This window comes from Oncorhynchus clarkii, chromosome 4 (genome assembly GCF_045791955.1).
Source record: "Oncorhynchus clarkii lewisi isolate Uvic-CL-2024 chromosome 4, UVic_Ocla_1.0, whole genome shotgun sequence".
NCBI classification, from domain to species: Eukaryota; Metazoa; Chordata; class Actinopteri; order Salmoniformes; family Salmonidae; genus Oncorhynchus; species Oncorhynchus clarkii.
In genome coordinates, this window is record NC_092150.1 from 43,973,800 (window position 1) to 44,093,200 (window position 119,401).

Here is a 119,401-nt window from a genome sequence, read left to right on the forward strand (position 1 = left end):
CAACTTTGGAAGTATGCTTGGGGTCATTGTCCATTTGGAAGACCCATTTGCGACCAATACCTCAATATATCCAGATAATTTTCCTGTCTCATGATGCCATCTATTTTGTGAAGCGCACCAGTCCCTCCTGCAGCAAACCACCTCCATAACATGATGCTGCCACCCCCAGCTTCACAGTTGGGATGGTGTTCTTCGGCTTGCAAGCCTCACCCTTTTCCCTCCAAACATAACGAAGGTCATTATGGCCAAACAGTTCTATTTGTGTTTCATTAGACCAGAGGACATTTCTTCAAAAAATATGATTTTTGTCCCCATGTGCAGTTGCAAACCGTAGTCTGGAATTGTTTATGGCGGTTTTGGAGCAGTGGCTTCCTTGCTGAGCGGCCTTTCAGGTTATGTCGATATAGGACTCGTTTTACTGTGGATATAGATACTTTTGTACCCGTTTCCTCCAGCATCTTCACAAGGTCCTTTGCTGTTGTTCAGGGATCGATTTGCATTTTTTGCACCAACGTACGTTCATCTCTAGGAGACGGAACACGTCTCCTTCCTGAGCGGTATGACGACTGCGCGGTCCCATGGTGTTTATACTTGCGTACTATTGTTTGTACAGATAAACGTGGTAACTTCAGGCGTTTTGAAATTGCTCCCAAGGATGAACCAGACTTGTGGAGGTATATACTTTTTTTCCTGAGGTCTTGGCTGATTTCCTTTGATTTCCCCATGATGTCAAGCAAAGAGGCACTGACTTTGAAGGTAGGCCTTTAAATACGTCCACAGGTACAACTCCAATTCTGTTAATTAGCCTATCAGAAACTTCTAAAGCCCTTACATAATGTTCTGGAATTTTTCAAGCTGTTTAAAGGCACAGTCAACTTAGTGTATGTAAACTTCTGACCCACTGGAATTGTGATACAGTGAATTATAAGTGAAATAATCTGTCTGTAAACAATTGTTGGAAAAATTACTTGTGTCATGCACAAAGTAGATGTCCTAACCGACTTGCCAAAACTATAGTTCGTTAACAAGAAATTTGTGGAGCGGTTGAAAAATGAGTTAATGACTTCAACCTAAGTGTACGTACACTTCAGACTTCAACTGTGTGTCTGTTTATGTATACACTCACTTACAAATTATTTTTAATATTTTCTACATTGTAGAATAATAGTGAACACATCAAAACTATTAAATAAACCATATGGGATCATGTAACCAAAAATGTGTTAAATCAAAATATATTTTATATTTGAGATTCTTCAAAGTAGCCCCCATTTGCATAGTCTTGGCAGTCTCTCAACCATCTTCACCTGGAATGCTTTTCCAACAGTCTTGAAGGGGTTCCCACATATGCTGAGCACTTGTTGGCTGCTTTTCCTTCACTCTGCGGTCCAACTCATCCCAAACCATCTCAGTTGGGTTGAGGTTGGGTGATTGTGGAGGCCAGGTCATCTGATGTAGCACTCCATCACTCTCCTTCTCGGTCAAATAGCCTGTACCCAACCTGGGGGTGTGTTGGGTCATTGTCCTGTTGAAAAACAAATGATAGTCCCACTAAGCGTAAACCAGATGGGGTGATGTATCGCTGCAGAATGCTGTGGTAGCCATGCTGGTTAAGTGTGCCTTGAATTCTAAATAAATCACTGAAAGTGTCACCAAAGCACCATCACACCTCCTCCTTCATGCTTCACGGTGGGAACCACACATGTGGAGATCAACCGTTCACCTACTCTGCGTCTCACACAGACACAGCGATTGGAACCAAAAATCTCACATTTTAACTCAGACCAAAGGACAGATTTCCACTGGTCTAATATCCATTGCTCGTGTTTCTTGGCCCAAGTAAGTCTCTTTTTCTTATTGCTGTCCTTTAGTAGTGGTTTCTTTGCAGAAATTTTACCATGAAGGCCTGCTGTTTTGGGGGAACTATTCAATGAAGCTGCCAGTTGAGGACTTGTGAGGTGTCGGTTTCTCAAACTAGACAATAATGTACTCGTCCTCTTGCTCAGTTGTGCAACGGGGCGTCCCACTCTTTCTATTCTGTTTAGAGCCAGTTTGCACTGTTCTGTGAAGGGAGTAGTATACAGCTTTGTACAGTTTCTTGGCAATTTCTCTCAAGGAATAGCCTTCATTTATCAGAACAACTATAGACTGACGAGTTTCAGAAGAAAGTGCTTTGTTTCTGGCCATTTTGAGCCTGTAATCAAACCCACAAATGCTGTTGCTCCAGATAGTAAACTAGTCTAAAGGCGGCCAGTTTTCTTGCTTCTTTACCAGAACACCAGTTTTCAGCTGTGCTAACATAATTACAAAAGGGTTTTCTAATGATCAATTAGCCTTTTAAAATTATAAACTTGGGTTAGCTAACACAACGTGCCATTGGAACACAGGAGTGACGGTTGCTGATGATGGGCCTCTGTAAGCCAACAGTACAGCAGCCCATTATCAGCAACCATCCCTCCTATGTAGATATTACATTAAAAACAAAAGTCATTTACAATATTAACAACGTCTACACTGTATTTCTGATCAATTTTAATGGACAAAAGAAAGTGCTTTTCTTTCAAAAACAAGGACAAGTGACCCCAAACTTTTGAACGGTAGTGTGTATAAATAAATATATTTATAAAAATATATACATATATAAATAAATATATAAATATATAAATAAATACATATATATATATATATATATGAGACGTTAGTCAATGTTACCTACAGTGGTTCCTCCTTTAAAAGTTGTGATCTTACACCGCAGAACTTAGAGGTCATGGCTTCATTGCTCCAGACCACCACAAGGGGGAGTTAGAGCACTCATTATGCATTTGGGTCACAAGGTTTTTATATGACCAATCATATCGAGTGGTTCCAATGACGAATATGACGAGAGCCACCCGTCGCTGGTGACTTTCTTCAGCAAAGATGGCTGACAAAACATTATGATGGAAGCAAATATAAGTAATTATAACGTCATTACGAGTCAAGCAAAAACTGTACATTTGGAGAGAAATATGTTATTTAATATGGAGACAAACTTTTGAGCATATTTGTTTGTCAGCAAGTTCATTTACGAAAATCGCAACGTGGGTTGTGTTATTAGTGATCAAAAGTGAACTTCTGTATTAAATGACATCAACAAAAAAGATCCACGGTTCTGACACCATTTTATTCATTTTATACATGTTACACAACTTTAAAATGATCAAAGACTCCTTGCCCAGGTTACATTATGTAAAATTGCCTCCACACTGCCAGGATACAGTATATGGCCATTTTGTTGGTGTGTGAGTTCCACAACCAATGAGCATTCCAAGAACACTGTACCTACTGACAACATACCCCGTCTCATCCAACCATGCAGCTGTAGCCTAGCCACTGCGCTATATATTGCTACAGAGTTATCCTTTCCAATCCATGTCATGCCACTCACTATGCACAGCTGTAGTCAAACGTGCTCCACACCAAACCATTTCCTCAAACTCTTTATTCTATAACACCACCGCTGTGTTCATCCCCCATCTATGGTCTCAAAAGGATCCATCTCTTTATCAGGTCTTGTTAACCCCCAAAGTATAGACTTACAAAAAGACAATCTGATATAAATGCGAGTATCCATTTTCTTGAACTTTTAACTTGTGCCCTTCTTACTGGTGCAACCTTGAACTTTGTTCCCCCAAACTGGTGAACCCTTGAATTGTGTCCAGTAACAACGCACAAACATCCCTGCCCAGTGTCCCCCCTCAGTGCCCCTCTGGCTTGTGTTATTAGAGCTTGAACAGGAGGCCATTCAACAGAAAACAGACAGGAAACCTCCCTGATGCACACCAGGAGAGGAAGCTGTGCGATTGGACAGTGTTAAGCCTCATCCAATCCCCTTGTCTGATTCTCAAAGGACCTCATCACCTTTCACTGGAGCGGTTTTCATCAGCTAGGCCTGGGCATAAGTTAGCATGTTGCAAGCCCTGTCAGAGCTAGCCTCCTTAGGCCATGCTTGGGTCATAGAGAGGCCTCCAATCTTTGGCACTAATCCACGCCACTTCCCCCAATCCACACCTCTCCAATGAGACGTGGTAACTGTGTGCCCCTCCCACCCCCCTCTAGCCCTCTCTTCACCTTGACGTTAGGACGTCATGAGCGCGGTGTTGGCCGCTGTGTTGAAAAGCAGCGGGTTTTGGCATGCATTGAACGCCCGCCCCCTCCCTCCCTCCCTAAACTCAACCCTCCTCCCTCTCTCTCTCCCCAACGATTCATTGCCCCTTCCCAGGATCCATCACTTTCTTGCCTTGTCAGTCCTAACGTTCTACACAGTAACCAGACTCGGTATAGTCACAATATAAGGTCGGGCTAGAGAAAACCTAACGCTAAGAATAACAAATATGTCATTCAACATGCAAATACAAAAACTGAGGCAAATGTAGAAAAAAAAAAGACTAGAGCAGATTGTGCTGGGGGGCTGGCATGTTAAAACAAAATCATAATGCCAACCCCATGTCAATCCAATCTGACAATCCAGTAAAAATCCTTTAAAAAAACGCATTAAAGGCCATATAAAATACTATTGTTGCATATTTCCCCGCTGAACAGATATTTGAAAACCCAAAGGACAACTTTTCTAACAGAGGCCCAACTGAGGACCAAAAAGACAGAGTTTGCTTATGAAGGATTATCAAGCCTCAACGCACATTGAACCAAAACGTCTAGTGGGAGCTTCTGGTGATCATCTAACTTCAACATTCACTTCATGATCAGATATCTTTGAATCCCTTGCTGATTTGCAGTGCTTTGAAAGCTCAATTGCATTAACAACAAAAAAAAAAATCTAAATGTAAGAGACATAGCTCATGATAAATACTAAAAATGCTAACTTTATATTATAGGTCCTACAATGGCACCAGATGCAAAGAACCCATCTGGGCTATTTTACAGTAAAATAAAAAATAATACTTGTAGCATGATATAAAAAGTACATGGTATAAAACACAATTCTACGTATGCACGTCATCGCATAACCGAGGCATGAGCTTTTAGCGTTATAATAACTATATTGGAATCAGCTTGAGTACAATTAATAAAATGACAAAAACAAAAAACATGTTTAAAAAAAATAAAAATCAAACAATACAATTTTAAAGTTTTAAAGCTTTTGTAGTGACATTGTAGCGAATGACAGGAAACATTTGGTATACAACACACTTTGCTCTCATGGCCGCTAACGCTGATATATAAGTTAATCCAAGATGGTTGTCTTTGTGAACAGAAGCAACAGTAACAAAGCCAAATTGGGGTTTTCATTCTAACCCAAACTGACAGTTAGGATACTGTTGGTGATATAGAAGAAGGTTTACAGTGCTGTTGCCAGTAAAGATCCATTTCATAACTGCAGTACGTTACGCAATAGCTCCACCTAGTGGTGAAAAAGACTCCCTGCATACATTTTGACAGTCACGTCAAAGCAATACCATTGGAAGCCAAATGTATTGATTTTCACCAAGTACTTGTTCCACATAGAAAGTCACCCCAAGAAAGAAAGGAAAGCTGTGGCATTGCTTTAATCAATTGTGATTCCAAAACCAGAGTGGGTTATCGGAGGAAGTCTTATAGAACATACAAAGCCAAAAGTACTAAAGTTGTTAGTTTACCATACAGTAACTTCAATAGTGAAGTATACTTTAATACGTGTCATGTTTTGATTTGCTTTTGTTCTCTCAAGGCTTTGATTAATACTCGATCTTTGATCCAAAACTCAACTCAGATTGACGATATGTGGTCTGGCAGACAGAGGTTAGACAGACAGAGCATAATATTACTGTACACATGGAGAAGTGGGAAGAAGAGATAATGCTGATTTGAAAAAGTAGCAAAAGGTAGTCTTTAGATATGTGGAGTGAGTCTTTCATTCTGTTTGTATGGCTGTGAATATATGTGTATAGAAGTTGTGTGTGTGTGTGTGTGTGTGTGTGTGTGTGTTTACAGCCAAGTGAGGAAGGGCTCGCTCTTGTTGAGGACTGACTCCACGTCGTTGAGGATGGGGATGAGGTCTGCTCCCTCCAAGGTTCCCAGGTCCACGTTAGTGCCTGGCAGCGAGTCCAAGAAGTCTGGGAAGCGGCTGTGCTGGGGCACGTTCATATTGCCCGCCTGGGCCATGCTCTCACCTGGAGGGGGAGATGAAGGTCAGTCGAGGGGGGGGCAGGGGGGAGAGAGAGTGAGAGAGATGGTCACATATAATCAGGTAGAGAGAGAGAGAGAGAAAGGGGCGAGAGAAAATGTTTGCTTTGGCAATGTATGTGGTAACACTTTCCATGTCAATAAAGCCACGTGGGAGAGAAGGCGAGAGAATAAAGGTGAGAGAGAGGGCGAGAGAAAGTCCTACCTGTGTCCATCTCCTCCATGTTATTAAGGAAGTCCTCTGGGGTGGTGGGGATGCTGTAACAGCCCAGCCCCAGGCCACTGTCTGTGCTCTGCTCCCGTGAGTGCTGGAAGTGACCACTGTGGATCACATACATGACACACACATTAATACACTGATCCCTTCTGTCCACAAACTGGATCACACTCTACAGTTTGAAAGCTGAAAGCAGAAGACAGGCGGAGAGGAGAAGGAGAAGAGAATAGCCAGGGGATAAGAGGGAGAGGGGGTGTTGAGAAAGAAGGGAGAAGAGAGAGAGCAAGGAAGGGGGGGGGGGGGGACTGAGACAAAACAGAAGCAAAAGAGGAGAGATAGGTAATATATGGGAGTCAGGAGTGCACTTGCCTGTTGAGGAAGGGGTCGGATCCATTGGTGGGCATGTTGCCCTGTGTCATGGGCTGGGCAGGGTTGCCACCGGGGGTGGGCACTGGTGCCATGCTCTCCGAGTCCATGGGCAGCTGTCTACACAGCGCCACCTCCTAGGGGGAAGCAATAGGCAGCAGGGGAAGGGGGAGGAGAAGAGAAGGAGAGGGGGAGGAGAGATTCAAGATTACTGAAACTATGTTCATTATTGTTATTGTTATTATTGAACATGTGCTACAGCACAACGAGGAGAAACATTTGCTGACTCCAGAACAGGGACAGAATCTGCTTCTTACAACTATTACAGAACAATTAACCAAGTAGTGTTTTTCCAGGCCACAGGCATCAGAATAGCATAATATATTAGTGAGTGTGTGAACTTCACAGCAATTATCTGATGTGAAAATATACACACTTAACAGTCTTAAAGAAAGTGGGCCACTGGTTAAGTAATGTGTGTGCTTTCTGATGTACAGATAACCCTACCCAAACACACACACAGTTAGGCACAAGCACGGGATGAGTGTCAAAGACAGACCTACACTGGTGGGATTTGGAGGAAGGGAGAGAGGGGGCTAACCTTTGCCTGTCCCGCTGCCCTGACACGGTTTCTGGGGTTGGATCAGTGCCAGCCTCCATGCCTCAGGCACTACTAACTCCCAGTGCACAGTCACCGGAGAAACACCAGCTCGCCATTCCAATTCACTTTGAATGGCTTCCCCATTCATCTGATGGGCTGTGTGTGTAACAAAATGGCTGAATATCTAAAGGCAAGGGGCTTTCCAGCCTGCTGAATACGGCTTTATAACAGTTGATAGGTGTGAGTGTGACATTGGAGCTGGATGGACTGAATACCACACTGTATGGTAGTGAACAGAACGGTTAGAGGAGGAATACACCAGTCTATATGGATCTATTTGCAGACAATCAGACGAAAGCAAAGTCTAGGGGACGACAGTGGAAAATAGAGACGCTACTGCTACGGATGGGCCTTACTGACACACCACACACACCTCCCCTCTCCCAACCCTTGGCCAACCCCAGGCCATTCAGTGCTGCTCAGTGCTCAGGGTGGGCCAAATGTGTGCCAAAGAGTTCTGGGTAAGATAAACACTTCCTGGATGAGGTCACTGGCTGGATGTTGAAGGCAGCAGCCATTTTGTAAACAGACTGGTGTGCACATCTCTGACACACTAAAGGCTTCAGCATGCTTCAGTTCGGCTAGCGCCGAACAAGCATGCTCCCTTAAAATAACTTTGCTTCTGAAACAATAGTACTGTTTGTGCATTTTGAGATGCCGTAGCCAGTATACATTTCCTCAAAATAGTCAAGAAAGGAGATCTTAGTCGTAATTTTAGGTGCAGTATTTCTCAATGTAAAAATGTGCATGAAAAGGAGTCGTCTCTCGTTGAATGACAAGGATTTTATTGAAGAATCCCTACTGTTGACCAATCACTGACAATTGGCTACCGACTTCCGCTTACCTCAATACAATTTTTTGGTGTGCCCGAAAAGCCGAAAGTCCAAAACGTCACAATGTTGTCGAACTCCTCTGAATTGTTTCTGCTAGGAAGCATACGGACACCTTAAGAGTTCAGTGTGCTCTCTCTTTCACTCTCAATGTAAACACGGCTCTTAAACACTACCCTGCCTTCGTGCAAGTGTAGGAGCAGATGGCTTAAAACAGAGAGTAGCTAGTAGCTAACCCTTTTCAGCCACCAGGTGATGCTAATGTTTAACCCCCAACCCCCCCTGCCACACGCCATAAAAAGGCCCAAAAGCATGCGCTCAAAAGAAACTACTGTCGAGGTAAGCGGTCAATTTCCTGTCTTTCTGAGAGTCTTCGGGGAAACCCCGAAGACGTGATGCGTTGGCTTGTGGCCAGCGTGTATGTGTATGCGTCCATGCTAATGTGTGTTTAGCCTGAATAAATTGGGTCGAAGTGTCTTTATGAGGAAAAGAGGAGATAATGAGTGATTAGCGATATTGTGAGCAATAAACAAAAGAGTGAGACTTGAAGAGGAAGACTGAGAACAGAGCAGTCTTTCTGTCTGTGAGACCAAGGCCATACGGGCAGACCAGACTGGGAGGATGAGGGAAGGGGGAATGTAATACATGTGTGTGTTATATGGCTTACTAGAAATAGGGGGCTGTTGCTTATACTGTGCTAGGCAGGCCACATCTACTTAACCATGGCCTTTCTCTCATGATTACAGCTTTGAGGACTCATACGGGCTCATTCTTTAGCAGCTGGGGGTTATTGTTGAGGTCTAGATTGCCTCACCTGTCTCATGAGCTCCTCCTGCCGTCTCTGGATCCTCTCCCTCTCCAGCTGGATGCGCTGCAGCCTCATCTTCTGCTGGTGCTGGGAACTGACCCCCACGCCCAGGGGACTGGACAGGCTCATCATCCCAGCCTGGGAGCTCTGCTGCTGGGGGAGTGAGCCAGGTGAGCCTAAGGCTTGGGCCTGTTGGGGCTGCTGCTGGGCGTGTTGCAGTTGCTGCTGGTGATGGTGTTGGGACATCACTGTGGAGGGAGCGACAGAGAGGAGGGCGATAGGAGGGAGAGGGGGGGTTGTTATTAAGGCTAGAAACAACAAAACACAGTGGAGGACAGAGAAAAAGGGGCGAGGGGGTTATCTTGAGGCTTACAGTACTGCGATAAGAACGACTGCGCTAGTATGTACACAGTCCCACTACAGACACTTCTATCAGGTCTATTCAATCAGGTGAACAAGCAGCTGATTCGGGACACTTTGAGCTCAGCTCACTTCACTAGTTCCACATCACCTCTTTTCACACCACTGCTCTGGGGAAGGAGACAAGGCCCAGATAGTAAGTTAGGCTGGAAATGGATCACCCGCGCATAGGCTACATGTATTCATTTCATTTAACTAGGCAAGTCAGTTGAGAACAAGTTCTTGTTTTACAATGACGTCCTTTTGTGCGTGTACAAAAGCACCGTGTGCGCGCACCCACACCACACGGGTGTAGACTGTCGGCATAAACACTGCACATGTGATAGAGCTTAGTCAGGTTGTTTCTCACTGTCAACAGAGCCTAGGCCACATACTTTAAAGCACACCTGCAATATGGATAGAATCCTGCTCCTGCGCTTAAGGGAAACCAGATGGCCAGGACAGACTAGACCTCCAGCAATAGCATCTAGACTTGGCTATTCCAGACAACCGCCAAAAGGGGCCGGTAAGGTTGGTTTCAGAAAAACAAAACAAAAAAAATCAGAGAACATTGTTTTTGGGACTTGTCTACTTTCTCTAGTCAGTTAATCATCAGCTCATTCTTTCGAAGACTGTATCATCATTATCAAGCAGTGATGAGCGGTTTTTCTTTGTTACCAGTGGGCGTTAATAATTAGCTAGCCCCTATGTCCGACTCTGTGATCCCAGCCAGCTCAGTCACACAGAGTGAGAGAAGTGTAGCATAATGAAGGCGGGGAGATGTGTGATCCAAGCACAACAAGCATACAGTATTTAGTTACTGTACAGGACAGAGCCTGCCTTGGGTCTGGACAGGACAGGGAGAAATGTGATCATGATTTGGTCAGTTCATTCACTTGGTCAACATTATTCACACCTCAATGGAGGTCTTTAACTGCAGCTTCACCAGTATTTTTTCAGCAGTATCGAATAAAACCTTGCTCAAACTTTTAATGGATTCTCCAGAGCACAAAGTCATTGTGTGTGTGTGTGTGTGTGTGTGTGTGTGTGTGTGTGTGTGTGTGAGACGTAAACTAATCACACATGGCATAAATGTAGCAGTAAAGGCCCGATTTGGAGCTGAAAAGGCACATGGCACAAAAAGCAGACAGTCTGGTGGTTTCGGTGTGGACAGACAGAGTCTGCTCTCTCTCCTTCACCCCATCTCTTTCCTTCTATCTCTCTCGGCACATCTGTTTCTCTTTCCCTCCATCTCTCTCCTTTGCCTCCTCACTCCATCTCCTCCTCCCCTCTCCCCCTTGGCAGTTCAGAGTACCTCTTCCCCCCCCCATCTGTCAGCTGGACCTGTAGTTTACGTGAAGTCTGGATGAAGAGCAAAGAAGGAACATAGTTTACCCAACCTCCTTTCCCAAATCACAACCAAATGGGTTCAACACAGACTCAGTCTGTGGGGAACGTTTGACTCACGTAAGAAAAAAATGTTTTTGGCCTAGCTGTCATGCAATGTATGATTTAATCTTTCTATCTATAAAAGCAACACATTTGTGGAGCATAAGGTGTTCCTCAGAGCCCCCTTAACGTACTTCACAATTCGGCAAAAATAACCATCCGTAATCGTCCTATTACACTCAATGACGTAATTCCCAGAGGCTCGATGCACGGCCATTTTGGTTCCAAAGCTATTCATTGCAACAGTCTTCATGTTTGGTGAAGGGGCCAGACAGGAAAGCGTCCATTAGACATTCAAACATATCAAATAGATTATGCTGACAGCTATTAAGAGGGCTAAAGTACATGACAATAATGGGAACATTTATTTATTATACCCTTGTTTTGTTAGAACCAAATAGCTTGAGCGGAGGCCCTAAGTTTGGATTTGGGCCAAACAGACAGAGACACACATGCATACACATGGCATGCATGCAATTGCACACAGAAACACTCAAAGCAGCATGTTTAGGTTTGGGTCTGGGACAAGCTTACAGGGCAGGACACACCCTGTCAGAGTGTGCATATTGGGGCTGCAGAAAACAGACTGCAGGCTTTGCACAGCTCCACACAGCCTCAGTCACAAGTAAAATAACACTCCTCTACTCCCTCCTGTTTTACCCTCTTCTCCCAGGATCTCCCTCGCACTTCCCCACCTCTCTCCTCTCACCTCCCCCTCTCTAACCTCTCCGATAGACTAGAGCAACAAGACGACGAGACAGCACACTACAACCCCTCACAACTCTGTCACAACATCAGGAGAGAAATGGAGACAGAGAGAGATTGAGAGAGAAAGGAGTAGCAGGAAAGTTGGGGTCAAAGTAAAAAGGGAGGAGGTAAGGGCGTTGAGAGAAAAACAGAAAGGAAGAGAGGGAGGCTGAGAAACAGGGGGAGACGGTAGGTACCGAGTGGCGCTGCTCTGCTAACAAAGACCTTGTTTTGTTTACTTCCCAGAAACAGCATCAGCTAACACGTGGAAAAACAGAAACTCATTAAAACCTCCACCATCTCCTGTGTGTGCGTTCGTGGGTGTGGTACATTTGATAAGAGACAGCAAAGTGATTTAATATCACATAAAAGGATATGTGGAGATGACACTTGTAAGGATCGAGTTTTGTGTGTGTGTGTTTGCGTGTGTTTGTATGTGCATGCTTGCACGCGAGTGTCTGTGGTCGGGGATCAGGCAGGCCGGCACAGCACTCACACACAGCCAGTCTTTGAGGACAGCCTCTTGTGCAACAGGACCCGTTTGGGCAGCTGGCTGGGGAATGAAAGACTAAAACTCTAAAGTAAATGCATTATTTTAAGGTCAGTGCCAACTAAAGATAAAGCGGACTATAAGTTAATGTTTTCCATATTCATCAAAGGAATTTTTAACAGAGCAATTTAGTGTTGATATGTTCCTCTCCTGGATATGTTCCTAAACCAGTCCATACTCCAGGCAGAAAACCATTCCCATTTTAAAATCCGACACCATTTAACTCTCCTCTGTCAAAGAAAGCTTCTGTTTTGCCTCGTTGGTCTTACCTCATCCATCTAGGGACCCGACAACATCCATCTAGGGACCCGAAAACATCCATCTAGGGACCTGAAAACATCCATCTAGGGACCTGAAAACATCCATCTAGGGACCTGAAAACATCCATCTAGGGACCTGAAAACATCCATCTAGGGACCTGAAAACATCCATCTAGGGACCTGATGGTGCGGAGGTTATCCAGCGCACAGAGCTCCTGGGTACTCTCCTGTTGCTCCCCCAGACACACACACACCTCATCGACACGCCAAATCATATACACACCTCGTCCACGCATAAACACACATCAGATGTCATCTCCCACTATTTCACTCGCATCACTAACTAAAACACTGAGAAACTAAACAGACTATAGTTGAAATACAAGCACCCAAATGTGTACGTCAAATACACACACAAAATCAATCAATCATCATGCAAGGATAGGAGAGCACTGACAGGACAGGAAGTGACACAATCACATGTAGAAATCAGGAGAACCATTGGTCACTGGTGGGAGGGAGAGGCAATCATTTGTATTTGCTTGGCACTGTCATTGGCTATTGGAATCAGACTTGGTATCCAGATAAACATGTGATTGGGTTTCTCAGGAAGATTTATCTAACTCTAGTCCAAGCAAAGCATTCCTCTAGCTTCTCACAGGCAAAGCTCAGTCCCAGGAGGCAACAGGGGGCAAGGGGTCAATGGCCAGGTATGAGAGATCAAGGGGCATGGTTTGATTAGTTTAATGCTAGTAATTTTGGGGATGAAGGGGGTTGATTGGTTGGTTGGAGGTTTGAGCAAGTTGAAAAGGTAGCGATTTGGGGGATTTGCGGTCCACTTGCTGTCCAGAGGGTACTTACTGAGGCGAGCATCCACGCGCGGGTCGAGCCAAGACGTTCTGTGTGTTTTGTGGTCAATGAAGTAGGTTTCTCCACTAGGGTTTTCAGCCTGCTCCCAGCCATCAGGTAGCTCTCCTGTTCACAAGCAGCAGCAACACCACATCAGCCAGAGTACTTCACCTTTACCAAGCCTGACTGATGCAAGTTTCTTGTGACCAAATTTCATACCTTACAGTATATGTTCATTTGATTGGACAATAACACTTTTGGGGTATTTGAATTCTTTGGAGCAGAAATATACCGGTGAACAGTAATCTAACTAATTACGGTTTGACACATTTTCAATGTTTCTCCCCCAGTCACTCACCTTTTGTTTCATCAGGTGATTTGACTAAGAATACAGTCAATGGGTTGAAGTGGAATGGAGAGGAGCAGAGCGCTTTCTCACAAGTTTCATGATGAGTCAACATGGCTAACAGGGGAGATGAACTAGTCATGACTAGAGCTAAATCTGAAACTCACTGCGTTGCCATGGGAGATAAAGTGTCAAGGGATGAGTGGGAGGTGAAATTCCACCAAATCTATTCTAGAACTACAGAGACCGTGGTCATGATCACCAACGTACAGTGCCTTGCGAAAGTATTCGGCCCCCTTGAACTTTGCCACATTTCAGGCTTCAAACAAAGATATAAAACTGTATTTTTTTGTGAAGAATCAACAACAAGTGGGACACAATCATGAAGTGGAACGACATTTATTGGATATTTCAAACTTTTTTAACAAATCAAAAACTGAAAAATTGGGCGTGCAAAATGATTCAGCCCCTTTACTTTCAGTGGAGCAAACTCTCTCCAGAAGTTCAGTGAGGATCTCTGAATGATCCAATGTTGACCTAAATGACTAATGATGATAAATACAATCCACCTGTGTGTAATCAATTCTCCGTATAAATGCACCTGCACTGTGATAGTCTCAGAGGTCCGTTAAAAGCGCAGAGAGCATCATGAAGAACAAGGAACACACCAGGCAGGTCCGAGATACTGTTGTGAAGAAGTTTAAAGCCGGATTTGGATACAAAAAGATTTCCCAAGCTTTAAACATCCCAAGGAGCACTGTGCAAGCGATAATATTGAAATGGAAGGAGTATCAGACCACTGCAAATCTACCAAGACCTGGCCGTCCCTCTAAACTTTCAGCTCATACAAGGAGAAGACTGATCAGAGATGCAGCCAAGAGGCCCATGATCACTCTGGATGAACTGCAGAGATCTACAGCTGAGGTGGGAGACTCTGTCCATAGGACAACAATCAGTTGTATATTGCACAAATCTGGCCTTTATGGAAGAGTGGCAAGAAGAAAGCCATTTCTTAAAGATATCCATAAAAAGTGTAATTTAAAGTTTGCCACAAGCCACCTGGGAGACACACCAAACATGTGGAAGAAGGTGCTCTGGTCAGATGAAACCAAAATTGAACTTTTTGGCAACAATGCAAAACGTTATGTTTGGCGTAAAAGCAACACAGCTGAACACACCATCCCCACTGTCAAACATGGTGGTGGCAGCATCATGGTTTGGGCCTGCTTTTCTTCAGCAGGGACAGGGAAGATGGTTAAAATTGATGGGAAGATGGATGGAGCCAAATACAGGACCATTCTGGAAGAAAACCTGCTTGACTCTGCAAAAGACCTGAGACTGGGACGGAGATTGTCTTCCAACAAGACAATGATCCAAAACATAAAGCAAAATCTACAATGGAATGGTTCAAAAATAAACATATCCAGGTGTTAGAATGGCCAAGTCAAAGTCCAGACCTGAATCCAATCGAGAATCTGTGGAAAGAACTGAAAACTGCTGTTCACAAATGCTCTCCATCCAACCTCACTGAGCTCGAGCTGTTTTGCAAGGAGGAATGGGAAAAAATTTCAGTCTCTCGATGTGCAAAACTGATAGAGACATACCCCAAGCAACTTACAGCTGTAATCGCAGAAAAAGGTGGCGCTACAAAGTATTAACTTAAGGGGGCTGAATAATTTTGCACGCCCAATTTTACAGTTTTTGATTTGTTAAAAAAGTTTGAAATATCCAATAAATGTCGTTCCACTTCATGATTGTGTCCCACTTGTTGTTGATTCTTCACAAAAAAATACAGTTTTCTATCTTTATGTTTGAAGCCTGAAATGTGGCAAAAGGTCGCAAAGTTCAAGGGGGCCGAATACTTTCGCAAGGCACTGTAGTAGTGGAGAGATGCCAGGTAGCTAACAGTATATTTCTAGTCGTTTCTTAGAATCAGGTGTTTTAGTGCTGGTCTGAAACAAAACCCTGCACACCATCATCTCTCCAGAACCAGGATTGGCGATGAGCACTCTAGATACCCGTACAAGAATCAAGCACTTCTCAGGGAGTAGACAGAATCTACAGTACGGGATCAAGACCTCTAACTGGCAACCATAGACCTGTGTGTTGTCTGTTAAAACCCCAAAGCAGAGTGCGCTAACATGTCCATCTGAGAGGAGAGAAGAAAACAAAAAGGGGTAGAACACAGCCATCAGGACAACAAAGACAAAGATAATTCCCCTTCAACAAAGACTGGGGCGTCCGCAAGCATTGTTCCAGCAAGAAGGGGGGGGGGGGGGGGGGTGACATCACTCCAATAGAGCAGTGGTAAAATGGAGCAGTGGTAAAAACACCCCAGTGACGTTTGAACAAGTCGAGCAGGGCGGTGTATATACAACTACTCAGGTTGAGCGACTCCATTCATACACTCGCACACTAGGCCACACACACACACACACGATCCCGCTCCATTTCTGTCAGTCCTACATTTCCTAGGTCTCTTTTGAAATTTTCCACTTGTTTGTCTCACTCTTTCTTGAGTTTACCCCTCCACTGCACACTCAGCCCATCCCTCTCAAACTGCAGACACCTTTTTTCCCCCATGTCATCGACTCAAATGGCATAAAGCGCACACACACTACTGAACGAGGCAGTGGTGATGTTCTGCAGGCTGAGCCAGGTGGCTGTAATATGGGTTAGCTAGGTCTATTATTAGGTGCGAGCTAGGCTAATGCCAACGTGAATGAGATTAACCAGTCAATGCCAATCTGTGTTATGAAGGAGCTGTCAGGCTCTGTCAGACTAAGTGGAGCATAAGAGGGTGGGGAGGGCTTCCTTATCTCACCTTCAACACAATAACATGCCTCTCTCAGGCAACACCGATCCTGGCTTTTGGTTGGTTCACACACATTCCTTTGGTGTTATTGTGGAAAGGGACTGCGCATGTTATTGTGGTAGTTCCCCAGGGTGAAAGACGTCATTGGTCAGAGTGATAATGGGCAGTGCCTTGTGGCAGATATGTCAGCATATAGGCGTCAGGAGAAGGTGGGATATCAGTGTGTTTTGGTAAGCTACTAACTCACGGTGGTTGGCCCAGTTGAGTGTGTCAGGGTTTTAAGAGCGTGAATCGGGTTGCCGAGATTCACAGAGATATCCTGCCCAAAGCCACTACCGTTTCCCGGGATAAATAACTGCGAGAAACCAGTATATGATTATAAATGAACTATATGAACAGCATGATGTGAAATGGAACTGATGATATGCGACGTCTAAAAATCGGTCTCACCTGTTCTGCTATGTGCACGATCAAGGCAACGTTCAGGATGGGGACAGACCGCGCAGTTCACAGTGCACGTATCACCTCATCAGCCGGTAACTTTTGTCTTCTTCTTGTGACTGGTACATTTGCTGCAGCATAGCCTACTGTATGCTACAGTAATATTATAACCAATATATCTGAATGCGCGTCTAATTTAATCTCCATCTGGCTTTCAGGAGTCATACGCACTATACACACACCAGTAGAAATGGATTTTGTGTTGTAGATATGTGGTAGTGGAGTATGGGCCTGAGGGGACACACTTATTGTGAATTCTGTAATGAATGTATTGTAATGTTTTTAAATCGTGCAACTGCCTTAATTCTGCCGGACCTTGGAGCAGCTAATGGGATCCATAATATATACAAATTAAATACCATTGTTTTTTTTGGGGGGGGGGGGGGGGGACTTCATTCAAATTGCAGCTGCACTCGAATATTGTTGCGTACGCGAGACCATGCTCGCGTACGCACTTTCTCTCACCGTCAATTCCATTCAAATTGTATCCAAAAAAGATCATCCTGTTGACGATGCAGTATCGATAAAGATATACTGTAGATAGATGTCCTAGCCTAGGTAATAAATTCAATGCAGCATTAGCCCTTATATTTAGCTAATTCATTATGGGGGGGGTAGGTTCTACTAAGTTAACATATGGAATTGTTTTAAGGTGTTCGTACCATGGATTATTTAGCTATTTTATTTAGGAAGGTATAAAAATAAATTATTTGATAAAATTACTACTATAGCCCATAGAAACGCATTGAATAACACATTCATAAATGGCAACACGGACAGTCAAAAAAATTATAATAAGAAAAAAAAAAAAAATATATATATATATATATATATATATATATATATAGATAGATATAGGAGATAAGAAATCTCAGGAAATATATTTTTGGGGACAAATATTTAACACTTTTTGTTGGCACAAAATTACTTCTATACTTCCATTCATTTTTTAACCAGGTACTAGGTTACCTTCAGACCAAGGTAAGAGGGATGCAAGCTTGCTCTTGTTTGCTGAAAGTTAAATACAGCAGCCAAAAGAACCCACAAGGAAAGGAGAAGATGCGCTATAGCACAGGGGTACTCAACTACTATTTGAGAAGGTCCAGTGACACAAATTTCCTAGGTTGCAAAGGTCCGGAGGGATATCGTCGTTTATCGGCGCTATGGTACAGCGTAGTAGCAAACATAGTAGTCTACGACTTAGGAAACATGTTATATAAAATGTACATTAAATACATTGAGACTAAGAACTTTAATTACAACTCCTTTAGCATGTAAACGTGGAACATTGCTGAAGAACAAAAGTGGTTGCATAATTGTCTATGAACAAAGTGCACTCTGAACCATTGTACATGGGCCTTGAATTAACTTTTTACAATTATTATTATGAAATAAAGTGCATGTTTTCTGGAGAACAAAGGAGAGTTGAACAAAAATAATAATCTGAATGCACAGAATGTCACTGTGGGCCATGCAATATTCATGTATATGTCACTCTGGGCCTTGCCGTCGCATCAGAGAGAACTGTAACTTGGTCTCCCGCCAATGTTTTGAACTTTGGCACTGAGAGCAACTCTGAGACACTGGTGCAGGTGTTCATTGGTGAGCCTGGTGCGGTATCTGTTTTTAATTAAGTTGATTGTGGAGAAGGCTGATTCACAGCTGTATGTGGAGCCAAACATGGTCAGGATGTATAATGCCAGTCTCATGAGAACAGGAAAATCAGCTGCAGGCACCATCTTTCCCCAGAAAGTGACAGTGTCACAATCACCAGCCCGCTCCTTCAAAGACACATTTTCTTGCAGCTCAAAATCAACATCATTTCAGTAATGTAACATCTACCCATCTGAAGATCTGGTTAGCTTCTTCTGACAACTTGGTTGCAGTGTTATCTGATGAATCATCCACAGCTAATGAAATGCATGCTGCATTCTGAATGGCCTCATCAAGTTGTGAAGTTATATCTTCAGCTAATGTTTCAGTTCTCTTCATTACAGTGGGATCTGGTTGATCTTTCCCTGAGCTCATCTTTTTGTTGACCTTCAAGGAAGGTGTCAGCAACTTCACACATGCATCCTTTTACCATTTCAGCATCTGGATTTTCTTGTGTGTGTTTTCCCAAAACCAAAGCTATCCTCAGTGAACACTCCATTGCACGCTGTTGGGCTGTCAGGGAATTGACAAGGACTTTGATGGACCACTCATATTGGGATTTGTGTTGGTTCATCTTGTTTGTTATCACCTCCGTGTTCAGGGGATACATCTGATCAAATTTACTATGCCTGGTGTCATAATGGTGCTTAACATTGGCACTTTTCAGGAGAGTTATGGACTCGCTGCATATCAGGCACATTGGTTTTGTGCTAGTTGCGGGGAGAATGAATAAATACATTTCCGTCCACTCGTCTTTGAATATACGGTTTTCAGAGTAAACTTTTTTTTATTTTAACAAGCCATATTAACAAAGATACTGGTAACTGAGCTTCTTCTATGTGTGATATTAACAGTTGAACCGCACTTTATTTCTGCCTGCTTGTCCCAAGGTTCCGCAGAGGATATTTGGATTGATGTGATTGGGTAAGCGGCCTGGCCTCTTGTATTTGCATATAACCACGCGATTGTATTAGACGGGGCACTAATAGGTGGGCATTGCTTCGAGAGAGCGCGAGAAAAAGGATGCTGAGAGGCCGCTGAGCCCGGTTGATTTTTTTTTAAAAGCTGTCTAAATATAAATTGATTGACATTTTATATAACAAAATGCGATGTTGTCCGGTCCGGATGGACCCTTCTCTGGGTTCGGACCCAGACCACGGTCCGCCAGTTAAGTTCGGCTGCTATAGCAGTTATTTATTCAGACCCATAAACATAAAAAAGCCATCTGCATCTTATTTTAGTCCTGTATTATTCAAGCATGTCATTACAATGAAGATAAGGACAACAAAACTAATTCAAATGTACCTGTTGAGCGCGAGGAAGGAATGAAGGTAATACACACGTCGCACAACATGAGGGGAAATATTGTGAAAGGTGGGCTAATGCGTCAGCCTACTAATTATCATGTTTTGAAATAGGCCTATAATATTTCAGAATGAAACTAATTCACTAGCCTAGAACTGTAACTTTGTAGGCCGCATGTCCTGCATCAGCATTGCATGTTCTCTCCCAGCTTCATGGTTTGAATGAGGTGTGTAAATCCAGTCCATATAATACAGAATAATAAAATTAATAAAATGTTATTTATTTACCTAAGAGAGCATACAATCTATGAGCTTTTATGTTATTCTGTTGTGCGTAATGTGCGGTGGCCTATAGCCTGTCAGAAGTACGCCTAATGAATAACGGCACAATCATTGGAGCTTTATGTAGGGCTCATCTGGCTTTAGATGTCATCGGCCTTGAATCAAAGCTCTGAAAGCTCTGATCAAAGCTCTAATCAAATCCAGACATTGGCATATGTTTTAGAATTAAACTTCCAGTTTTGGTGGAAAATACCAGGTTACCCAGGAGAAAAGTGATTTATTCTCAGAGTGGAACATTTGTAAAATACCAGGAAAGTATTCAACCCTAGGGTGTGTGTGTGCGCGACACTAACCGAGGTTGGGCTGGGACAGGGCCATGTTGCGCTGCTGTGGGGAGGCGGAGGGTGGGGGAGCGTGGAGACTCATCTGATTCATGGCGGCCGTCATGGTCTTACGAGGGTCATGCCAAGTAGTGATCTTCTCCACGTGACTACAGAGAGACAAAAGAGAAGAGAACATCAGGTTAGACAGGAGAAAAAAACATGTCAGATATGGTTTCCAGGGTAACAGTCTTCAATTCCTTCCTTTACTCGTCTCCCTTTCAGATTCCCTGTCCCACATCCACATAGTGATTGGGGGGGAAAAACAAAGACACACAGAATATAGCAATATCATATCGATTCTATGACTCCAAGTATGGCTTCTCAAAATAAAACAAAAAACATTAGCTGGTTCTAGTCAGTTGTACCTGCACCAAACCTCGTATTTCTCCATCTCTAGTTTGTTATCAATCTTCTTTTTCAATGGTGAACCTACATGGTTTTCAGCACTTTTAATTCCACGACTGATCAAATTAATTTTCTCGCGGCACTCTCGTCCCTCCCTCTGATATAGAATCGTGAGAATCTCAATGCTTATTGTATTGGCACCGTGATAATATTGTATTGTGAGCTCACTGGCATTTCCCAGCCCTACACCCATGGCTAGCCTGACGATAGATAAGCTACTGTACACGATATTCCAGCCCCGCTGCATTCTTCCATAGGACCACATAAGCAGCAGCAGGCCTAACAGGTGGTTAGTTACCGCAGCTCAGTGGCTCATTATAACTATCACTCTGATCATTATATCATCAGGGATTACGCAAGTTTCTGTTGGAATGACAACAGCCTTTAAAATCAGTTCCTACAGACCTGCCCTAATGCAAGTGTAATACACTACATGATCTAAAGTATGTGGACACCTGCTCATCGAACATATGGAGTTGGTCTCTCTTTTGCTGCTATAACAGCCTCCACTCTTCTGGGAATGCTTTCCACCAGATGTTGGAACATTGGCAGCAAGTTCCCGCAGAATTCTGCCACAAGAGCATTAGTGAAGTCGGGCACTGATGTTTGGCGATTAGGCCTGGCTCGCAGTCTGCGTTCCAATTCATCCCAAAGTGGTTCGAAGGGGTTGAGGTCAGGTCTCTGTGCAGACCAGTCAAGTTCTTCCACACAGGTCTCGACAAACCATTTCTGTATGGACCTCGCTTTGTGCATGGGGACATTGTCATGCTGAAACAGGTAAGGGCCTTCCTCAAACTGTTGCCACAAAGTTGGAAGCACAGAATTGTCTAGAATGTCGTCGTATGCTGTAGCGTTCAGATATTTTTGTATATATAGTGTACTGTACGTTGATAAGAACATGTTTCTGGTGTAATGTTTTTTGTATCATTGCTAGGCTTTTGTCTTAAAAAGGAGAACAACAGTTTTCAGCTGTGCTAACAATTGCAAAAGGGTTTTCTAATGATCAATTAGCCTTTTAAAATGATAAACTTGGATTAGCTAACACAACGTGCCATTGGCAAACAGGAGTGATGGTTGCTGATAATGGGCCTCCATGCGCCTATTTAATTATTCCCATAAAAAACAAAATCTGCCATTTCCAGCTACAATAGTCATTTACAACATTAACAATGTCTACACTGTATTTCTGATCAATTTGATGTTGTTATTTACTTGGACAAAAAACAAGGATATTTCTAAGTGACCACAAACTTTTGAACGGTAGTGTGTGTGTGTGTGTGTGTGTGTGTATGTATGTATGTATGTATGTATGTGTACACACACACACACACACACACACACACACACACACACACAAAGTCATTTCATATCCAAAATGAACTGTAACTCAGTAAAGTCTTTGAAATTGTTGCTTTTATATTTTTGTTCAGTTGCGAATGATAACAGTTCCTCTCTCAATTAAAAAAAATCTTGCCAACACTCCTCTTTCGATAACCACCAAGCCTCGGTGTGAAATAACATTTTCATGCTCTTATCCCATATCGCTATAAGGTTTTGCGAACAGGTGTGCATGATGTAGTTTACGATCCAAGTTACCTGCTGCATAACTTGGAGTTCCGCGTGCAGATCTTTTGCCACCATTTGCCGCCAGTGTATTCATTATAGCTCAGTGGGTGTATTATACAATGTGTCCATATGGCAGAGGGAGACACATTCATAACAAGAGTGCAGTTGCCTGCCTGCCATTCCGTGAGAGATTGTGTGCAAAAGCCAACCATTCGATCCCATGGAATCTGTTTTTTGTCAATATAGCCATGCAGCACACAGAACATACCCTGTGCAGTTTCATGCTTGGGAATTGTGCGATAGAGCAATATGTCCTTGTGTAGAACATCCCCGACATGTAGCGAGCAAGAGTCAATGCATGGACATCTCGGCCCTCGCAGCTAACGTTCATTTGGAGAACATAAGGTGGGGAGTTTGAGTTCTCTTGATTGCTAAAAATAGCATCAATTTTTAGTTTCACGGTGTTATCTGACGAAAGGTATTGATGTGAGTTTCTGTGCCTCAGCCTCCCCACACATTGTTTTCACATTATCAATTGCGGGCTGGAAAAACCAAAGTCTCTGCAATCGGTGTGGTTTCATAGCGTAGCGGGCTTAGCCATTCACCGTGAAATGATTGAAGTGCAAAGGTCAAATGAGGCCTTTCCCATGATCTAAGGGTGCTCTCTGGTTGAATTTTAACTTTTAGATTTGAATAATTTAAATTGAGAGGTTAACCACATTCCAATGATTTGAGAGACAGACGATATTATAATATACATTTTCGTAGGTTTTTTTAACCAGGATTTTGGAAATTCTCCTATCAGGCGACCCCTAGCTTGGAAACCACTGCTCTACACTATACATAGCTTAATTTCAGTTTGTGACAAAACAAGCGAACTATTAGAATTTTAGCAACCAGGAAATGGAAGAGCGATTTCTGCATATTGCACCTTGAAGACATTCATTACCTGTAGCTAGTTACATTGTCACTCACGAGATCAGCCAGGCTGGAACAAGAAAGTACACGCAGGCACGCCAATATGCACACACAGGAAATTGTTGAGTTCCACAAAATGGAAGATAACGTTGCGGATAAAGTTCGGAATGACAATTTCATGTGTACAGCATCTAAAAAACCTGCATCACAATGCTGAGACCTTTGGGTGTTTTTGGACACCCTGGAACTCCAGAATGATGCTCAGGATGTCAATCGCTGCAGAGGTAAGTTTGTCAAAACTCAGTGAAAATGTAAACAAATATATATCTACACCATTCTATAACATGCCATTTACATCAAAAATACAGATTAAGTTCCAAAATGGTAAAATTCTCCTTCAAAATGTTCAAGACTAACCAGATCAATAAAGTTATATATATGGGCAATAAAGTTTATATATATATATATATCCATCTATTATACTGCCATCTCAGTGCGAGGGATGTCAAACTAGTTTGTTTAAAATACAAGGGCCAGGAAGGAGTCTTGACGGCACTGTCGCATCACTGCATGGGACAAGAGACCTGTTCATAGTCTCGCTCATTCCACATTTATATACACCCATAAATGCAGCACAAATGAACTTTTGCATGATGTGAAAACGAACTGGAGTGTACTTACAGTACCAGTCAAACATTTGGACACAAGGGTTTTTATTTCTACCCTGTAGATTAATAGTGAAGACATGAAAATGATGAAATGACACATATGGAACCATGTAGTAACCAAAAAAAAGTGTTAAACAAATCAAAATGTATTTTATATTTGAGATTCTTCAAATAGCCACCCTTTGCCTTGACAGATTTGCACACTCTTGGCATTCTCACAACGAGCATTATGAGGTAGTCACCTGAAATGCATTTAAATTAACAGGTGTGCCTTGTTATAAGTTAATTTGTGGAATGTCTTCCCTTAATGCATTTGAGCAAATCAGTTGTATTGTGACAAGGTAGGAGTGGTATACAGAAGATAAGCCCTATTTAGTAAAAAGAGCAAGTACATATTAGGTCAAGAACAGCTCAAATAAGCAAAGAGAAATGACAGTCCATCATTACTTTAAGACCTGAAGGTCAGTCAATTCGGAAACATTTTAAGAACTTTGAAATGTTAAGTGCAGTCGTAAAACCCATCAAGCGCTATGATGAAACTGGCTCTCATTAGGACCTCCACAGGAAATAAGACCCAGAGTTACCTCTGCTGCAGGTGGAAATCTGTCCTTTAGTCTGATAAGTCCAAATTTTAGATTTTTGGTTCCAACTGCTGTCTTAGTGAGACGCAGAGTAGGTGAACGGATGATCTCCGCATGTGTGGTTCCCACCGTGAAACATGGAGGAGGTGTGATGGTGCTTTGCTGGTGACACTGATTTATTTAGAATTCAAGGCACACTTAACCAGCATGGCTAACACTGCATACTTCAGCGATACGCTATCCCATCTGGTTTGTGCTTAGTGGGACTATCATTTGTTTTCAACAAGACAATGACCCAACACACCTCCAGGCTGTGTAAAGGCTATTTGACCAAGGAGAGTGATGGAGTGCTGCATCAGGTGACCTGGCCTCCACAATCACCCAACCTCAACCCAACTGAGATGATTTGAGATTACTTGGACCGCAGAGTGAAGGAAAAGCAGCCAACAAGTGCTCAGCGTATGTGGGAACTTTTGGAAAAGCATTCCAGGTGAAGCTGGTTGAGAGAATGCCAAGAGTGTGCAAAGCTGTAATCAAGGGTGGCTACTTTGAAGAATCTCAAATATAAAATATATTTTGATTAGTTTAACACTTTTGTTGATTACTACATTATTCCATAAATTATTTCATCATTTTGATGTCTTCCCTATTATTCTACAATGTAGAACATTTTTAAAAATAAAGAAAGAAAACCCTATAATGAGTAGGTGTGTTCAAACTTTTGGCAGGTACTGTAGATACATACAATCAAGAGAATAACACTAAAAAGCTAGGTTTAATAAACTGTTTACAATGGACACTAAATAGTCAGTCAGAGTGGTGCGGTGTGAGGGCATAAAGGGCTTCCCACACCATGTTGTGACTCACAGAGGCACACTGGGAAGGTAAAAGCCACTTCCTGTTACTCTAACCCAGTCAGGAAGAATCCACTGTGGGGTTAGTCACCAGAAGCAACAGGGCCCCAAAAAAACAACACGAGCTGAGATGTAGATTACCGGACATTGCTCTGTGATTTACTGCAACAGTGAGAAACATTTTGTTGAGTCAGTAGAACTATGTTTACTCTGAAAAAAACAGTGCTAAAAAGCCTTTGCTAATGTAGAGAGAATACCAACAGACATGCTTCCAAAAAGTGAAAGTGTATTTCAATATCAAACCTCAGCTGCAGCCACTCCAGATGCTCCATCATAACACAGAGATGGAGGCTAAACACCAAACATGGTAATAGGCCCTAATCTGGGTCAGGCTCTAAATGATTATTGTGGCCTGCAGCTCTAAGTAACCACAAGACTCCAGTAAGACAACCAGCTGCGGTTCCGAGTGCGCGTGTGTGTGTGTGTGAGAGAGAGTGAGAGACATCAGAGGAAAGGCTGATTAACGTTTTTAAGACGCGGGGCGGCAGAGCGTCGCTCTTCAGGGCAGATTTATGAAAGGTCTGTGGGAGAGTTGGGTGAAGTTGCCTCTAGACACTGATCAAAGGTCAGTTTGTGTTTCCCCTAAATAGATAAGGGTAGAACTTGGAGAGGGTCAGCTTATCCTAGATCTGTGCCTGGGGTGGGGGTTGCCTGGTGGACGTCAGATCACCGCAGGGCCTCCGGCTGTGTGGAGGGGATGGGATTGACCCCTGAATTAAGGCCCATTCCCAAGCCTTTTAACTAGGTCTCACTCTGGAGGAGTTATCATCATCTACTCATTGGTTTCCACATGGGTGATTGAAAGCTCTACGAGGAGAAATTCATTAAAGTAAACAAACTAGGTTTTTATCTGTGGATGAATTGTCAGAGTAGAGAACACACAATTTTGTACGACTCAAAATTCTACAAAGATCAAGCAAAAAAAGGACCATATGCATTTCAGGTAAAATAAGAACCCAATGTTTATCTCCCAGGACAAATTAACTAGCAACATCAAGCTAGACTAGATAAATGTCCATGAATGCTCCATGTGTTTTGACCTGTCCCCAAATGAATATAGTTGGTTCACAGTTGGTTTTGGTATTTTAACCTGCGTGTCATGAACGCGTCTGGGTGGGAATAGACAAAATCAACATGCGCACGATGGCGCATTCGCAGTGCCGGTTTCGTTAAGGTGTTAGTGGGAATATCTCACCAGGGGAGGACCATCATCCTCAGTGAATTTTATAAAAATAGTGAAACAGTTAGTTATCCTTTATGGGATAAAACTATACTACAAATTATATATTCAGGCCACCAAATAATTGATTAAAACACACTGTTTTGCAATGAAGGTCTACAGTAACCTCAACAGCACTCTGTAGGGTAGCACTATGGTGTAGTCGGAGGATAGCTAGTTTCCGTCCTCCTCTGGGTACCTTTACATCAATACAAAAACCTGGAGGCTTGTGGTACTCACCCCCTTCCATAGACTTACAGTAATTATTAGAACATCCGGAGGACCTCCCCAACACATGAGAGCTCTTAGGGGATAGACATTGTCCACCCAATCAAAGGATCAGAGAATTAATCTTGTACTGAAAGCACAAGCTACTTCTAGCTAGCACTAGAGTGCATAATATGTGGTGAGTAGTTGATTCAAAGAGAGAGAGAAAAGACAATAGTATAACAAATTCATTCATTAAAAAAAATGGAGAAGCGACCGAGAAAGAGCTATCTATATTTCATAATTTTTAAAACTTTCACATGCAGCTAGCTAGTTTAGCCTACTCAAACACCCGGCTCAAACAGAGAGGGATGCTATGTTAGCTAGCTGGTTATGGCTATCCAACATTGGAACTGTTCTAAGTCTAGGAAAACGTTTGGTTTTATTAAACCGCGGCACAACTGTGTAACTGCTCAACTGCTTGCTGACTGTACACTGTACTGCATGTTTGTAGCGTGTTTACTCCAATCATGTTAGTTCTAGTAGCTATGTTGACTATGATGTTAGCTAATATGTAGGCTGTGTGCAGCAGTTATGATATGAAGGTTTGGCTTGGAAAGGTTTTTTCACCTGGTCACAGACAGTTGATGTGTTGTGCACTGAAGTCCACAAGTGAATGGAAAAGGTGAAAGTAGGAGAGCTCAATGAAAGGAATCATGATGTTTGTATGTGGCTGCTATGAAAGCCAACTGTGTTTGTGTATGATCAGGATTGTATTCATTCTGACGATTCTGTTGAAAAACATTTCTTAAAAAGGAAGCAAACAGAACGAAAGCCTGAATTTGTCTAATAGAAACTCTTGTTTGCAACTGTTGGACCAATGACTACACCCTAGATCAGCTAGATGCAGGCACGACGGTATTGAATGTGTCAATGTGTTTAAACTCTCATTTAAAGGCTAGGATGTAGCAACCTCATGATGGGTACAGGGAACATTTGAATAGGAAATCAAATATGAATGACAGTCATCCAATATGCTCTAATAGAAATAAGGCCATGCTCATTAAAAAAAACATTGTCCTCTCTCATCTTAAACAGCACCAACCACCACTGCTCCTCACCTCTGGACAGCAGTGGATCAGCTCTCTTTTCCCTTTTCTTTCAAAGCAGAAAGCAGAAAGGTGATCCTGTCCTCTTGCCAAGTTGAACCTGAAGATCCACCATTAAAGCCATCACCAGGATGGCACAGTGTCAGAATCAGGAAAACACATACAGGGGCTTGCATAAGCCTGCAGGGGGCTGAGATGTTGGGTAGGCCTGGGGGGCTTCGTGTGGCGGTGTTTGGGAAAGAGAAGCACATTGTTTACAGAGGAAATGGGAACAATGGCTGGAGCAACGGTAAGGGACGGTCTTGCAGGCTGAAACAACAGTCCCCATCTGTTGCACGCCACCACACTGTCTCTAGCACACCTCATAACTCACAGGACTTCAGCATAAACAGTCTCTCCGTCCTCTTCTCCCCCTAGCCTCCCTGTTTACGCCAGCGCTCCACAGACCAACAGGGCCTTGTGTGTACATAACCTACTGAGGGACTGGATCTACACGTAACAGCAACACACTATGGTACTCATCTTACCCATGCATTTGAATCTCTGCCTGCATAACAATGTATGAGAATGTGAGGAAAGCCAGGGTGGTTAAGGGCTAAATCACAGCAGAAAAATGGCGGAGCTCACTATTTACTTTGGGAAAAGTGGGGCGGGGGGGGGGGGGGGGGAATCCTAGCTCCTCTTCTGAGTACTGCTGTTGTTGTTGCTGAGTGTTGTCCTTTTGTGTTTCATATTTACTGTATGGGAGGGAGGAGGGAATGAGGGACTTGAGAGGTGCTGGGTTGTCCCGTCCGGCTGCCCCTGACATGCTGGAGAGCCAGCAGTGTCTCTATAAATACACTGCCTACGCGGCTGGCAAGCAGGCAGCTGCTGCTCACACACAGACACACACACACACTTATTGTGCATTCATGGTACACACACACACACACACACACACACACACACTAGGCCATACAAGGCCAGTGATCCAAGTTATGTAAGTGATTAAGTGGTTAATGTGATGGCTCTATGATTGCCACCATGTAGTGTTATGGGAGGTGGGAGTACATATTGTAGGTGGTCTAACTGCTACATGGCTCAACATCAGACACAGTTCAGACACTGTTAACAACTCAACCTGAGCTCAGGGAATTTGTCCGACTTGGAGCCATGGAGACGTCAATAGACACCAGACATTGTTTGGTTCCCTCCACGACATTGCCAGACAGGCACTGTAACTGCAGTGATACACACTGGGCAATATGGAGAGCCTTTAGATGTACACAGTTAGGTAAACTATCCTCCATACTGGTGCCAAATGTTTAATCTATCAGCACAATACCATTCCGATTCACATTCTCACTAGAATGTAACCAGTCTTAGAACGTTTAATGTCAACATGGAACCTGAAACCCCAAAACATGGTTTACCATTGTTTCCTTGTGTAGGCGTTATCTAGGTCTCGTCTGGTGTTATGTTATGTGTACATGTTAATCCATCCTTTGCCTCTTACATGGACATGAACAAACCCACTGGTTCATCAGGTTAAGCCTAAAAAGCTGGCTTTTCTCTCAGTATACAACCAGAACCTGCTCTGATTGTTAGACAAGAAATTAGCAGAAGGCAGACCAGAGAGCTTTACAGGCCTTCTCCATATCACATTCAACTTTCATTAAGCCAAAACACTAAAGTTTCTCTATGGCTGCATGAACACAATAGCAAACTGAGTGCAGGGGTTATGATAAGAGACCACTATGGGGCCTTGTTGAAGACCATGATAATGCAATGTAAGGTAAAAATGGTAGAGAAATGGTTACAGTAGAAGTATATGTAAATATGGAGATGGGGTGGCAGCCTACATTATAGACCTATAGCTGAATTCTAAGGGTTGTTTTGTGTGAAACCACACTGGATTGTGTCTGATTGTGATGTTGTACACTGATAAACCCAGAGGCACAGATTGTGCTGCTTCTGAGATTCAGTGATAAGAGAAATACTGAGATGGACATACAAAAATGGTACAATAACTGCCCTGCCATAGAGACTGCACTACATCCTACACCCTCTCTATTATACAAGAACAGACACGGGATGACGGTTTAACACAAAATCAGATTTGGAGTTTAGGAAGGCGAATGGTTACAATAACACACACACACACACACTATGGTAAAACAATGTCCTATATGTAATTAAAGGTTGTCTGAATCACTGAACCACACCAGAAAGTGACCGGGCCTTGTTGGACTGAACAGCATTCCCGTTCCCTCCCTGTAACCTTAATCAGAGGCCGGGGGAAAAAAGGAGAGGATTGCTTTCCCATTCTGCCCAGGCTCCAGAGCTCTGGTTACAAGGAGAATCCCCCAGGTCATCCACACAACTGAAACCCAACACTGACTGTAGAGGACTGGGTCTCTATGGGAATAGGAGTCTCTCTGTCTATCTATGGCTAAACACTGTATTTCAGGGGCTGAAGACTTGCCCAAACTATTAGGAAACCATAGAATTCTAACAAGAATAGCATTAGCTATAAATCTATGGCAGTGTTTCCCAAACTCGATCCTGTGGACCCCAAGGTGTGCATGTTTGGGTTTTTGCCCAAGCACTATAGCAGATTAAAATTTAAAAAGTTTGATGAGTTGATTATTTGAGTCAGCTGTGTAGTGCTAGGCCAAAAACCAAAAATGTGCATTCCTTGGTGTCCCCTAGGCCAAAAGAATCAGATCTTACGGTCGCTTTAATTCTCTGTAAGGTCTGAACGGCAGGCTGCCATGATCAGGACACCGCGGAGCCGCTGGGAGATATGGCTTGGAAAACATACCTCAATCCAGAGATGTGAGAGTGCACTGTACTCTTAATTATCCCATTAGCCGAAATGATACATTGAGAAGATTGAAATACTGAGTTTTTAATTAAACTGCAGTTTTTGTCAGCATGCTAAGCTAGCTAATGCTAAATCAACCCATTGGATTCGACAACACTTCCAGCAGCAACTCACCCCAATGCAAGACGTTGCATTTTCATGGAATCCAAAGGGCTGCTATAGCATTAGATGACAAAAACTGCATTTTAATTTGAAACCAGCAGTACTCCAATCTTCGAGTCACCATTCTGGGATAATTAGGAGTACAGAGACACATTCCATCCCTGGATTTTCCCAGCCATATACCGCGCCGGACTCTGGTTGTCCACATTGTGGCATAGCACCGTTTCGACTAGAGAGAAGAAACTAACGAAAGTCACAGTCTGGCTAGCGGTCCCCAGAACCAAGTTTGGGAAAAGCTGATCTCTGGGTTTCTAAGGGAAAACATCCTCAGATAGATAGCCTGAATGGCCTTCCATCAATTGGAGGGTTTCTTGAATTCCAACAACCCAAAAATGACAAACGTCAGAAGGGCTCGGATTCTGGGTTTGTTGTGGAATGTTACACTGGACAGCAGCTGGAAATCGTATTCAATTAAATTAGAACAAAGAGGAGAGGAGTGGCAAGGGAGGAAGTGGAATGTGACTTGCTAATAATAGGCCTTCCCATTCGCCAGGCCTGCCTGCCAGCAGGGAAGAATAGCGCTAGCTGGCTTGACACAGGAAGAGACCAGAGTGCCATTTTCCCTGAGACATGTTAGGGCTAGCAGTGACTGACCACTGTCAGAGATGCACAGTAGGTTATCACAAAAACCTCTATGACGCACTAGAGAACGGCCTATTTTTGGGGGGTCAAGATCGATATTTTAGGCCGATATTCAATATCATTTGGATGACAACATTTCCCAGAGACAGCCATGTCATTAATGCATCAATATGAAAATCAAATAATACATTTGACTTTGTTTGTACCAATCTAACTACATTTCTTGAATGTCTTGACAAACTGGGTAAATTAAGATGGCATAGGCCTACTCTAAACACAGACGAAGGCATTTTCAATAGGAGTGTGTGCATGCATTGAGTTATTGGGTTTTCCTGGCTGATCAGTGGAGTCTATGGTGCTACAGATGACAAAATCTGTTTGCCTTCCATTTGCATAGAAGCATCACATTATGATGTTCTTCCAAACAGGAGTGACATGCTGGAGTGATGCTTCAATGCAAATGTTGTTGACCATAGGCTCTGCTGATAGATTGAAAATATAAAATAACATCTATTCAATGCAAATGGGTCCAACGTAACGTCATGACTTGCGATCACGGATGCTTATGAAACTTGTATATGTTGTAATTTTCCATGATCGGGATATTCTTTTTCTCTCCAGCTGCATCTCTCGACGCATCAGCTGCCAGGACGAAATTCGAAATAACTCAATTGGCTAGTTCAGCTATCTGTCAAGAAATGGGTGGGCTGTAACTAGGGCTGTGGCGGTCATGAACTCTCGTCAGCCGGTCTCATGAAATAGCAGTCGGTCTCACGGTAATTGACAGTAAATTAACAAAACACACTTAGCATCTCCTGGCTTCCACACATGATGCAGACCTCTGGAACATCTACATTTTAAAAAGTCTAAGAAATCCATGTAATATAGCCTACACCTTGACAATAAATCCATTATTTATTTTAGACAGGTCTAAAGAAACATGATATTAAGAAAATGTAGCCTATTTCAGAACAGAATAGCATACTCTGAGTTGTCCTTATGTTCGGTCCTGATGCGGCCATGCCAAATGGCTGTGTGCTACACTAGTTCATTTAGCAGACAAGATTTCCTCAGAATTCCGTGGCATTATTTTATAGTATGAAGAATACAATTGAACAAAGCTGAATAAAATATAAATCCTTTCTCCAAACGATTTGAGGGAGTGCGCGCATCTGGCTATTCTGTGTTGAGCGGTTAACAAAGAAATAGGTACTCCTATATGCTCAATTTAGAGTTAATGTAACTTTAGTTGTTCTATACGTTTAGATTTTGTAATATTTTTTTTTTGTAAGGCTGCATCATGCGACTAGTGATGATTTGAAAAAAGTTGCTTGAAGGCATGAGCTCTGCTTTGTTTTTTTTGTGCAGGCTGTACACAGTTCATTAGTCTCTCATTCACAATTTGACAAGCACTTTTTTTTTTCATTTTTATTTAACCTTTAGACAGTTAAGAACAAATTCTTATTTTACAATGACGGCCTACCCCAGCCAAATCTTCCCCTAACCCGAATGACGCTGGGCCAACTGTGTGCCGCCCTATGGGACACGGCCGTTTGTGAAACAGCACGGGATCGAACCAGGGTCTGTAGTAACGCCTCTACCACTGAGATGTAGTGCCAAGTTCCACTCGGGAGACCCCAATAATTCCTTGTCTTTACATATACTAAATAATATACACTATTGTTCAAAAGTTTAGGGTCACTTAGAAATGTGCTTGTTTTTGTCCATTAAAATAATATCAAATTGATCAGAAATACAGTGTAGACCTTGTTAATGTTGTAAATTACTATTGTAGCTGGAAATGGCAGAGTTTTTATGGAATCTGGCACGTTGTGTTAGCTAATGCATATTTATCATTTTAAAAAGGCTAATTGATCATTAGAAAACCCGAGGCGCGTTCTGTCTGAATGACTCCAATCTGCTCATAGTTTGAGAAGTGAGAACACACACGAGCGCTGATCTACAGATTTTTGGTCCATAAACATGCAGGAAGATTATTTAGGTAGCTAACCCTATTGCCAACCTTTATTTAAGCATTTTTAAACACTTCCATCTTTCCCTATTACGACAATCATCTAATCTGACTATCAACTGTCAATTTACGGATACGATTGCGGCTGGTCAGATCAGCACACTAGTAAATAGCTAGCATTACACCGCAAGTCAGATGGCTTTGTTGCCAAAATCGGTGCATGTTCAAAATGATAACAATCTAAGGGTAGCTAGCTATGTTAGCTATTAGATCCTATCTGATAGCTTAGCACCATGTTTACCAAGACAACTAGCTAGCATAGTAGCTAATATAGCTAGCTAACACCACATAAAATGGTTAGTTATTGTAATCTTTGCTAACCGGTCACATAGCTCTCTGCTTAGCTATCTTGTTAGTGAATTAACTAAACAAATATTTGCAACAGGAGGAGTTTGAATTTGGTCACTGTGTCAATTCATCCATTTCTCAATAATGCACCTTTCTGTTAGAGAATGAGCTAGCTTGCTGCTGCTGCTGATTTTCTCACCTAGACATCCCTCAACAACAATGTGCAGTGCTCGTAGCTCAGGCGGTGAGTGAAAGCTGTCATAGTAGCAGCTTAACTATGTACATGGACTATGGGCAAAGCCGATAGAGAAGGGCCGATAGCCAAGAATACAAAAGGCCAATATAAATCGGACAATTACAGTCGTTCTCTAGTTAGCACCAAATGTGATGAAAGAATGGTAATTTAGGGTTAGTTGGGGCAGTTCTCTTATTGGAGCTTTGGTGCCAACATGGCGCGGCAGGGTAGTCTAGTGGTTAGAGCGTTGGACTAGTAACCGGAAGGTTGCAAGTTCAAATCCCCGAGCTGACTAGGTACAAATCTGTCGTTCTGCCCCTGAACAGGCAGTTAACCCACTGTTCCTAGGCCGTCATTGAAAATAAGAATTTGTTCTTAACTGACTTGCCTAGTTTAATAAAGGTAAAAAATATATAAAAAAGAAGAAGAATAATCTACATCTCAAACAAAGTCTGCCAATGTTTGAAACAACAAATTAATGGGAGGAAAAGCCTTATGTTGGGCAGCAACAGTCATTTGTGTATCAAGGTCAATATTATGGTGATATTAGTTGGAAATTATATCCATAAATATCATTGGTCGAGTGGAAAGTTTAACCAGTTCCCCCTCAGATCTACCTAATCGGTGGCAAAGCACTATGGGTGGCTCCTCTTGTTACTGCTGGGGACAACTGGTGGTTTGGGAGAGGTGAGAGGGGAAAGAGGAGTTGAATGTGGAGGGGTAGGCGGCGAGTGGGCGCAATATAATGGCAGCTGTTGATGGGCCGTCTAACTATAGACCTGTAGCTGGCTAGGCTTGGTAGAGCATGGGCGCAAGACACAATCTCTCTCTCACACAAACACACCCCATGGAGGAAGGGGGACCAGACCTACCTTCACCTGAAAATAACAGTATTTAACTGTCCACCTACACACCCCTACCCTGTATAAACACTCATATATCATCACAACGTAAGAGAGCACAGTTGTGACTTCAAGGCTGTTGAGTCAAGGCTCTAAAACACAGACAGGCAGACAGACGGAGAGCGATCAAGAGCAAGAGAGGACCTTTGCTGGATGACAGATGGATGTCCTCAGAGAAGGCCAATTTGGTCTTTCAAACCTAATAATATGAATTACAGTGGTTTGTTTTCCACTAGGGCAGAGGACATCCAGACATGACAAGTTCTTCTGGTGCTACGATCTCCCTGGTCAAAAGCTGAAAGAAGTACAAGCAAAAAAGTTCAGCTAAAATTATTCTAGTAATTTCAAAGATATGTTGATAACTGCACTGTGATTTAAAATGTATGTTAATGACTCAATTTTGTTTAAAAGATGTCACATGGCAGATTTTTGTTTACGAAAATGTCTGTCGCTTCCAATGTCCAAAATCACCACATCCCAAACCGCTACATCAACCCTTCCGCTCATTCTCGCCTTGACCAATCACAACAAAGATCAGAGCAGCATGGGTCTCTATGTTCCCTGGCTGTGGTTGATGTGATCCTGATTTATCCTGTACTGAACAGCAGGAGACAAACAACATTCAGACTGGTCTGGGACAGGCTTCATTAGGGCTTAATGTGCCAGGCCTGGCCCACATCCCAGTATGTTAAACCAGTAACCAGAACCCACACTGGAGTCCAACAACAGACAGACTGTGATGGAGGGCAGCGATACTGGATGTAAGAGTCTCTCTCCTACGCATGTAGCGCGCGCACACACACACGCACAGCTTCCTCAAAGAACTCCATTAGAGGAGAGAACTCATGCATATCAAAAACGCTGCACTCGGACGAAGGCCTGGGCCTATACAATAACCTCTGTATGTGTTAGTGTGAATGTTTTAAACGTTAACGTTTAAACGAAATTGAGTCATTAACATTTCATTTTAAAATCACAGTGCAGTTATCAAAACGATCACTGATCATCATCATAAAAGGGAGAAAAAAAAATTCAACAAATAGGCCTACCTAGTTTGAAAGATGTAAATCCCCTCTTACTAATGATTTGCCACGGATATAAAGCGCTCTGCACCTCATTGTCATCAACAGTTGAAAAAAAATGTTTTTAAAGTGCTGGTTACAGAAATTATTGCAGTTGATAGGCAGCCATTATCAACGGTCTACTTTAGTTGAGGTAATTTGCTAAATGAAAGACAACGCGCCATTTGAGCCGTGACTCGCGCTACTGAAACAGGTGCATCTTTCATCCATATCACTGTTCACCTTTTACAACCCGTTTCAAGAGGTGTTATTTCTTTATTATGGGAGTTGAGACACTTAACAGCATTAGAAAGCAAAAATGATTCCCTTTTTAAACAGTATATACCCGCATTTGACTTGTTTTCTTTAGCCCTGTTTTTTATTTGTGAGTTTATACTAGGTGGGCAGGCTTTTATTAAACATAAAACAAATAGTCCCCTACACTAGGGCCCTATGATTACCCCAATGCGGAAAACGCGGACGGAATCGCAGAATTTGGTAATAAAAATGGAATCAACTGTAAAACGTGGAATATTGCAGAAATTTCCATAATTTGGCTGAAACTTTTATTTTCTTTTTTTTTTTTATATAATCAAAAGTAGGCCTAATTATTGTAGTAACCTAAATTATTTAATGATTGTAAAACTACAGACGAGTAGGCCTAGAGAAATAATTCAGTTTTTGATTGGGGTGTTTTGAGAGGGGGCGGGAGGGGGGGGGGTAATTCGTTCGTGGGACCATTACGTCACTTTGAGAAACATGTCAAAGAGTCGTTCATTTTTTTCTTTATTTTTTAAGACCCCTAAATTCAGAGCAGAGCAATATCCAAAGGACTTACGTGTCAGGCGATAAGCTGTTTTGCAAATTCTTCTCAACATACTATTGATTGGACCGTAAAAATACTTGTGATGACCACTTAAAGTCTAAATCCCATGTGAAGAACAAGGAAAAGCACCGTGTTAGCCAGAGCATGCCTCTTCAAAACGGCCATTACTAGTGCAAGCGCATCAGCAGATTCAAGACGAGAATTTATTCAGGACTTTGTGGCTGTGTGCGCCGAGTCTGGGATCCCCTTAGAAAAGCTAAGAAAGCTACGGCCGTTTCTAGTGAAGCATTGCAAACAGGGAGGAGTGTTGGCCAAAAATGAGAGCAGCCTTCAAACTCACCTGCCCCATGTGTTCGACCAACATATGACTGCCGTTCTACAGAAGATCCATGGGAAGAAGTTTGCAGATCCAAGGGATTGCAGCGTTCTAAACATCGTCATTGGGGAGTTAACAGCCTATTAATATACCGTTGCAATAGCCTACATTTACATTCTGCAATGTGAATTGTCCACATGCAAATTGTGATATTCCAAACGACGAGCTATCGTGGTGAAATATAGCGATGCATAATGTCAGCAGTTGTCTGCCTCTCCATCTAGCTAACTATCGCTGTATCTATATTGTTAACACTTGAAACAAAAAACTAAAAAAGTGACAAAATAAGTGTTAGGTTAAAACATAATTTAAGTTTTTCCTTGTCTTTCATTGCAGGTATTGAAAACCAGTACGTTCTGGTGGTTGTCATTTTCATGGACAGAGTTCAAAGTTTTCCCAGGCTATACTAGCCTCCCTCCACAGCAACGATCTGAACCTGAATGATGCCTGGGCAGTCATAGATAATGCCTCCTACTGCCTGAAGGCATACAAGGAGATTCTGAAAGGAGTGATGCCCAAGTGTCCATGTAACCCGTCTCTGCCATGTCATCAATCTGGTGGGTGAGACCTGGCAACACTACAAACACCTCTCTGAAGTTGCAACACTTGTGAAATGGATGAGATCGGTCTCCTTCAAGAAGCCTGCCAGAAAGAGAAGATGGGTGAGCTGCCTTATTATGAAGGAGTTTGTGCAGGCCAAGGCTCCTCCTGAAGCAGTGAGCTCCAGAGGGAATAACTGGTTTGAGGCAGTGAAATACCATGCAGAGCATGTTCATCTGTACAGAGAGTTTTGGTTGGCAGAAAAGTCATCATCCCAGGCAGTCACAAACATTCTCAGCCAGCTGGAAAGAGAGGTGGTGCAGGCCCTCACTGTCACACTAACCTTCATCTCGGAGGGCTGCTCTAAACTGATGACAGCTCTGTCAATCCTAGAAGGAACCCACCGTCCCACAACAGTGTCTGCATACAATGTCATGGAGGATCTGGGCTCTTACCAAATGAATGGAACGGCAAAAACATGTGGGTATGGTGCCAAGACAGATGAGCTATTGAGAAAGATTGGGATTGGAGAGAGAAGGGAGGTGCTTGACCATCTCCATGATGCATTCCACTTGGCCTTCAAAGTGTTTGGCAGGTTTTTTTTTTCCTTCAGCTGTTCGAACCCAAAAAAGGATTGAGGCAAGTCGAAGTTTGGTAGCCGAAGTCTGCGCCTTTCGTCAGTGATTGGTCAATAGTACTACTAACACCTTCCTAATGTGTCTTACAGATCCTTCTTTAACCCGTCTCCTCCCCTTCATCTACACTGACTGAAGTGGATTTAACAAGTGACATGAATAAGGGATCATACCTTTCACCTGGATACACCTGGCCAGAAGCGGGCAACTGAACAGTGTCCTGTCTATACTCGGTTTGTTGTTTTTAATTAAATACTTTTAAAAAATCATAGCTAAAGATAGTATTGCTACGGATTCCGCAATGTGGTCAGCCTTTACAGCTGGGACCACAACTTTGTGTCCCAGATTCCTGTTAAGTACCAGTTAGCTGCTAGCCCACTGGTGTTTTTACCCACGGCTGGGCACAAATGCGTAAGGTGCGAGATGTTTTAGAGACTGACAAGGTCTGGTAGTGCTCCAATTCTCCTTGTCAGAATAAGCAACAGAGGACATAGAAAGCATATCAACTCCTGTAGAAATTGCACAATGGTTATTGTGAGTAACCTAATTTCTGTTCCTTTAACTCCGTCTCCGAGTTTATACAAACTGTAATCTTGTACCATTCTGATAGATTGTAGACGGTCAGAAAACATTGTTGTAATGTTAATAATTTGGTTGTTATTCCCATTGGTTACCTTGAGGCAGATGCTCCCGGGGCAGAATGGCCCACACTCATGGAATATGGCGATTTTAAATGTTAGAGCAATCACTAGTAAAACCTCTTGTGAATTATATCATTACTGAGCGCAAAGTTGATTGCATGTTTCTCACGGAAACATGGCTGTCATTAGATTGTAGTACCACTCTACAGCTTTTCATACTCAATCAGAAAAGGGCTTTTTTCTTTTACTAATGCTGTAAGGACATTTCGTTTGGCAACTTTTAGTATTTTTATCATCATGCTATATACGGTTTAAATGTCAGCCACCAGTGCAGGCCATAACCCTGATTTACCTGAACTATTGTCGATTGTCCTTGAGAACTATGATAAAATCCTTGCGTTGGGCAATTTTAATATTCATGTTGACAAAGAGAATGAATTCAAGGCCATTGAATTTATGAATCTTTTGACTTTATCCAACATGTTACTGGGCCCAACCATAACCGCAGCCATACTCTGGACCAGGTTATCACCAAGGGGCTTTCTATCATTTCCTCTATTGTTGATGTTGCTTTATCTGATCACCTCTGAATATTTTTACTACCTTGTTACCCATAGTATAGGATAATACGTAACGCAGTATTAAACACTATCTTACCTCTGAAGTTGCTTCAGATTTTGAGTGTATGACTTTTTCCACATTTTGTAACATTTACAGCCTTATTCTGAAAATAGACAAAAAATAAATACATCCTCAAATCTACACACAATACCCCATAATGACAAAAAAAGTTATTGAATTTTTTGCACATTTATCTAAAAAGAAAAATGGAAATATCACATTTATATAAGTATTCAGACCCTTTACTCAGTACTTTGTTGAAGCACCTTTGGCAGCGATTACAGCCTCGGGTCTTCTTGGGTATGACGCTACAAGCTTGCAGGCCTGTATTTGGGGAGTTTGTCCCATTCGTCTCTGAAAGTCCTCTCAAGCTCCGTCAGGTTGGATGGTGAGTGTAGCTGCACAGTTATTTACAGGTCTCTCCAGAGATGTTCAATCGAGTTCAAGTCCGGGCTCTGGCTGGGCCACTCAAGGACATTAGGAGACTTGTCCCGAAGCCACTCCTACGTTGTCTAGGCTGTGTGCTTAGGGTCATTGTCCTGTTGGAAGGTGAACCTTTGCTCCAGTCTGGGGTCCTGAGCAGGTTTTCAACAAGGATCTCTCTGTACTTTGCCCCGTTCATCTTTCTCTCGATCTGGGTTAGTTTCCCAGTCCCTGCCGCTGAAAAACATCACCACAGTATGATGCTGCCACCACCATGCTTCACCGTAGGGATGACGCTTGGCATTCAGGCCAAAGAGTTCAATCTTGGTTTCATCAGACCAAAGAATGATGTTTCTCATGGTCTGAGAGTCTTTAGGCACCGTTTGGCAAACACCAAGCGGGTTGTATTGTGCCTTTTACTGAGGAGTGGCTTCCGTCTAGCCACCCTACCATAAAGGCCTAATTGGTGGAGAGCTGCAGAGATGGGTGAACTTTCCAGAAAGACAACCATCTCCACAGAGAACTCTGGAGCGGTGTCAGAGTGACCATCAGGTTCTTGGTCACCTCCCTGACCAAGACCCTTCTCCCCCGATTGGATGGGCAGCCAGCTCTAGGAAGAGTGTTGGTGGTTGCAAACGTATTCCATTTAAGAATGATGGAAGCCACTGTGTTCTTGGGGACCTTCAATGCTGCAGACATTTTTTGGTACCCTTCCCCAGATCTGTGCCTTGACACAATCCTGTCTCGGAGCCCTACAGACAATTCCTTAGACTTTATGGTTTGATTTTTGCTCTGACATGCACTGTCAACGGTGGGACCTTATATAGACAGGTGTGTACCTTTCCAAATCATGTCCAATCAATTGAATTTACCACCGGTGGACTCCAATAAAGTTGTAGAAACATCTCAACGGTGATCAATGGAAACAGGATGCACCTTAGCTCAATTTCGAGTAGTTCATTATTTTTATTTTAAACTTGTAATAAATTTGCAAACATTTCTTAACCTGTTTACGGTTTGTCATTATGGGGTATGCATGTGTCTGTAGATTGATGAGGAAAAACAAAACGTAATAATGTTAGAATAAGGCTGTAACATAAAAGGTAGAGAAAGGGAAGGGGTCTGAATACTTTCCGAATGCACTGTACTCAATATACAGCACCAACTACATAAATATCTTTTAGGGTCCATTATCTGCTACCTGGACTTTAATTGAAGTATGTAGCACAATAGTGGACAGTGATTTAACTGTCCCTGACAGCTGGGTGCATGTCCATGTCTAGGGTTTGGGGGTGAACGAGAGACAGAGATACAGTGAGAGACCCAGACAGAGGTTGGAAAAGCACTCTGCCTGACATGGAAAACAGGAACAAGAGAGAGAGAAAGAAAGAGCGAGAGCGAGAGAAAGAAGAGGCTGTAGGGAGAGAGAGATGGCAGGCAAGGAGGGAGATGGCTGGCACAGTGGCCCACGCAGGCTCTCCTCTGCCTGGATAAAGAGCCCAGTGTCTGGTGGATGACCCTGGACCAGAGAACAAGGACTAGGACCAGAAAACCAGGAGCGACTTAATACAAAACCTTGAAGTGTAGTACTTTTTGGCCAAAATGATCAGTATGAAGCTAGATATACTGTAACGGTTATGTAATCCAGTGAAGCAGCAACACCTTGCTGTTGATAGGAAGTCTCCTCCAGTTCAGTAGCAGTCCAACATGGGCTGAGGCCGGAGGTCACGCCTTCGCAGAGTTCTGTGCGTTGCCAACTCACTTAAGACGACCTCTTCGCCGTGCTTCAAGCTATACATCACAGCAACACTGAAGTGTCAAATAAACATTTCACCCCTCTCGCTGGCCCAATAATAGACTGGTGGTAGGAGAAACAAACCTCTTTCTCTGTGTCTGTCCAGTGAAAAAAAGAAATCAGTGGACAGATATTAGCCTAATGCCCTACTGTACAAAGCAGCCATTGTTATTAATCCTAAAGCAGACGTCGGAATGAACTCTGGCTCCACCATACTAGCCTCACTATCCTCCACTCCCCACGCCTCACTCCCTCTACAGGCACTTTACAAGTTATATTTTGGCATGCGGAAGGAAGGGAGGGTGTATATATATATATATGTGTGTGTGTGTGTGTGAGGGGGAGGTTACACCCAACTATCACCCCTTTATATATTATCTTTATCTTGATAGCCCTCTGTGGAACAGACTGTCCTGTGCTTGGCCTGTCAGTGTTTACCGCACAAGGAACGAAAACAAATCTATTTTCTCTCCCCTCATCCCTCTTGCATCTGCTCGCTACAACAGCCCCTTGACAACAGCTTGCTTTTGGATGGTTATGGAACTCATTATAATAATATCAGTAAAAATAATGAATGGTTGCTGTCAAACCTGCACTTCGCCACCGCCTACACGTGACAGGGAGCGGTCAAACTTCACCACAGGAAGAACAAGCTGGAGACAAACACGGGGGGGGGGGGGGGGGGGGGGCAGCTGAATGGGAAAACATTCCTTCAACATTGTGGCAACGAACACTGTTTTGGCAGGAGAGATTGTTTAAGAATGTTGAATTCCTCAGCTGGGGATCGAGAGAGCTGTCTCCTCAAGCTGGCCTTGAGGAGAACCAAGGTACAGAGAGGGGAAGTTGTAACTGCAGAGGTGGTGGTTAAGAAAGAGAAGAAAGAACAGAGGATGAAAGAATGGCACTGCAATGGATAGCTGCCGTTTTACGGGCTTTTGAACCTAAAAACGAACATTTCTGCCATTGTTTCTTATGACCAAAAAGAGCTTCTAGACATCTGAACAGCTCACCTAGATTTAGATGAAGATTTCTACTTCAACGAGCTGGTAGCGCAGGACATACTGCTCACCCCGGACCAGGCCCTAATCCTGAGACTTGGAAAAGGAAGAGACGGCGTAAAAGAGGCCGACGTGCGGGCAACCCGATGAAATGACATTGGCGGGTAAATAAACCGCCTCTACCATTCGTTCTATTGGTGAACGTACAATCACTGGAGAACAAACTGGACGAGACTATTCTATCAATGGGACCTGAACAACGGTAATATCCTATGTTTCTTGGAGTAGTGGCTGAACAAGGACATGGATAATATACATCTCACTGGTTTTTATATTCATTGACAGGACAGAACCTCAGCCTCGGGTAAGCTCAAGGATGGAGGTGTGTCTGTTGACGACAGCTGGTGTGCAATCTCTAATATTAAGTCTCAAGGTTCTGCTCGCCTTCGTTAGAATACCTAATGAAAAGCTTGTAGACCATACTATTTACCAAGAGAGTTTATCTATATTTTAAGTAGCTGTCCATTTACCACCAGAAACCAATACCGACACTAAGACCGCATTCAACAAGTTGTAGAGGGCCATAAGGAAACAAGAAAACACTCATCCAAAAGGCAGCGCTGCTAGTGGCCGCTGATTTTAATGCAGGGAAACTGAAATCCATGTGTCACCTGTGCAACTAGAGGCGAGAGACAAAACTTGAGATCACCTTTACACCACATACAGAAATGCATTAAAAGCGCTCGCTCGTCCTCCAATGTGGCAAATCTGACCATAACGCTATCCTCCTGATTCATGCATACAAGCAAAAACTCAAAACAGGAAGCACCAGTTACACGCTCAATACGGAAGTGGTCCGATTAAGCGGATGCTAAGCTACAGGACTGGTTCACTAGCACAGACTGGAATATGATTAAGAATGAATTTGATGGCATTGAGGAATTTTCCACATCGGTCACCACTAAATTAATCGACAATGTCTCCCCCCACAGAGACCATAAATAAATATACCAACCGGAAGCCATTGATTACAGGCAAAATCTGCTCTTGGCTAAGGGCTACAGCTGCCGCCTTCAAGGAACCATCAAACAGGCAAAGTGTCAATACAGGACTAAGATTTAATCCTACTACGCTGGCTCTGAGACTCGTCGGATGCAAACTATTACCGATTGCAAATGGAAACCCAACTGCGAGCGGCCCAGTGACGTGAGCCTAACAGATGGGCTAAATGCCTTCTATGCTCGTTCGAGGCAAGCAACACTGAACCATGCATGAGAGCACCAGCTGTTCCAGACAACTGTGTGATCACGCTGTTCGTAGCCGATGTGAGTTAGACCCTTAAACAGGTTAAGATTCACAAGGCCAGACGGATTACCGGGACACATACTCAGAGCATGTGCTCACCAGCTGGCAAGTGTCTTCACTGACATTTTCAATCTCTCATATTTCAAGCAGATCACCATAGTTCATTTGGCCAAGAACCCCAAGGTAACCTGTCTAAATTACTATCGCCGAAGCACTTTGAAAGGCTGGTCATTGCTCGCATCAATACCATCGTCACAGACAGCCTGGACCCACTCCAATTCGTATAGGGCCCCAACAGATGACACAATCTATATTGCACTCCACACTGCCACCTCCCACCTTGACAAGAGGAACACTTACAGTGCTTTCATAAAGCATTCATACCCCTTGACTTATTCCACATTTTGTTGCGTTACAGTCTGAATTCAAAATTGATTAAATAGAATAAACAAATTCTTACCCATTCATACACAATACCTCATAATGACAAAGCAGCGATGAGACAAAATCGTAAATGAAATTGGGAGAAAAAGGGTAAATACGAAAAATAAATATGGAGATTGGGGCAAATAAATACAACAATGAGTAGCAAACAGAACACTTTTTATTGAGGACAAAAAGTGAATTGGTTTGCCACCTTTTTTGCAGTATTACTGTAGTACCTTGATGCAAACAGGATGCATGTTTTGGAATATTTTTATTCTGTACAGGCTTCCTTCTTTGCTGGTAACACTGTGATTTATTTAGAATTCAAGGCACACTTAACCAGCATAGCTACCACAGCATTCTGCAGTGATACGCCATCCATCTGGTTTGTGTTTAGTGGAACTATCATTTGTTTTTCAACAGGACAATGATCCAACACACCTCCAGGCTGTGTAAGGGCAATTTGACCAAGAAGAAGAGTGCTGCTTCAGATGACCTGGCCTCCAATCTCCTGACCTCAACCAAATTGAGATGGTTTGGGATGAGTTGGACAGCAGAGTAAAGGAAGAGCAGCTAACAAGTACTCAGCATGTGGGAACTCCTTCAAGACCGTTGGAAAAGCATTCCAGGTGAAGGTGGTTGAGAGAATGCCAAGAGTGTGCAAAGCAGTCATCAAGGCAAAGAGTGGCTACTTTGAAGAACCTAAAAATAAATATTTGGATTTGTATAAAATGTTCTGGGTTACTACATGATTCCATGTGTATTATTTTATACATTTGATGTTATCACTATTAATAACAGTGTAGAAAATTGTAAAAAATAAAGAAAAACCCTTAAATTAGTAGGTGTGTCCAAAGATTTGACTGGTACTGTAAATATTCAGACCCATGCTATGAGACTTGAAATTGAGCTCAAGTGCAACCTGTTTCCATTGATCATCCTTGAGATGTTTCTACAACTTGGTTAGAGTCCACCGGTGGAAAATTCAATTGATTGGACATGATTTGGAAAGGCACACACCTGTCTATATAAGGTCCCACAGTTGACAGTACATGTCAGAGCAAAAACCAAGCCATGAGGTCTAAGGAATTGTCCGTAGAGCTCCGAGAGAGGATTGTGTCGAGGCACAGATCTGGGGAAGGGTGTCAAAAAATGTCTGCAGCATTGAAGGTCCCCAAGAACACAGTGGCCTCCAGAAACTTCCAGAAGGACAACCATCTCTGCAGCACTCCACCAATCAGGTCTTTATCCACTAAATCAGGCCTTTATGGTAGAGTGGCCAGACGGAGGCACTCCTCAGTAAAATGCACATTACAGCCCACTTGGAGTTAGCCTAAAGGCACCTGAAGTCTCTCAGACCATGAGACAAGATTCTCTAGTCTGATGAAACCAAGATTGAACTCTTTGGCCTGAATGCCAAGCGTCACGTCTGGAGGAAATCTGGCACCATCCCTACGGCAAAGCATGTTGGTGGCAGCATCATGCTGTGGGGATGTTTTTCAGCGGCAGTGACTGGGAGACTAGTCAGGATCGAGGGAAAGATGAACAGCGCAAAGTACAGAGAGATCCTTGACGACAACCTGCTCCAAAGCACTCAGTACCGCAATTAACTCTTACCCCTGCACATCGACTCAGTACTGGTACCCCATGTATATAGCAAAGTTACTCATTGTCTATTTATTATTAATACTTTTCTATTATTTCTTAATTTCTCTTTCTCTGAATTGTTGGGAAGAGACAATAAGTAAGCATTTCACAGTTAGTCTACACCTGTTGTTTACAAAGCATGTGAGAAAATAAAATTTGGTTTGATGAGAAACACGAGTTATTGGTAAAGGCGATGGGTGCAATCAGTGTCTGGGATCAGTGTGGTAAGGACGAAGGGTGGATGGAAGGCCTAACCTGCAGGCTGGCTGCTATGTGATCATACCTGTTCTTACTTCACACCCAGGCAGGTAGCAGTAGGCCTCCGTCATTATGGATGTGAAGGACATTGATCGCATCAGAAGGCTACAGGTACTTCCAGCATTACATCATGAGGTTTTAAAGGTGCAACAAAACAATTCTAATTCATCAATGTCTATTGATTGACTTAATTCATTCACTGTAGGGAGGATACCTCTCACAAACTATATTGATAAAGCAGCAGCGCTGGACCGGAATAGAACATCTGTCTAGTACAGGTATTCCCAATCTGGGGCAATGCCTTCGGGGGTACGCCAAATAAAAACGTGATTCACTTTAAAAAATATATATATATTTTTTTATACATTTGGGTGAGTTTTTTTTTCCCCTCACCCGAGTAGCCTCGTTTCACTGCCAAAATTTTGCTAACACCACAACGTCAAATACAGGTAGCCTAGTCAAATAATGAACATCAATCACATTAAACATTAGTCTCTCGCGGGAATTCCACTAACGGTCCGGTCCGTATGTAGCCAAACGTAGCTGCTGCTCATTCCACTTGATAAATGTTTTTTTTTTTTTTTTTTAAAGGCCCACGTCCATGTTACACTGGCAATACTAAAGTGCCTATAAGAACATTCAATAGTCAAAGGTTAATGAAATACAAATGGTATAGATGGAAATAGTCCCATAATAACTACAACCTAAAACTTCTTACCTGGGAATATTGAAGACTCATGTTAAAAGGAACCACCAGCTTTCATATGTTCTCATGTTCTGATCAAGGAACTTAAAGATGAGCTTTTTTTACATGGCACATATTGCACTTTTACTTTCTTCTCCAACACTGTTTTTGCATTATTTAAACCAAATTGAACAGGTTTCATTATTTACTTGAGGCTAAATTGATTTTATTTATGTATTATATTAAGTTAAAATAAAAGTTCATTGTTAATTCAGTATTGTTGTAATTGTCATTATTACACACACATCACACAATTTTTTTTTTTTTTTAATAAATAAATAAATAAGCAAATAAATAATCAAATACATTTTTTTTAAATATATTTTTTGGTCCTCCAATAACTGGTATCGGTGTTGAAAAATCATAATTGGTCGACCTCTAATTGGGAGTAGTGCCTTTCCTCAGCCACAGTGTGTTATGTGTGCAAAAGTACCATCTCACAACTCGATGAAACCTTCACTCTGGTAGACATTGAGAAACAAAACATTAAGACGACTTTCGAGTAGTAAGGCATGTATAAAAGCAACAGATACCATTAATGAGAAGGGGCTAAAAGCGTCTTATATGGTGAGCTACCGAGTGGCTAGGACAGGTAAGCCCCATACTATTGTGGAGGACTTAATTCTTCCTGCTGCCACGGATATGGCTGGGACAATGCTGGGGGAATGTGATGTTTTTTCTCACATTATGATCTGAATCTAGGATTACAGGAACTCTCCGCAACTATATTTAATGTGCGGGACAAAATTGAAGCTATGATTAAGAAGTTGGAGCTCTTCTCTGTCTGCATTAACAAGGCCAACACACAGGTCTTTCCATCATTGTATGATTTTTTTGTGTGCAAATTAACAAGCTTACAGACAATGTCAAATATGATATAGCGAAGCACCCGAGTGAGTTGGGTGCGCAATTACGCAGGTACTTTCCCGAAACGGATGACGCAAACAACTGGATTCATTAACCCTTTCATGCTCTGCCTCCAGTCCACTTACCGATATCTGAACAAGAGAGCCTAATTGAAATTGCAACAGGCGGTTCTGTGAAAATGTAATTTAAATCAGAAGCGACTGCCAGATTTCTGGATTGGGCTGCATTTATAGTATCCTGCCTAGGCAAATCGCGCTGTTAAGACACTGACGCCCTTTGCAACCACGTACCTATGTGAGAGTGGATTCTCGGCCCTCACTAGCATGAAAAGAAAATACAGGCACAGACTGTGTGGGAAATGATTTAAGACTGAGACTCTCTCCAATACAACACAATGTTGCAGAGTTATGTGCATCCTTTCAAGCACACCCTTCTCATTAACCTATGGTGAGTTATTCACAATTTTCGATGAACAAATAAGGTTTTATATGTAAGATGGTTAAATAACAGCAAAATGATTGATTATTATTTGTGCCCTGGTCCTATAAGAGCTCTTTGTCACTTCCCACGAGCCGGGGTTGTGACAAAAACTCACACTCATTTGTATGTTTAATAAATGTATCGTATGGTGTGTGTGGAGCAGGCTTACAATGATGGCAACAACAAAAACAAACATTTGAGAGTGCGCTGACCCTGGTGCTAGAGGGGGTACGCAGTTAGAGGTTGAGTGTTTGAAGGGGTACAGGACTATAAAAAGTTTGAGAACCACTGGTCAACCACCAGGACCACCACTATTGGCATCAGAATGGGCAGCCTTGGTTCTGATATATTAAATAATATGTGGTGTGAAAATCCACAAGCTCCAACACAAGGCTTATCCTTAGCTGGCATTTCAGATGGGCAAAGAGAGATGCGTGTGAAATTCCATTAACTTTCCCTCCCTCATTCCCGCTCTCTGGGACAGTGGTCAAATAGTGGGGTGAGGGGGGGGGGGGGTCAGCCACCCTCTATTTGGGGGTGGCTGAATTCCACCACCGCTCCCGAGTGAGTGAGCAGCGCCATTCATAACTCCAGCCTGTCACAGAGTGGAATGCGGTGGAATTCATTCTGCTTGACTGAGATCAGACATGCAGCAAATTCCTCTCCAGAAGCCACTGTGTCTGAGGGACAATGGGGATTTGCTTGGCCCCTATCAAGTGGCCCAAAGATTACGCTATGCATCAAAGTGATGCCATACTGTATGGCTGCTGTCTTGAAAGGTTCTACTCAACTTTGCCATTTTGGCGTTCATCTTTACGAAATGCATCCGCTATTCCTAATAAATCTGCAAAAAAATTGGAACATCAGATCGGCAGTTACTAACCTCAATTACGTCTTCAACTTCGACCGATTCATCCGCTCTGGGCTCTTTATTTACCTCTGATCCAATCTTCCAAGAGGAATCACTGGCAAAAAAAGAGGCTATCAACGGGACTCTCGTAACTGCAATATCCGTTTTTCTGAAACATGGTGAGTATCTTGTCTGAAATCCATGGCTACTCAACTCGATACTCCATTCACCAAGCAGACAGTTGATTGGATTCAGGGAAATCCAGGGGGGTGGTATGTCTCTTCATCAACAACAGACGATGTGCAGTGGAAGTCGACCTATTGTTCACCCTTTTTGGAATACCTGATGGTCAAATTATGATATTTCTAGCTCCCAAGATAAAAACTATCTGTTATCGTGACTGCTTATTCCACCTCAGGACAACAACAAGCTGGCACTTAACGAACTGTACGAGGCTATAATCAAGCAGGAAACCATGCACCATGCTTTTCTAGTTGCCTGTGATTTCAATTCCACGTCACTAAGACACCTGATGCCTAACTTCTATCAACACATCTCCTTCACCACTAGGGGCGATAAAGTCCTAGAACACTGTTACTCAACCCACAAGCAAGCACACAAGGCCCTCCCTCATTCCCCCTCTGCAAATCAGCTCATGTCTCTATACTCCTGATTTCTGTTTACAAACAGATGCTCTAAACAGGAAGTACCCGTGATGTGCTCTGTAGAGAAATGGTCCTCCAAATCGGAGGTCGTGTTGCAGGACTGCTTGGCAAGCACCGACTGGAATATGTTGTTTCGGAACTCTGTCGATAGCGTCGACAAGCTAATCACATCGGTCTCTGGCTTCATCAAGAACTGCATCGCCGACTGTCACCACAGTGAAAGTTTGCTACTTTCCCAACCAAAAGCCCTGGATTAACAGAGGTACGCACTAAGCTAAAGGAAAGAGCTACCACACACAGGGCTGTCACAGTCAACCCCAAGGCTACGTCTGAGGACACAAACTCGTATAAGTGCTGCTACAACCTCCGCAGAGCCATAAAACAGGCAAAAGGAAAATGTAAGAACAAAAGATGGAAGCCTATTGCACCAGCTCCGACGCATGTGGCAGGGGCTATAGTCCATTACAGATTATAAAGGTCGACCTAGCAATGATGTCTCCAACGATGCCTCTCTACCAGATTAATCAATGCATTTTATGCATGTTTAGACAAAAACAGAGATGTGCACGAGGCCCTCCGCCATCCCAGGTTCTTTGCACCCCTCCCCGAGTGCAAAAAACCTTGGCATGCCCTAGACAACACTGTTGTTCTCTGCAAACATCATTGCTCCATCCTGCAGGTTCAGGCTCTACAACATCCGTAGAGTATGACCTTTCCTTACGCAGGAAGTGACGCAGGTCTTAATCCAGGCACTTGTCATCTCCCGTCTAGACTACTGCAACTCTGTTGGCTGTGCTCCCTGCTTCTGCCATCAAACCGCTGCAACTTATCCAGAATAACATAGCCCGCCTGGTGTTCAACCTTCCTAAATTCTCCCATGTCAAACTCGCCCCTCCACTGGCTTCCAGTCGAAGCTTGCATCATATTCAACACCCTGGTGTTTGCCTAAGGAGCAGCAAGGGGAACTGCCCCAGCTGACCATCGGGCTATGGTCAAACCGTACATCCCAAACCAAGCACTCTGTTCCACCATCTCTGGTCTCTTGGCCCTCCCACCCCTACGGGAGGACAACTCCCGCTCAGCCCAGTCAAAGATCTTCTCTGTCCTGGCACCCAAACGGTGGAACAAAACTTACCCTTAAAGTCAGGACAGCCAAGTCCCTGACAATATCCTGAAAACGTACCTCTTTGAAAACTATTTTCAATAACTTACAACGCCCCCGATGCCTAAAGTTACTTGGTGTCCATATGACAGTGGACTTATCATGGTCGTCTCACACCAGAACAGTTGTGAAGAAGGCAAGGCAATGCATCTTCATCCTCCGAAGGCTGAAATTCTTTGGCATGGCCCCTCAGATCCTCATGAAATTTCACAGCTGCACCATTGAGAGCATGACTGGTTGTATCACTGTCTGGTATGGCGACCGGAAAGCCCTACAGAAGGTGGTGAGGACGGCCCAGCGCATCACTGGAGATGAGCTCCCGAAAAATTGCCAAAGACTCCAGCCACCAGAGACATCGACTGTTCTCCATGCTGCAGTCTAGGGATGGGCATGAGTAATCGAATACTCAAGCGGATGTCAAAACACGATCTTTAAACAGATATATATTTTTTTAAATGAATACTGATAAACAATTGTCAAAATTTTGTCTTTACGACAACGATAAATCTGTGTTGACTCTCGTGTTAAATTTGTACATGTGCATTTGCAGTACACAACAAAAAAACAAGCATTACAGTTATTTTCCCTAAATTCCTTTTCCCCGCCGTGTCTCACTCACTTGGGTACCGACCTCTCCCTCTACACGTGTGGTCCGTTAGGCCAACATAAATGCCTATATAAACTTTAACTGATCAAATACACAAGCTGCATTCCTTGCCAAATGACGACAGTTTTATCACAAATTCAAAATGGACTTGTTGACTGAAGATGCAGTTTTGGAATAATTGTTTTTTGCAGTTGTCACTATAGTTACCACAGCCACAAAGTCAAGATTGGCTATATTGTAAAAGATTCATGAAAAAAATGATTAGGCATAAAGTTAGCAGTGCGGTTAAGGGTTAAGTTTAAAAATAAGATAAATTGTATAAATAGGTCAGGTTTATTACTTTGTGGCTGCCGTAACTTGTTTCGACCCTACTTGGTGAACTGCTAGTGCCATTTAGAAGACTTGGCTAGCCTAGGCTATAACCCCCCTAAACATATGACAGGTTCCACACTGAAAACATTAGTTTGATTAAAAAAAACACAGCGTATTTTCATTAGAATTCTTAAACCTAAGCCTACTCACCAAACAGATGTTGTGCTGGTAACTCCTCCGCATGCACTGTTCAATGTGGAATTGTTCATCCATTTTGAAAATTCAAAAGAACATGAAGAATAAACTAAATCAAATGTCTTTAAATCAAAAAGACAGATTTTGGTTTGTAACCCTGAAAAATATGTCTATCAATTCTCCAAATTGAGCCCCGTTTCAAATGATCACTGAGAATAACTGTTCCAGATGTGAGCTGTGCATCACTTCGCACTATTCTGTTACATTTTATTCTGTTATATTACATCAAGTTTTTTTTACTGACTATGCCCATCCACAGGTCTCAACCCAGTCAAGACAACCTACGCTGCTGCTAAAATGATTATTGATTAGATTTATTATACTGCTGTCCATTGATTATCATTACCATAAGTATTTATCCTGCTACTGGTTACGATCACTCACGTACGTGATCGTAACCAGTAGCAGGATAAATACTTATGGTAATGATAATCAATGGACAGCAGTATAATAAATCTAATCAATAATAATTTTAGCAGCAGCGTAGGGGTTACAGTAGCCTTCGCTAAAAACAGTGAAAAGTTTGCTGTTCGCCATCATAAAACTGATTTCAGATTACTCTTTTTTTTTTGTGTGTGTGTGATTACGTACGTATGCTATAGTGACAACTGCAAAATAGACGAGACACAATTATTCCAAAACTGCAGCTTGTTGTTGGAAGACATCTTTCCCCAACTTCAGTCAACAAGTCCATTTTGAATTTGTGATAAAACTGTCGTCATTTGGCAAGGAATGCAGCTTGTGTATCTGATCAGTTAAAGTTTATATAGGCCAACATAAATAAATGCCTAACAGAGCACACGTGTAGAGGGAGAGGTCGGAACCCGAGTGAGTGAGACACGGAGGGGAAAGGGAATTTAGGGAAAATAACTGTGTGATGCTTGGTTTCTTTTTTTGTTGTGTACTGCAAATGCACATGTACAAATTTAACATGAGAGTCAACACACACATACGCCTAGTTTCCTGAAACAAGTCATATGTCGCGCATCACTACTTCACAGGTGAGCCATTTGAATGTAAACCTTTTTTTTAAATATATAAATGTATTTTGGGGGGGGGCAGAAATGCCTTCTGGAACATGTTAACTTTCATGTGCCTTAATAACAAACATGTTTGCCATCTGTAAATACGAATACAATTGTTAAATTACGAGCCTAGTTGGTTTAGTCACGGAAAAAGCCAGCAACCTTCCTGCTAGCCATGATTTGCTGAGATAATGAGTGGGCTGGACATGCCGAGAGAGGAGTTTGGATTGGTCTGCCATGTAGCATGCTTCTGTCTGTAACATGAGCTGGTCAGTGTGTGTAGGTCATCCTTTCAAACTGGGCTTTTTTTGAAAGATATCACGTAGTAAAACTGCAGAAGTGTTGCTCTACACTTTCTGGAGGACAGAACTTTGAAATCAGTGGAATAGAGTATGATAGCTAAGGAGATGGAGAAAAGTCTGGTGTTTGCAAATATGCAGACGAGTCAAAAAGAGAACACAGAAGGCTGTTGTATAAAACACTTGTCTCCGGAATACATCTTAAAACTAAGGGCAACCATGGCATCCGTGACATCCATGTAGTCTAGCTAGCTACGCTGAGATATTACATGTTTCTAATTGTCAAAAGGTCATCCATCGTCATTTCAAGAGTAATGTTGGCTAGCTAACTGGCTCGCTAGCTAACGTTAAGTGTATGACCTGTGAAATTAAATTATTCGTATCTAAGAGCCATTTGCATTGCTAGTTATAGCCTAAAGTTAGACAGCTAACATTGAACCTGGTTGGTTAGTTACCTGCAAATTCATACAGGATAGTAACGCTATGAGTTGGTATTATGGTAAATTGTTTAGCTAGCTAGCTATATGTCTAAACAAAAAGACTCCACTAGTAACCATTTCAATAGAATGTTCATATCACTGCAACAACTGTCGAGACGTAGCTGGTAAATTCTGCCAGAGCGCAGAATAACTGACTACTTTACGAACGCTTAACACCCGTTGAATAAGGCCGGTGTCAGTAAATGTTGGAAAAAAGCGTAATTAAATTGTTGCCAGCAACACAGTTGCTGTCACCTATACTCTGGATAACATAAAAACAGCCTAACCAGCTCTGATAGGGCAAATAGAATGGTCAGAGTGAGCTGTTCTCGCATGTGTCTGGAAGTAGCTAGCAAGCGAGCCCACATTAGCCAGTTAGCTTGGGTGCTTTACTGCTGTTAGGTCAAAACGCTTGGATTAACCCTACTCCTCGGCCAGAACGTCCAGTGTGCGGTCTGAACACTCAGAGTGAAACACTCTGAATTTACGAACGGACAATGTGACAACGCTCTGAGTTTACGTACGCCCAGAGCACACTCTGGCACTCCAGATTAAACGTACAAATATTTGGTTGTTTAGTACATGGCCTCACATGTCAACCCTTAAAGAGATGGGTGGGGCTAAAGGTTAAGAGGGTGTGAACGATGCTGAATGGGTGTAGACAAAGTGCTCTCCAGTAGTAGTACCAAAACATTCAAAGGCCATTAGCTTAAAAGTGAGTTTACAAGTTAATCAACTTTCAAAGCATTTCCCATTGCAGTGTATGATACACCATTTTGTAGCTCTGAGTCTCTACTTTCATCCAATGTAAAAAAAAGCACATTTTCAAATGTTTCTTCATAAGACCGAATCAAGCCGGTCGGCCCTGTGAGGATCCCAATGGGTTAGATCAGCTTTGCAATGGTTAACTTCAACCAGACCTTCTCTCACCCATAGAGGGGGGGGGGGGGGGGGGGGAAGGGGTTGACAGCCCACGCCCTATTGTAAATCAAGGAGAGAACATCCCTCTCCAAATTCACACAGGAATGTGCCTTTGTTTCAGAGACATTTTCTAGCTGAAACTAACACATAAAGCGAATACTGGAACAATATTTCTAACAGAGCGTGGGGAATCGTCAGAGACGACCTAAAAGAACAATGTCATGTGGGTTGTTATTTTAAGAGGGATGTGATCTTGGAACCTTTAAGAGGATATTGCTTCTAGAACCTTGTACAAGTAAGTGGTCACCGCCCCCTTGAGTGAGGTCAGAGAGCGTGTCAGCCTCACGAACCACCCCTTTTGAACAAACTGTATGAAACAATGGGTTAAGAATTAACATATCAGACCAGAAAGGTGTCGAGCTGCAGCTCACATCTAAAGTGGTTTGAACTCTGAAATCTCAACACAAGGTAGAGACAATAGTCACGTAAAGTATGTAGAAAAGCTAATATATATGTGGGACCATTCTACTATTCTCAAATCACCATAGTACTCACTCTCATCATCCCACTGAGAACCATCTTCAAATAATCAGCTACAGGAGCGAATGGAAGGGAAATCAACTCTGTAGTTCTGTTAAGTCACCGGATACCAGACGACAGCATAGGAGAATAGAATACGAGTGGGGACCCCTTTTGGACAATCAGAGCCTTACAAGCGTGCCGCAGAAAGCGTGCCAACACCCTTTCCAAGAAGGACTGGTTCCGACAGAAATACACGAAGAACCAAGACATTAACATGTAAATACATTCATGATTTCTTACTCCAAAACGAGCGGTGGTTAGTGTGCTAAGTATATGGTTACTGTGAGAGTAGTTTCTAAATGTGGACCTGTTTAAAATGTATTACCATTTAGTTAGCTAGTAAACAAAATAATTAAACCAATTTGTGCAGTACTGAATCATAAGTAAGGCCGGGGTTTTTGCAGATGCAGGTGGTTACGACTGTTCAGAATTATGATATTATACAAGGTTATGATTAATGACTGTTTATGGATGTGATCGGTAAAGACCTTGAGTTTAATTCGGGAGATGGTAACTCTTTAAACAACCGCTCTCATGGTGCCCCAATTCCTAATGAGTTCATTGTTACATGATTATACTAACCTCTTCCTCTGGGAAGAGCTGGGGCTGATATCCCAGGGAGCACCCAAAAGGCAAGAGACCAGCGGCTGAGCAAGGGAAGGTGTTGCGGGCGTACTCTACCCACACGAGCTGCTGGCTCCAGGTGGTGGGATTAGCAGAGACCAGGCAGCAAAGAGTTGTGTCCAGGTCCTGATTGGCTCACTCCGACTGTCCGTTAGACTGGGGGTTGTTGGGGAGTTGTTGGAGGTGGCAAGCTGGAGTCTTATTCACATCGTAGTTCTTATGTGGTTTCTATTATTAGTATTACTGCATTGTTGGGAATGAGATATCAAGGTAAGAATGTCACCGTACTGTTTTACACCTGTTGTATGCTGCGCACGTGGCAAATAAACTTTGTAACTTGAAACACGTGACACCCCAATAAAGTAGGGCAACCCCCTCGTGCCAATACAAACTCCCCATCCTCACCACCGCACCAGTCCAATGAGCTGCTAGCACAATGCTGTGGCACAAAGTAGCAGTGTAGTAGTTTGTGCATGGTAACTGGTGAATGAAATGCCAGTGGTATGGGATAGAGGCGCAGAAAGGGCTGTTAAAGCCTCTGCTCTGCCTGGGGAACAATACACCAACATAGCTACTGCTCACATTCCTGGGGCCATAAACAGACTGCAGTGGAGAGAGAGAAAATGGGGGGGGGGGGGGGGGGGGGGGGAAATAGGCTAGAGGGGTCCTGAGGGAGTCGGGTGGGTGGGTTAGAGAGTTGATTTTTAGTATTGTAGTTCACTTGCTTTGGCAATGTTAACATGTGTTTCACATGCCAATAAAGCCCATACATACAGAGAGAGAGAGAGAGAGAGAGAGAGAGAGAGAGAGAGAGAGAGAGAGAGAGAGAGAGAGAGAGAGAGAAGGAGAGAGAGAAGGAGAGAGAGAAGGAGAGAGAGAAGGAGAGAGAGAAGGAGAGAGAGAAGGAGAGGAGAGAGGAGAGAGAAGGAGAGAGAAGGAGAGAGAAGAGAGAGAGAGAGAGAGAGAGAGAGAGAGAGAGAGAGAGAGAGAGAGAGAGAGAGAGAGAGAGAGAGAGAGAGAGAGAGAGAGAGAGAGAGAGAGAGAGAGAGCACGCGAGCGCAAGAGAGCGAGAGAGAGAAAGAGAGAGAGAAAGAGAGAGAGAAAGAGAGAGAAAGAGAGAGAGAAAGAGAGAGAGAAAGAAAGAAAGAAAGAGAGAGAGAAAGAGAGAGCACGAGCGCGTGTGTAGACTAACTTGTACAAGCTAAACCCAGATACAGACACTCATTCTGAGACTGCAGTCAGTGACACTCAGCTCTCACACTGTCTTACACAGAAAACAGTGTTTCTTTAGTGAAAGACCCTACATCACTATCCTTTAAAAAAACTTGTATTTTTATTTTTCAACAGAATACAGCAAAAGTACTACGACAAAAAGTTAATTCAACCCCCAAAATTATTTTATTTTGTTTTTGAGCATTTGGACATTGTTGCATTAGCCATGAGTACACTATAAATCTATGGGTCATGGTTATCATGAAGTAGTTGTTGATAGATTTGGTAAAGTCATATCTCCAAGAGTGCTTCTGAGAAATTTTCTTAACTGTAAATAAACAAAGAAATTATTATTGGATAACTGGTATTTCTCTTTGTTGCTCAAATGACATACAGTTGAATTCGGAAGTTTACATACACCTTAGCCAAATACATTTAAACTCATTTTTCCACAATTCCTGACATTTAATCCTAGTAAAAATTCCTTGTCGTAGGTCAGTTAGGATCAACACTTTATTTTAAGAATGTGAAATGTCTGAATAGTAGTTGAGATAATTATTTATTTATTTCATCACATTCCCAGTGGGTCAGAAGTTCACATACACTCAATTAGTATTTGACAGCATTGCCGTTAAATTGTTTAACTGGGATAAACATTTTGGGTAGCCTTCCACAAGCTTCTCACAATAAGTTGGGTGACATTTGGCCCATTCCTCCTCACAGAGCTGGTGTAACTGAGTCAGGTTTGTAAGCGCTCCTTGCTCACACACGCTTTTTCAGTTCTGCCCACACATTTTCTATAGGATTGAGGTCGGGGCTTTGTGATGGCCACTCCAATACATTGACTTTGTTGTCCTTAAGCCATTTTGCCACAACTTTGTAAGTATACTTGGGGTCATTGTCCATTTGGAAGACCCATTTGCGACCAAGCTTTAACTGATGTCTTGAGATTTTGCTTCAATATATCCACATAATATTCCTTCCTCATGCTGCCATCCATTTTGTGAAGTGCACCAGTCCCTCCTGCAGCAAAGCAACCCCACAACATGATGCTGCCACCACCGTGCTTCACGGTTGAGATGGTGTTCTTCAGCTTGCAAGCCTCCCCCTTTTTCCTTGAAACATAAAAATGGTCATTATGGCTAAACAGGTCTATTTTTCTTTCATCAGACCAGAGGACAGTTCTCCAAAAAGTACAATCTTTGCCGTCACTGTAAAAACGAGTCCTATATCGTCATAACCTGAAAGGCCGCTCAGCAAGGAAGAAGCCACTGCTCTAAAACCACCATAAAAAAGTCAGGCTATGGGTTTGCAACTGCACATGGGGACAAAGATCGTACTTTTTGGAGAAATGTCTTCTGGTTTGATGATTTTATTGACTCCAACTTAAGTGTATGTAAACTTCTGACATCAACTGCAAATAAATTCATTAAAAATGCTACAATGTGGCCTCCCGGGTGGCGCAGTGGTTAAGGGCGCTGTACTGCAGCGCCAGCTGTGCCATCAGAGTCCTGGGTTCGCGCCCAGGCTCTGTCGTAACCGGCCGCGACCGGGAGGTCCGTGGGGTGACGCACAATTGGCCTAGCGTCGCCCGGGTTAGGGAGGGCTTGGTCGGTAGGGGTGTCCTTGTCTCATCGCGCACCAGCGACTCCTGTGGCGGGCTGGGCGCAGTGTACGCTAGCCAAGGTGGCCAGGTGCACGGTGTTTCCTCCGGCGCATTGGTGCGGCTGGCTTCCGGGTTGGATGTGCGCTGTGTTAAAGAAGCAGCGGCTTGGTTGGTTGTGTATCGGAGGACGCATGACTTTCAACCTTAGTCTCTCCCGAGCCCGTACGGGAGTTGTAGCGATGAGACAAGATAGTAGCTACTACAACAATTGGATACTACGAAATTGGGGAGAAAAAGGGGTAAAATTCACAAAAAAAAAAAATGCTACAATGTGATTTTCTGGATTTTTTTTTTCTCATTTCGTCTGTCATGGTTGAAGTGTACCTATGATGAAAATTACAGGCCTCTCTCATCTTTTTAAGTGGGAGAACTTGCACAATTGGTGGCTGACTAAATACTGTATGTATGCATGCAGTATGTATGTATATAACATAATATGTTAAATGTATAACTGTTATAATAGCCGTGGAAAAGGAGTCCGGTGGGTTCTGCGTCACAGCAGTTGAATTTAGAACATCCATCAAGAGAAAAATAAGCAAATCCTTAAACTCATTATAAAACTCTGGGGGAAAGCCATCGTCCCCTGGTGATTTGCTGGATTGTAGAGAGGAAATTGCCTTTTCGATTTCTGTTTTTGTAAAGGGGCGATCTAGTTAATTTTGGTCTTCCTGTGTGAGATGCGGTAGCTCAATTAGTAGACAGAAATGTGTCCATCATTGCTGGTTCTGTTCCATCAGAAGTGTATCACTTAGAATAGTATTGTTTAAATGAATCATTCATCTCTTCCGGGATGTGAGATACTTGACCGTTTTGTGTTTCAATAGAGTTGATGGTTTGCCTCAGCTTTTATCTGCCAGGCTAAGACTGTGTGTTTTCTCCCCCAATTCATAATATATCTTTGCCTAGTTCTAAGAATAGCCTTTTCAACGAGGTTGCTTTAGTTGAGGATCTATCCAGATACGGATCCAGACAAAAATTAAAGTCGCCCCCAACTAAGAGTGTTCCCTGAAATTCCACTACCTTGAGGAATATATACTGAATAAAAAATATGCTCATCTTATTTAGGTGCATATATATTAAGGTTCAAGATTCAGAATACATTCTGCCATGGACCAACTACATAACTTCCCAGTGGATCAATAACTGTTTTCGTTACACAGAAGGGTAAATTATTATTAATCAACACAGTTACTCCCCATGACTTTGTGTCATATGAAGAAGCAAAGACCTGTCCTACCCATTCCCTCTAAGATTTTATGTTCTGCCCCTGTTTGATGTGTTTCTTGTATAAAACGCAACATCATTCTTTAGTTTTATCAAGTATATAAGGACTCGCTTTCATTTAAAAAGGACCATCCAGTCCATTAACGTTTAATGATGTATGATTTACTATCTTAGCCATATTGTTCACTCAATATATTAATGCAAATGTCAAAAGTATGTCCAATAAGGGTGTCTATTGCCTATTTTCAGTGAGCCTGTAGTCAAACTCATACTATAAAGCGAAAGTCGCTCACAAAACAGTACTATAATATAAAGTAAAGCAAACAAACAATTCCCCCCCCCCTCCCCCCCCCAGCACAGTTATTGAATGCGCCCAGCACAAATCCCACCTGTATCTCTATTCCTAAATTCTGTTTCTAACATGGAGGCAAACGTGAACCTGGAGCTCGAGCCCAGTAAAAATGAACAAAAATAGAGAATTCTTCACCCATCATTGTGTGATGCAAGTCAAAAACAAAACCAATAACAGGGAGCAAAATAAAACATCATGGCTTAGCCATATAAAAAGGTCCAACAAATCATATTGATGCCTCTGAGGACCATGCCTGTCCCAAATAACTTAAAAACCAATGTCACTCTGGTAAAAACAAATCAGTTTTTTTTATGGATATTGGGATCTTACCTCATTGATCTGCCAGTAAACTATAGTATAATCCAGCAAAGCAGTCCTACCGGTTATGCAAGCAATAAGGCAGGCTAGTGGAACACAGCCCAGCAAGCAGTGAAATTAACCCGATGCGCTATCCAATCAACAATGTCCTGAGCTGGTAGCCTGCAGTCCGCGGAGAAAACTTCTTTGGGCGTTTTGAAGGATCTTCTCTATGTTTGAGTCTCATCGCTGCAGGTTGAAGCATAGCAAAGGGAATGTTCTTGGAGCGGAGTTATTTTTTCACCTGGTCGAATTCCTTCTTGCGTTTGACCATCCCAGGAAATAATTTAAATCGCCTCCCCTCCAATGTAAGATCACTCCTATCTCCTTGAAATATTTGGCCACGGTTCTGAGGAATCTCTCTGTTCTGGTACCTCAGAAACCGAACGAGGAAGGGTCATGGGTTCTGATCAAGGGATGGGCGAGTGACCTGTGTGCCCGTTTGATAGCCAGGGGTTCAGGTAAAATGTTTTTTTGCCCAGTAGGGAGGGGATAACGGCAGCAGAGAAATCAATGGGGTCCGTCCCCTCACACCCGCGGAGGTCGAAAATTCAAATGTTGCTTCGCCTACTGTAGTCTTCCAAATGGTCGACATTATTCATCAGGTATTTTTAGTTTTTGCACAGATTCTGTAGTTCTGTCCCCATTCCCTCTAGCTTATCCTCAGCAGTGCTAATGCGCACTTCAGCTTCTTCCATTCGTGATCCAAGCGTGTTGGTAGTCATTGTCAAACCTGAGATGGCGTTTTTGCATTTCAGCCTACTGAGATGGAGTAGCTGAAATCAGACGTTTTCAACTTAAAATGTGTTGAGGGAGTCATCATTGTCTACGTTGAACACTTTGAGGATGTGAGCAAGCCGTGGGTTTCCGAGGAGGCCATGGTCAGAGGTTCTTTCTCCATCGTCTCTTGGTCAGTTTCGGTGCTACCCTTGCCTTTTTTTGTCTTGTAGTCATATCACTACTCTTGGCTACAGTGCAGTAATAAGTATGGGTGACGTTTAAGGATAGCACTGCTATCGGGAGCTCTCGTCACACTTCTTAGCTTCGCTGCATCATGTGCCCCCACATCACTGTCCTTAAGTAGCCTTAGAGGGGGACATTTATAGGGCAGACATTTTGACAAGGAACACCGTGCTATCGGGTTGTTAGTGTCAATGTCCTAGGTTAGTCATTTTGAACTCCTGAGGAATGCAGATTTTTTTTCTGGATAATTAGGCTGATTTAGTATCTCAGAGCTGCCAAAGCTCCTTCCATAACTAGCTATTCTCTGGCTCTTCACACTCTTTGGCTTAGAAAAGAAGACAGGCACAGAGTATACAATGTGAATTGTTGTCTCACAAACCATGTATACCAAATTAAACAAGATAAAACAGACAAAATAAGTCAAATCAATTTAACCAAACCAATCTCCCCCATCGATCTTAACTAAAATGTTGTCATCATATTGGGGGAAAATGGATTCCTGATGACTCTTCATGAATTTAATTCCATCTGCTGTATTGATTGCTCAATACCTTATAAAATCAAATTGTATGTTCCATGCGCCTAATACAACAGGTGAAGAGCTTACAATGAAATGCTTACTTACAAGTCCTTAACACAGTTAATAAAATTATATACGGGGGTACCGGTACAGAGTCAATGTGCGGCTGCACCGTGGAGGTAATATGTACGTGTAGATAGAGTTATTAAAGTGACTATGTATAGATAATAACAGAGAGCAACAGCAGCATAGAAGAGGGGGGGGGGGGGCAATGCAAAAAGTCTGGGTGGCCATTTGATTAGCTGTTTGGGATTATTATGGCTTGGGGGTAGAAGCTGTTTAGAAGTCGCTTGGACCTAGACTTGGCGCTCCGGTACCGCTTGCCATGCGGTAGCAGAGAGAACAGTCTATGACTAGGGTGGCCGCCTGGTATAGAGGTCCTGGATGGCAGGAAGCTTGGCCCCGGTGATGTACTGGGCCGTACGCACTACCCTCTGTAGTGTCTTGCGGTCGGAGGCCGAACAGTTGCCATACCAGGCAGGGATGCAACCCGTCAGGATGCTGTCGATGGTGCAGCTGTAAAACCTTTTAAAGATCTGAGGACCCATGCAACATCTTTTCAGTCTCCTGAGGGAAAATGGTTTTGTTGTGCCCTCTTCACGACTGTCTTGGTGTGCTTGGACCATGTTAGTTTGTTGGTGATGTGGACACCAAGGAACTTGAACTCTCAACCTGATCCACTACAGCTCCGTCGATGAGAATGGTGGCGTGCTTGGTCCTCCTTTTCCTGTAGTCCACAATCATCTCCTTTGTCTTGATCACGTTGAGGTAGAGGTTGTTGTCCTTGCACCACACAGTCAGGTCTCTGACCTCCTCCCTATAGACGGTCTCATCGTTCTCTGTGATCAGGGCTTCCACTGTTGTGTCATCAGCAAACTTAATGATGGTGTTGGAGTCGTGCCTGGCCGTGCAGTCATGAGTGAACAGGGAGTACAGGAGGGGACTGAGCACGCACCCCTGTGTTGAGCATCAACGTGGCAGATGGGTTGTTACCTACCATTACCACCTGGGGGCAGCCTGTCAAAGTCCAGGATTTAGTTGCAGAGGGAGGTGTTAAGTCCAAGGATCCTTAGCTTAGTGATGAGCTTTGAGGGCACTATGGTGTTGAACGCTGAGATGTAGTCAATGAAAAGTATTCTCACATAGGTGTTCCTTTTGTCCAGATGGGAAAGAGCAGTGTGGAGTGCAATAGAGATTGCATCATCTGTGGATCTGTTGGTGCAGTATGCAAATTGGAATGGGACTAGGGTTTCTGGGATAATGGTGTTGATGTGAGCCATGCTCAGCCTTTCAAATCATTTCATGGCTACAGACGCGAGTGCTATGGTTCGAGAATAAACGAGGCAGGTTACCGTCGTGTTCTTGGGCACAGGGACTATGGTGGTCTGCTTGAAACATGTTGGTATTACAGACTCAGTCAGGGAGAGGTTTGAAATGTTAGTGAAGACACTTGCCAGTTGGTCAGCGCATGCATGGAGTACACATCCTGGTAATCCGTCTGAAGAACTGCTAGTGGGCGTTAGACCCAATCGATGTGGATGGCTCGTCAGGCTAGTAAAATGGTTGTTCAGTTTTAAGGCACTGCGACTGCACTGCAACCCCTTTTTCACGCTACTGCTACTCTCTGTTCATCATATATGCATAGTCACTTAAACATATCTTCATGTACATACTTCCTCACTCGATGTTTGTATGTAGCCTTGCTACTTTTATAGCCTTGCTACTGTATATAGCCTGCCTTTTTACTGTTGTTTTATTTCTTTACCTACCTATTGTTCACCTAATACCTTTTGTGCACAATTGGTTAGAGCCTGTAAGTAAGAATTTCACTGTCAGGTCTACACCTGTTGTATTCGGCGCACTTGACAAATAAACCTTGATTTGATTTGCCATTCCAGATCAACAGCCATCTGCCCAGTCAGACAGGAAGTAATGTGGAAAGGGGCAAACATTTCATTTTTTATGAGTTAAGTGTGTCAGGGAGTTCTTGTCCATTTCTTCCCCTGCTGTATGTGCCTTTGAAGTGAGTGAGTCATGATCATTGTTTTACTTTGTCAGAGCCCAGAGAGAGAGAGCCTTATGAGTCCCCTGTAGCCATTCTCTCTCCCTCCAAAACAAAAGGAAATTACCAGCTCTATATCCTGTGGACCTTACCATCTCTTTCAACTGCTTATTGGAGGGGGTGTGAGGTAGTCTATGGAAAATACCACTTTTCCATTAAAAACAGCCCATCTCCATCGTCATGTGGAAAACCCTGGCACTAGCTCTTTATTTCCTTTCATCACTGTAAAAAGGAGACATACATCAACAAGAACAAATAAGGCTTGTTATGCAACAGAAACAGGCCAAAGACAACATACTGTACATGTTGGAATGGAAAGGGAGCGAGAGAAGCAGAAAGAGAGCGAACGAGGGGAAAAAGTAAAAAGCAATGAACAACTACATGGAGGACATGGTGTCTTTGAAGACCACCCGTTGGAATTGAAGGGGGGAAAGGGGGGGGGGGGGGGGGGTGATATCACATATGTGCGCATGCTCTGACAATGACCTGCTTCTTTATTTAAACACCATTAAAAAAAACGTCTAGAACTAAAGTCTAGAACTTTCCTGAACTCTCAGCATCAGAAATATTATATTTCAGACTAGATATTTTTTGTTTGCCAACAGACAGATGCGTTTTTATTTTCTTAATGTACAGTAAATTTAATAACTGCTGAATATCAGCACATATAAATACACCTTGTGATGTGCAAAAACAGATCTATTTTAAGTTATGATCAACTCAACGCCACAACTCAAAAGGAGCATTGTTTAAGGGTAGTAGACTGATGTGACTAAAGGTGGCAATACATCCAGGGTAAACAAGGAGGATGTCTGCCCCTCCGTCGCCCCACACACACCATGACGCCTGGCTCCCAGAGGATGTGTCCTTTAGGGAAACCAGGGAAGGTCAGGTATCTCGCAAACACACACACACACACACACACACACACACACACACAGGCAGGCTCGGTCTCTGGCTCTTGGCCCATAAATATCAGGGCTGTTTCCATGGATTAAATATGACATTTTAGTCATTTAGCAGACGCTAAAGTAGCGACTTCAAGTAGCGAGTGCATAAAATGTTCATACTTTTTTCTTACTGTGTGTTAGGGAATGGGGCTGGAGGCTGGGTGAGGGCTGGACGGTGTCACCACAGGAGAGAGAGCTGTGCCCTCAGCTGTTGTGTGAAGGAGACCGGAAGGGAACTACAACAAGACTGTAGTAGACCTTAGTGAGATTATCATACATTCTCACACACAAAAACTTTGTGCTGGCAGACCCCATTCGCCTCAACACCTCGCTTTCAAATTTGTTCTCTTTTTCTCTGTTGTGGCTAACTTCCTTACTATCATCCAAAGACCACCGTCTCTGTAGCGCTCCTCCTCTCCCTCCACTGACACACATTATAATGTACTTTTTTACCCATTGGATTGTAAATACATACATGTGAAAGTAATATTCTCGTGAATAGTTTTAGTGAACATCTTGAGCGCCTTACTCTTGGCTAACACTTCAAACCAACAGTTAAACTGCAGTAACAAAACATATGTTCACTTAAGTCTGTATGCCTCCCCTTGTTAGGACTCAATATCGAGGACAAACTAAAGTACTGCCTTATTCTCCACTCTGCTCTGTGTTATTGGGCTGCTTCAAAGCGGCCATTTTGTTGTCCCTTTAAAACCGAGAGCCCTGGAGCTGTGGAGGATTTTCCTCTAGCCCCAAGCTCAGACCACTCCAACTCACTAACCTCTGCCGCCAGCCCTGCTCCTATTCAAGGCCAGAGAGAAAAACAGACTCGGACCACAAACTCCATAGGTTTTAAATTCAGCTCACATGACATTTCCTTCAACTTGAATTGCTTTCATACCATTTAAATCTGCGATGCACGCAAGGACCTGGAGCTGTGCAACTCTCTTGCTGTACAAAGCCCCTCTTGTCCTGTTTAGCCCCCCATCAGTAGGAGAGGAGAGCGGCCCAGACGGCCAAACAAGCATGTCTTCATGCTCTTCCAACTAACATATCAGGGCAGAAAGGGGATCCGGCGTGGCCGCAGTGCCCAGGACCCAGCAAGGAAAATACAGAGCTAGCCTCAGAGTCTGCCTGTCTAGAAAGGAGAGGCAGAGGTATCCAGCATGTCTGCCTGCATGCTTGGCTAGCTGCTTCACTGCCTGGCAGACTGATTGGCTGCCAGTCTTGACAAACATCTGTTCTTGCTGTTCCAGATAGGCCCAGAGGCTTCAGATCTGTCTGTGTTGCAGACAGGGCTATTTCTTTGCAGCAGTACAGGCTATTGTTTTTATCATGCCCCTTGTGGGTTTCGAATTTCCACTCCCTCACTTTCCCTGTGTACAACTCCCTAACCATTACCCCCCTGCCCCCTCCTTCCTTTGGCCTAGAACACTGTATGAGGCAGCAGATCAAGAAAGGGAGGGGGAGCCTCATGTCCCCTGATTTTTGGCCTTTACTTCTAGCCTAGTCTGAGAGGAAGAGGAGGAGCAAGAGGAAGGAGGCTTTTCAATTATTCCCCAAAAAACAGTATGGCCCTATATATTCAGTTTTACATATCTGATTCCATTTAGTTTTTTACCAAATACTGTTTTGTTTTTCCTTGTTCCGTCAGGTTTTCACTCTTTAAAAAAAAGAGATAAAAAGCACACTAATAGTTTTTATAAAAACCACATCAGGAGACCACTCATGATATTCTGCCAGGCATAGGCTACTTTGTAGTTCACATTTAATTGATAAGGTTTTGGGAAAGCCTTTCCATCTCTACCAGAAGAAGCTTATTTTTTCATCGTTAACCACAACACAAAGGGCATGCTCACACACACACACACACACTTGCATTCCTGTTTCTTTTCAGAAAGTTGCAGGAAAACACAAAATCACTGATGCATTTTCTTCATGTCTTATAATTAAATTGGGCAAATGAATGCAAGTTCAATACATTTAGTTGATTTCGTACTAAGTTCAATACATGTTTTTTATGTTGTTGAATTCCACTTCAATGTCTGGATTCTGTGATTTTATATGGCCCTACAACTGCTCAAGCAGTGACCAGAGAGAGAACATGTGCCTTTGCCCGGCAGATGTAACATGTCACAGCTAGGTGGCTCACAGCTTATAGAGAGAGACCCAGTGAAACTCTGACCTCCAGGGTAGTAAACTAAAATGTTACTGACCAACCAAAACACTGGTGGTTGGGATTGGCCAATGGGCAGAAAATAAAAAGACACTCAAATCAAATGTACTCTACCTGGCTGCCTACTGTAAGTTTGGGTCCTACTAGTACCAACTGTTGGCACACTAATCATTCATTCTTATTCTGCCATTGGTCTAGAGTGCTCTGGCCCAAGCCATAGAACGTCTGGCACCAAGCATTCCAGAACAATGACACTCTCTAGGAAGAATCCAAATTAGAACATTGTTGGCATGGAACACATTGTGCCAACATCGAGGACAGTTCTCTGAGAATATCTGCCTCTGCTCTGACCTGGTCTTGCCCTTAAGATGAAGCTGTGACCTTAATCAAAACATTCACCAGTCACTTAGACTTAACCACATTTTTATTGGTGGTCTGGTGCTATTTTCAGCCACTTCCCCACCCTACCTTCCTGGTAGAGTCCCACCACCACAATCCACCTGTCGCTTAGCCACCAGTCCATCTTACAGGTGCAGAACAGAACAAAAATCCCACCTTCCCATTTAGACCTATAAATCCACCCAGGACAGCCCTGGGAGAGCCCTAACCCAGCTTGACCGACCGACCGACCATTAGGCCTACCCCTACTCTCAGCCAGAGCATGTGAGTGAAATTGAGCTGTAGTGCGCCCAATTTGACTGGAGCGAGTTTCCCCCAAAGGCTGGAGCATCGGCCTTCTCGCTCGCTCCAGTAGAGCTCACTGCCCGGCCCATAGATAATAGAACGAAAATGACTCACATTGTAGCAAAGTATTTACAAACAAATATCTGAGATCTATTTTTGTTATATTATCTACACATCTCTAGCAAGGAAAAACCTTCAGGACTACCTATAGAAAAAAAAATTTAAACCAACTCTGCATCCCTGTCTAGCCTGGCAAAAGTGGCCCGAAAAGCATCCCCAGTGGCTCTGCAAACACAGAGAGGATAATCTCAGCTGCTGGCCTGCTCTCCAGACACCATCGCATGAGCCTGAAGCCACAGACTCTGACCAAACCAGTGTTTCTAAAAGTGAATTCAAAAAGGCACTGTAGACAGAGCCTAATAAGACATTTTTCGTTAAATGTTTAATTCTAAGTCAGTCACAGCCTATAAGCGCAATTCCCAGAATATAATGACTTAATACAATGAAACGTAGTTTAAATGCTGGCCGCTTAATGTTCCTACCAGCCTAGTGTCACACTCGCAAATACTTCACAATGTATTTATTTGTAGGCTACAGCCTTGAAATAATAACAATAATATAGCCTAAATAATTCATTTTCGTTCTTCTTAGGCCACCCGTCTGGCTCCTGACCTATTTATGCCGTTTAATACAACATGTAGCCTATTTTAAATGATGAGCGCTTCTTACCATCACCTTTTCATGTCGCTTCTTAAAATACTTTTTATTCAAATCACATTTCAATAATTCAAAAGTAAATGGAATGTCCAGGTACACACAAGAATAGATGGGTGTTGGTTAAATGGTGATTTCTAAATGGAGTGAATTTTGAGCGGGAGTTTGTATTTTTCTGGAGCTTAAAATTAATTTTTTTTTTAAAGCGTATTTATTTTTTACCCGTTTTTCTCCCCAATTTCATGAGATCCAATTTGTCCCATCTCTGCAACTCCTGTACGAACTCGGGAGAGGCGAAGGTCATAAGCCATGCGTCCTCTGAAACAACCCTGCCAAGCCGCACTGCTTCTTGACACACTGCTTGCTTAACTCGGAAGCCAGCCGCCCCAATATGTCGGAGGAAACACCATACAACTGGCGAGCGAAGTCAGCGTGCATGCGCCCGGCCCGCCACAAGGAGTCGCAACAGGACAAGGACATCCCGGCCAGCCAAACCCTCCCCTAACCCGGACGACACTGGGCCAATTGTGCGCCGCTTCATGGGTCTCCTGGTCGTGGCCGGGTCTGTAGTAACGCCTCTAGCACCGTGATGCAGTGCCTTAAACCGCTGCGCCACTTGGAAGGCTGCAAGAAGCGTTTTTTTAGCAGAGAAGTTGGAAAGGACTTGAGCTGGAGCAGTGTGCAAGCATACATACTCTGCTCTCAGCAGACTGACCATTAGGCCTACCCTACTCTCAGCATAAACACCCAGGGGACTAGCCAGGCCATGATTACACCCCCACCCCCTGGGATCTAGGACCGCTATAACAGAAGGCAAGGTTCATGCTCAAGTGACTATCAGATCACTCCCCTCTCTCACATTCCCCTACTGGTTTGATATCAAAGGGGGCTTCAAACAGATTTTTTTATCCAAGCCTGCCGTGGTAGTGCTGTAGAAAGTGGTAATCACATCCCTTTGTGCGGTGAGGACCCAGAGATTAAAATCAGCCTTTTCTCCCAACTGAGCCACTCACATTAAATGATTCAAATGCACTGGGTGCTTTCAAGTTGGCAATACACTGTTCAAGGGCCATCCAGGCATGTTTGTGGTTTGCACCTGGTAATCACTGGGCAAATCGCTTGCCTTTTCAAAAGACCCTGTGGATCAAACAAGCTGTTCATAAACATTCCTCAAACACCTTAATCTTAAAGTAGCTACTATAACATTGATCAAATACTGATCAGATGATAAGTGGGTAAAAGTAAATCTTTCAATGTGCTGGTCCCACTTTACCAAAAGCATCTTAAGGCAAAGTTTATCGTTAGAACATTCATAGGAGCGTCGTTAAATCTCTGAGCTGTTTCCCAAAACCATCATTATTGTCACACTTGAAAACGTTCATAACGCCAGCCTCGGACCACTCGTACAACAGCTAAGTGTGTTGGATTATTTTTTGATCAACGCTACACATAGAAAATCATGGTTTATTTGTCTATACATGTGACCGCCGACAACGTCAGGACATGTTTTACAAAAATGTAAGTTGCCAGTGTCTTTGCAACAAACAAGCAATGTTTAAAAATATGCTTCAAATGAAAACCAAGACGACTGCATGAAAATATAAATAGTAGGACCAAAAATCAAATCAAGTATTGGTCGCATAGACGTGGTTAGCAGATGTTAATGTGAGTAGTGAAATGCTTGTGTTTCTAGTTCCAACAGTGCAGTAATATCTAACAATTCCCAACAACTACCTAACACACACAAACCTAAAGGGGTGAATGAGAATATGTACAAAAGTGTGTGGATGAGCGATGGCCGAGCGGCATAGGCAAGGTGCAGTAGATGGTATAAAATACAGTATATACATATGATGAGTAATGTAAGATATGTAAACATTTTTAAAGTGGCATTGTTTAAAGTGACTAGTGATCCATTTATTAAAGTGTCCAGTGATTATGTCTCAATGTAGGCAGCAGCCTCTCGGAGTTAGTGATTGCTGTTTAGCAGTCTGATGGCTTTGAGATAGAAGCTGTCTTTTGGTCCCAGCTTTGATGCACCTGTACTGACCTCGCCTTCTGGATGATAGCGGTGTGAACAAGCAGTGGCTCGGGTGGTTGTTGTCCTTGATGATCTTTATGGCCTTCCTGTGACATCGGATGCTGTAGGTGTCCAGGAGAGCAGGTAGTTTGCCCACGGTGATGCGTTGTGCAGACCGCACCACCCTCTGGAGAGTCTTGCAGTTGAGGTCGGTACAGTTGCCGTGCCAGGCTGTGATACGATTGTGCATCTGTAAACGTTTGCCAGGGTTTTGGGTGACAAGCCAAATTTCTTCAGCCTCCTGAGGTTGAAGAGGCGATGTTGCGCCTTCTTCACCACACGGTCTGTGTGGGTGGACCATTTCAGTTCGTCTGTGATGTGTATGCCAAGGAATTTAAAAAACTTTCCACCTTCTCCACTGTTGTCCCTTTGATGTGGATATGGGAGTTCTCCCTCTGCTGTTTCCAGAAGTCCACGATCATCTCCTTTGGTTTTGTTGACGTTGAGTGCGAGGTTGTTGTGTACACAGCTGTGACTATAACTGACGGGAATTCTCGTGGTAAGTAGAACGGCCGACATTTGATTGTTAGGAATTCTAGGTCGGGTGAGCAGACAGAATAGAGTTCCTGTGTGTTATGATCACACCATGAGATGTTAATCATAAAGCATACACCCCGCCCTTCCTCTTCCTAGAGGTGTGTATCTCTGTCGGCGCCATGCATGGAGAAGCCCGGTGGCTGGACCGATTCCGACAACATATCCTGAGAGAGCCATGTTTCCATGAAACAGAGAATGTTACAATGTCTGATGTCTCTCTGGAAGGCAACCTTTGCTCGAATTTCATCTACCTTGTTGTCAAGAGACTGGACATTGGCGAGTAGTATGCTCGGGAGTGGTGTGCCCGTTTACGAAGCCTGACCGGAAGATCGCTCCGCCTGCCCCTTCTGCGTCACCGTTGTTTTCAGTCAGCTGCGGGATTAGATCCATTGTCCTGGGTGGTAGTCCGAAGAGAGGATCTGCTTCGGGAAAGTCGTATTCCTGGTCGTAATGTTGGTAAGTTGACGTTGCTCTTATATCCAATAGTTCTTCCTGGCTGTATGTAATAAGACTTAAGATTTCCTGGGGTAACAATGTAAGAAATAATACATAAAAAAAACAAAATACTGCATAGTTTACGAAGAACGCGAAGTGAGGCGACCATCTCTGTCAGTGCCGACAGACAATCATACTGAAATACATTTCATGTTCAATAAATTGAGTTAAATTTTGCTACTTGTAGGCTACAGTGTTTCGATCCCATCAGTAGACACATGACGCCCTTAGCGACTGTTCTCTCTGCGTAGAGTTTTGGGAAATGCATAATACATCTCTACATCTGAAGTGGAAAAGATGCATAGTTAAAAAAAAACACTCGTAAGTCTAAGTTCCATTGTTACTGGGAAACCAGGGCATGGTTAGTCTAACTCCTGTGTGTCTGTGCTCGTTTGAGTGTTTATTATAAACAAGTGTCTGGCAACAACTTCAGTCGGAACCTTGATAAGACCAGGACACAAACACAGGCAGCACTACAGATACGGCTGGTCTGTGATAGGTCAGATTCCACAAACGGAAACAATCACAACTAATATGTTGTTATACATTACATATAAAATCTGCCATGGAATTTCAGCTACACAGAATTCAATTTACAACAGATTTAGGTCTGATTCATGTGGGTCTGTATGAAGCACTTTGAAGATACTGACTGCCATCTAACATCAAACTCATGCTTAATTACAGACTACCCTTATTCATAGATTTTTGTTACAAAAAACATCCATACATTAAGGAATTTTGGGCTTTCCAAGTAAAGCAGACACCCTGGTATGCCGTGTGTGTGACACACACATACAGCTTGGAGTCTGCAGCCCAGATGAAAGCACTACGCTAGGCATAAACTAGATAGAAGACATGTAGGGATTTATGAAGGGCTCCAAGCAGAAGATGAAGTTTTGTTTATCTCCTCCATTCTCTCTGGTGTCATGACTTTCACCTCCGCCTCAATGTATCAGGACAGACTGTCCAGATCTCAGTCCCAACTCAAACCCCTGTACTAACTCAACCCAGCCAGAGAACAGGACATTGGTTAGCTAAACACTGATTGACCTCTCTGCTCCTCTGCCTCAGCATTAATCACATACCTCCTCCAGTCCTGAATCCAGGGATGTCAAAGCCACCCACGCAGATCTCCCTCTTTCCATTATCACTCTTTCTATCCCTCTCACCATCATTCCCCATCACACAGACCAGTAACACTTTACAGTAAGTTATACTGTGCACTGTACCTCCCACACACCTCTATCAGGCCTACTGGAGCGAGCTAGGCAGCTTACTACTCAGTCCAGCTTGGGAACCCAGGGTTAAGCTCTCCGCTCACTTTACTCTGTTATTATACTGGTGCGTGTGCGCTTCGGGGGAGTCAGATTTTTTGGAGCAACGCGCACCTTTTGGTAACATATTATTTTACTTGCCAGTGTAACCTACAAAAGGTATTCCAGTTTGAGATGGTGTTGTAATGTAATAGCTCCGGTCTCAGCTAAAAATAGAATGTCATACTTTTTTGTCAAGAAAATAAAAAAATATCACACGGCAAGCAGCGGTCTAAATAAAATACCTTTTCGGGGGATTCTAATAATTTAATAAGGCTACAATGTTGTTTGGTTTATTGTTTGAACAGTCACTGAGATTATATTTATCAATGCAAAATAGGGTACATAGCCTAAAGACCGATAATTTGTTAGTTTGACATAGTGGGATCTTTTTGTGTCTAAAATGAACTAAGCGAGAAATGGTGGTGGAAACGCCTTTCTGCACAAATATTGATATAATAACCATCATATCAAAGTACTCTTGGAGTCATGTGATGATATGGTGTGTGGTCCACTACGATTCGGGAAGCCATGCAGTTTATTAGGCTTCAGATTAACTTCACAGGTTGGTGAAAGTGCACAGTGATCTTGTTGCTCCTGTTCAATAAATATTGATGGTCTTATTCTGGTGACAGGATGATTGATGCTTGACTGCCATTTGACAAATACAGTGGGGCAAAAAATAACAATACCTATTTTCACCATAATTTGCAAATAAATTCATAAAAAATCCTACAATGTGATTTTTTGGATTTTTTTTCCTTCTCATTTCGTCTGTCATAGTTGTAGTGTACCTATGATGAAAAGTACAGGCCTCATCTTTTTAAGTGGGAGAACCTGCACAATTGGTGGCTGACAATACTTTTAGGCCTACTGTTTCTGCGAGCTGTTGGCTAGAGCGCACGTGCAAAGACCAGAGCAGATACATTTGCTATTTTATTGAAAATGCAAATAGGAACACATTGAACTTTTGATTTTTTTAGTCGGTACATGACCCGAAAAAGTACATTGGGTGCACTACGTCCTCATGCACTGACTTTTATCCGCAGCAAGTACGTTTGGTGGAAACACTGTCCTCTTTGTAACTAGAACAGTAGTTGCTTTGAAAACTGTATTTTTCCCGCAATTGCATTTTGAGCAACGGTCATGTGAGACCCTTTACAGATAGCTGAGCATATGACGCACGTCACTACTTTACAGGAGAGGCATTTGAACCAAAAACCTTTTTTCAACCAAATACATTTTTGGGGGGGGACAAAATGCCTTCTTGAACGTGTGAGCTTTCATGTGCCTTAATAACAAACTCGTATGTAATCAGTAAATGTAAATAAAATGTGAAATCACAAAGTTCTTAAGACACTGAGAAAATACAGAATCTTGCCAAGCCATGATTGGTTGAGATGAGGGGGCTGGGACATTCATGAGAAAGAGAGACCATTCTGTCACTCAAGGCTTCTCTGTCAAATGGCAGATCCTGCTCTATGCTACTGCAGATATTTGAAAGATCCATTGTATTTACTAATATTTTAATCATGGACTACATGCAAAGTGTAGCTACAGCTTTAAATGCCAGTGGTGTCCTGAATAAAGCTGCTGGCATCGACAAAGCTCTGTCTTCTGTGGCTAAAGCAGTCTGGACTGGTTGAAGCCGAGTGGGAAGGATTATTTTGAAAGTGTTTCAGTCTGCCATGAATCATTATAATCCATAGACCGGTAAGAGTCCACAGTTAAAATGACAAGATAACTACTTTGAGACAATAACGCATGTAGCTTTCATTGAACATCTTCATTGAACAACATTTGAACATCTTGGCCATGTTCTGCTATAATCTCCACCCAGCACAGCCAGAAGAGGACTGGCCACCCCTCATAGCCTGGTTCCTCTCTAGGTTTCTTCCTAGGTTGTGGCCTTTCTAGGGAATTTTTCCTAGCCACCGTGCTTCTACACCTGCATTGCTTGCTGTTTAGGGTTTTAGGCTGGGTTTCTGTACAGCACTTTGATATATAAGCTGATGTAAGAAGGGCTACAAAAATAACTGATTTGATTGCTAGCTATTGTTAGCTATATTGCTAGCTAGTTAGACAATGGCATACTGGTGCCGTTGTAGCTTGCTTCATCCCGCAATGAGCCATTGTTTACAAATGGCCACTGTGGTCCGAAATAATCAAACACCATGTTACGTTATAGGGACACATGCTAAATTGGCTAACCACGATGAAATGATAGCTAAATAGCTATTGGATTATAGATTAAGGTAGTTTTTTTGCATGCTCTACTAACGTAAACTCACTCACTCACTTTTGTACATCGCCTTGGTCTGTACAACTGACCTTATTTTAGCACCCCAAAAACGTAATACTTCCAGATCAACTGTAATGTCAATACCATTGTAAAGCACAATTTCTCCCCTTTCCAACAGAATCAATTACATGACCTAAACGCTGCCCGTTTCTGCATGATTCAAGCATGCAATGAGCCCCGTCGGGTCTTTTAAAAAATGGCGGGTGGGGAAGCGAAACTAATGCCTGATAGTGAGAAGGAGAGATGTGTGGGAAAATTGCTTTTTTTCCACTCGATCTGTCCAACTTATCACCTTATCGCCTCTAAAATGTAAATAAAACACTAAAGAGTTTATATGTGTCATTACATACCTATTTGAAGGTTTGTGTCAAATTTGAATCGGGTTTTTAGGACGGTGCTAAAGTGATCTTCAGAAGTAAACAGCAAGCGGCTTTGAGAATGATGATCGCATGCAATGACGACGCAAAAAAATGACTAGGTATCCCCCTTTACCCCAATCACTGTCCATTTCTTGTTTTTAAAGGATGAGAGAAGTGCTACACCTGGTGGAGAGAGATTATAAGACAGAAATAGTTGCTTTATGCGTGCTGTACGTTACGACATGACACGTCACGATGTAACGGAGGGTCCGTTTTTTCAACTTTTCTCCAATACCATTACCATGTCGATCAACACTTGAATAGAAACCTAGTTCACACCCCAGATGTTGAAGTCAACACAGTCACTACAGTCCCATTAGTTTTCTTTACAGCCTCGTTTGAATGTTGCGGTTGCGCACATTTGTACGGAATGGGTTGAGTTTACTTTAGCTGGTTAGCCAGATTAATACTATTTACATCTAGCCAGCTGGTAATTATGAAGCTAAACGTTTGCTAAATCTAGCTAGTTATCTTGTGTCTGCATTGCCATTGTTGGGCTGGAAGCAGGTGTGTACAGGGCATTTTAGTACAGCTGTAGCAGTCAACAGGCAAGCTATAGGACTTCAATTCATGTTTTATCCAATTTTTCTGGAATTTGTCTTTCAGCATAAACCACCGGTACAAGATGATCAAGGGTGAACAAGCAACAATTCTGCAATTTTTTTCTTTGTAATTGAGGAGTTTATTGCTTGGACGTTATTGAATGAATGTTATTGCTGGTATGCAAGGTTTTAATGTTTTGTCTATTTGTGTCTGCTTTCCTCCTTCACAGCTTTAATTGCCTGGAGCCTGGTGTTGTTGTGGCCTTTCACTCAGATGGAACCAGGTTTCAGCTGCTGTACAATGTTGAAGTCCTTCCTCCCAGAGATGTGAAAGCATTCCCCCGGACTGGACACAACTCGGCAAACATATATTTTTAAGAAGACAAGGAGTTTTGCAATGAAAAGGCTATGGACATTCCATGTCCTGCTCCAAAGGACAGGACAGAAATATGCTCTCAGGCTAGATTTCTTTGTTCATATCATAACCTGCAGTTACTTTTAAGTTACTTAAAAGGATCTTATGATATAGGCCTAGATATTGTTTTTATCTAAACCTTTAGCTGTGTTCCAATACTCATACTAACATACTGTATACTAAATCACTTAATGAGTATTTACTACTATTCGAACACAGCTTTTGGTGTTTGTGTGTTTTACATTTTTCGTAATTATAGGCTACTATCTTTAGCACTTGAAATTAATAAAGTATTTTATTGTTGAAATATTTTCTGTTTTTTTAAGCACATGGCCATATTCGCATGTGTTCCAATGTGGATTATTTAAGAGATGGGTGGGTCTAAGGCTTTAGAGGGTGTGAACGATACTAAATGGCAGTAAACAATGAACAGCACTGTAGCTAAAATGGCGCCGGAAGAAATGGCAGCAGTTTTACAAGCGCCTAACCAATTGTGCTATTATGTGGGGTCTTTTACGTTATTTGTAACTTATTTTGTGCATAATGTTTCTGCAACCGTATCTACAGCAAAAAAGAGCTTCTGGATATCAGGACAGCGATCACTCACCTCGGATTAGACAAAGATTTTTTCTAAAACAAAGACGACGCACAAGACAATCTCCAAACACACCACAGGACCGACATCCCCGTTATTTGCAAAAGGAAGCGACGCAGGTACAGAGGACAAAGAGCCGGATGCCTGGTCAGGACCTGGAGTAGGCGACTGGGAAAGCTGCCGTTACAGTCAATACTACTCGCCAACGTGCAAGCATTAGACAATAAATTAGACGAGGTACGATCACGAATATCCTACCAACGGGATATCAAAACTGTAATATCCTATGTTTCACGGAATCGTGGCTGAATGACGACATGGATATTCAGCTAGCGGGATATACGTTGCACTGTTCATCATATATGCATAGTCTCTTTAACCATATCTACATACTTCCTCAATCAGCCTGACTAATCGGTGTCTGTATGTAGCCTCGCTACTGTATATAGCCTGTCTTTTTACTGTTGTTTTATTTCTTTACTTACCCATTGTTCACCTAACACCTTTTTTGCACTATTGGTTAGAGCCTGTAAGTAAGCATTTCACTGTTGTATTCGGCGCACGTGACAAATAAACTTTGATTTTATCAATGGGAAAGGTTCTTTATTATACTACAATAGGCAATTTAATACTGTAAATTGTTTGCCTAATGGGGTAACTTGGTGAGATAATGTTCAGAGAATCCATTTAGGAAATTTGGTGAAAGTATTCCTTTTCTCTGTTTCCCAAGGATTCGATTAATGTAGAGCAACTGTGAAAATCACAGCAAAATGTTTGAATGCCTTTTGCTCCTAAATGGGATTATACATTTATGAACCTTTAAAGCAGCATTACTTCCCCATGTTTCCTCCAACTACATATGCTTGTGCTTCTCTGAATGCATATCTCCCTCCTCCATGTGCACAGTGGGGAGAGGGAGTAAGTGGCTCGCTCACACAACAGCTGACAGCAAAACAGGGACAGGCATTTACTTTATTTTTTTATTTTTTTGCAGGAATCAACATAACGCATCGGCTATTACTGTAATGGTTCTAGTAAATAATGGTTTCAGTACAATCTACAGGAAAGTTTTGTCGCATAATCACAGAAAATTACAGACTTATGCTAAATGCTTTGGTGAGAGGAAGGCAATGTCAGTCATTTTCTGTTTATTGTCCCAGCTCTACATGTCTGACCTATTACCAGGTACTACCATAGGACTCAAAAAAAATGTCAGGCCTTAACCCTATTATTTTTCATTTGAGTAGTACACAGTGTATCCCATCCTTTTTTGGGACATTCAACTGTACAGTAAAAGTCTGCAATAGAACAAAGAAAAAGTTCTGAAAAAACAAATGCCTTAAAGGGTTTTAAAGGCAGACAGGAGACATGATGGAGCAGCAGTGGCATCCTTAACAAAGAGCTCAGAGTGAAACTAAAAAGATCCAGCAGCTTCGGGACAAGCAGGCAGACTTTGCTATCCTGCCTAGTTAATTGCAGGGTGCGGTGAGGCCGGGGCTCCCAGCTTTGTTGGTGGTGACAGAGCCAACTGTGAAAACCTCTGCATGAGCAGGCATGTTCTCACCCCCGGCCGGGAACCAGAGAAAGGAGAGGGAGAGGAGACACCTCCTTGAGCCTGGGGTTAGACTGCAGTCGTTCCCTCCCGTTCCTTTCCTCCTCTCCACAGGTGCCAACAAGAGAGCTCACAAAAAACAGCCTCAACCGCTCCGTCTTTCCATCCCTCCCCTCAAACTCTTTCCCTGCCTCTCACTCCCACTTGTTCTCCTTCCACTCTTACCCCCTTCTATTTCTCTCGTTCTCTCCCTCCCACCTGTCCACCCCCTCTCGCTCTTTCCCCATCTCTCAGTCTCTCCTCCCCTCTCGGTTTTTCTCCCATTACAAAATCGTTACATGCAAACACAGCCAACCCCCTCTCCTTTTTCTGTGGAAAGTTATCTAGCTAATGAACAGCCAGACCTACTGATCAGTGTTCTTTCTGTTCCGTGGTTGTTCTCCTGACGTGGCTAGTTCTCCTGAGGGTCAGCATGCTGCCAGCCAGCCATAGAGCCAGGCAGTACAGACCAGCCATGTCCCTCTGCTTCTCTCATCATCTCACACTATGTGTTACCATTTCAGCCTGCCTGTTTCCTGGGAAAAACACCCCCTCTGTATTTTTATTCATTATTTCACCTGGTCAACTGGCGTTTAAGCTAATGTTGAACTGATATGGATTACTCTTGGAGACAATGAGCATCGGGCTAATGTCTTGATGGGCTGTTGATACTGTTAAATAGAGTAATCCAGGAACAGATCTAGGTAAGTGTAAAAAAAAAAAGAAAAAGGTGTATGAAGTGAGTGTATGTTTTAGCAGAGAGGCCTCTGCTGCAGTGAGACTTGGTGGAGACCAGGGTGTGTTCACACCTTTATAATTACTGTCCCTATAGAGGACACCCTGCTGAGCTGACCCCTACCACACAGCCCTAACCTCTGCCTAGTCAGATAGCCATGGTGACCCCTGGGGCAGGGAAGAATGGGTCTGCCTGGTCATCTTGTTCCACCGAGTCAAGAGTCACAACACTCATTTGCATTAAGACTGACTGTCTCCAGCAGGAGAGGTATGAGCCAGCAGAGGAAGGCTCTGCACTGATAAGGTAATCACTTTTTATTTAGTTTGTCATTTTTCTTTTCAGAGGTAATCCCTTTCTTATCAAGGTGAACAAGAACAGGGATCACAGGTGTGTGTGTGTGAGATAGAAACAGGTTACAAAACAGTGATAGTTTGGATTCACATTGATAGTCAAACACACACACATTTTGTTTCAGTTTACCTTGGGCATGTGTTAAAGTGAGAGGTGAAAGGTCACTTATTCTGAAAAGATGGCACTGGATGGAATAGCAGCTGTTTTACGGGCTCCTGACCAATTGTGCAATTTTTTTTTTATCTGATCCTAACTTTTTTTGTACATAATGTTTCTGCCCTGATTTCCTATGACCGAAAAGAGCTTCTGGACATCTGAACAGCGAGGCGAATTACATACTGCACATTCCGAACCAGGCCCAAATCGGTCTTACCTCATTTCTACCAGCATGTCACCTGTGCAACTGGAGGCAAAAAACAAAAACTCTACATCACTTTTATTCCACACACAGAGACGCAAACAAAGCTCTCCCTCGCCCTCCATTTGACAAATCTGACCATAACTCTATCCTTCCGATTCCTGCTTAGAAGCAAAAACTCAAACAGGAATTACCAGTGATGTGCTCAATAAGGAAGTGGGCCAATGAAGCGGCTGCTCAGCTAAAGGACTGGTTTGCTAGCACAGAGTGGAATATGTTCCAGGACTCATCTGATGGCATTGAGGAATTTACCATATCAGTTATTAATAAGTGCATCTACGATGTCGTCCCCACAGTGACCGGACGTACATATCACCACCAGAAGCAATATATTACAGGCAACATCCACACTGAGCTAAAGGCTAGAGCTGTTAATTTCAAGGAGCAGGACACTAATCCGGACATTTAAGAAATCTGGCTCCACCCTCAGATGAACCATCAAACAGGCAAAGTGTCAGGACTAAGATTGAATCCTACTACAACAGCTCTGACGTTCGTAGGATGTGGCAGGGCGTGCAAGCTATCACGGATTACAAAGGGAAACCCAGCCGCAAGTTACCCAGTGACGCGAGCCTACCAGACAAGCTAAATGCCTTCTATACTCGCTTCGAGGCTAGCTAAACTGAACCATGCATGAGAGCTCCAGCTATTCCGGGCGACTGTCTGATCATGCTCTCCGTAGCAAATTTGAGTATGACCTTTAAACAGGTTAACATTCACAAGGCAGCAGGGCCAGACGGACTACCATACTCAGAGCACATGCTGACCAGCTGGCAAGTGGCTTGACTGATATTTTCAACCTCTCCCTGACCCAGTCCGTAATAACTACATGTTTCAAGCAGATCCTTGTGCCTAAGAACACCCAGGTAACCTGTCCTAATATTTAAATATATTTCTTAATTCATTTATTTTACTATGAGATGTGTATTGTTGTGAATTGTTAGATACTACTGCACTGTTGGAGCTAGGAACACAAGCACTACTCTACAACCGCAATACCATTTGCTAAATATGTGTATGTGACCAATATAATTTGATTTGAAATGACTATCGCGCCGTAGCACTCACATCTGTAGCCATGAAATGCTGGTCATGGCTCACATCAACGCCATCATCCCAGACCCACTCCAATTCGCATACTGCCCCAACATATTCACATATGACGTAATCCGTGTTGCACTCCACACCTTCCTTACCCACTTGGACAAAAGGAACACCTACGTGACAATGCATTTCCTTGACTACAGCTCAGAGTTCAACACCATATTGCCTTCTAAGCTCATCACTAACCTAAGAACACTGGGACTAAACACCTCCCTCTAACTAGATCCTGGACTTCCTTACGGGCCGCCCCCAGGTGATGAGGGTAAGCAACTACACACGGGGGCCCTTCAGGGGTGCATGCCTAGTCCCTTCCTGTACTCCCTGTTCACCCACGAATGCTTGGTCGTGCACGACTCCAACACCACCATTAAGTGTGGGCTCCTGAGTGGCGCAGCGTTCTAAGGCACTGCATCTCAGTGCTAGAGGCATCACTATAGACCCTGGTTCAATTCCAACCGATTGGGAGTCCCTTAGGGCAGCGCACAATTGGCCCAGGGTCGTCCGGGTTAGTTTGTGGGTAAATAAGAATTTCTTAACTGACTTGCCTAGTTAAATAAAGGTTAAATAAATAAAAGTTTGCAGACAACACAACGGTGGTAAGCCTGATCACTGATTACGATGAAACAGCCTATAGGGAGGAGGTCAGAGACCTGGCAGTGTGGTGCCAGGCCAACAACTTCTCCCTCAGTGTCAGCAAAACAAAAGGAGGGAGGTGATCATGGACTACAAGAAACGGAGAGCGGAGCACGCCCCCATTCAGGCGGCTGTAGTGGAGCGAGAGCTTCAGGTACCTCTGTGTCCACATCACTAAGTACCTGTCATGGTCCAAACACATCAACACAGTCGTGAAGAGGGCACGACAATGCCTCTTCCCCCTCAGGAGGCTGAAAAGATTTGGCATGGGTCCCCAGATCCTCAAAAAGCTATACAGCTGAACCATTGAGAGCATCTTGACAGGCTGCATCGCCTCTTGGTATGGAAACTCCTTGGCATTGGATCGTAAGGTGCTACAGAGGGTAGTGCATACAGCCCAGTACATCACTGTGGCTGAGCTCCCTGCCATTCAGGACCTCTATACCAGGCGGTGTCAGAGGAAGGCCCTAAAAATTGTAAAAGACTCCAGCCCCCCAAGTCATCGACTGTTCTTTCAGCTACTGCATGGCAACCGGTACCGGAGCGCCATGTCTGGGACCAAATTGCTCCTGAACAGCTTTAACCCCGAAGCCATAAGACTGAACAGATAATCAAATGGCTACCCTGACTATTTGCATTGACCCATTTTTATTTGCACCAGCTCTAAGCACACTCACTGGACTCTACCCAAACACTCAAATATACTACACTGACACTCCAAAACATACACACACTACCTACGGTCGCTAACACACACACGCATATTGATGCCACACGAAAACACACATACATTCACACGGTGCTGCTACTGTGTTTATTATCTATCCTGATTGCCAAGGACTTTTACCTCTACCTACATGTACATAATACATCACTAACCCCTGCACATTGACTCGGTACCGGTACCCCTTGAAAATAGTGTCATTATTGCTGTTTTATTGTGTTACCATTTCCTTTATTTCTACGCTAATATCTTACTTTGCATTGTTGAGAAAGAGATGGTAATTAAGCATTTTACAGTAAGGTCTACACTTGTAGTATTTGACAGCATGTGACAAATAAAATATGATTTATCCCAGTGCGTGGGTGAGGATTAGAAACACTGCAGCCATTGTGGTTTAACCGGCTGGGGCTCAGAGAACGAAACCAAAGACAACTTCACTGCTGTTGCACAATACACTAGAGGTGGTCTGTGATCACGTTGCACAAGGAGATACTTCACTAATGAATGGGGAAACTTTCCATTGAGTTTACTAGGGCCAGGTGCTCGTTTATATTATTATATAGGTCTAGCACAACACTGACTAATTCTAGCAATGAGATTAACCTACCAGCCTGCATGAACAAAAAAATGACAGTGTTCACTGCAAGCACAGACAGGTAGGCTACGGCTCACGCAAAATATGAGGCTACACGCCGTATTGGGTTCGACTTGTGTGAACAATGCCGCATTCAAAACAATTGGGAACTCTGAAAAATACGAGGTCTAATCATGACTTCGGTGATCTTCAGGTTGGAAAGTCGAGTTGGAATTCCGAGTTGGATGATCGAGTTCCCAGTTGTTTTGAACGCACTGAAGTCGTAAGTGGGAGATTTCCGAGTTCCCAGTTGTTTTGAACACGGCATACGTGGTGGCATTATAGGGTCTTAGCTGACAGAGCCAAACAAAGACAAAAACAGTGTACTCAGTCAAACTGGTCGCACAGCGCTCAAAGGGGCCACTTGTTCCGCACAGTGATCCAAAACTATTGTTGTTAGGATTTACACTCAAATGACACAGATTTTCCACAACCCATTTAGGCCCATCACTTGAGATGAACCAAAGTTACCTGAAGTGAGGCTTGCACTGACTGAACCTGGTGTTTTGTTTTTTTAAAGGGACTGGAGACATGTGTGAGTTTTCTGTATAATACAAAAAAAACCTTACTTGAGAAAGTACTTCTGTCCAGTTGACGTGTAGGCCATCTCCCATCCAGGAGGCAGGGGCAACTCTTCGGCAACATCGAAAGACTGGTGCCGGATGTGCGAGTGATGTACTGGGCTTGGAGTTGAATTGGCTCCCAATCCAAGCTGTAAGGACGCGGGCGAGGAATGTGACCGTACGTGTTGTACGGTGAGCCTGGGCGGGTGGCTGCCCGAATCAGTGCTCGACTGTCGGGAGTGAGATCCAGAATCTGGCTCCTTGAAAAAAGACTCGGGTAACATTTTTTTCCTCCATGAACTGGGTTTCGGGTTCATAACCGAATTAAAAAGCGCCTCAAGATCCGTATCAGAGTCCTGAGCGACATGGATAACTTGTTGTCCTGGCATTGGCTGCAGTGGGTTGCTCATTTTGGCTTCGTAGAAAAGTTACAACACAATACAGAAAATATAAAACGAAAACGTTTCGAGGCGAAGAGAGATATCAAACCTTGAGCTCTCTTTAAACGGTCATAAACCCTCCTCTGTGTGGACAAAAAAATAGTTATCACCTTGCTGCCGTCAAACTCGCGTTAAAACAATTCTGAAAGAGTTAGATTTGTTTTTTTAAACACTAAAATGTTTCCTTACATTAGAAAAGTAATAAGAACTGTACTTTCTCTTTGCCTCGGCCAGTTCGATAGCTCTTGTTGGTGCTGCCCGAACTTCACTCCCGTCCCAAAGTTTAACTCAACTTTTTACGACGCCTGTGTCAGCAGTCGTTCATGAATTATTCATGAGCTCCGGGGCGAGAGGGGTTTAGTACAGTTTCGTGATTACAAAACAATTTCTCAAATGACAAACTATTGATGGCGGGTGTAACAATTTTGAAAATGTTTAAATAGTTACAACTCAACGCCACAAAGTTGCGGAATAGAGTTGAGAGTTTGTTTTAGCAATAAATCACGGCTGCTTCGTTCTGTTACATTTGGAGATCATTTGGGGATGGTCTATAGGCCTAGAGACTATGAACTAAAACAATGTTAAGAATAGTTCAAGTTAGGCTCTGTGGACAGTTTTCCACTATCTGTCGATTGGACAAGTGAAATCATTTTGAATGTAAAGTAGTGAAAAAATTACCCATCTGTTGAATAATAACTTGAAACTTGTGAGGTTCTGAGATGTTTTGTCATTGCCCATATATAGTATGAAAGATAGGCTGCGCCCATGCCTGTCAGATGTAGGCTACCCTACTTTTCCCCCTTTATAGTGCATTTTCACTCCCACTTATTCAACACAGAGGTCAATTCTGTATAGTGTGTCCAGAGGCCTACATTAGAAAAAATGACAAAAACACTGTGCTTGTTATCATTTCATTACTATGTCAACAATGTACTTCCAGACATTCTGAAATTCACTAAAGCATCCCATGTATGTAACTTTAGTCTTTCACTTTTCCATGATTCATGAGTCTCAAGCTAATATTTTTTTTATGTTCAGAGCTTTCTCTGTGCACTTCTGTATCAGTTCTGCCCCACATTTTGATGTAATTAATTAAGACATTAGACTACTCATGGTGGATTCTATCCAAAGTTGTTTTTTAAAATCTAAAATATCCACTAATGAGTTATTCCTCGCAAAACCCAGACAAAAATAAAGACCATGATTTTGGAAAATGTCACGAAATGTAAACTATTGAATGTCTTTTTGGCAAAGGATTGTTGACATATACTTGAGATTTGTATCTAAAAACATGAGAAATAATTGATCAAAGTTGGCATATTCATTACATTTTGTCCTCACCCAGGCCTCCTTTAAGACTCCATAGAGCTTCATCTATAGGTGCTAAAAAGCAAATATTGATTTCGTAAGAAGCTTTACCACTTGTTCTGTACGATGAGTAGTATTTAGATTTTTTCAAAGTTTTACATTCATTTATGAATATAGAAAAATCGACATTTAGAAAAGGCATGTTTAAATATATTGTTTAACATACTATATTCTATAAGCATATCAAAGTTCAAGAGTGAACTTGTATAGTTATGATCCCATTTGTAAGCATTACCAACAGTGTGAATGTGAAAATGGAGTCACCCTCTGCTGGTTATTTGTAGGATGCTATGTTCAACTATATACAGTGCATTCGAAAATTGTTCAGACCCTTGTTACTTTACAGCCTTATTCTAAAATGGATTAAATTGTTTTTCCCACTCATCAATCTACACAAAATACCAAATAATGACAAAGCAAAAACAGCTTTTAAATTATTTTAGCAAATTTATTCAAAACAAAAAACTGAAATGTCAAATTTACATAAGTATTCAGAGAATTTCCTCAGTACTTTTCAGTACTTTGTTGAAGTACCTGGCAGTGACTACAGCCTTGAGTCTTCTTGGATATGACGCTACAAGCTTAGCACACCTGTATTTGGGGAGTTTCTCCCATTCTCTGCGGATAAACTCAAGCTCTGTCAGGTTGGATGGGGAGCGTTGCTGGACAGCTATTTCCAGGTCTCTCCAGAGATGTTCGATCGGCTTCAAGTTCGGGCTCTGGCTATGCTACTCAAGGACATTCAGAGACTTGTCCCGAAGCCACTCCTGCGTTGTCTTGGCTGTGTGCTTAGGGTCGTTGTCCTGTTGGTAGGTGAACCTTAGCCCCAGTCTGAGGTCCTGAGCAGGTTTTCAACAAGGATCTCTCTGTACTTTGCCCCGTTCATCTTTCCCTCGATCCTGACTAGTCTCCCAGTCCCTGCCACTGAATAACATCACCACAGCATGATGCTGCCACCAACATGCTTTACCGTAAGGATGGTGCCAGGTTTCCTCCAGACGTGACGCTTGGCATTCAGGCCAAAGGGTTCAATCTTGGTTTCATCAAACCAGAGAATCTTGTTTCTCTGAGTCTCTAGGTGCCTTTTGGCAAACTCCAAGCGGGCTGTCATGAGCCTTTTACTGAGGAGTGACTTCCGTCTGGCCACTCTACCATAAAGGCCTGATTGGTGGAGTGCTGCAGAGATGGTTGTCCTATTGGAAGGTTCTCACATCTCCACAGAGGAACTCTGGAGCGCTGTCACAATCGTGACAATCGTGTTCTTGGTCACCTCCCTGAGCAAGGCCCTTCTCCCCTGATTGCTCAGTTTGGCTGGGCGGCCAGCTCTGGGAAGAGTCTTGGTGGTTCCAAACTTCTTCAATTTGAGCATGATGGAGGCCAATGTGTTTTTGAGGACCTTCAATGCTGCAGAACATTTGTACCCTTCCCCAGATCTGTGCCTCGACACAATCCTGTCTCGGGAGCTCTACGGCCACTTCCTTCGACCTCATGACTTGATTTTTGCTATGATATGGACTGTCAACTGTGGGACCTTTATATAAACAGGTGTGTACCTTTCCAAATCATGTCCAATCAATTGAATTTACTACAGGTGGTCTCCAATCAAGTTGTAGAAACATCTCAAGGATGGTCAATGGAAACAGGATGCACCTGAGCTCAATTTTTATTCTCATAGCAAAGGGTCCGAATACTTATGTACAGTAAACACAATTTCTAAAACCTGTGTTCACTTTGTCATTATGGGGTGTGTGTAGATTAAATAAAAATGTAATCAATCTATTTTAAAATAATGCTGTAATGTAACAAAATGTGGAAAAAGTCAAAGGGTCTAAATACTTTCCGAATTCACACATATACAGTACCAGTCAAATGTGTGGACACACCTACTCATTACATGATAGCATGTAGAATAATAGTGAAGACATCAAAACGATTAAATAACACATATGGAATCATGTGGTAACCAAAAAAAGTGTTAAACAAATCCAAATACACTGCTCAAAAAAATAAAGGGAACACTTAAACAACACAATGTAACTCCAAGTCAATCACACTTCTGTGAAATCAAACTGTCCACTTAGGAAGCAACACTGATTGACAATAAATTTCACATGGTGTTGTGCAAATGGAATAGACAACAGGTGGAAATTATAGGCAATTAGCAAGACACCCCCAATAAAGGAGTGGTTCTGCAGGTGGTGACCACAGACCACTTCTCAGTTCCTATGCTTCCTGGCTGATGTTTTGGTCGCTTTTGAATGCTGGCGGTGCTTTCACTCTAGTGGTAGCATGAGACGGAGTCTACAACCCACACAAGTGGCTCAGGTAGTGCAGTTCATTCAGGATGGCACATCAATGCGAGCTGTGGCAAGAAGGTTTGCTGTGTCTGTCAGCGTAGCTACCAGGAGACAGGCCAGTACATCAGGAGACGTGGAGGAGGTCGTAGGAGGGCAACAACCTAGCAGCAGGACCGCTACCTCCGCCTTTGTGCAAGGAGGAGCAGGAGTAGCACTGCCAGATGACTGCAAAATGACCTCCAGCAGGCCACAAATGTGCATGTGTCTGCTCAAACGGTCAGAAACAGACTCCATGAGGGTGGTATGAGGGCCCGACGTCCACAGGTGGGGGTTGTGCTTACAGCCCAACACGTGCAGGACGTTTGGCATTTGCCAGAGAACACCAAGATTGACAAATTCGCCACTGGCGCCCTGTGCTCTTCACAGATGAAAGCAGGTTCACACTGAGCACATGTGACAGAGGATGGAGACGCCGTGGAGAACGTCCTCTAGCATGACCGGTTTGGCTGTGGGTCATCCGTCTTGACAATCTTAAGGCGTGGTCAGAGGAGTGTTCAGGCAGGTGTATGGGAGTTGCCATCTGTGCGACTACGGTGGAGAGTCCAGACCAGGTTTCCACCGTGCGCATTCCCTCTGAATATGCCGATTTGGCTATCGCCTTCAGTAAAAGGAAGGCGACCCAATTACCACCCCATCGTCGAGGGGACTGCGCGATAGACCTCCTGGAGAACGCTGCACTTCCTAGAAGTCACGTGTACCCATTGTCCCAGGAGGAGACTGTAGCTATGGAGACATATGTTGCTGAAGCGCTGGGACAGGGGTACATTCGGCCCTCCGCATCACCCGTCTCCTCAAGGTTATTTTTTGTGAAGAAGAAGGAGGGAGGTCTGCGTCCGTGCATTGATTATCGAGGTCTAAATTCCATCACAGTGGGGTTCATCGCTACGGCGGTGAAATCATTTCACGGGGCACGCTTCTTTACAAAACTGGACCTGAGGAGTGCGTATAATCTGGTGCCTATCAGGGGAGGAGATGAGTGGAAAACCGCATTTAGTACTACATCTGCCCATTATGAGTACCGCGTCATGCCATATGGGTTGAAAAATGCTCCAGCCATCTTCCAATCCTTCGTAGATGAGATTCTCTGAGACCTGCTCGGGCAGGGAATGGTAGTGTGCATCGATGACATCTTGATCTATTCTGCCACAGGCGCGGCGCATGTGTCTCTGGTGCATAAGGTACTTGGGCGACTGCTGGAGCATGACCTGTATTGCAAGGCGGAGAAATGTGTGTTCTTCAAACAGGCCGTTTCCTTCCTGGGTTATCGTATTTCCACCTCCGGGGTGGTGATGGAGTGTGACCGTGTTACAGCCGTGCGTAATTGGCCGACTGACCACGGTGAAAGAGGTGCAGCGGTTTTTAGGGTTTGCCCGGGGTTTTGGTCAGGTGGCTGCTCCCATTACCTCACTGCTGAAGGGAGGACCTGTGCGCTTGCGTTGGTCAGCAGAGGCGGGCAGAGCTTTCAGTTGTCTGAAGGAGCTTTTAGGATGAAGGATGCAGGTAACGCTAATTAACTTATCCTCTGCAGCAGAGGTAACTCTGGGTCTTCCTTTCCTGTGGCATTCCTCATGAGAGCCAGTTTCATCACAGCACTTGATGTTTTTTTGCGACTGCACTTGAAGGAACTTTCAAAGTTCTTGAAATTTTCCGGATTGACTGACCGGATTGTAATGATGGACTGTTTCTCTGCTTATTTGAGCTGTTCTTGCCATAATATGTACGTGGTCTTTTACTAAATAGGGCTACCTTCTGTATACCACCCCTACCTTATCACAACACAACTGATTGGCTCAAACGCATTAAGAAGCAAAGAAAATCCATAAGTGAACTGTTAATTAACAGGTGTGCCTTGTTGAAATGCATTCCAGGTGACTACCTAATGAAGCTTGTTGAGAGAATGCCAAAAGTGTACAAAGCTGTCATCAAGGCAAAGGGTGGCTACTTTGAAGAATCTCAAATATAAAATATATTTTGATTTGTTTCATACGTTTTTGGTTACTACATGATTCCATATGTGTTATTTCATAGTGTTGATGTCTTCACTATTATTCTACAATGTAGAAAGTAGTAAAAATAAAGAAAAACCCTGGAATGAGTAGGTGTGTCCAAACTTTTGACTGGTACTGTATGTATACAGTGCATTTGGAAAGTATTCAGACCCCTTGACTTTTTCCACATTTTGTTATGTTCCAATGTTACAGCCTTATTCTAAAATTGATTAAATAAACGTTTTTCCTCATCATTTTACACACAATAACCCATAATGACAAAGTGAAAGCAGGTTTGTTGAAATGTTTGAAAACATATTAAAAATAAAAACCAGAAATACCTTATTTACAGTGCCTTGCGAAAGTATTCGGCCCCCTTGAACTTTGTGACCTTTTGCCACATTTCAGGCTTCAAACATAAAGATATAAAACTGTATTTTTTGTGAAGAATCAACATCAAGTGGGACACAATCATGAAGTGGAACGACATTTATTGGATATTTCAAACTTTTTTAACAAATCAAAAACTGAAAAATTGGGCGTGCAAAATTATTCAGCCCCTTTACTTTCAGTGCAGCAAACTCTCTCCAGAAGTTCAGTGAGGATCTCTGAATGATCCAATGTTGACCTAAATGACTAATGATGATAAATACAATCCACCTGTGTGTAATCAAGTCTCTGTATAAATGCACCTGCACTGTGATAGTCTCAGAGGTCCGTTAAAAGCGCAGAGAGCATCATGAAGAACAAGGAACACACCAGGCAGGTCCGAGATACTGTTGTGAAGAAGTTTAAAGCCGGATTTGGATACAAAAAGATTTCCCAAGCTTTAAACATCCCAAGGAGCACTGTGTAAGCGATAATATTGAAATGGAAGGAGTATCAGACCACTGCAAATCTACCAAGACCTGGCCGTCCCTCTAAACTTTCAGCTCATACAAGGAGAAGACTGATCAGAGATGCAGCCAAGAGGCCCATGATCACTCTGGATGAACTGCAGAGATCTACAGCTGAGGTGGGAGACTCTGTCCATAGGACAACAATCAGTTGTATATTGCACAAATCTGGCCTTTATGGAAGAGTGGCAAGAAGAAAGCCATTTCTTAAAGATATCCATAAAAAGTGTCGTTTAAAGTTTGCCACAAGCCACCTGGGAGACACACCAAACATGTGGAAGAAGGTGCTCTGGTCAGATGAAACGAAAATTGAACTTTTTGGCAACAATGCAAAACGTTATGTTTGGCGTAAAAGCAACACAGCTGAACACACCATCCCCACTGCCAAACATGGTGGTGGCAGCATCATGGTTTGGGCCTGCTTTTCTTCAGCAGGGACAGGGAAGATGGTTAAAATTGATGGGAAGATGGATGGAGCCAAATACAGGACCATTCTGGAAGAAAACCTGATGGAGTCTGCAAAAGACCTGAGACTGGGACGGAGATTTGTCTTTCAACAAGACAATGATCCAAAACATAAAGCAAAATCTACAATGGAATGGTTCAAAAATAAACATATCCAGGTGTTAGAATGGCCAAGTCAAAGTCCAGACCTGAATCCAATCGAGAATCTGTGGAAAGAACTGAAAACTGCTGTTCACAAATGCTCTCCATCCAACCTCACTGAGCTCGAGCTGTTTTGCAAGGAGGAATGGGAAAAAATGTCAGTCTCTCGATGTGCAAAACTGATAGAGACATACCCCAAGCGACTTACAGCTGTAATCGCAGCAAAAGATGGCGCTACAAAGTATTAACTTAAGGGGGCTGAATAATTTTGCACGCCCAATCTTTCAGTTTTTGCTTTGTTAAAAAGGTTTGAAATATCCAATAAATGTCGTTCCACTTCATGATTGTGTCCCACTTGTTGTTGATTCTTCACAAAAAAATACAGTTTTATATCTTTATGTTTGAAGCCTGAAATGTGGCAAAAGGTCGCAAAGTTCAAGGGGGCCGAATACTTTCGCAAGGCACTGTACATAAGCATTCAGACCCTTTGCTATGAGACTCAAAATGTAGATCAGGTGCATTCTGTTTCCATTGATCATCCTTGAGATGTTTATACAACTTCATTGGAGTCCGCCTGTGGTAAATTCAATTGATTGGACATGATTTGGACAGGCACACACCTGTCTATATAAGGTCCCACAGTTGACAGTGCATTTCAGATCAAAACACAGTGGCCTCCATCATTCTTAAATGGAAGAAGTTCGGAACCACCAAGACTCTTCCTAGAGCTGACCGCCCGACCAAACGGGGAGAAGGGCCTTGGTTAGGGAGGTGACCCGAGAACCCAATGGTCACTCTGACAGAGCTTTAGATTTCCTCTGTGGAGATAGGAGAACCTTCCAGAAGGACAACCATCTTTGCAGCACTTCACCAATCAGGCCTTTATGGTAGAGTGGCCAAGTGGAAGCCACTCCTGAGTATAAGGCACATGATAGCCCGCTTTGAGTTTTCCAAAAGGCACCTAAAGACTCTCAGACCATGAGAACAATATTGGTCTGATGAAACCAAGATTGAACTTTTGTCCTGAATGCATGAAGCATGGATGTGAAGCATGGTGGTGGCAGCATCATGCTGTGGGGATGTTTTTCAGAGGCAGGGACTGGGAGACTAGTCAGGGTAGAGGCAAAGATGAACGGAGCAATGTACAGAGAGATCCTTGATGAAAACCTGTTCTAGCAGGACCTCAGACTGGGATGAAGATTCACCTTCCAACAGAACAATGAACCTAAGCACACAGCCAAGACAATGCAAGAGTGGCTTAGGGACAAGTCTCTGAATGTCCTTAACCCAGCCAGAGCTCAAACTTGAACCCTATCTAACATCTCTGGAGAGACCTGAAAATAGCTGTGCAACAACGCTCCCCATCCAACCTGACAGAGCTTGAGAGGATCTGCAGAGAAGAACAGGAGAAACTCCCCAAATACAGGTGTGCCAAGCTTGTAGCGTCATACACAAGAAAACTCGAGTCTGTAATTGCTGACAAAGGTGCTTCAACAAAGTACTGAGTAAAGGGTCTGAATACTTATATAAATGTGGTATCAGTTTTTAATTTCTTTTAATTTAGCAAAAAAAAGAAAAGACACTTTGTGTTATGGGGTATTTTGTGTAGATTGATGAATGGGAAAAAAACAATTTCATACATTTTATAATAAGGCTGTAACCTAACAAAATGTGGAAAAAGTCAAGGGGTCTGAATACTTTCCCAAAGGTACTGTATATAATATTCAACAATATATGTAGAATAATTAGTCAAACATTTTATATTTCAATATTCATCAATGAATGTAAAAATATGTAATTGAAATCCAAAACACTATTTATATTACAGAGCAAGGGGTAAAGCTTCCTATGACACCAGTTGTTGCTTGGTAGTAACTACAGATTCTGTGTTCTCCATTCTGGAGTCTTAAAGGAGGCCTGGTCAATATCAACATGTCATAAATATGCCAACTTTGATTAATTATTTGACAATTCAGATTTGAGATACAAATGTGAAATATATGTCAACAATCCTTCCTCCAAAGGATTATTCTACGTATTAAATTTCATGGAAATTACCCAAATTATGGTATTTTTTGTCTGTGTTTTGTGAGTAATCACTAATGTTATGCACAGAGTAAATATGCCTTTGGCTCACTCAGTTGCTGAAAATATCAACATTAGGCTATCGTAATGCAGCAGGTTAAATCTCTACTTAGTGGGCTGAATTATGCTCCATGTCCATGAATGGTTAAGAGATTTCTTACATTTTTTAAATCAATTAATAGAATTATGTTACCCAGGTGGTGGCTCTTCAGGGTTGTAACCACAGTGTGAAACTGTAACACAGCCCATAATAAAAGCAACCAGAAGTCCCTTGTACTCCACAGAGGGTGCAGCTGTCCTTTGTAATGTGAAATTCTGAGATGGCACCGATTAAACCAATTTCTTTGGACAATTTCTCTGTCCTCAACAATGTACCAACCAAGCAGCCAATCCACTCTTCAGTCTGGATGGCCTGGCCTGTGTTCACTGGTACATGTCCAGCCTCAGACCACCAACCCCATAATGTTACAGAGGTTGCGCACCTACAACATCCTCAGACCAACAACCCCATATTGTAGCATCTTCTCCAAGACCAAAAAGTAAACACTTTCCTCTGGATTGGAAGTTTTTTGGTCAAGAGGTAGACTATGTATGGGTGCAGAACGTTGATGTAACACAAAATAAATTATATGTATATTTGTATTGCCACAGCTGGACTAGTACAGTACAGCCACAACCTACGAGTCATTCTGATGTAACATTTGGGTAACACTGCATGCCCAAGCCCGAACCCAAAGCTGTCTGACATGCCAGGGAAAACCCCGATCAGATAGTGAACAGGGATTGTATTCAACCACACAACATTGACTACATCTACAGCATTTGAATTGAAGGTCAATATAGAATAAAAATTATTATGCAAGAGTCAGTTTCTCATTAAAGGATTAGAATGAATCCACTTGTTCACATTGCTCATTCTCATTTGTAGCTGTGCCTGAGATTCTGATTCACACACACAGCTCTAACTGTCGCCAAGGTAGGCTCTCTGGCGATGTGCACCTGTCTCTGAGAACAGCTGACTTTGGCAGAAGTTCAGCTGATGTCTGACAGAGAACCCCCTGCCCCCTCCATACACCCTGATAAACCCACCTGTCACTAAAGAAACCCTGACCTCTACACCAGCCCCATCGCCCTTCAATAGTCTGGGGTAGAGGCAGACCTATGGGATACAGTCAGTAAAGGTTTACTTACGTAAAGGACGCTGGGTTTTTTGGTGTTGTGTTGAAGTTGTTTGTGTCATGCCTCTAATTAGCACTACATCTTTTTTTTAATTATTATTATTTTACCCCCTTTTTCTCCCCAATTTTGTGGTATCCAATTGTTGTAGTAGCTACTATCTTGTCTCATCGCTACAACTCCCATACGGGCTCGGGAGAGACAAAGGTTGAAAGTCATGCGTCCTCCGATACACAACCCAACCAAGCCGCACTGCTTCTTAACACAGCGTGCATCCAACCCGGAAGCCAGTCGCACCAATGCATCGGAGGAAACACCGTGCACCTGGCCACCTTGGTTAGCGCACACTGCGCCCGGCCCGCCACAGGAGTAGCTGGTGCGTGATGAGATAAGGACACCCCTACCGACCAAGCCCTCCCTAACCCGGCGATGCTAGGCCAATTGTGCGTCGCCCCACGGACCTCCCGGTCGCGGCCGGTTACGACAGAGGGACTCTGATGGCACAGCTGGCGCTGCAGTACAGCGTCCTTAACCACTGCGCCACCCGGGAGTCAGCACTACATCTTATGCACTTTCATCATGTTCTATAACAATTACAAGCTTGTAATTGTATCATTTTAGCGTTGTAACATTGTTTTAAATACCGGTATGTAATATGTTATTTTTAAAGGCTACATTCGACTGACCTAGAACTGTTCTTATACACATCCGTTTTCTTTTAATGCGCTGATCCAATAACTTTTAGTATTCAACCACAAATAGCCATTAAAGTGCAGATGGTTCCAGGAAGTGCAGTAAGTTGATGTACAGGAAGCACCTGTGTAATATCCTCTGCTGATCTGTAACAATGACTTCACACCAACAAGACTCCCACCTGGGTGACCTCTAACCTTATTAGAGGACTTTAAAGTTTAAAGGTTTTCCTATAGACAAATGGTAGAATTCCTCCCCCACTACATTGTAGACGTATGCCAGATCTTACAAAGCCTGGATAGGTATTTAATACATCACATCAGCTACTGTTATGATATTAGGAGGTTAGCGTTAGGACATAAACAAGCACTTCCACACCCCATCCCCAGGTGGCAGCACCAACCATTAAGGGCATTGCTCTGCCAGGAAGGCTTGATAAGCACATCAGGTGCAGGCAAATAAGGTGATCGTCAGTTGGTGTCTCAGCTTGCAGAGTCGTGAGGCTTTCGTTTGGGCATGCCTGTTTGTAGTTTTCTGTTTTGTATGCTTATTTTCGTCACCATCTGAACAAAGGGACTTCCGAAAATCACGAATTATAAAGGGGAAACCAGCCACTATCCCACCTGGACAAAAATAATACCTATGGTAGAACGCTGTTCATCGATTACAGCTCTGCTTTCAGCACCATCGTTGCTGAGGTCTAAAGCCTTGTTCACACTGCAGGCCTTAATGCTCAAATCAGTTTTGTTTTTCAAATCTGTTTTGGAATACAGGCTGTCCAAACAGCATGTTACAAGTGACCAAATCAGATTTGCGTGTGTTCAGACAGCAGTCATTTGCTGATATACCTACGCTAGTCGCTGTAGTAACGACGGGTGTGTGCACAGTGGTCTAGGCTGATTGGTGGTGGTACTCGTGCTTCCTATCACTCAGAAGATCTGTAACAAGCTAAGGTGACAACAGTGCCTGCCATGGACGTTTCCCAGTTGTTTAGAATGTTTCAAATTAGAAGTGTAAGAACTTTTAAGGCCTCAAAGGATAAGATGACCCAACTTTCAAAATGAATCCTAACTAGCTAGCTATGTATACTGTAGTTGTTTAGCTTTTTAACCCATTCACTAATTTGTTTGTAAACAATTAACAAGCTAGTTAGCCATCATGGGACCATACTTGTGAACATAAGCAACCGTTTAAATCTAAATGGGTTTTCCAGCACAAAATGCATATCAGCCAATGAAAAGCGTCTATTTACTTGTATGTGACCGAACACCAAATTGTAGCTGGTCCCATCAGATCAAATCAAATTATACTTGTCACATGCCCGGAATACAACAGGTTTAGACCTAACCGTGAAATACTTACTTACAAGCTCTTAACCAACAATGCAGTTCAAGAAATAGAGTTTAGTTTATTCAGTAAATATTTTCTTAAGTAAAAAATCAAAAGTAACACAATAAAATAGCAATACAGAGGCTATATACAGGGGGTACCGGTACCGAGTCAAAGTGCGTAATTTGTACATGTAGGTAGGGGTAAAGTGACTATGCATATAGATAATAAATAGGGAGTAGCAGCAGTGTATGAAAGATCTTAGACTTTATATCCACCAACAAAAGGCATTTCTTAAAATGGGTCAACCCTAGGCACAGAGGGATATTGTAAACCTACAAAATCAAGTTTTTTTTGTTCTGTTGGTCTGTAACAAGACGTAGTGTGCCAATATTGCAGTGATGCATCCTTGACTAGGCTACTAGCTACTATTTACGTTAAAGACAACGTTTTCGCATATGGCAAAATCCCATGTTTCTGTTGATCAGTTTCACACACATCCATTTGCTTTTATTGGAAAAAGATAAGAGGTCCTTACATGTAAGTTTATAGCACATCATTAAAAAAACTATAGGCCTTATGGGTTTGTCAAACAGTAGTCATGTAGGCCAGTGGTTCCCAACCTTTTTTGGTTACTGTACCACCTGCTGAATTTTGCTCTGCCCCGGAACACCCCTGAAGTACCCCCCTCATGTGCATTTTACCAGTAGGCCTATGGTCTTGAGTTTTCTGAAGTCCTAGTACCTCTGGTTTGGAACCACTGATGTTGGCTATGATTGCCATCGCTTCACGCTGGCACACACTGCTAAAGCTGTTGACTTGCAATCGATAGTGCACTTTAACCGTGGATTCGAGCCCCCCTCACAGCAAGCATTTTTGTTGAGGAAAAAAAAAAAACTGTTCACTGCTGGTACTTACGCTCGATTCAAAACTCATGTGATTAAGTGGATGATTATAATAATGCATAGCAGTTAGCCTGCATGTAAGTGTAGCCTACATAAGAATATACTAATGAAAGCCAACCGTCTTCCTACATTAAGACCGAGTGGCGCAGTGGTTTAAAGGCACTGCATCACAGCCCGGGCTGTGCCACAACCAGCCGTGGCCGGAGTCCCATAGGACGGCGCACAATTGGCCCAGTGTCGTCCGGGTTAGGGGAGGGTTTGGCCGGTGGAGCTTTACTTGGCTCATCGCGCTCTCGCGACTCCTTGTGGCGGGCCGGGTGCCTACGGGCTGACCCCGGTCTCCAGTTGAACGGTGTTTCCTCAGACACATTGGTGCGGCTGGCTTCAGGGTTAAACTGACGAGTGTTAAGGTAAGTGGGTCATGTTTCGGAGGATGCATGACTCCACCTTCGCCTCTCCCGAGCCCGTTGGGGAGTTGCAGTGATGAGACAAAATTTTGAGTCCTGCAGATTCACAATAAACTTATTCAATTTTTAAGCTATTTTTAAGCTATTGGCTGTAGGTTCCCCTTTTCAACACTAAGTGCTTGAACTTGGGCAGAAGCTCGCCGGAACTGAAAACTGGCACCTAAAATGTTCTACTGCTTGAGTTCCTGCATCTTTTCGAAAATATTAGCTCAAAAGTATTGTGCAGTTCCTGCACCTAAATATTAACAGTACCGGCACCCAAAATGAGTACCGGCACCTATAGTGCTTTCAGAAAGTTGTTATATACCTCCTTGACTTATTCCACATTTTGTTGTTACAGTCCGAATTCAAAAATAATTAAACATATTTATTTTCCCCCACCCATCTACATACAATAGCCCATAATGATAGTGAAAACATGTTTAGAATTTTTTGCTAATGTATTGAAAATTAAATACAGATCTCATTTACATAAGTATTCACACCGCTGTGTCAATACTTTGTAGAAGCACCTTTGGCAGCAATTAGTTTTGAGTCATCTTTGGTATGTCTGTATCAGCTTTGCACATCTGGATTTGGGTATTTTCTCCTGTTCTTCCTTGCAGATTTTCTCAAGCTTAAGCTTAAGTTAGATGCGGAGCGGCAATGAACAGCAATCTTCAAGTCTTTCCACAGATTTTCAAATGGGATTCAAGTCTGGGCTTTGGCTGGGCCACTCAAGGACTTTCACATTGTTGTTGTAATGCCATTCCATTGTTGCTTTGGCTGTATGCTTGGGGTCATTGTCCTGAAGGTAAATTTTCGCCCCACTCTAAGGTCGTTTGCACTCTGAAGCAGGTTCTCATCAAGGATTTGCCTGTATTTGGCTCCATTCATTGTTCCCTCTATCCTTACCAGTCTCTGCCGCTGCCCCATAGCATGATCCTGCCACCACCATGCTTCACGGAAGGGACGGTGTTAGATGGGTGATCAGCTGTGCCTCCAGACATAGCGCTTTACATTCAGGGCAAAGAGTACAATTTTTGCCTCATCAGACCACAGAATATCTTGTCTAATGCTCAGTCTAACTCGTGCCTTTTTGCCAACTCCAGGTGTGCTGTCATGTGCCTATTTCACAGGAGTGGCTTCAGTCTCGACACTCTCCCATAAAGCCCATATTGGTGAAGTGCTATAGGGACTTGTCCATCTGGCAGGTTCTCCCATCTCAGCCAAGGAACTGTAGTTCTGTCAGAGTGGTCAATGGGTTAAAATCAAATCAAAGTTTATTTGTCACATTGACCTTACAGTGAAATGCTTACTTACAGGCTCTAACCAATGGTGTGAGAAAAAAAAGGTGTGTGTGTGTGTGTGTGTGTGTGTGTAGGTAAGTAAAGAAATTAAACAATAGCAAAAAGTCATTTGAAAAAAGAGTAGCAAGGCTATATACCTGTTAGTCAGGCTTATTGAGGTTGTATGTACATGTAGGTATCGTTAAAGTGATTATGCATATATGATGAACAGAGAGTAGCAGAAGCGTAAAAAGAGGGGTTGGCGGGTGGTGGGACACAATGCAGATAGCCGGTTAGCCAATGTAAGGGAGCACTGGCTGGTCGGACCAATTTAGGTACTATGTACATGAATGTATAGTTAAAGTTACTATGCATATAAGATAAACAGAGAGTAGCAGCCGTGTAAAATAGGGGTTGGGGGGTGGCACACAATGCAAATAGTCCGGGTAACCATTCTTGGTCACCTTCCTGACCAAGGTCCTTCTTGCCCGGTTACTCAGTTTGGTTGGACAGCCACCTCTAGGCAGTCTGGGTAGTTCCATATTTGTTCAAGACCACTGTGCTCTTGGAAATTTTCAACACTCCAGAAATGTTTGTTTTTTTACACTTACCTTATATGCTTCATCACAATTCTATGTTGGAGACTTAAAGACAGTTCCTTGGACTTTGTGGTATAGTTTCTGCTCTGACATGTGTTGCGGGTTGAGAGTTCTTGAGTTGGAACTAAAAGTAAAGGGAATACTTTTCTTCTGCTGGGCTAAGTAATATCCATTCCTATGCAGTCAGACATTTATTATGCAGTAGATGATGCAATTAAAGTCAGGACACAAGAGGGCGCTCTAACTTTGGTGTTGGACTAGGAATCAAGGGACTTCTGAGCTGGCTTCATTATCAAAACAGAGTCACTTGAAAAAGTGAAACATTCTCACATTCTACTGCTCTAAGATATCCATTCTGATGGTAGTAACATTTTGGGGGCTCATCTGACCAGAGTTGTGGATCGTGAAAGAACCACAGCGACAAGCATGTGGAGACCAGAGCAAGGTAGGTTTCACGAAACAAAACAAACTGGCAACAGACAGAGAACATAAGTATAAATACACAGGGGATAATGGGGAAGATGGGCGACATCTGGAGGGTGTCTGGCATGACCAGATACTCGTAGTGACTACTGGCCGTGTTGAAGGCAGTCTTCCACTTGTCCCCTTCCGGTATCTGCACCAGGTGGTAGGCATTCCATAGGTCCAGCTTGGAGAACATTGTGGCCCCCTGGAGCTGCTTGAAGGCCAAGGAGATGAGAGGTAGCGGGTAGCGGTCCTTCACCGTGATGTCGTTGAGACCCGGGTAGTCAATGCACGGGCGCAGGATTCTTGTCCACAAAGATGAACCCTGCAACTAGGGAGTCCTCAATGTAGGTCTCCATAACCTTGGTCTCCGGACCCGACAGAGTTCAGTCGCCCCCAGGGAAGTGTGGTGCCTGGACAAGGTCAATCCCGCAGTCATATGGTTGGTGCGGGGGTAGCGAAGTTGCCCGTGCCTTACTGAACACCTCCCGGAGGTCCTGGTACTCCGCGGGAATGGTGGAGAGGCCCGGGGCATCTTCCGAGCCACCAGGAAGACATCCCGGGGCAGGCTGTGCTGACTTCAGGCAATGTGCGTGGCACCGGCAGTTCAGTCAATGAGGGGATTGTGTTGCTGGATGGGAACCTGAGAAGACTTAAAGAGCAGTAACTGGATCGTCTGGCACACGTAGGTTGATATGGGTGGTATTGTGGGTCACCCGGCCTATAGAGCTCAGGTCCAGTGCTCTAACGTCCATGGGAATGGAGTGGGGCAGAGTGGGGATATCCAGCTCGGGAAGCCAGGGTAGCGTCCATAAAGCTCTCATCAGCCCCAGAGTCAATGAGTACCCGGAGAGATTTGGACTGGTTCCCCCACAGCAACATGGCATGAAAAGGGATGTGAGTAAGAGGAGAGGAAAAGTTTTCCGTATGGCCCACCAGAGTTATCGATCCTACCAGACGGTGGATTGTTGCGCCCACACCGCCATGGCCCAGGCGAGTGCCCTCCCGGACATCAGTGTTTTGACGTACACTATTCTCGAGTGGTCCAAGGGGTACAGAGAAGGCTGCAGCTCGAAAATGAGGGACCACTGGGAGAGAAAAGCCCGGGAGGTTCCGGAATCTCCAGCGTAGCGCTCCAGAGAAGCGGGGTTCTCGGGACACTGGGGTAGGCTGGGAGATTACTGGTGTGACCCGCTGCCCAGTGGGGATTCGGCGGAATTGCTCCAGCAAGGTATCGAACGCATGGTCATGGTGTTCTGTCATGGTATGGAGTCCATCCATAAGACCTTGAAGTAACCCCTTGTGTCTTCCAAGGGTGGCTCCTTGCAGGGAGACAGCATTGTGGAGCTGGTCTGAGTCTGCTGGGTCAGTCATGGCCAATTTGTACTATCAGGTTTCAGCTATGACCCAGATGCAGACAGTGTCAAAGAAACAAAAAGTTTATTTCTAGTACAGGGGCAGGCAAACGACAGGTCAAATGCAGGCAGAGGTCAGGAATCCAGAGAGGGTGCAAAAGGTCCAGAACGGCAGACAGTCTCAGGGTCAGGGCAGGTAGGGGTCAATAATCCAGTGAGGTGGGGCAAGGTATAGAATGGTAGGCAGGCTCAGGGTCAGGGCAGGCAGAACAGTCAAAACCCAGGAAGGACTGGAAAACAGGAGCAAGAACAGACGGGAGCAGGGGAACAAATGCTGGTAGGTTTCACGAAACAAAACGAACTGGCAACAGACAAACAGAGAACACAGGTGTAAATACACAGGAGATAATGGGGAAGATGGGCGACACCTAGAGGGGGGGGTGGAGACAAGCACAAAGATAGGTGAAACAGATCAGGGTGTGACAAAAACGGTTGAACCAGCTCAAAGAAGAGCAGTTATACAAACTGGCAGCTGTCCTGAGTGGGAAAATGTTTGTAGAGGCTCCCACTGTCACAGGGGCTAATGAAGCAGAAATGTATGACTGCATTGTGAGATACATGAACAGTAAACAGCTGAGTCAGGGGGGAGATAAGGGCAGTTGGTCAGCTGTCTTTTCCCCAGGATCTTGGCACCCAGCAGCTGGGGAACACCCTCGACTACACAACCGCCAGAGAGAAGAAACGGACTCCATCGCATGGCAATGAACAAGGACAACGGGAGTCAACAGGCAACAAACTCTCAGACACACCAACGTGCAGTGGCCATGTGCAGGTTCCTGAGGACGTCAGCAATCCAGGGACCTTACACATGCCTCCCAGAGTGTCAGACATGGCAGCCCTTCTGCCACAATGTGAATTTAAGGTCTTTGGTGGTCAAATAACCAATTCACGTGCTGATGTGAGTTACAGTAGCATTTGTAAGCAAATTGATGAGGGACCAAGAGCAAACAAGACCCCACAGCAATTTGCATATATGCTTATTGGGTTGAAACAGCGCATACAGTGCTGGCCACGAGGGTGCAGACACACTAACATATGACAAACCATTGGCCAAGTGTGTGTTCATTCGCACTGTATATCAAGGGTTCAGTGTCAAACATGCAAACATCAGAAGTGATTTAAAAGCATATGTATCTAATCTTAAGGCTAAAGATGATTTCTTCCTAGATCTAATCACTAAGTCAGCAAGGGAGGATGCAGAAATTCAAAAGTGCATTTGAGGGTCTTACAAACAACGCTCAGTAGCTGCTAATGTATCACACCAAAGTGATGGGGATGAAAGTGCGACAGAACAAAACCCTAACCAAGGTCACATACAAGGAGATGTACAGGCAAACAGAGTAGCCATCCAAGAGTTACCTAGTCAAGTCCCAGCCATCGCAAAGAACCCGGAAAAAATGATCAGACCAAAAAGTGAGAGTGGACGGTATGCTGACTATGGTAGAAAACACGGCAGTGTCTCTGAAGGAGAATGAGGGTACATGTAACAACTGTGTGAAACAAGGTGTTACATTTAGATAAATGTATCCATTGCTTCCGCTTTGGAAGGGCTAGTCACCGAGCAGTGGCTTGACTGCTGAAAGGACAGAGACTGGGGAACTGGAGGAGGTCTCAGGGTGGGGATGACCAGTGACCTCAAACATGGGAATGTCCCCTCCGGGAGGTATTTACTGACCAAACTGGCACTACAACAATGTCTAGTGACAGAGACTTATTCACACTTTATTCAGAAGATGGACAATACAGTGATGGGCAAAATACAAAATACATACTGTAGCACAGTTAATTGGGGGGCAAGTGTTTACTATCATGTGTCATGGATGGAGTGTCATGTGAGGCACATGAGCCGCACAGAGGTCAGCATAGCGGTATTTTTTTTATAGAGAAAACACTACCCACCATTTACATTCAACCCATTGACACATTACTTAGAGATAAAGGACACCTCAATGGGGCAGCATGCAAATGGAACCAGGGTACCCTTCAAGGGGTGGATTGAGGTGCTGGTGGATATCCAATAGTACCAAATATGGATGGTTGGCTATAGAACCCTCATACTCAACTCTGGACCTCGAAGCCAGTTCCCCTGTGTTTTTTAATTGTTCCCCTCTAATCAGGGACTGATTAAGACCTGGGACAGCAGATGGGTGGAATGAATTATCAGGTAGAACAGAAAACCAGCAGGCGCCGGACCTCGTAGGGGAAGAGTTGAATACCCCTATTATAGAGGTTCCCATGCTAGTGAGCCAGAGATCTGTTGACTTCCCACTTGTAAGCTTAATGTTATTAAGGAGCTCATAAAGGAAGGTGGTGAGCCACAACAAAATGGGTTTGACTTGAGTGCTCTTCACGGAGAAGCTATGAATGTGAGGAAGAACACAGCTGACAGGGGTTAACACAGTGAACTCTATGGCCACCAACTGCATAGACGAGACAGAATTTAGCTACACAGTTAAGTGGGCAAGCTAGGGATGTGAAATGGGCAAGATAGGGATGTGAAATGTAGAGTCAGAGTTCTGGCAAAAGGGGGTGCCTAATGATGTTTGACCCATATGTTATGTCTCATCAACCAGAAAGACTTGATGTCTACCCCAGTATTGTAGAGTTGCCAGCAGGAGAGTCAACATTTGTGAAAATCAAAGTGCAAAATTCATCACAACATGATATCTGGCTTGCATCAAGACCATGTCAAGGCAGTACTGAGTCAGTAGTTGATCGTCCCTGTGCCCGTTTACCTTACCCCTCAGGGAGACCAGAAGGCTACACTCTTTACCATGCAGACAGACCCAGCAGCAAGTGATGGCACCAATGACAAATCCAACAGACCCCAAATGCAACGTGTGAAATGGCATCCCTCAGTGAACTTCAGTCATCTAGATGCAAGACAGGAGGAAATAGTAAGACAAATGTTGGAGGAATCAGGTGTGTTTTCTGAGATTGATGGAGATATAGGTTGTGTGCCAGAGTTAAAACTTGAAAGTGAACCTACGTGATGATAGACCTGTACAGAAATCATACAACTCCATTCCAAAACCATCGTACAGGGAAGTGAAGGAATATTTGCACGCACTACTGGATAACTTGGGAGGTTTCTCATGGTTCTCTATTCTTGACCAAGACTCTGCATATCATCAAGGACTTGTTGCAGAAGAGTCAAGACACCTCACAGCATTTAGTACACCATGGGTATGAATGGGTTAGGATCCCATTAGGCTTGATGAATGCCCCAGTGGCATTTCAGAGGTGCATGGAAGAGACACTTCAAGGAATTAGAGATGAATGCTGATCACCCTATTTAGATGATGTGTTGTGTTACTCCAAATAATCTGAAGAGCATGTGGAAGATCTAAGAAAAGTCCTCAAACAGACGCGTGAACATGGAATCAAGCTTAGGCCTGCTAAGTGTGAGCTCTTCAAAAAGGAAGTGAGACACATTGGCCGCATGGTTTCCAGTGAGGGAGTATGTATCGATCCAAAGGACCTGGGGGCAGTGCAGGTGATTAAAGAAATATCACCCAGCACAGTGGGAGAGGTGTGGCCTAGGTTACTATAGGTCCTTCATATAAGATGTCTAGAGACTCGCAAAACCAGTGTATGAGCTGCTCCAGACCGACAGAGAAAATACAGTGGAAAGCAAAATGTCCAAAAGAACATCAAAATCCAGAGGATAACCAAAAACAAAATATTCAGGTCAATTGCCATCAAAGATGCCAATTAGAATGGACAGAAGCCCACCAGGCCATTGTAGACAGGTTAGTGGATGTAGTTACCCAATCCTATCCGTTCACCCTACATAAAGACGCCTCCAAGGAGGGTCTTGGTGCAGTACTCTACCAGAGGCAGCAGGGAATGCTATGAATTTTAATGTCGTGGACATTCTACACAGAGACACTCAAAGTCAATCTTCATGAATCATTGTTTATTAACAGTTAACTGGAGAGGTTCCAACAAACTTGATGCACCATAGTACACCTTTATCAGGAGCTCTTCCTGGGCAGTCCCGTTAGATCTCTTATATACTGGTCACAGACACGTTACATAGGCATAGTTCACTGTTTGGTTCCAGCATGTGTCTGGCACCGTCTCCTATCTTAACTTCTAGAACATATTCCGTGAGTTCTGCCCGATGGTCATAAGGAGGGGGTCATGTCACCCCCCCCCCCCCTCGCCCCCGCCCCCGTATCTTTACCAAGCACAGGCAGGAACCAAAGATTATTTATGACACTAAGACAATATTAACATTTTCAAAGCTGTCTCTTCACAAGATACAATGTTCCATAACAATAAGTTATGGGTCGAGAACCTTGTCTCCAGCTGAAAATAATGCCCAAGAGGATGATCACGGCATCAAGGAAGTGATGAACTTCAAGTTAAAGGGGCGACAGCAAACAGACACAGAGAAAAGGCAACTGTGTGTGAGAGCCAAACACTTATGCAATTGTGGACAAAACTGCAGACTGAGGATGGAATCATTTACAGAAGGGTTGGTGACAGGAAGCAGTTAGTCATCCCTTTAAAAAAAAATCACTGTTTTGAAACACCTACATAATGACAATGGGGGATGTGGGTGCAGAAAAAAAGTCACTCACCTGGTGAGAGAGTGATTTTACTCTCCATTTATATAACAGGAAGTTGAGGACGATGTCACAAAGAAATGTAGTTGCATCAAGCAGCAAATATCAAATGCGCCACAGAAAGCTCCAATGGGCAATCTCACAGCAAGTGCTCCCTTTGAGTTGGTCTCAGTGGACTTTTTGCACTTATAACCCCCCTACTAGGTTCTGAGTACATCTTAGTATTAGTCGATCATTTCACTAGGTTTACACAGGCCTACGCCACTCGCAACAAGTCTGCAGATCCTCAGAGGCTCCACCACGATCAAGGCTGTACATTTGAAATACTCTTTGGAGCCTTCAGGAGCTGGCAGGAGCTGGCACAACACCATATCATCCCCAGGGAAACTCAGTGGAATGGATTAATTGCACCCTTCCCGAAGAAAATAAATCACAATGAAAAGACCACTTGCCTCATACCGTACATGCATACAACTGCACTCGTCACGAAGCAACAGACTTCTCACCACACTTCCTTCTCATTGGCCAGCCACCCTGCCTGCCCATTGACCGGTTGTTTGGACTCAATCAGAGTGATGAACAGGTGTCACCCCCTGTCTAGGCTCAGAACTGGGCCACCAAAATGCAGGAAGCTTACCAAGTTGCATCTGAAAACATTAAAAAGTCCTCAGCTAAAGGCAAAAGACACTACGATCATGGTGCAAAGGCAGTGGCCCTCCAACCTAGAGACAGAGTGAAGAATATGTCAGAGAGAGGAGGGCCGGGTAAGAAGCGGGCCATACATAGGGTGGTAAGATAAGATTGGGGAAGGACCTGTCTACAAGGTGAAAAGGGAGAATGGTGCTAAGGGCAACAGAGCGATCAATCGCAACATGCTGATGATAGTGAACGACTTAACTGTAGAACATGAGACCTTGGATGAGAGGAAACAGCCTGCTATAAAAAGAACATCAAACACAGAACATGGAGATGGGGATGACACGTCCATGCCTCATACCAAACTCTACCACCCACTCTGCCAGTATGTATGCCTACTTACTAATGTCAGCAGTGTGGCTAATATCGATACCAGTACCGAAACCTATACAGAACACCAGACATACCCGCTCAGTTATAGACTTAATGAGTAATAGCAGGAGCCATTATTTAAAGAGCAGGAGAGTGTAGCAGATTGAAAATTCTTGAGTTAGAACTAAAAGGGGATACTTTTTTTTATTTTGCTGGACTGAGTCTATCCATTTCTATGCAGTAGTAGATGCAATTACATTCAAGACACAAGAGGGAGCTCTAACTTTGGTGTTGGACTAGGAATCAAGGGAGTTCTGAGCTGGCTTCATTATTAAAACGAGTAACTTGTAAAAGTATGCTAGACATTTTTGGAATAAATCATACCTACTTAGATTTTTCTGTGACAAACGATGAATGAGTTATCGATGTATACAGTTTTAAATGCCATTTTATAGATGTTATGTATTTTTAACATGTCAAACTGGAATTTCTACACATAACAAAGGTTGTAAAAGTATGCTAGACATTTATAGAATAAATCATATCTAGGTTGATGTTTATGTGACAAATGGTGAATTAGTTATTGAGTTTTATCGGTTTAAATGGCATTTTATAGATTTTATGTATTTCTATCAAGTCAAAACTGGAATTTCTACTCAAAACAAAAGTTGTAAAAGTATGCTAGACATTTATAGAATAAATCATATCTAGTTTGATGATTCCGTGACACACTGTGAACTAGTTATTGATTTTTACATTTTAAATGGCTTTTGGCGAATGTCTGTTGAATGTCCATCAATTAATGCAATGCAACGCCTACGCGTCTAGTCGCGCAGAACCTCAACCACACACTGATCTAAGTCCGTTTTGTGGTTCCCCTATGATGATCTAAGATATGCCTTACAGACAAATTCTAGCATTTAGCCGTTATGGACCCAATACGAAATTGTTAACCGTTTAATGTTACAGTTACTTTCCAGACATATTGTCCTAGTTCAATTTTGGCGCGTAGTTAATTGAATGGACTGGATTGGATACATAGCTACATGTATTTTATTCTGGTGACATGATGATCGATGCTTGGCTGCCATTTGACAAATACAAATCTTGCTCTTTTGTCTATAATAATCTCATCATGTAGTAGACTACACCCGCACTGTTTCTGCAAGCTATTTGCTAGAGCACACATACTAAAACAATGGGAATAACCACAAGTTATTTTTTATGTGCACTACATCATGCACAGCTTTTAACCAGCAACAATTACATTTGATGGAAAAATCTTTGGTTGGAAAATGCACATATGGTTATGTAGATTTTAGAACATTTGACTGAAAATCTGTTGCCAATTGGAAGGAAACCTAGCTAGTGAAGTGGTTTGTTCATAGAATTCTTGGCAAAAATGTACTCACTATTTTTTTTTAGATGGCAATATCTAAAAATCCTGTAAACAATTTAACAACATTGCTTTATAAAATTCTAAGTAACATTCAGCCACTCATACTCTTTTTGTAAAAAATCATTCAAAGTCATGGAATACATTAGTCAGGCACGCATAAGGCTAAAAACATGGACAATCTATATCCATAATGGCTCATTTTAAGTCTACCTTTGATCTGAATCTTTCCGAAGTACCAATGTAAACCATTTGATTGATGTAAAACAGAGAATGCCCACATTCTGAATCCTCTACATAATAAAGTGCACTGTTCTCTCACCCACTACTCATCTTCCTCTACAATTGATCCGCCAAGAGAATCAAGGCTATCCAAACGATGTCAGTACAATTTGAAGGTGTACAAATTAAATGATCAAAGATTATGAATGCAACAGCACTGCATGATTACGACTGAGGGCTTTTGCCAAGTACTGTTTCTACAAGGCTAGAAAAGGTGCACCAGTAAACTCTGTCCATACCACATAGAAATGTCCAAAATGCCCTCCCTCCCACCTAATTCTGATATGGTTATTGTGATAGCTTTATTACTTGACAATATTTGATCGCCATTAGCTAAATTCATTAGAATAGCAGTGCCTATCAGTGTATACATCTCAACACCCTAGTGCAGCCTCCTTGTCCATTTCCCTGATCAGAATAAAACTGCATAGGGCACAGATTTTCCAAACATTTAATCCAGATCAGAATTATCCTGTGTTGTTTCAATCCTGATCCCCCATTGAGTTCCCACTTCGTTTTAGAAAGACAATATTTCACCCCCAAATGTCATGGGATCATATAAAATGATATTTATTGTGGCATATGAGGTGGTATGTAAGAGCAAGGAGGGGCCACATCTGAAGGGGGAGCAGAATTTAACACAGGATCATTTCAATCAAACTGTGCCCAGGTGATAGCATTCTCTCTAGTTGACCGGTGCCATTCATCTTTCACTTATCCGGATTTCCCACCCAGATCCGAGCAGATGCAGTAAGCGCCAAAACTATTGGGACCGTGACAAATATTTGGTTATTTTGGCTCTGTACTCCAACACTTTGGATTTCAAATGATAAAATGACTGAGGATAAAGTGAAGACTATCAGATTTAATTTGAGGATATTTTCATCCATATCGGGTGAACTGTTTAGAAATTACAGCAATTTTTGTACTTAGTCCCCCAATTTAGGGGATTCATGTGTATTAATGTAGTCAAAAGTTTAGTATTTGGTCCCATATTCCTATCACACAATGATTACATCAAGCGTGTGACAACAGCATTTGTTGTTTATTTCGATTGTGTTTCAGATTATTTTGTGCCCTATATAAATGAGTGGTAAATATTGTAATGTCATTTTGTAGTCACTTTTGTTGTAGATTGTTTTTTTCAATTATAGGCTTGAATGTTTAACACTTCTACATTAATATGGATGCTACCATGATTACGGAAAATCCTGAATGAATCATGAATGCGAAAGAGTGCGAAAGTTAGAAGCACAAATATCATACCACCCAAAAAATGCTAACCTCCCATGTTATTTTAATGGTGAGAGTTTAACAAGTCTTGGGGGAATGATATTTGTGCGTCTTAACTTTCTCACTCGTCATTATTTACAATTAATTCAGTACTATCCAAAATCATGGTAGCATCCACATGAATGTAGAAGTGTTTAGAAACATTCTATTCTTATTTACAATAAAAGTGACAATGCATTATTTCCCATTCATCACCTGATATGGATGAAAATACCCTCAAATTAAAGCTGACAGTCTGCGCTTTAACTTCATAGTCATTGTATAAGTGCTGGAGTACAGAGCCAAAACAACAACAAGAATTCACTGTCCCAATACGTTTGGAGCTCACTGTATATGGAAGGAGATGAGAGGTAACCACTTTTGGCAATAGAGCTGTATTCTATGTGACAGATGCCCATCTCCTATCCCTGATGCAGGGTAATCTGTAACACCCTCTGCTGGCAGGACTCGATTCAATGTTGAAAAAAATAAAATAAATGTCAGGTTGGACCCTATTTGCTGTTACACAGGGTTCCAAGGTCAGGGAATAGAAGCCTGTTTGATGTTGACAGGGATGTGTGTAAGAGGGACTATTTGATGTTTGAATGCTTTCAGATCAGTAAAGTCCCAGTTCAATAATGTACACAGTTGTGTCAGTGGGGGAACCCTATTTTTAGGGCATTCCCCTGACACCGCCTGGTATAGAGGTCCTGGATGGCAGGAAGCTTGTCCCTAGTGATGTACTGGGCCGTAGGCACTACCCTCTGTAGTGCCTTGCGGTCGGAGGCCGAGCAGTTGTCATACCAGGCAGAGACGCAACCAGTACTCTCAATGGTGCAGCTGTATAACTTTTTGAGGATTTGAGGACCAATGCCAAATAGGTGTTGTCGTGTACTCTTCACGACTGACTTGGCGTGCTTGGACCATGTTAGTGTGGCAGCGAGTGGGTCAGTGCACTGAGGATGTGTCAGATCTCCTTCCTGTGGTCCAAGTAGAGCTGCAGCAGCAGCTGGTTCAGCTACTCTGTGAAGGCCAGCACTGAGTCCTGAAAGTCCACCTCAGGAATCTACAACACATACACACACGGTTCAGGGCAAGCTTCATACTAATGTTCATTCCAAACTCAAAATGAACAGTTTCCCAGACTCATCCGAGAGCTGCTTCAAAATGAGTGTGCTTATGTAGAGAGAAAGTCAGTGAGTGTGCTAGCTGTAGAAAGGGGATAGGACTCTCTGTAGCCATTCACAATGAGTTTGGAGCTCTCGGTGAGCAGATAAAATGAGTCCCTCCACACCATGCTGTAAGGTTTCTGCGTCAACACTCAGCTTCCCTGGAGAACACGTTTAGAGGAGGGGAAACTAGTTGGCTACAACAGTCTACAATGTAAAAATGGTTGGACAATGAAACAGAATGGATAAGATGTTTTGTAGGAAGGTTTATGAAAGCTTGGAAACTGATACTTACTGGCAGCCCCCTCATAGATCTTAGCATTTGTTCCCTTTCACAGGAACTCTACCTTTATTCGCTCAAATTCACAAACCCCTGATGAGGAAAACATAGCTATGCTAGCTAGCTCTCAAAATAGTGGCAATGCAATGGTCCTGTTACTCCTGTCCAGAGAGAACCCCTAACACCTACCCCACCTAGGCATAGATATGCACACTCCCTCGTCTATATGGAATTTTCACCATTTGCTATACCAACTGTCATTTCAGATCCACTCAAAGATCTATAGCTGGGTTAGGTTGCTATTGGACAGTAACAGTACAGTTTACAGGCAGAAGTAGCTAGGTAACTAGCCGAACAAAGACAGATTGTCCTGGCTGCCTGTTGCCTATCAAGCTATGTTTTTATTTAGACTCATAATATAGCACTGTATTCGCTTGAAAGCACTACCGAATCTAGCATTTATTTAGCTAGTCACATGACGACAGCTGGTAACAACCTAGCTAGCTGTAATGCTACTAGTCAAAATATTATTTACCCGCAGAGGACACACTTTTCATGCCACTTCGATCGTGATTTTTGTAGCAGGTGTCATATATACATATATTCATACACATAGCTCATATATTATACAGCGCCAAACTTATCCGCTTGACTCAAGTCATTGCACGCACCCCTGTTCGAACAGGAAGCACCCTACCCCCAGCCATAAACTGCCAGTTTCAGTTCCTCTTATCTCACGACCCCAGGACACACAGACATTCCATTGCATAAACACACACACTTCATCCCCCCTCTACTGGTCGGGTGCCCAGAGCAGAAGATTCTGCTGTGCACCATTGGAGCTCCTGCTCTGGCTGGAGCAGGCCCGCCTCCAACTCTTCGGGACCAGTCAGAAGACCACCACGACAAGACTCCACCTACATCAATCTATGTATAAAAACTGTTGTAACCTTTGTCTAAGCCCTTTTTCAGCTAACTCCATTTTGAGTTATATGAATCAGGTCCGTGCACGTTAAAACTGCAGGACAAGATATCTTTTGACTCAATAAACTGCCTTTTTGTTACAACTGAAATCCACTCTGTCCAGCATCCATGATTTGGTCTCACTCTCCTGTAAGTAAATCATCAACACAGGTAAGGAGAACATTTTCGCTGATCTAACTCTTTTCCTAAAATGAATCTGTTTCCGAACCTGCTACGAAAGCACTTACCCACTGAGTCCACCTCTGGCAGAAACCCCAGGTACTCCATATGTTTGTCACATGACACCAACAGCATCATTAAACGTTATACAGTCCAACTCTTATTGTGCTAAGTCGACATATGTACCAAGCTACAAAACAATGAAAAGTTGACTTCTATCATTTAGCTAGCTAGTTTGGCTAATCAAAGTCATATGACCAGGATAAAATTCCATCGCCCATAAAATGAGAAAGAAACAAAAACCCAGTGGAAAAAGGTTCTGCATCACTGTCTGGTGAAAATACAGGACATTCTAATGTCATGGCTGTTGAAATTATCACTATTCATCACAATAGGCCACACTAACACCAGGCACTTGAGGGGCTTAATATTAGACAAAGTCTCTCATCTTAAAGAGTGATAACAACCTAGGCAATCTAACCTTGATGTCTGGAAGCTGAGGAAAACACACTTTTCAAGAAGCCTACGCTACATACACATCTCCACTCCACTTCTACAAGTAGTAGAGGTATGTTTTTCTTTACTGAACTAAAATATAAAATGCAACATCCAACAATTTCAAATATTTTACTTAGTTACAGTTCATAAGGAAATCAGTCAATTTAAATAAATTCATTAGGCCCTAATCTATGGATTTCACGACTGGTAATATATATACAGTCCATTCGGAAAGTATTCAGACCCCTTCCCTTTTTCCACATGTTGTTACGTTACAGCCTTATTCTAAAATGTATTCAATATTTTTTTCCCCTCAATCTACACACAATACCCCATAATGAAAAAGCAAAAACAGGTTTTAGAAATGTTTTCAAATTTATTCAGACCCTTTGCTATGAGACCTGAGAGCTCAGGTGCATCCTGTTTCCATTGATCATCCTTGAGATGTATCTACAATTTGATTGGAGCCCACCTGTTGTAAATTCAATTGATTGGACATGATTTGGAAAGGCACACACACCTGTCTATATAAGACACACCAGTTTATATCTACAGCATTGAAGGTCCTCAAGAACACAATGGCCTTCATCATTCGTAAATGGAAGAAGTTCGGAACCACTAAAGGGTAGAGCTAGAAAATTCAAGCCCCTTGGGTGCTGCCATAGTTACATTAGAAGTGCCCATCCAAGAAGCTAAAAGTCATTGGCCACAGATAAAATGACATCAAATCACGTTATATGTACAGTAGCTTGGATTGGACTTTCAAAATCTTAGCTAGCAGTCATCATCATGGATCAAGTCGACAATCTACTGGCAAATCCTTTTTAATCTTTGTCAAACTAAGATAAATAATGAAGAGAAATTATAGATAAAACATATCAGTGCTCATCGGCCATTGGACATAAACATTACACAGCAAGTTGGAAATCGTGACAGTGGCTAACTGCAAGCATTGCAAAGCAATCACTAGCCTGATATTCAGTGGAGTGAATGTGTGGTCCCAAATTTGACATTAAAGGGGCTTTTTTCCAAGATTAAAATGCTAAACATTCATCATTGGCTATGCTGTCAATAAAGCATGATTTGTGCTGCGCTCAAAACAAGCTTGGTCGCAAATGGGTCTTCCAAATGGTCAATGACCCCAAGCATACCTCCAAAGTTGTGGCACATTGGTATAAGGACAACAAAGTCAAGGTACTGGAGTGGCCATCACAAAGCCCTGACCTCATTCCTATAGAACATTTGTGGGCAGAACTGAAAAAGCGTGTGTGAGCAAGGAAGCTTACAAACCTGACTCAGTTACACCAGCTCTGTCAGGAGGAATGGGCCAAGTTTAACATTTTAAAGGTGTTGTGGTTCGTTCCTTGTTCCTTGTCAATCATTGGCTCATTGGTGAAATCAGCAATTAGACTATATCTTTATGTAAATCAATCAAAACTTTTATTAATGCAATTGCAGACAGACGTTGACAACGGTAACATAGCATGCATGTTTCCGAGTAAGTTCTGCAAAATAGGAAAGGTTCCGAGTTGTTTTATTATGCTTGCAGTCAGCCCCTAGTGATGTAACTGCCCACGTCAACACCTTCTACTCATGAGACCAGGCCCATGCACACACAGCTATACAAACAATAGTTTCATTGTTATCTAAAGGCTCATTAGTAATTGTCCACTCTCCAAGTTGATTTACAGTGGTATGTCTGACTAGTGTCTTACCTCTTTCACTCCCCTGCAGGGTTCTGTGTCTATGAATCTCTCTTAGCCTTGAGGCGCTTTCTCACAGATACCCTGTTTTGACTGCAATAACTCACAGATACCCTGTTTTGACTGCAATAACTCACACATCTCTCAGACCGTTTCTTTATAAGAGGCAGAGACTATAAAAGAATAGTAGAACCATTTAAAACCTTATAATGAATACATATTGGTAAGCTGTAGTTCATGACCCTATAAAAGTAGTGGGGGAGGGGTCTTATAGCCCTTCCCCTTCTATTAATACAACATAAGCATAATCAATTATTATAATACATCAAACATTTGGTGCAGCCCCTATCATGACCCCAAGGTGAACCCCATCAAAGGCAATGCTACCAAATACGAATTGGGTGTATGTAAACTTCTGACCCACTGGGAATGTGATGAAAGAAAGAAAAGCTGAAATTAATCATTCTCTTACTATTATTCTGACATTTCACATTCTTAAAATGAAGTGATGATCCTAACTGACCTAAGACAGGGAATTTTTACTAGGACTAAATGTCAGGAATTGTGAAAAACTGAGTTTAAATGTATTTGACTAAGGTGTATGTAAACTTTCGACTTCAACTGTGCTTCTCTGCAGCTGCCACCACAACATTTATTTTCTGTGGCTTATAACCATTGCTATGAACGCTAAGAAGCCAACATTATTGAAACATATATCACTCATTGGGCTATCCTTCTGTTCTGGCACAGCTCGACTATTCACAGGGATCCTCTCAGAATCACTCACCCTTGATCCACACTCCTGTACTTTCTTCACTGCCTCAGCATACGACACCTTCTGCACTACTCTGACCTTGGCCACCTCAACCTGCCTCTCTCGCACCGGACACCTCCAATCCCCAGCAACATGGGCACCCCTACAGTTGGCACACACAACTTTCAACCGAAACTACACATTCCTCTGCCCCATGTCCTCCTACACACTGTGCATCTTCCTCCTACACAGTGCTGCGACATGCCCATAAACATGACACCTATAACACCACAGTGGATTTCTAACAGCATAATTCATATATCCTAACATTACTTTGTCAGGTAAAGACTAAATCAAAGCTCAAAAGAACACCTCTATTTCACCAAGCTCTCCGCCGGATCTGCATTGCACCAAACAGTGGGCTCCACAAACACCCGGAATTTTCAACTTCAATTGCTCCACCTCCACACTTAATTCTACCCCAGAAATCACTCCCTTCAATGGTGCCCTGTACCTAAGCGTAAAGCAAGATACAGGTCTTTCCCCAAGTTGCGCCTGCTCCCTCTGATCTTAAGAAACACAAACAAACATTTCAAGTCCACTTCGGGTTGCCTTCACCGACTCAACAGCACCCACCATATTCCACCCAACCTAAAACGACCCATGGATCAGCCAAAAGGCGTGGATCCACCCTCTTCAAAAATCTCTTTCCTACTGGACCAAACTTATTTCTATCATAACCTTGTCCATCAATGCAAGGCTTGGGCTCCGAGCTCATCATCATACCTTCCACTTCTTCCATTTCACCTCGAACTGGTGTCTGGCTCACTCTGTTTGAACTTGACACCAATCTTCCTCGACATACCCTCTCCCCTGTTATTGCCATCTTGAATGGATTCACACCCATCCTTTGCCTACCTCAGTCTTTTTAACCTCATCTCTGTTTCTCTCTTATCCTCCTCCATTAACCAATTATCCGACTCCTGAAATCTTGCTTGTTTGTAGGTGACCAAATACTTGCAAATAAATTCATTAAAAATCCTACAATGTGATTTTCTGGATTTTTTTTCTCATTTTGTCTGTCATAGTTGAAGTGTACCTATGATGAAAATTACAGGCCTCTCATCTTTTTAAGTGGGAGAACTTGCACAATTGGTGGCTGACTAAATACTTATTCTGCCCCACTGTAAATGGTTGTGATAATTTACTAAAATGTTTTTCTTTATTCAAATAAAAAAGCTTTAATGAGGATATCTAGAGTGAGTGGGTCGAAAGCTTCAAGTCCCTCTGTGTCCACATCACTAAGGATCTATCATGGTCCACACACACCAACACAATCATGAAAAGGGGCACGACAATGCCTCTTCCCCCTCAGGAGGCTGAAAGGATTTGGCATGGGCCTGCAGATTCTCAAATAGTTCTACAGCTGCACTATTGAGAGCATCTTGACTGGCTGCATCACTGCTTGGTATGGCAACTGCTTGGCATCTGACCGCAAGGTGCTATAGAGTGTACATTTGTTCTGCTTGCGGCTATGGAACCCTGACCTGTTCACTGGACGTGCTACCTTGTCCCGGACCTGCTGTTTTGGACCCTCTCTCTACAGCACCTGCTGTCTCTAACTCTGAATGATCGGCTATGAAGGCAACTGACATTTACTCCTGAGGTGCTGACCTGTTGCACCCTCTACAACCACTGTGATTTTTATTATCTGACCCTGCAGGTCATCTATGAACGTTTGAACATCTTGGCCATGTCCTGTTATAAACTCCACACGGCACAGCCAGAAGAGGACTGGCCACCCCTCAGAGCCTGGTTCCGCTCTAGGTTTCTGCCTTGGTTTCTGCCTTTCTATGGGAGTGAAAGGCACTGTGCTTCTACATCTGCATTGCTTGCTGTTTGGGGTTTTAGGCTGGGTTTCTGTACAGCACTTTGTGACATCGGCTGATGTCAAAAGGGTTTTATAAATACATTTGATTGATTTATAGTGCGTATGGCCCAGTACATCACTGGGGCCGCGCTCCCTGACATCTATACCAGATGTTGTCAGAGGAAGACCCTAAAAATTGTCAAAGACTCCAGGTCATAGACTGTTCTCTCTGCTACCGCACAGCAAGCGGAACAAGTAAGACCCTGAACAGCGTCTACCCCCAAGCTATAAGATTGTTAAATAGTTAGTTAACTTAAATAGTTAACCAGATATCTGGACTAT

The 119,401-nt window shown here is 43.0% G+C and overlaps 1 protein-coding gene across 4 annotated transcripts; it reads right to left on the minus strand.

Moving 5' to 3' along the window:
- Positions 1 to 3,144: 3,144 nt before the first annotated feature.
- On the minus strand, positions 3,145 to 85,802 carry LOC139406838 (WW domain-containing transcription regulator protein 1-like). 4 transcript variants are annotated; one of them, XM_071149915.1, is made up of 7 exons: positions 85,060 to 85,793; positions 20,553 to 20,689; positions 13,311 to 13,424; positions 9,051 to 9,292; positions 6,749 to 6,879; positions 6,368 to 6,483; positions 3,145 to 6,149 (listed from the first exon to the last, which is right to left on the minus strand). In XM_071149915.1, exons 1-7 carry the CDS (start codon positions 85,461 to 85,463, stop codon positions 5,965 to 5,967), a joined length of 1,329 nt encoding a protein of 442 aa, XP_071006016.1. In that variant the 5' UTR covers positions 85,464 to 85,793; the 3' UTR covers positions 3,145 to 5,964. The 4 variants fall into 4 exon arrangements, with proteins under 4 accessions (XP_071006016.1, XP_071006015.1, XP_071006017.1 ...); XM_071149914.1 differs by having other exon boundaries at positions 6,749 to 6,882; XM_071149916.1 differs by lacking the exon at positions 13,311 to 13,424 and having other exon boundaries at positions 6,749 to 6,882; positions 85,060 to 85,802.
- Positions 85,803 to 119,401: the final 33,599 nt, after the last annotated feature.

Coding starts and splice junctions, on each gene's coding strand:
- LOC139406838 (XM_071149914.1), bottom strand. CDS start 85,463: ATGAGCAACCCACTGCAGCCAATGCCAGGACAACAAGTTATCCATGTC. Junction 13,425..20,552: donor CCTGTCCCAGCCCAACCTCG/GTTAGTGTCGCG, acceptor GCTTGTGAACAG/GAGAGCTACCTGATGGCTGG. Junction 6,484..6,748: donor TCCGACCCCTTCCTCAACAG/GCAAGTGCACTC, acceptor TGTGATCCACAG/TGGTCACTTCCAGCACTCAC.